Source organism: Neolamprologus brichardi, chromosome 9, assembly GCF_056152115.1.
Source record: "Neolamprologus brichardi isolate AB-2024 chromosome 9, ASM5615211v1, whole genome shotgun sequence".
NCBI lineage: Eukaryota > Metazoa > Chordata > Actinopteri > Cichliformes > Cichlidae > Neolamprologus > Neolamprologus brichardi.
This window is the reverse complement of record NC_142112.1, coordinates 37,927,227-38,071,405: the sequence shown is the minus strand read 5'-3', so window position 1 is coordinate 38,071,405 and position 144,179 is coordinate 37,927,227. Positions and strand designations below refer to the sequence as shown.

Below are 144,179 nucleotides of genomic sequence, written 5' to 3'. Positions count from 1 at the left end.
TTTGAAAGTCTTATCACACAGGTCACATTTATAAGGTCTCTCCTCACTGTGGGTAAACATGTGTTGTTGTAACTGTACATCTGTTGTAAAGAGTTTTCCACACTGATCACAGAAATAAACATTATGTCCAGTGTGAATGCGTTGGTGTCTATTTAGGTCCCCTTGGCGACTGAAAGTTTTTCCACAAATGTCACATCTGTACGCTTTAATTCCAGAGTGGGTAACTTGATGACACTGTAAGCATGTACTGTGAGCAAAAGCTTTACCACACTGATCACAGCTGTACGCTTTAACTCCACTGTGGACGAGTTGGTGTCTTTTTAAGTGTCCAGGCGTAGTAAAAGATTTTCCACACAAGTCACAGCTGTAAGCTTTAATTCCACTGTGGATGAGTTGGTGTGTTTTTAAGGTTCCAGCCTGGGTAAAAGATTTTCCACACAAGTCACAGCTGTAAGCTTTAATTCCACTGTGGATGAGTTGGTGTGTTTTTAAGCTTCCAGCCTGGGTAAAAGATTTTCCACACAACTCACAGCTGTACGGTTTAGTTCCACTGTGGATGAGTTGGTGTGTTTTTAAGTTTCGAGCCTGGGTAAAGAACTTTCCACACAAGTCACAGCTGTACGGTTTAACTCCACTGTGGATACGTTGGTGTGTTTTTAAGCTTCCAGCCCGGGTAAAATCCTTCCCACACTCATCACAGCTGTATTTTTTCTCTCCCTTTCTTCTGTGAGGTTTGTCGGCCTCCTGAGAGCGCTGACTTCTCGCTCCATGTTGGTCCTGCAGTGACAGAGATACAAACAGAGGCAGTGAGTTAAATGCAGTCGTGGAACAAACTGAAACTCCATTAGTGGAATCAAAGAGTCAACAAACACATTGTAGGTGTGTTACCACCACCTTCTGGTGATAGTATCACATTACAATGATGTGCTACAATGAGAGTTGTCAAAGGAGAAAATCTTTTATGTCATAAAAATATTGTGAGTTCAACTGATGATGTTGTTGTTTCAATGTGTGCTGATAAAATATGATCTTTGTATTTTCTTGTAACTTCTGTGGTTTCTGTTTGTGAATGTAGATTCTGTATGGAGGAGCCCAGGATGGAAAAGATAAAGCTGCTGTTAACAACCAGCTGTGCACACAGTTTCAATAACAGTGTAACTGAGATATTTTTCTCACCTCCTGTGTTGAAGTCATTGTTTCCTCTGTAGTGGCTGAGCTGAGTCCAAATGGCTGAAACTGTTCCTCTGCTGCTCCACCAGACTCTTCTCCTCCTGTTACTCAGCTGGGACACAAAAAGTATAGATGTGTATTTTATCCCTGACAAGAAGAAGCAGAGCAAATAAACATTACTACACTCAGTGACAACAATACCTATGAAGGAGGGGTGGAGCCGAACCGGAATACAGTATTCTGAAAGGCACACAAAAAAACAAAAAACAAAACTGCATCACTATTTTTGTTCAATAGATTTTTTGGGACCTTAACTGTGTTCTGGAGGAAGTTTATAGGTTTCGCGAAGATCGGGACATTATTTCATTACGCTGCATTATTGACGTCTGCATTCGGGTGCTCTTATGTTCACTCTGTTATCTCTGTTAGCTTGGTAATTTAGACAACAGGCTGTTGACAGAGTAACGATAAAGTTCGGTATAAGGTTAAAACAATGATTGTGTCGAATTGTATGCACTTGTGCGAGCTATATGGTACATTTATGTTACTTAGGTTATGTAGGTTATAGACCAGTTACCTTAGCTATGCTAAGGTTAACCTTAGTTGTTGGTTTAACCATGGTTGAGGCAATGGCTGTTATGTTATTTTCTTTTCAGTGACGTTACTCTGGTGCCCTGTTATATTTTAGATAGCAAGGAGTTTATTAAACTTCACCGAAACAATCTGCAAATGTAATTAAAATTTAATAAAAATGGTAAAATGGCCTGTATTTGTATAGTGCTTTACTAGTCCCTAAGGACCCCAATTGACCACATTCCTATAACGATCCCACACACATTAGGTGGTACTCGATTATAACACAAAATTCCTTTATTTAACACATCACCAAGACCATCTGTGACAGCGTTCAAGTTTTACAACAACTAAAAGGGAAACAGAAAATACACACTGATATATTACATACTTACGAACTTATAAGTTAATTATACAGTACAATAACCAAGCTGTTATCAACCATCATTAACTATTAAACCTGCATTTTTGTTGAAGCAGTCTTCACATAATCACATAATTTCCACATTCATGGCTGCATCAGCAGATAATCAAAACTACATAATTAAAATCACCTTGTTACCTGCAAACATTAAACGTGTTCTCAGGTACATTTGTGATCATTTTCAAGTTGTATGGCTTTAACAATGTGACATTTTCTCCCAAAATCACAACACCATCCCATTCCTTTTTGTAGAGGCAGACATTTTAAAATGCTTACATTTTTATGTCTTTATTTATTTAACTTTTTTACAATCCCAACCAGTATTGTTCAGCACAGTCACTGGGTACTTTTGTGATTGTTTTCCTTCTCTATAAGGGACAGGTTCAAAGGTTAAAGGTCTCTCTCGTACTTTCAGTGCTGCCACGTGTGGATTTAAGTCCTCACTGTACTGTGTGTGTCTGTTTCCTGATTCAGTAAAACACATGCAGCTCTCCCAAAATGTGGGCGCATCAGTTTTTTTGGCCTCGTCTTATCTATTTATCTTATCGGTATACAAGGCTCGCAACAATACAGATGGAAAATGTGATGTTAGTGTCATGTTGTTCAACAATTTCTCTGAAGGTTCTCAGTCATACAGGTCATCGTAGTCTAAGGAGCTTAGAAAGAAAGCGGCTGGACTTCATTAAGTTTGGTATAAAATAATGACGGAATTATACAAAACACTGCATCAAAAACACAAAAAAGTTGTTTCAGAAATGTTGATCTCAGCAAAGAAGAATCAAACCAAAACTTTCTTTGTGAGTACGGGCAGCTGCACCTAAAGGCACAATGAACAGCGAGCACACATTGAACCGGACACAACGCTGCAGGCGCGTGAGGTCTTTTAATCGTGGATGTAGTCAACGCGGGAAATAGAAATGAGGCTGTAGAGGTTTGGTGCAGGCAGAAAAACAGCTGCAGGGACAATGAAAAGACTTTTCTGCTCCAACTTCTCCCAGCATGCTGAGCTAATGATTAGTTGGTGTTTTTCTCGAAACACTCTCTCACTCTTCTCTCAAAGTGTTCACAATAAACTGTGAACAGACACCGAGGAGAGCAGCAGAAGACCTCATTCAGGAGCTAAACTCAACATGAACTGAACTCACAGTAAAGTTAGCTCGGTGCTTACCTTTAGATGAGCCCACAAACCGAGAGAAACTCCGTGATGAAGCTGGAACTCTTTCCAAACACAGGAAACAGATCAGGGAGCAGAGACCCACGTGGTTCACGCTGATCTCAGCTACGATCCAGGAGACAAGGGTGGGCTGATCGATGCAGATATCGATCAGGACGTTGGTAGTGGTTTATGATCGATACTTTAGTTTGTTTCTCTCCTCTAAGTTCACTACTTTACTCCCGTTTCATGAAAAAGCAGCTCTCTCTGCTCGACTCCTCTCTTGCACACACGCTTTGCTCCGCCCCATTTTCTGCTCCACTGTGATTCGTTGCTGTGCGGTCACGTGACTCAGAAGCTACATTTGGGGGGGTGTCCAAATTCATGAGCCTCCTGAGGTCGCATTTGTAGGCCGATTACGTTACAGCCACACGACAAAGGCCGTGACAAATCATAGCATTGCCCAGCTAATTCCAGTTTCCAACAATTGCGCAGCCAATGTTCCCTCTAAGCTGCGCACGTGTGCAATTGCGCACTGCTGGCACGGTCTCTGCGCACAGAAAATCTGTGTTGCGCACAAAAAAAATTAAAACTTTAACAATTTTGTTTTGCAGTATTAGTCAGTAAGTGACTGGCTGATTAGAACGATGCCACCTTATCCCCATAGTCCAGCCAATAATGCGATTCACATTCGTATATACGCAGCTAATCAACGTCGTTGAAAAAACATCTATTTATAGATGACCAGAGATCAAAGCGGCGATCATCTGAAATGCCTCTTTCACAGTGGTACATCCCTACAGGTCACCATCAAAAAGCCATTGATTTGTAGTTGAGCGTTAAATTGCATTGCAACTGAGCGGGTATAAAGTAAGTAAAGTATAAGTTGATCGAATGTTCTTTTGTTATCACCGATTTCTGGTCTAGTTACAGTTCACCAGCTTTAAAAAATCATGTCGACGTGCAATTTATGTATAGTTGACCGGGAAATTAAAGCAGCGATCACTTGGACTATTCCGTAGCACCCCTCTCACAGTGGTACATCCCTCCAGGTAACCATTCACAAGTCTTGTACAGTAGAGCGGGACATTAGATTTACTCTCAGCGGAATTGACCAGAGAAGGCACGTTCATGCACTGCACTGGCCTGCCACGGTTAGTATAAGGTAAGAATGAATGAATTTTCTTCTATTCGTTATTTCCACTGTTGCATTTGAATAACAGTAAAAAACTCGTTAATGTACAGTTTCTGACAAAATGTGGGAGCCTGAAATTGTGTACTTTCATCTTACAGTCTGGCAACAAATAAATTGCACTGTGAACACAGTCTATCAACAAAGAAAACTTTTTTGTTTCATACTTTTCCGTTATATTCCGTTACAAAGCTAGCCTAACGCTTTGAGGGTTCCTTTGTTAGCCTTGCCGTCGCCTCGGCCACCATTGACCCAGACTGTCGCTCTGCGGTTGTTTTTTTGCATAGTACTAAATAAAATTGTAAATCTGTGATATATGATTGGTAAATGTAAAGGTAACTATAAATGTGTTCAATGAGTTTGTTACTTTTGATGATTGGAGAGCACCCGCTTCAATTCGCACACAAAAACTTTAGACTCAGTTTGAATGCTCACGCGGCATGCCCACGTGACTGTACGTTGCACGCTCACCTTTACGTTGCACGCATACATGACTTTCCGTTTGTGCCTTGAATAATGAATAAGGCTACGTCCACACGTATCAGGGTATTTTTGAAAACGCAGATTTTTCTATGCGTTTACACCTTTCGTCCACACATAAACCTCGTTTTCGTTTGCTGAAAACTGAGATTTTTTAAAACGCCTGCCAAGGTGGATATTTTCGAAAACTCAAGTTTTTGCATTTACGTGTGGATGAGGAAAACTGAGAAAACGCAGCGTCAAAGGTGTGCACCTATTTTGACGTCACACTGTGCACGTTTTTGTTTCGGTGCAATGAATTTCTACAATGGCAGACTTAGACAAACTTATACTTGAATGCAGAATGTTAAGCCATCACTTATGGATATATTAGTTCTTCGCCTCCTACTGCTTAAACCTGAACAACCACTTTATGAAGTGGTTCTGTCTTTCACGTGGAACTCCAATAAAATTGATTCATGTTTGTGGCTGTAATGTGACAAAATGTGGAAAAGTTCAAGGGGGCCGAATACTTTTGCAAGCCACTGTAAGTGGGAAAGTTTCCCAACGAAGAACCACTTACTGCTTAAAACATAGAGAGTTAAAGTAGACTGTATATCCTCAGGTTAACTTTAAACGTATTGTTGAAGTCAGAGGCAGCATAAAAGTGACCCCCCTTAGACTGATTTCTAGTTTTAGTGTCTTTATATTCCAGTGAGTTCTGCTTTTAGTTAGCAAACATAAACTAATGTAAATTAACAGCAACTGACTAACCAACCCAGTGAGTCGAGTCCCCTAGAGCAGTGCTCACTGACCAAGCCTAACACCAAACTGATGAAAACATGGTAGCATTTAGTCTGCATTTATAAATAATATGGTTTATTTAAAACCTGCAACAATCTCTTCCAAAGTGATTGCAGTCACTTCAAGTCAGAGCGCAACTGTTTGCAGAAAGTTGGCCTCTTATAAGATGAGCTCCCTTATTCATTGTATTCTCAGAGTAATTCCCAGAGTATTTTATTTTCTTTAATAAATATCGATGTTTGGTGTCACTGTATTGAGACAACATCACAACACAAAATATCAAGATGCTGTGCTGTATCAATTCCCCCCCACGTCTAGCGTATTACGGGTGAAAACACCAGTCAGCCAGAAGATCAAAACAAAAGTTAAGTTCAAGTATTTATACAATATCAGTTAACTATAAGGTAAAACAATATCTATAACAACAACTACTACTAAATACGGTGTCCCAATGGGAAAACCATTTAAACGTGACAGCGACAACATTTTGGAGAATCAAAATCCGTAAAAAATGAAAAATAAATAAAATTAAATAAAAAAAAGTAAAAAACTTGCAGCTTCCCAAATGTAACATTCAGGATTATTGATGCAAGTCCAGAAATCAGAGCCACAAAGTAGACAAAAGGAAAACATATTATTGATACAGAAGTTGTTTTCTATACAAGATCACTGCAAAAAGCCATACCTAATGTCCACCCTACTGTTACTCATTTTATATTAAGATTTAAAAATTAGTTGGTATTGGTATGCCGAGTAGCCTCAATAATAGTAATAAATCACATAGCAATAGTACATTCATATAGTTGTAAAAAGCATGAAATTAAGTAATCCAAAGTATTCTGAATACGTAACTCTACCGGCATCCAGCATCTATCTACATGTAAAAAGAATTTGGTGTTTTCTGAGGGTCCAAAAAGAAATAATAGAATTTGAATTAATTTAAATTAAGAAAATTTAGTTTAATACGACTAATAGGCATTATGAGCTCTGTCATGGAAAAAAAAAAAAAATTTAGAATTATTTCTTCCTGAATTGAAGTCCAAACATCAGAGCTACCTCAGAGATCCAAGTGTGACATCAGCTGAAACTCTTTACAGGAGATTCCATCTGAACTCTGTGGAGCCTGATCTGGTTTGTAAGTCTGACCCTGAAACCAGAAGAGGATCTTTCTGTCTCTTGAGATTCATTGTGATCCAGTGTTTTCCGTCCTGCAGGATCACGCTGATGTTTGCACAGAGCAGATAATGAAGTGAATGTTTTTGCACATTGGTAACAGTGAAACAGTTTATTTACAGTGAGGGATTGTTTATGTTCGGATTATAAACTGAGATTCTTAAAGCTCTTGTCACACTGTTATTAAGTTCACTTCAATATGTCGAAGTTCATGGCAATCACGACTCGCTGAATATGAGAAACTTCTGTCACAGTGTCTACAGTTGTATGGTTTCTCTCCTGTGTGGGCTCGTTTATGTACTTTAAGGTAACATGCAGTGGTGAAGGATGACCCACACTGGTCACAGAGGTGCTTTTTAACCCCACTGTGACAGAGTTCATGTCGTTTTAATTCACTTGGTTTGGGGAAGCCTCTCCCACACTCTTTGCAGTAGTTCATTTTGTCTCCAGTGTGTCTACGCTGATGTACTTTTAGGCTTTGTTGATGACTGAAAGTTTTTCCACAAAGGTCACAGAGAAAGTCTTTCCCACCACCACAGTGACGACAGGGTTGAGAACTGGATCCATCTGTGTCGCCCTGCTTCTAAACAAAGACACAAAGACAGTGAGAGTCAGTCCTTCAACATTTATATCCTGAACATCGCCTGAAATAAAGAGCATCTCTGCCAATGTCCAATTACATTTTACTGTTTACATTATAACGCTCAGCTTACTGGCAGAGGTGGGTAGTAACGAGTTACATTTACTTGAGTAAGTTTTTGGGGAAAAAAAAAAAAAGTACTTTTATTTTGCACAATACTTTTTACTTTTACTTGAATACATTTGTGATGAAGAAACTGTACTTTTACTCCGCTACATTTGGCAATATTTGACTCGGTTTTTTTAAATAATTAATTTCACACATTAGATAATACTGCTACTAATGGATCATGCCACCACTGGAGTTTTCTGCAACTCTTTTACCAATCAGATGTGGCCATGCAGTCACACGACCAGTTTGAAACTGTGGCGGACATTGCAGCCCAAGCGTTTTAAAGTAGCGGACACACGGAAAGATGAAACACATGAAAACATGGCAGAGTAAGCTGTTACCGCTAGAACTGAAAAGGATGAACACCCTTGGCCTCATTTACAAAAATCTGTACTGCTTTTAAGTGAAACAAAGAACAGCTATGTCTTCAGTGTCGGATTCTTCAGTGCGAGCCAAAACAAACCGACTTTTCGGCGTGAAAAAACACCAACTCATGTAACCTGAGGAAACGTGTCACGGTACGTTTACTCTAAATATCTTTTTAGCTGTGGTTAGTTGGACGTCAGTCTTATGTTACAGCAGCTTTGTCGAGCTCAAGGCCCGAGTTTGATTACACTAGAATCACGTCATATTTTCGGCCCTATGTTGTAGTGAGATAAGTTTGTGGGTGTTGTTTTCGCAGCTTTTAACTCCTCGCTGGTTAGCTAGCGTGAACTCTAAGCTAACAGCTAGCCTGGTTAATGAAGCTAGAGTTCCACGCAGATGTAAACAGCTCGTCTCTACTGCTTTAACTGTTAAATCAGAAGGCAATACAGCGGTCGACAGGGTTTATTATGTGAAACAGCAGCCTGTTTAATTTAAACAGTCTGCATTAAGCTGGGCATACACTGTACAATTTTTTTAGTCACCTTATTTAGCTCCTGCTCAAACTGTACAATTGAATCGCAGGGGTTAGAAGTTCGTAGGTCACACTGAAAAGCCTTGATATGGAAGCGTAGAGCTTCCACCCATGCAAACGAAAAACTGAGCTATATCACGTTATTATGTGAAATGTTTATTGTTCTAACAATATACTTTTCATGTTTGTACAATATACTACCATATTATTAAAATATACATAATTATGACGTTTGTACTATATAATATTTTGTACAAAAGGTTTTGTTATGACGTGATAATTACATTGTAATAACAAACATGATAGTACATTGTTAGAACAATAAACCTTTCACATTATAACACCATATACTTCTATTTTGTTTGCCTGGGTGGCAGCTCTACGCTCCCGTACTCAGCTTGCAAAATTTCTACAAGTTGTGCCTCCATCGCTTGTGTCCAGCAGCATTTCTGTGTCAGAGGCTGCGTTGACACCATCATGAAGGGTGACCAGGTTTCAAACAGGTTGGATTATCTTGCGACCATATGATTGATGATCGGGAGCTGGTCGTCAGGTATTAATCGCTTCTCATTACCCCATGTATGCTACATGATGCACGACACACAATTAAGGCGAAATTCTGGCTTTTCCCCAAAACGGTTGAACGACTTCGTTTGCCCCCCACCACACACACACACGGTACTCTTTGGTCACATGTGTACCTATGTTAATGAGCCTATGCATATGTGTTACGAGGGAGCAGACGAGAGAAACTGGGGTCAAGCGAAGGAACGGCGTTTGTCCAGTTGGTCTTCCTCGTGCACGAGAAACATAAAGAACTCTGCCTACTCGTGTCTTGCTTTTCTGTGTAGTAGAAATTGTCTCGTTCCAGCGGTGGGTTTGTGCTAAACAGACCCATCAGCTAGCTTCATCGGTCTCCCTCCCCTGTGGTTGGAAGGAGCGCCACAGTCAGAGATTGAGGTGATAGAGGCTGCATCGCAGCTCCAGTCACAGCTTTCATCACCGTCTTTCTTGTCTTTCCCCAGAATAACAGCCAAACAGCGCGAGGAGGATCTATTGGCTAGCTCTGCTTAGCCTTGCACGTGTTCTTATTTTGAACTTAATCTGGAATTCATTGCAAATTGTTTTTGCAGCTTGGCAGTGTATACAGCACTATAGTGAGCAGACCTGATTCTTTTGAAAACCATACATCTTTCCACAGGTCTCCACTTCATCAGACATCACCTAGACTCAGAGCTGGATGAGGCCAGCACAAACAGCGGCCTATTCGATGAAGATGATGGATCCATTGGGTCAGGAAAGCCAGAAGCAGGGCTGGAGAGGTACCTTTCATGTCCATTCACTGGAGGTGTGGATCTATTGCATGGCTTTCCCCACATCAAAAAGCTGTCGATCAAAGTCAATACAGCTCTTCCTGCATCTGTAGCTTGTGAAGGACTTCTTAGTCATGCAGGACTCCTGTTCACTGCTAAACAGTTACAGCTTCACAGAAAGAACCATGAGAGCAAACTGCTGCTGAAGCTTAACCATCACTTCACTGAGTGAGGAAATGGCACATTTTTGCTAAATATGCAGAAATAGACGCACACCCAAACAATTTATGGTAAACTGGGCTGCCTTGCATGTACATAGGCTGAAGTTGCCCTGTTCTGATGTTTTCTCTGAGGCTGCTGTGCCATTTGGTGCAAAAATGAATATAAAGTATACAACACATCTTGTCACTGGAAATGGTTTGCACTGTTTATATATTTATATTATTTACTGTAGGTATTGGTGAAAAAGGCTTTATGTTTTGAAATACTGAAATCTGGAAATTAGAATTGTTGTGCCTTATTTTGTTGATGTTTTTACATATATTCTATTTGAAAATACTAAAATTTGTATATTTATTTATTTTTGTTTGTCTGATAGCATTTATTTAAAAAAATAAATCGTACATTACAACCAGTTACTCACTACTTGAGTAGTCTTTTCACCAACTACTTTTCACTTTTACTCAAGTAAACTTATTTTAAAGTAATGCTACTCTTACTTGACTACAATTTTCAATACTTGACCCACCTCAGCTTACTGGGTGAAAATGTCTCTTCAATTGTAGGTATCTTCTTAATGGGAATATTGGTGGTTAAACCCCTGGATGCCCTACTCTAGACAGGGCTCGCAAAATCGCTAGCCCGACGTCCCGGGGCTAGCTATATCTCCGGTCGGGTGACCAAAATCTATGTCAGCCCATTGGGCTAGCGATTTTGTGAGCCCTGCTACATGCCACAAAATACTAACCCCAAGCTGCTCTCCAATGCATCCATTGGAGTGTGAATGTTAGAAAGGGGAGAAGCTTTTTTCCAACATCAGGAAAGTTTCAGCAGATTTGTTTCAGAGTTGACTGAATATTCTGTTGACGAAGATTTAATGTCTCATTTAGCTTTGAACTATACTATACTTATATAAAATATGAATACATACCTCACAGTAACTGCACTTGTAGAGTCTTTTTCTGGTGTGAATCTGTTGATGCTTTCTCAGGGAATGTGGCTCTTTAAAAGCCTTTTCACACCAGTCACATTTATAAGGTCTCTCCTCAGTGTGGATAAACATGTGGTTTTTTAAGTGTGTGGCTGTTGTAAACAGTTTCCCACACTGATCGCACCAGTAAACATCATGTCCAGTGTGAATGCGCAGGTGAATATTTCGTTTGACTAGCGAGCAGAATGTTTTTCCACAAATGTCGCAGCTATACGTTTGATTATTTTCAGAGTGGGTAACTAGATGATTTCGTAAGGTGCTACTACGAGCAAACGCTTTACCACACTGATCACAGCTGTGTGCTTTAACTCCACTGTGGATGAGTTGGTGTCTTTTTAAGTGTGCGAGTTGGGTGAAAGATTTTCCACACAAGTCACAGCTGTACGGTTTAAGTCCACTGTGGATGAGTTGGTGTGATTTTAAGTTTGTAGCCAGGGTAAAAGACTTTCCACACAAGTCACAGTAGTGTGCTTTAACTCCACTGTGGATGAGTTGATGCCGTAACAGGTCAGACTTCCAATTAAAATCCTTCCCACACTCGTCACAGCTGTGTTTTTTCTCTCCCGTTGTTCTGTGAGGTTTGTCGGCCTCCTGAGAGCGCTGACTTCTCGCTCCATGTTGGTCCTGCAGTGACAGAGATACAAACAGAGGCAGTGAGTGAAATGCAGTCGTGGAACAAACTGAAACTCCATTAGTGGAATCAAAGATTGATTAACTGATAATACTTTATTTATCCGGAGGAAAAATGTTTTAAAGGCTGCCAGACGATCCGGCACCATCATGAGCACCCCTTCCAACCATACATAGAATACACAAACATAACATTGGGAAGTCAGGTCAGAGAGGTACCGAAAAAACAAAACAAAATAATGGAAATACAGAGTACATGAGGGAAGAAGAGGAGAAAAATCAAATCCGGTTTTCATCTTGAAGGAGAGTGTCCTTTCACCCGGTTAAGCAAAAGTCACCAGTCCTCCAGCTGACGTAGGTGACCTTGAAGGATAGGAACAGATAGTCCAAACAAGGTCCTGCAATCAGGGAGAATTGTTTGGCCAGTCTTGGCTAGAGCTGGGTGTCGTTTAGGTTTTATCCGATACCGGTGAAAAACCAGTACTTTTGAAACGGTGCCGGTGCTTAAATGGTGCTCGAACCGGTGCTTAAAGAATGGAGAACACAAAACTTTGTCCTAAAACCTCTCATGTTTAGCTGTTTTTTTGTAAACAGATAGCAATGTTGTATGCTGCAGCTATGCCTATGCTGCATAGGCATAGCTGCAGCCATCATCATCCGTCATCATTTCTGCTACACTGGCAGGGCTATGGGCCAGGACTCCCCTCCCCATGAAAAATGGGCAGTCCAACTGATGATGTTGTTGTTTCAATGTGTGCTGATAAAATATGATCTTTGTATTTTCTTGCAACTTCTGTGGTTTTTGTTTGTGAATGTAGATTCTCTATTTATGGAGGAGCCCAGGATGGAAAAGATAAAGCTGCTGGTAACAACCAGCTGTGCACACAGTTTCAATAGTTTCAATTTTTCTCACCTCCTGTGTTGAAGTCATTGTTTCCTCTGTAGTGGCTGAGCTGAGTCCAAATGGCTGAAACTGTTCCTCTGCTGCTCCACCAGACTCTTCTCCTCCTGTTACTCAGCTGGGACACAAAAAGTATAGATATGTATTTTATCCCTGACAAGAAGAAGCAGAGCAAATAAACATTACTACACTCCTCAGTGACAACAATACCTATGAAGCTTCAAGGTAAAACCCCAGAAGCAACTACAAAAAGAAAGTCATCAGCTGCCTACAAGAACTTGAAAGGGAAAAAGCCACTGAGCTCCCTGCATACCACCACCTTTACCCAGGGGATGCTGCACCCTGTATATATGGACTTCCATAGATACACAAAGAAGGAGTCCCACTCAGACTCATTGGTAGCAGCATAGCAACAGTTAGCCCTGATTTTTTTCTGCTGTGCTGCTTTATTAAAAAATAGTTTAAGGTGTCCAGCATATGTGATTTTTTTTTTTCATATATGAAGTTATTCCTTTTTGAACAAAACTCAAAACAAACCCTAATAAGTCTTTCAGTCATTTCAAAGTCTGCAAATATCTTTATTAAATCATAAGTAGGGGTGGGCGGTATAAACGGTATACGGTAGAGACGATATAAATTTGGCCAACGGTAGATATTTTGACTATACCGCTCTACTGCGATAGCGCATGTTGATGATGTCAACAAGCTCCGCCTGTTTTGGTCGAAAGCATTGCAGCCGCTGCAAACAACATCATCTGCAAATTATGGCGGCGACAGTCATAGCAAAGAGACCAAGCACTTTTGGAATATGAGGAAAGCCAAAAACTGTGCTTCCTCCACTTCAGTACCATTGATTCATTAATGTTGAATTCTCTCACAGCTGCTCTATTCCCATGTTGTTGCAGTATATTAATAACTAACCTCGTATTGTGGATGAATGATCTCAGTTGTTCTCCTGACTGAAGTTTGGCCCGTGTATAACATCCTGCTATGCGATTGCATTTGTCCTTAACCACCAGAAACCCTCACGTTAACTTTTATCGAGTGGAAAAAAGTTAGCATTCATCCTTTAGCTAATGTTATGCTAACTAGGGCTGTGTGATATGACCAAAATCTCATATCCCAATATAGACATCTATCTGTTCTAACGTTTGAGTCTAAGGTTTATTTTTATTTTTTTTGCAACAGCAGGAAACAAACGATAGCGTAAAATGAAACGATAGACGTTTTAATATCGTCATCCGATATATATCGTTATATCGAACAGCCCTAACGCTAACGTTGTTGTTTTGCAAGCGATCACGTAGCACATCATTATATAGCAGCTAGCCCAACTTCAGTAACTCTACAAACGTCACTGCTGTTTAGTTTTCTGTCTTCATTTATGTTGGTGGTGATAGCAGAGCTGTACGTTTGAATTATTTCAGAAATCTCTCAGTCAGAACATGCTATATCATGTTTAGGTGAAAACTAGTGAGCTAACTTCCTGCTAACTTCCAACTCCGTTGAATTTAATAAATTCTGTTTTCATGGATGCCTGGATATTAAACCTAATTATTACACCTGGTAAAGCAGCAACGCTGATCATTTTATTAAAGATGAAAGAATTTAGACCGTTTTAACTCTCAGTGTTCGTTTGACTTTGGGACCTGAACCTGACGGAGTTTAGGACCCAGAATACTCCGCAAGGCTCCTCACTATGTCAGCCGTAATGCTCAGACAATCCATCAAGTAGTGCGGCTTCGTAACTTACCAAAGCCGTACTAAAGCATTTTTTGACAGATTTCTGCATGCCGTGAACCACATAAAATCGATTCAAGGTCAGTAAACACAACCAGAATTCATACATAAGGCGCACTATCGATTTTTGAGAAAATCAAAGGATTATAAGGGTGCCTTTTAGTGTTTAAAATACGTTATACAGAACAAAAGAATATATTGCAATATATATCCTACTACTGGCTCTGCAGATTTTTTATTTTATTTTAAACTATGTCGCCTCACCTTGAGGTTGGCAAATTGTCACTTTTTGGTGGTCAACTCTCTCAAGCAGTTTAACAGTTTCTGTTTTACCTGTCACTATTCCGTGTCTGTTTTCTTACCAGGTTCTTCCTGGCCTTGTACTTTCTCCTAACGTTGCCCTCTTTCCTCTCTCCCTGTTTGGACTGATAATCATACACAAATAGATGTAGTTATATTCAATTAGATGAAAAAATGACATTAACATGAAAGAAGATATTATTAAGATCACTAATAAAAAAAAGTCTTCTCTCGGTGTACTTTCAACTAAAAGGCAAATAACCAAACCACACGTACATCTAATAAAAGATATAAATATTGAAACACTGATCCAACATTATCCTTTATTGACGGATCATTTGATCTTACACTTTTACCTGAATGTGGCTGCTGGGTTTAATATCAGCACATGCACATATGACAAAATAACCAGCTTCTCTGATTCCATTTCAAACAGGACAGTGGTAACAACAATTTTAAGTTGTAGATTTTAAATAGGCAACATAAATTAAAGAGCAACAGGACGGTCAAATGTCGCTGATTTTACTACAGAGTAGGACGGACTGTAGAGTAGCAAGCATCGGAAAACACGTTCTCAACACTGCAGATTACCTGGTGTAATGTTTTTCAGCTAAAAAGAAACATGGTCTGACTCCTACATAACTGAAGGTTAAATGCAGTTAACATGTCCTGTTTTAAGCCAGGCACTTACATCTCCGCTCTGCTGCGTCTCAGCCACCATCGCTCTGGCAGAAAGGACAACAGAGCCAGAGTAGGGGAGAGCTGGAACAGACCATTTTTTTGGGAGGGGAGGGATATCTATACCTTTGTTTTTAAAATATTACGTCTCAACCAAATACTATATGCGTTTTATAAAGTACTGTGAATCTTTGGGGGTGCTTTAATTAAAAAATGGGCTAAAAATGCCCCCGAGTCAAAGCAAGAAATATTCGAGCAAGCGAGCAAACGCTCAACTTCTCCCAGCATGCTAAGCTAATGATTAGCTGGTGTTTTTTCTCCAAACACTCTCTCACTCTTCTCTCAACGTGTTCACAATAAACTGTGAACAGACACCGAGGAGAGCAGCAGAAGACCTCATTCAGGAGCTAAACTCAACATGAACTGAACTCACAGTAAAGTTAGCTCGGTGCTTACCTTTAGATGAGCCCACAAACCGAGAGAAACTCCGTGATGAAGCTGGAACTCTTTCCAAACACCGGAAACAGATCAGGGAGCAGAGACCCACGTGGTTCACGCTGATCTCAGCTACGATCCAGGAGACAAGGGTGGGCAGATCGATGCAGATATCGATCAGGACGTTGGTAGTGGTTTATGATGGATAATTTAGTTTGTTTCTCTCCTCTGAGTTCACTACTTTAATCCCTTTTCATGTAAAAGCAGCTCTTTCCGCGCGACTGGGGGGAGGATCTGGTTGCACCCGCTGGGGCGCGCCATATTGGGACTTCCGAAGTAACCGGACACACGTGACCTCCACACTAACCGGAAACACGTGACCTCCACAGTTGGCAGAAATATGTTCTTTTTTTTATTATTATTTCTTGTCTCGTTCCTGCATGGATCCTTAACCTTGCAAGTGGATCGTAAAGGTTGGCACAGAGTCTTTCATGTATAAATTCGCCGTTAATAATTATATAATTCTAGGAATCATCTAGTTTGCTTACACTTTGTTAGCGTTACAACAACCCCGAGGTATCTAAACTTTAGTAAGAATGTGCACTTTTGACACCTCTGGTTAGCATTTAGTGGTCAGTTTCAAACGTATTTGATTTTTGCTTGTTATGAACAAATTCACTTCACTGCTTTTCATTATCTGTAACATCAATGCACATTGTTCCATTTACTGCATATTGCACTTTATTCGTCTCTCATTCCACCTGCATCAACATTGTAAAGTTCGTCACAAAGAGATGTATACATTTATAAATACTAATATTCTCTATTCCATTTTGCCTCCACGCCAGAATTGCAGGAATGCACAACATGTTGCAGAAGACTCTTTCACTGCCCTCTGTGCCCCACTCTCAGTCCTACTGTCAGGGCAAAGACCGAGGAGCATATAAATGGACACATTAAAATGCTTTGCCTTTCAAAGGTATGTTGGTATTAAATATACCTCATAGGTATATGAGGTATGGACCAGTGTTTTCTTTTCTGATCAAAGCAGAAAGCTTTAATGAGCAGCTGGATTTGTCTCGCTTTAACTGTCTGGACATCGAAATGCAGCTGATTGAACTGAAAAGCTCGACTCTGTGGCGGTCAAAGTTTGCAGAACAACGAACGCAGCTGGAATCCACAGCTGTGCGTGTTCATGGAGCTGCATTTTCACCTGCTGGACGTCACTACCTGACAAGTTTAACTGTCTTCAGAACATGGCAAAGGCCTCATTGACAGCATTTGGCTCTACATGTCTGTGTGAGCAGATTTTCTCTCACATGAGTCCTCAGGTAGCCGTCTGAATGCTGGACACTTGGAGACTTGTGTCTCTGAGTGGGAGACCAGAGATCACATTAACATGCGTATCCCTGAATTAACAAAAATGCCATATTGGCCATGTTTATGTTTCCTATCATTGCTGTGAGGAGACCATAAGTAGCATTTGCATTTTCTGTTGTACAGTTGATTTATTGTTATCAAGTTCTTATTTAGGATAAAAAGTGTTTGTTTTTTGTTTCAAAATAGTTGCTCTGCACTATGCCAACATCTGTGAACAAATGTAATTCTATAAAGTTGTTCTATATGGTGTGTAACTGTTGATATAGAGCATTATTAAATTTATTGCTAATGCAATCATATGGCACATTGACCTCTGAGGAAATTTTAGAAGGCACTAATCATCATAAAGGTTGCTGACCCCTGACCTGTGCTCTGTCAAGGCCTGGAGATCTATCTGTGCTTTGGCGGACTGGGCCCATTTGACGTCCTCCTTGGCTCCTGTTATGAACGGTCCTTACTTCTTGCCTGGATGTCCGGACCAGGGTTTTGTGGTCTGGCCTAACTTGGGCCTGGTTAACCTGGGTGATTTGTTTAGAGGCCGGACTCTGCTCTCCTTTCAGCAGCTTCAACGATGTTTCGGCCTTCAGAATGTGGAATTTTCTAGATATCTGCAACTGAGGCACTTTATAATTAATAACACTACTCTAATGATGGACCCTACTAGGTCTGCAGTGGTGGATGCTTTGTCCTCCCTGCAGTCTGGGAAGTCCATTAGCTCATTTTATAAAGTCCTTAACTCCGGTTCTTACTTCCTGGCTGTAAAACAGGCTCGGGAAAGACACCTAGGCCACTCTATAACTGTTTAAGACTGGCAGAAGATTTGGGTCTGTGCCTCCAAGATATCTGCCTGTAACTGGGCTAAATAGATTCAGTAAAAAATTGCACATAACACCCGCTTTAAAAAGTAAAATTGATGTAAACTCTTCCCCATTGTGCTGGAAGTGTAATGTGGAGGAGGGACTTTATGCATCGTCTTTGGTCCTGTGAGAAAATGCAAAAGATTGGGTTTGATGTTGCTAAGGTGCTTTCAGATATTTTCCCTGTTCCTTTGTACCCTTTATGTCTTACACTGGGTGTGATCTGGGTGTCAACGGCAGGCGTGAGAGGCTGTTCCAACTGTTATTTTTTGCGGCTAGGAAGAATATCCTGCTCCTCTGGGGCAGGCCAGCAATCCAAACAAAGAAATTCTGGCATAACATTATTATAGACTGTATTCCCAACAAACATACAGCCTGTATGCTCAATTACACCTTGGACACCTTGGACCCATATCTGAAATATGTTGGACCTGTATTGTCATCTTCCTTGTTGCGGGCCTTCCCCAAACTGAATTGATTTGCCAGATTATGGGTCTTAGTAGGAGTTGTTTTGGTTTACTCCAATTGTTTGGTATATGCCTCTGAATTTTGTATTGCCTGAGCAAGGTTTTAGTTCCCATATTATTTTTCTTTTGTCTCTATTACTATGAGAAAACTCCTAATAAAAACAGAAAGAAAAATTGTTTGAATCTGAAATCATGGCTCAAAGTACTTGTTGTGAGACAAGTTCTTTATTTTTGACACCAAACTGTTTAATAAGAACTTTACACATAATTCATCAAATATAACTAACGCTTTAACAGTATCAGGATTTTATAATACAAACTTCAAATCTACAGGAAAAACAGCTGCAGAACATGTGGATTAAAATGCATTAACTTAAAAAAAAAAAAAAAACAATAACAACGTGTGGACTTCAAGCACAAAGTCATAGTAGTTATTGTTTGAAAGCCGGTTGATAGATTTAGTTCATTTTGGAAGCTTCAGAGCAACTGGTGTGAAATTATTTGAGGCTTTGAAAGAAAAGGATTTAAGAGCAGGGATTACCAAAGCAGAAGAATAAATATGAAAAACGATTCAAATGTAACTGAAGTAATACATAAAATGAATACATAGAGAAAGCAAGTTATATTTGGAAAAGAGGAAGAAAATTAAAATGAAAAAGAACTGATGTATATATCCAAATGGGCAGTTTTGATACAAGTTTGGTAAAACACATTCCTATAACTTCTACAATGTAGCAAAAGGTACAACTACTAAACACTACGGTTTAAGGGAAGAAATATTAAAATGTATCAGGGATGAAAACTTCAAACATTAAAATTCCCTCAAGGGAAAATAAACTTCATGTACATATCTATACTTACAGCTTCATTAATTTAAGATTCACTGCAGCTCCAGAAAGCAGAGCTACCTCATCAGATCCAAGCATGACATCAGCTGACACTCTTTACAGGAGACTCCAGCTGAACTCTGTGGAGCCTGATCTCAAGGTTTTTAAGTCTGACCCTGAAACCAGAAGAGGATCTTTCTGTCTCTTCAGATTCATTGTGATCCAGTGATTTCAGTCCTGCATGATCACGCTGATGTTTGCGCAGAGCAGATAATGAAGTGAATGCTTTTGCACATTGGTAACAGTGAAACAGTTTATTTGCAGAATGGGATCGTTTGTGTTTGGAGTATGAAGTGAAATTCCTAAAGCTCTTGTCACACTGGTCACAGCTAAATATCTCTTCCATGTGTGTACGTTCATGTTGGTTACGACTACCTGCATATGAAAAGCTTCTGTCACAGTGTCTGCACTTGTATGGCGTCTCTCCTGTGTGGATTCGGTTATGCTTTTTAAGGTCACCTGCAGTGGTGAAGGATGACCCACACTGGTCACAGACGTGCTTTTTAACCCCACTATGGAAGAGTTCATGGTATTTTAAATCAGTTGATGTGGGGAAGCCTCGCCCGCATTCTTTGCAGTAGTTCATTTTGTCTCCAGTGTGTCTACGTCGATGTCGATTTAGACTCTGTCGATTACTGAAATTATTTCCACAAAGGTCACAGCGAAACTCTTTCCCACCACCACAGTGGCGACACGGTTGAGAACTGGATCCATCTGTGTCGCTCTGCTTCTAAACAAATACACAAAGACAGTGTAAGTCAGTCCTTCAACATTTTGATCCTGTTGCGTGAAATAAAGAGCATCTCTGCCAACATCCAGTTACATTTTACTGTTTACATTATAACACTCAACTTAATAGGCGAAAATGACTCTCCATTTTTCCATCTAGTTCATTTAATATACAAACAATCATATCTAAACAACAAGTTACATCATATTCTTCATAAGTACATATGAAAAGTTCCAATCCAATTGGTCTCACTCCCAATTTAAAGCAAAAATAATTGTTTTTAGTTAGTAAAGAACATAATAAGTCATCTAACACTGGCCAGATTGTAGCAGTCATAAATTTGGAAGAAAGGGGAGATTGTGACTACAGAAAAGTAATTATTTAGTGTTTTTATGATCATGGAAGAAAAAAATAATAACTGAAACTAAAATCTGATGAACCTCACAACACTACCTTTAATTGCAGTAGAATTACTAACATGCTAAAACAAATTTAAAGAGCAGAGTTGTTCCAAACAGTCAGGCTTAAAATACAAGATAAAAATATAAATACATACCTCACAGTAAGTGCACTTGTAGAGTCTCTTTCTGGTGTGGATCTGCTGGTGCCCTTTCAGAGAATGTGGCGCTTTAAAAGTCTTCTCACACAGGTCACATTTATAAGGTCTCTCTTCAGTGTGGGTAAATGTGTGGTGATGTAACTGTGTGGCTGTTGTAAAGACTTTCCCACACTGATCACAGCAGTAAACATCTTGTCCAGTGTGAATCCGCAGGTGTCTTTTTAGGTAACTTATACTACTAAAGGTTTTACCACAATTGTCACAGCTATTCGCCTTAATTCCAGAGTGGGTATCTTGATGACGTCGTAAGTTGCAACTGCGAGCAAACGTTTTACCACACTTATCACAGCTGTGTGCTTTAACTCCACTGTGGATGAGTTGATGTATTTTTAAGCTTCTAGGATGGGCAAAAGATTTTCCACACAAGTCACAAATGTATGGTTTAACTCCACTGTGGATGACTTGATGTGTTTTTAAGTTGTCAGCCTGAGTAAAAGATTTTCCACACAAGTCACAGGTGTATGCTTTAAATCCACTGTGGATGAGTTTGTGTCTTTTTAAGCTTCCAGCATCGATAAAAGATTTTTCACACAAGTCACAGCTGTATGCTTTAACTCCACTGTGGATGATTTTGTGTTTTCTTAAGGTTCCAGCCCGGGTAAAATACTTTCCACACAAGTTACATCTGTGTGCTTTAACTCCACTGTGGATAAGTTGGTGTGCAGTTAAGTGACCAAGCTGGGTAAAAGACTTTCCACACTCATCACAGTGGTATGATTTAACTCCACTGTGGATGACTTTGTGTTTTTTCAAGGTTCCAACCTGGGCAAAAGACTTTCCGCACAAGTCACAGCTGTATGCTTTAACTCCACTGTGGACGAGTTGGTGTGCTTTAAAGTTTCCAAGATGGGTAAAATACTTCCCACACTCATCACAGGTGTATTTTTTCTGCCCCTTTTTTCGGTGAGGTTTGTCGGCCTCCTGAGAGCGCTGACTTCTCACTACATGTTGGTCCTGCAGTGACAGAGATACAAACAGAGGCAAATGCAAGTTAAATGCAGTCGTGGAACAAACTGAAACTCCATTAGTGGAATCAAAGATGTCAACAAACACGTTGTAGGTGTGTTACCACCACATTCTGGTGATAGTATCACATTACAAAGATGTGCTACAATGGGAGTTGTAAGGAAAATGACATAATAAAAGAAGTACTGATCACTGGAGAAAATGACTGTATGAAAAATTGTGAGTTAGCTGATGATATTGTGTGCTGATAAAAACTCGCCATTGCCGGTCCCAAGGCCGGATGAGAAAGGAGGAGGGTTGGGCATGGGGTTAGCAACCCCGCCCTTTAAAACCTCGATTGCTACGGAAAGAGCAAACGAATCTCATCATCGATGGAACCAGGGCAAAGATGATCGGCAACCCTTGATGACAGCAGTGGAGGAAAGTCGATCAAATTTCGACCCAAAAGAAACTACCCATTATGGAATATGGAATGTACAGACTCCATTACAAACTGGTAAACTGGCCCAGCTTTAACATGAATACGACTCGTACCTCCCACCATTCATGGGACCCCATTGATGAATGTAGTTTGGCGAAGTCGGTTCAGGACCAGGTGGCTGAAGACCTGGCACCCTCCATGGAGCTTTTTCCAGTCGATATTGGACAAATCTGTGTTACCGAAGTCAAGACAATGATCTGAGTCCTCAAGAGTGGAAAGGCCCCTGGCTTGGATGAGGTCCTCCCCGAAATGTTGAAGCACGGTGGACCCCAGCTGGAATTCGCTCTTACATGACTCCTAAACGCCAGCTGGTCAACATCGCGTGTACCTGATGAGACAAAAGGCGTCATCAAACTTCCAAAGAAAGGCGATTTGGGAGACTGTAACAACTGGTGGGGCATCACGCTACTGTCAGTACCCGGGAAGTTGCTTTGCCTCGTTCTTTCGAATCGGAATTGATATACCTTTATTAGTCCCACAAGGGGAAATTTCATGATGCGCAGTGGACGATGAGCAGGCTGGAGTGGCCAGTCCTGTGTCGAGCAAATCTTCACTCTCCGCATGATCATTGAACAAACATTGGAATACCAAAGGAAGAGTTCTATCAATTCCATCGATTTCAAGAAGGTTCTTGACAGCGTTTATAGGCTATCCTACGTCACTATGGAGTCCCCCAGCAGTTTGTATATGCCCTTCGTGGTCTCTATGCAAACTCCCGCTGCTGCATCCAGACGGCTGATGGCTGAGAAGATTTCTTTGAGATGAATAGTGGCATCGTAAAGCGCTTTGGGTGCCTTGAAAAGCGCTATATAAATCCAATCCATTATTATTATTATTATTATTAATACTGGCATGCGTACTATCACCTTTCCTCTTCCTTTTATCAATTGACTTCATCATGTGACGATCAGCTGACCAAGCTGGTATCGGTGTCCCCTGGAAAAAAGGGCGTAATCTCATCGACTTGGACTTTTTTCCAGGCAACATCAACCTGTTGGGCTCGGCTCAGTAAGACCTCCAAGAGTCAACTGCAGCTCTGCAGAGGGAGACCATGAAAGTCGGTTTAAGAATCAGTGCCAAGAAGACCAAGGTACTCCGAGTTGGCTACGCACATGCACACGTTCCTGTCATGATCAACCAACAACGTGCTGAAGAGGTGGAGAATTTCATGTATCTGGTCAGCATCATCTCAAATGACGGGCTCTCTGATCGAGATGTCAACATCAAAGTAGAGAAGGTGGCCGGTGTTCTCTGATGTCTCCAGCCTATTTGGAAATTGACCTCCCTGGATGCTAGGCTCAAGATCAAACTATTTAACTCCATCATCTTCCGACTGCACTGCATGCTAGTGAAACCTGGCACTCAACAAATGCGATCACTCGAAGCCTGAATATGCTTCAACAACGTGGCCTGCGGTGAATCGTGAGAATTTCCTATTGGGACCAGAAGATGAACGAAGAGGTCTCACAAAGAGCAGGCACCCACCCTCTAGCTGATGTTGTTAGTGAAAGGCGCTTCCACTTTGCGGGCCTTATTCTACGTCTACCGCCTTATTGCTCGGCCTAAGTGCTAAGTAAGTAAGTGCTGATAAAATATGGTCTTTGTATTTTCTTGTAACTTCTAAGGTTTTTGTTTGTGAATGTAGATTCTGCATGAATAGAGGAGCCCAGGATGGAAAAGATAAAGCTGCTGTTAACAACCAGCTGTGCACACAACTTCAGCAACAGTGTAACTGTGATCATTTGTCTCACCTTTTGTGTTGAAGTCATTGTTTCCTCTGTAGTGGCTGAGCTGAGTCCAAATGGCTGAAATTGTTCCTCTGCTTCTCCACCAGACTTGTTACTCAGCTGGGACATAAAATGTATAGATATGTAATTTATCCCTGAAAAATAGAAGCAGAGCAAATAATCACTACACTGCTCAGTGACAACAATAATTATGAAGCTTCAAGGTGAAACGCCAGAAACAACTATCCTACTTTTCGGGAATAAGATGCATTAAGCGAAACAAAACAGACTAGTTTATCCCAAGGACAAAACTTCCAAAATCAAGCTAAAAAAAAAAACAAAAAACCCCACAGTGTATGCTGTGCAGTGCACTGAGTACTACTCAGATCTCTACATTGAGAGAAACCAAACAGCAATTCCATAAATGCATGGCACAACATAGAAAAGCCATCTCGACAGGGCAAGACTCAAATGTACGTCTGCATCTAATGGTCAAAGGTCACACTTTCTAGAATGCCAATGTTCATAGTTTGGACTGAGAAGACCGATGGTCTGAGTGAGGGATAAGAGAATGACCATTCTTGAACAGAAGGCAGGGGTTATGAACAGAAGGCGGGGGTTATGAGACACGATCATTAGTACCATTAATACCATTCACGTAAAGTTGGGGAATGGCTGCAATTACGGCACTGTAAGTTGGTGAAAAATGTACCCCTAAGCCCCCTCCTAGATTCAGAGATGGTCTAGACCAGAGGACACTAACAGGCAGACCGTGGTCCAGGTATGGAGCCATAAGCTGTCCCATGTGGACCCAGACCACATGGGACAGCTAAAACAGAAAGTTATGATTTAACACCTGAAAGAGTGCTTCCAACTGTTGCAACTTTTCTGGTTTTTGTGGTAGTGGTTCAGGTGCTGAAGAAATGCATGGACCAATTGGATGCAAATAAAGCTATCCCTTGTGATCTCACTCAGCCAATCAACTCTGTCCATTCCTTTGGTAAACACGGACTTTACAGTGCAAACAACTGAGAATTATTAAGTTACACATCCGGTCTTTAAGTCTGCCGTCACTAGCCATGTCTGGGCTTAAACTCAGCTGCAGGTCCATAAATCAAACGATCACTGTGGCATCACTGAGAGTTGAACAACTGTCTAAAGTCTTTCATCTTTAATAAAATGATCAGCGTTCTGCTCTACCAGGTGTAACAATTGAGTTTAACATCCAGGCATCCATGAAAACGGAATTTATGACATTTAACGGAGTTAGAAATTAGCAGGACGTTAGCTCGCTAGCTTCCATCTAAACACAATATAACATGTTCTGACTGAGGGATTTGGAAACAAATTCAAACATACAGCTCTGCTATCACTTCCAACATAAATGAAGACAGAAAACTACACAGCAGTGACATTTGTAGGGTTACTGAAGTTTGGCCAACTGGTTACAAATAAGTCTTCATTTGAATTGAATTTGTTGCGCTATGCTGTTTTGTTCGCGGTGGCTTTGCGGGCTAATGCTTGTTGTGTTTTGTAGGAAAACCAGCCTACAAAATGCTGGAATGCGATCCAGACTGGGCGCCCTCTATCAACCTGGGTCAGACTGAGTGTAAAGCTGCTACCACAGCGAGATTTGATCGGTTAACAGAGAGAGCGATATCAAAACAGCCACGAATCGTCCTGCATATATGTGCCCAAGTGTTGAATTGAAGTAATTAAGTGATGAATAACTGTTTTCCAGTATGTTGTTTTGATATGTTGTTTTTTTTGTTGCATTGTTGATTTGTTTTTCATCGAAGCAGCTGATAAAGTATGATGGAATACAATTTTGCCTCTTTCTTATAAGATTCTATAATAGAATGAAACAATAATGCCAGTTATAAATAAAGAAAATAATTGAATGAATTACGAAACTCATTTTATTTCTATTAGATCTGAAAATGTTGTGTAACACTACAACCTGAAACAACAAATAGATTGCGTTGGCCTGTACAGGAGATAAAGAAAAAAATGTAAGAACAGCTGTGAAATGGAATAGTCCAAATCACCAAAGTAAACTGGACCTGGGCTTGTTGCAGGGATCTGAAGTTACTGAACATTTTGTGAGTGTATGAACTCACACTTAGGACCATATAATAATAAATATGTGCGTGATGAAAGTCGGGCAGCACGCTAACGTCCTTACTCCACTCTGTATGCTCGTATGGGTCTGACCCTTTCACTCCTTTGATTTTTCCTCGTACTTTGTTTTGCCTTTTCGTCACGTCTGTCTTTGTACGGACCTGCCGTGTTCTCCGTCGTTTTGTACATCACTGTTTTTGGGGCAAATAAAATGCAAGTAGGGATTAAAACCGCAGAAATAATGATTACCGGTGCTGGAAATGCAATGCTACTCGTACCTACAATGCAATGCAAGAAAGTCACGTGGGCTGTCAATCTCTATTCACTCAGCTTTCACTGTGAGTTCTATGCTAGCTGAGCGTTAGCATGCCGTCTGTGCTAATGCTTGCAAAGAGCTAAAGTTGTGTTAGCAGCGTTATGTGTTGTTTCTATCCTATCTACCATCGCGCTCTCGTTCTTTAGTTCAATAACAACTAGTAATGTCAATGTCCACGCTGTAGACTGCGCCACCATTTTTCAACTGAAAACAGCTGAATACAGCGCGAGTGTAAGAACAGACAGGGGGTAGACGGGCAGACTAACAATTCCAAGGAATTCGACTAAATGATCTCAGTTTCCATCCCTACTAAATACTTACCTTTAGATGAGCCCACAATCAGAGAGAACCTCCGTGATGGAGCCGAAATCAGCAGACTGACACAACTATCGATAAAAACAACGCTAGTGGGATAGCCATACTCTTCTTCTTAGTCTTCTTTTTAGTGTAATGGCATTTTGCAAAAGTGCATTACCGCCACCTACTGGACTGGAATGTGGATCAGGAACTGGAAAAAACGCATCCCGACTATTAAATCCATTCTAATGACAAATTTCAACAGCTGATCACAGACCTGAGACAGTTTTTCTGGCTGTTTTTCTAATGTAAAATATCTTTAGCTTCTCAAAATTTGCTATTAATGTCTTCCTCTCCTGGACATGTGCCTGGCATTCTAACAGTGCATGCTTAACAGATTCAATTTTTTTGCAGTAAGCACTAAGGGTAGGTTTTGATTATCGATTTATCGATTGAAATCGATTCTTGCTTGGATAACGTCATATCGATTCATTAAAATCCTGAATTGATTTTTTAAATATAAATTTATTTTGCCCGAAAAGCCAGAATCTCAGTTTAAACCTCACAAAATTTCAACAACCACCAAACAGCTAAAACAGTAAATGAGAGCAGGTACGCGGATTCTGCACAAAGACGTAAACATAAAGCTGGAACAAAACTACCAGTCCCTGTAAATGTTTTGTTTTAGGTACGAAAGCTAATAGATGCCTTTTTGAAACTAAGCATTTTCTAATTTACGTTGAACAATACCTTTTGTTGTTGTCTGTTTTGTTTTCAATGCATCGGTTGAAAACAAAACAGATGCAAACATGATGCATCAGACCCGCCGATGCATCAGAATCAGTGAAATGTCCCCTTTCTCACATGGACACGGACCCGCCGTCGGGGCTGAAGCCGACAGATCGCTGAGCTCTAGTTAGCACACATTGCTGTTTGGTACTTGTCTGTTTCTTCTCTCTGGTACCTACCCACCCACCCTCTTCCAGTGACCATATTTCTGAATGTTTTATGAATGCTGATATTCCAGTTATCCTGCCACATTCTTGGGAGTCTGTATAATTATAATACTTAACTTCAGCTTTGTTTAATGTATCTGCAAATCAAGAGATTATGATTTGAATGGCTGTCTTGCCAATACATCTATATCCTCATCCTCATTCCTTCAGGTTGGTAATTACATGTAATATGTTTCTAATTATTCAGCAGCTGTGATAAATTGTGGAAAATCACATATCTGTTGCTGTCTACATAGAGAGAAAGTCGTACTTAAAAGAAATTCCTTTACTAATTAACTATTACATTTGCACTCAGTACCCTTCCTGTTCTATAGATTTATAACCCGAATACAACCAACTGGGGAGCAGGTTGACTCCTGAGTTGTTCTAAATGACAAATATTCTTTCAGACTGATGGAAGCATAGTAGGAGCTAGTGTGCATTTATAAATGCCACTGTATCAATACAATTTCTAGAGCAACCTCAACCTCCAAGCAGTTGTAGTTACCTCCATGGCCATATAATACTCGGCAACAGTGGACACCCTGTAGTTGCCAAAACAGTTAGCAATTTGTAGCAGTGTTTATGTTAGAACAATCACACACAAGATTTAGACTTAGAGATTTTGTGAGGCATACAGCAACATGCGCCAAACCCAGAAAAACATCTCTGGACTAAAAAAAAGTGCAATTTGAAATGTTTAGGACCAACTTAGCAGAAAGCAAGTGCATCTTACCTAAGAGTGTATATAAATATGCAATTTTGAGCAATTCTCCTACATGACTCTCAACAGGAGGGATGCATCTATGATAAACAACGCATTTAACACCTATGGATTTATTAACTACTAAAAAAATGTGCTAGATGTGAAATGTACATAAAGAACAACCCTCAGAGTCAGGACAGACCTAAAAGGGGAAAGATACCCCGATCAAAAGAACCTTTCAAACATTTAAACATGGATTTCTGCAAAAGGTACAGCGACAATGGGGGTCTATTTATGAATCAGGTCATCTAACACCTAACAAAACATCTGGGAATAAATGTGAAACGCAGCTGTGCTTACAACCGACAATCAGCAGGCATAGTAGAAAGACACAATGGCACAAAATAATTTGGAGACAGGAAGGAACTTTACTTGACTTTACTTTTACATGAGAATAACTACATTTGAGATTGTGTATAGTTGACCATATAGACTACCTGAACTAAACTGAGACCATTCTCTACGGATGGCGAGGATGAAGAAGCAAATTTAGTCCAGTTTAAAAAAAGAGGATCTGAAAGTCTGGCTATAGTCTGACTATAAGTTATGCATACCATGGTGGTGCCATAGTATGTATCACCAACATAATTTATTTCCCCTCTGTAGGGAGCATGCACTGGGCTGTCCAAATCTGGGATAAACAGTATCCCACATTACTTGATTTTTATTTCACAGAAAGAAGCATCTATGTCCACTGTGAGCGACCATCTTTGAACAGAGGCGGTGGTTTACGACACCAACTCTCTGCCATCTATAATCCAGTTTTGAGATCCCTTCCCAGATGCCTTAACGCCCACTCACATCCTGGGCCATCTGACCTCAGGAATTCGCATGATAAGGTGGGGCCAGGTTTCACAATGAGCTCACCGGAAACCCTGGCTGATTGGGACCCACACCCAGTTCCACACCTTGGCTCCGGCGATTAGAGGATCATCAGGGGGTCCTTTTGTCCCTCTGTGGGGGGACACTCCCACTAGGTTTATATCTGGGACTCTCCACCATTTGACCTTAGAACTGAAGAAGCTTCTCGGATGAGAGGTGAAACGTCTTCAAGCAACTTAAAGAAGTCCAGACGCTTTTCTTTGCAAGCTCCTTTGACTACGATGACCTGGATGACTGAGAACCTTCACAGACATCCAAATAAACTAAAACTTAAAACGCTGGGTCAACAGACCCAGGAACATGACAGGTCATCCTAATTTGCATATTAATAATCAAGGAACTGACCTCCCAGCTCATTGTTACGAGGTGTAAGTTGGACTCTCATACTCACAATGACAAAAGGTTTTCAAAATACTGTACGCATTTCCTGGCATAGTCTCCTATCTGGAGGTATCTGAGAAAAAAAGTTGCTCCCTGGTAGCTTGTATAGCTCTTGTAACTGCTTGAAAGAGGCAAAAACATCCTCCTAGTATAGATTACCGATTGTGCAAAGTCCGGTTTCCAAAGTCTAAATGTATTGTCTAGAATAGATGGTTTAAAAGATGGATTGCCTACAATGGGAGTAATAGAGGATAAAGACTTAAAAAAAACAACAACAACTGTACAGTCAGAACTTTTTCTGCAATTCTAAATTTATTTCTCACAATTCAAGTACAAACAATCATGTTGACAGATTTCTTTCTTTCTCATTTGTTGTGTATAAAAGCAGTTAAATATGTAATTTCATTACTGACAGAAAGGGGAGTTTCACTGGGCTGGCCCACTAAAGGTCACAGAAGCTGTGATGTAAAATGAGTTTGACTCCCCTGATTTAGAGTTTCAGGGACATCATAAAATGTTCATTAAGCCAAACAACAGTTTCATTACAAGGTAATTTTATCATCACCCAAATCTTATAGGGGCTATTTGTTTGAAATAGCCCCTATAAGTCTCCACAAGAAAATGATCAGCTTTGACCTTTCTAATGACAACTGTGTATGCATCACACAGCTGCTTGAAAAGCAACCAATCAGTGTGGAGGTTAGTTCTCCTGACTTTGGCCAATGCCATGTTGTGCTCGTGGAATAGGTTAGCTAGATCAGTAGTAAACCATGCATTATGTCTGCATTTATTTCCTTTACACATCCATAAAGGGATACAACAAAATAAAGAAGAATTCAACAATATCTAATGCAAAATTGAATTCATGTGCAGTATAGCAGGTTCCCTCTAAGTGCAGCCAGCCACATGAGATTTACTGACCAAACCGTGACAGAGAGATTCAACATTCAGGCAAAACAATCTTTAAGAAATGACAGAAAACTAAAAGAAAAAGGAAGGACGACAATACTTTGCAACTTCATAAATTTAAGAGGCAGGATTATTAATTGCAGGTCCAGAAATCAGAGCTACCTCATCAGATCCAAGCATGACATCAGCTGACACTCTTTACAGGAGACTCCAGCTGAACTCTGTGGAGCCTGATCTCAAAGTTTTTAAGTCTGACCCTGAAACCAGAAGAGGATCTTTCTGTTCCATCAGATTCATTGTGATCCAGTGTTTTCAGTCCTGCATGATCACGCTGATGTTTGCACAGAGCAGATAATGAAGTGAATGCTTTTGCACATTGGTAACAGTGAAACTGTTTATTTGCAGCGTGGGCTAGTTTATGTTCGGAGTATGAACTGAGATTCCTGAAGCTCTTGTCACACTGGTCACAGCTGAAGTTCCCTTCAGTGTGTGTACGTTCATGAAGGTTACGACTACCTGACCGTGAAAAGCTTCTGTCACAGTGTTTGCACTTGTACGGTTTCTCTCCTGTGTGGACTCGTTTATGCACTTTAAGCTCACTTGCAGTGGTGAAGGATGACCCACACTGGTCACACACGTGCTTTTTGACTCCACTGTGAATGAGTTCATGTATTTTTAAATGACTCAGTGTGGGGAAGCCTCTCCCACATTCTTTGCAGTAGTTCATTTTGTCTCCAGAGTGTCTACGTTGGTGCCATTTTAGGTTCCGTTGCCGATTAAAGGTTTTTCCACAAAGGTCACAGCGAAAGTCTTTCCCACCACCACAGTGACGACAGGGTTGAGAACTGGATCCATCTGTGTCGCTCTGCTTCTAAACAAAGACACAAAGACAGTGAGAGTCAGGGAATTGCTTCAACATTTTAATCCTGAACATTGCCTGAAATAAAGAGCATCTCTGCCAACGTCCAATTACATTTCACTGTTTACATTATAACACTCAGCTTACTGGGCGAAAACAACTCTTAATTTTTAGGTAATCTACTTAGTGGGAAGATTGATGTTCACTCTGGATGCTACAAGATACTAACCTAGGGGCTCGTCCCTTTTTCGTTCGTGTAATTGGTTTGTTTCCTTTTGATGTTTACGGTGGGGGGACTGTCAATGTGGGAGTTGAGGAAAAAGGGAGAGTGTCATCCATCTATGCGTTAGGCGCGAGTTTTGCGGACCTAGAGTAATTGGATGCGGTTAGTTGTCTGCAGAGTTGTGTTTTTCTTTTTTGCTTTGCTCATGATGTCGTTTGACATGGATGATTTTGCGCAACAGCCCTCCATTGAAAAGTTGGAGCGGTGCAATAAAGCAGATTTGTTAGTAGTGGCTAATTTATTCAAAGTGGATGTTCCGTTGCACTAAGAAGGTGGAAATTAAACAATGTTTGGTGGAGAAACTGGTGGACAGGGGAGTGTTTGGGAGCATGAAAACTTCGCCGAGTGGGTCTGGGAGTTTGGAGACGGCAGTGGGGGCGGAAGCTGCTGGGGCTGTCCCGAAACCTTCTAAAGGGTGAATGACGTCGGGGGCGGAAGCTCCATTCGCCGCTCAATCTCCTAAATTTGACCTGACTGGCCAGGTTGCGGTGGGTTTGGTGACGGAAGATCTCAAACTTGCCCTTTGCTTGAAGGAGGTGGAGCTGGAGGCTAAGGCCAAGGAAGTCGAGCTCATGCATCTTCTCATACGAGCTATGGAGCTAGATCCTTCTCGAGCGAAGGACACTGTTCCCGTCCCTGTAAGTACGACCCATTGTAGACCAGTTTAATGCCTGCTTTTAGGGAGGGAGAGGTTGATTCCTATTTCACTGCTTTTGAGCACATCGCAACCACTTTAAAATGGCCAAAGGATGTCTGGAGTCTGTTGTTGCAATGCAAATTAGTAGGAAGAGTGCAGGAGGTTTGTGAGAGTCTTTCCATTGCTGACAGTATGAATTATGAGATTGTCAAGTCCACTATTTTGCAGGCTTATGAATTAGTCCCGGAGGCGTATCGGCAAAAGTTTTGTTCGTGTAGCAAGTCCGACAGCCAAATGCTTGTGGAGTTTGCATGGGAGACAGCTGTCTTATTTGACAAGTGGTTGGCTGCTAGTAAAGCGGAGAACTTTACTTAGCTGAAAGAGTTGATCCTGTTGGAGGAGTTTAAGACATGTCTTTCTGAAAATATTGTGGTGTACCTTAATGAACAGAAGGTGGGGTTATTGTCTAAAGCCGCTGTCCTTGCCGCTGAATTTGTGTTAACTCATCGTGCAGCATTCTCGATGGCGCACCGTGAGTACGCTTCTGCAACTCATCATGCCAACAGTTATAGGGTTTCTCCTAAGTGACAGACGTGTTCTGCTGCTATTCCTGTGTCGGACCGCAAATGTTGTTACTGTCATGAAATCGGTCATCTCGTCGCTGCTTGTCCATCACTACAGCACAAGGAGCAGGCTCACACTGCAAGGAAGCCAAAAAGTGTTGGTTTCGTTCGTTCTATGTCAGCTTCCACTTCACCTGGCAATGAAGTGAGAAGTGACAGCCTCGATGATAGCTACCGTCCCTTTGTGTCGGAAGGATTCGTTTCTTTGACCGGAAAAGGGGAGGATCGAGTGCTGATCACGATTTTGCGTGACACTAGAGCCGCGCAGACACTCATTTTGAGGGGTATTTTACCTTTTTCTGATGACACTTTTTGTTGTTCAGATGCTCTTATCTAGGGAGTAAAAATGGATGTGTTGCGAGTGCCACTACACAATGTGTTTCTTCAATCGCTGCTTGTTTCGGATTTGGTAATGGTTGGGGTGCGCGATCATTTGCCAGTGCCCGGAAATCACAGGAAATCCTCTCAGTTGGTGGAAGGACCATGAACAGTAATACCCTCAACTATCCAAAGTAGCAAGGAGTTTCCTATGCATTCCTGGAACAAGTGTCTCTGCAGAGAGAGTTTTCTTTCTGCAGGAGACATGGTAAATGCACAGAGAAGTGTCTTGAGAGCTGACCATGTCGACCAGCTTGTATTCCTGCACAAAAATCTGGAAATTGAAAAATAAGCACTGAGAAAACACTATAACATGTAAAATCTCAGATTTGAGAATGTTTGGTATTTTTGTTGAGTCTCATAAGCACTTTTATTTAGATGAGTAAATTCCCTTTTTCAGGTTTTACTAAATGTGTTCCATTGATGGACATTGCAGAGCTGTACTTTATTTTATTAACACTTAATTTTAATAGCACTTTACATTGTTTGTTAATGTTTACTTGGATGGATTCTTCAAGCAGTTTCATTTTTGATTTATATTTGTTTATGTTAAGGTCACATAAAAAGTGCTTTGTTTTGATGCTTCACAGAGCAGTTTTTGGATAAGTATTTTACAATCATAGTACTTAGTAAGTAACAACATGTTACATTGTTTACCTTTTTTCATGTTAAAGAAATAGTTGATATTTCAGTAAAGTAGTTTTTGTTTGTTTATTTGACATGACTTCTCATAAGGCAGATGTTAATTTCTCCATTCATTTTGAACTTAGAGAGAGTGTTTTTGTTTTAGATGGCTCATGTCAAGCATTTAACAGTTTCGACTGTTTACTGTGAGTTTTCCTAATTAAATTCAGTCCTAAACACAAATATCGTCTGGCTTTTAGTATCGCAATATATCGTATCGTCTCCCCTGTATTATGATAGATATTGTATCGCCAGATTCTTGCCAATACACACCCCTATTCTGTACATGACGTTTTCATGTCTCATTTAGCTTTGAAATAAAATTTCATTCACATAATACTTGGAATAACTGAAATTGTAAAAATATAAATACATACCTCACAGTAACTGCACTTGTAGAGTCTCTTTCTGGTGTGGATCTGTTGGTGTGATTTCAGGGAACGTGGCTCTTTAAAAGCCATTTCACACAGGTCACATTTATAAGGTCTCTGTTCAGTGTGGGTAAACATGTGCTGCTTTAATTCTTTGTGTGTCACAAAAGCTTTACCACACTGATCACAGCTGTACGCTTTAACTCCACTGTGGGTGACTTGGTGTAATTTTAAGGAGTGACTATAGGTAAAACACTTTCCACACAAGTCACAGCTGTACGGCTTAAATCCACTGTGGATGAGTTTGTGTATTTTTAAGCCTCTAGGATGGGTAAAATCCTTCCCACACTGATCACAGCTGTATGCTTTAACTCCAGTGTGGCTGAGTTGATGTGTTTTTAAGCTTCCAGACTGGGTAAAACACTTTCCACACAACTCACAGCTGTATGCTTTAACTCCACTGTGGACGAGCTGATGTGATTTTAAGGCATGACTATAGGTAAAAGACCTTCCACACTGATCACAGCTGTACGGTTTAACTCCACTGTGGATGAGTTGGTGTCTTTTTAAGTCTCCAGTCTGGGTAAAAGACTTTCCACACAACTCACAGCTGTATGCTTTAACTCCACTGTGGAAGAGTTGGTGTGTTTTTAAGCTCCCAGCCCTGGTAAAATCCTTCCCACACTCATCACAGCTGTATTTTTTCTCTCCCTTTTTTCTGTGAAGTTTTTTGGCCTCCTGAGAGCGCTGACTTCTCGCTCCATGTTGGTCCTGCAGTGACAGAGATACAAACAGAGGCAGTGAGCGAAATGCAGTCGTGGAACAAACTGAAACTCCATTAGTGGAATCAAAGAGTCAACAAACACATTGTAGGTGTGTTACCACCACCTTCTGGTGATAGTATCACATTACAATGATGTGCTACAATGAGATTGCACACTGTTAGACATCTGCCTTACCACCATATATTTCAAATGCGAAAAACGTATGGAAGCAACCAGAATAATTAAAATGGAGAGAATGTTGTCTCCAGGAGTTTAGCTGATTTGATTTAGAGCGGCACGGTATGGTGGGTGTGTTCCGGTTAAAGAACACGGAGGCAGCTTCCAAGTTTAGGAGATTTATTCAGCTGTGGTCTGTAGTAACGATACATAAAGCAACCATCAGTACACCACACATAAAACATTTAACATGTCCAGAAATTATTCTAGCACAGAGATAGCACAAGGAACTGTATTCAACACTCACATCTATAACAACTTCAACAATTACACAAGATTTATAATTAGCATTAACCAGCTTAGTAGCTTACATAGCGTATTAGCGTATTAGCATAGGATAACATTAGCATAGTCACGAGGGAACAAATACACACAATAGCAGCTGACATACACAACATCATGTAAACAGAACCCACCTTCTGGCATTCACACACAGCAATAAACCAAAACCCACAAGATACTGGTGAGAGGACACAAGGATAAAATGCTGGCTATCAGCAGCTACAAAGGCAGACTAGTAGCACATGGCACAGAGTGGTGCATTCAAGGAGCGTCAGCATAGATATGGTGAGTTCAATGACGTAGGACATATCAATTTCCACAGCGCAAACACTATCTATAAACAAACCACAACACTTCAACCAAGCAAATAACGTGTAAACAGTGGGCTTTCTAACAATAATAAAGAATAAAGAGAAACAGGAACTCAATAGTGTGGATGCCTTTGAGGCATCCACACAATAAGAGTAATACTAAAACTAATTAGCTGCCGCCATTGTTGGAAACTGAGCTGGGCTGCGCTATGAATTCTGGGACACAGTTTCCACTTCTTCGGGGTTTAACGGCAGTTGGGATCCTTGTACATGCAGTGCTGCCATCTTCTGTTTCAGTCCGTTATTACACTCTTAAATCCTACTACTTATTCCTGTGTCTTTTGGGATCTTGCAAAACTTCAAACAACGCGTCAACTATTAAATTAGTCGTCGCCGATTTTGATAGTCAACGTAATCGTGACTAGTCGACTAATCGTGGCAGCCCTACTGTGCCGTGGGCTCCCTTGTGTCACCTATTGTAGCCAACCTTTACATGGAGGAAGCGGAAAGAAAGGCTCTTGGCTCTTTTGAAGGGAGAGTAGCTAGCCACTGGTACAGATATGTAGACGACCCCTGGGCCAAAATCAAAACCCAAGAAGTAGAAGCTTTCACTGTTCACATCAACTCAACTCAGTGGATACAGTGGATAAAGCAGATGAAGGAAGACACAAAGATAATAGTTTGCTGTTTATGAACTGTGCCGTGTGCACTGAATAGAATGGAAACCTCAACATTGAAGTTTACCGGAGGCCCACCCACACGGATCAGTATCCCATCACCCTCTGGAAAACAAACTTGGAGTAATCAGGACCCTACACCACCGGGCAGAAAATGATCCCTCTAAGCCTGAAGGGGAAAAAAAAGTAACACACACACGTATATGAAGTTCTTAAAAATGCGGTTATCCTAATTGGGCAAAGATGCACCAAAAACAAGATCAGACACCAGCAAGGGACGATAAGGAAGACAAACGCAAAAACATTGTCAACCCATATGTAGCCGGTGTATCAGAGAAACTCAGGAGGGTTTTCTCCAAGCACGACATCCCGGTGCATTTCAGACCCAGCAACACACTCAGACAGAAACTGGTTCACCCGAAGACAAAACTCCTAAACACAAACTTAACAATGTGGTGTTTGCTGTACAGTGCAGCGAGGAATGCCCAGACCTCTACATTGGAGAGACCAAACAGCCACTTCACAAGCGCATGACACAACATAGAAGAGCCACCTCCACAGGACAAGACTCAGCTGTCCATCTGCATCTAAAGGACAAAGGTCACTCTTTCGATGATGCCAATGTTCACATATTGGACAGAGAGGACAGATGGTTTGAAAGAGGAGTGAAAGAAGCATCTATGTCCACTGTGAGCGACCATCTTTGAACAGTGGTTTACGACACCAACTCTCTGCCATCTATAATCCAGTTTTGAGTTCCCTCCCCAGACGCCTCAACACCCACTCACATCCTGGGCCATCTGACCTCAGGAAATCACATGATAGGGTGGGGCCAGGTTTCACAATGAGCTCACCCTAAATCCTGGCTGATTGTGACCCACACCTGTTTTCACACCTTGGCTCATGTGATTAGGTAGAGGATCATCAGGGGGTCCATTGCCCCTCTCGGTGGGTTACTCCCACAGGGCTTAAATCTGGGACTCTCCACCATTTGACCTTAGAACTGAAGAAGCTTCTCGGATGAGAGGTGAAACGTCTTCAAGCAACTTAAAGAAGTCCAGACGCTTTTCTTTGCAAGCTCCTTAGACTGTTACAATGGGAGTTGGAATGAAATGACATAACTTAAGAAATATTGATCACTGGAGAAAATCTTTTACTTCATGAAAAATTGTGAGTTCAACTGACAATATTGTTCTTGCAATGTGTGCTGATAAAATATCATCTTTGTATTTTCTTGTAACTTGTGTTTTTTGTTTGTGAATGTAGCTTCTGTATGGAGGAGCCCAGGATGGAAAAGATAAAGCTGCTGGTAACAACCAGCTGTGCACACAGTTTCAATAACAGTGTAACCGAGATATTTTTCTCACCTCCTGTGTTGAAGTCATTGTTTCCTCTGTAGTGGCTGAGCTGAGTCCAAATGGCTGAAACTGTTCCTCTGCTGCTCCACCAGACTCTTCTCCTCCTGTTACTCAGCTGGGACACAATAGGTATAGATATGTATTTTATCCCTGACAAGAAGAAGCAGAGCAAATAAACATTACTACACTCAGTGACAACAATACCTATGAACAGGGGTCGGCAACCCCGGGCACGCGTGTCACAGCTGGTACACGAAGGGTTAACTGATGGCACGACCATAGCTGGACTGACCATCGGGCATACCTGGCATTGGCCCGGTGGGCCGATGGTGATTTTTCATTTTTAATGGGCCGATGATTGTGGGTTTTTCTGTTTTTTTGAACAGTATAAACAATGAGAGGTGGTGGATTGGCCAGATGCTGGCCGGTGTGTAAAAATAACTCAGTTTGTTTGGTGGTGGCAATTGCGGAGCTTCCACAGAAGCCAGCAGGTGGATGAGGGAAAGGGGAGGCAGGAGGAGGAGGGACCCGAGGCGGCCGCCGGTCCGAGTGTCAGGTGAACTGAACTTCAGGTAAGTTATGACCTGCAGTCTATCTGGGTCAGATATGAACCAAGTTTAGGTGGAGTTTATTTTTGTTGTATTTTTTACAGTCAGTTACAATAACTCATACTGCGTACTAGCTAGCATGACAGAGTTTCTATACAGCTATGTGGGTGCTTTCATGTTACTGATAGTGAACTTTATTTTGTTCATAAGGTCAGTTAGTAGAGTTGCCGACCGTCCCATAAAAATGGAATCGTCTTATATTCAGAGAAAATATTATGGGTTTCATACTGAGCTGGAAAGGAACACAGTTTGTCCCGCACTTCAGCTACAGTGAAAAAGACACAAAGCTGGATTTATTCTGTCGTTACGCTGCACAGCTGCCTCTTCTCTCATTCTCTCCCCCTCTCTCTCCTGCTGCTACTTCAATCATGGCTCCCAATAAGGAGTCGGCTAATGATAGTTTCATTTAAATTCAATAAACTATCATCTTGTCTTTATTTTTAGTTAGCACATACCTTAAACACTTTGTAACGTGCGGTGGAGATGAAGCCAGCCGCGGAGGTGTGCAGGTGGATAGCGAATGAGCAACAGCTTCTGACTTTCCAAAAAGTACTCATTTATTTACAATATCAAAAATAAAAGTGCTACCTCTACCACACATTACTAAAGAGCACACTAGTCCGCGTACACACGGGAGCATCCATTACAGGAGGAGTGCGAAGAAGAAAACAAAAAGGGGGTGACACACCAGTCATGAGACAGGAGGCGCCACCATGTGGTGATACACTACATTACAATAGCAACTGTTACATAGTCCCCCCTGGTGAGAAAAAGGCTGTCCTCAGCCGTACACAGCTGAAAAAGCACACACCACACCTAACAGTACCCTATACATAGAGGTTACAGCTAAGATTGGTGCACACACACAGGGCAAAAGACCATTTAAAAATGAAATTGGTGAAGAAAAGACGAATATGTACAGTGGAAAATCAGTTTTCTTAGTTTTTCACTTTTTTTTTCTTTTTTTTAAAAGTAAACGCCAAGAATGAACCTTAACGCAATAAAGAGCCATAAAACTGGATTAAGTAGAGCAAACAGAAACATCTACATATCATGACTCAAAATAGCAATGCAACAAGACAGCATCAAACAGGTTTAACCAAAACATTTCACTTCAGATCAAGCCTGGTGAGAAAAAGGCTGTCCTCAGCCGTACCCAGGTAACCCTCCTCCCGCTACCCCCTTTCACTATACATAGCTACTTTAGGTAGTAAGCAGGCTGTGGAGGAATTGTTATACAGCATCGGTACAGTCAATACAATCAACACAATCAATAAACAAAATTAGTGATTCAAGCAAACAATACAGAACAGTCAGTGTTACTGGCTACTCATCCTCTTGAGGTTGTCCTAGACAAGCGAAAAACAGTCAGAAATACAACACATCCCGTTGCTTAAATCAGTACAACAGAAAACCAAACCAAAAGCCTCTCACGGGCTGTGGTGACGAGGGTTCAGTGGAACAGAACAGGTAATCATCCCTTACGAACAGAATAATTACATCACATACATCTTGCATGAAACCAACCCTCAGTCAACCTTAAGATCGTCCATATGATAACGGTTAGTCCACCTGGTACCCGTCCAACCAGCGGTCATTACGGGGCACCGGCGGGGTTCGTTGGGGAGATGGCCGCTCTCCCGGCTCTCCCGTAGCTCCATGATCCAGACACTTCAGCAGGCTCTTCTGCAGCTCCAGCGAAGCCTGTAAGCAAACTCGTGCCTTCACGACCTCAGCTCCCAAGTTTACCACTTCAAGGTTGAGGTAAAGAGGTGTAGAGTCAGGGATGATGTACTTTGTCAGGCCAGGCGCCTCAGCATCCGGGTCGCAGCCATCCTCCTCACTCCTCGTGTCTGCGTGGGACGCCATTTTAAAAGTGTGGAAACAACTCGCTCCCACAAAAGTTATAGCGAAGTGAAAAGAGCGTTCACACACAGTACCTAAGCGCATATATCAGTCAGACCGAGAACGTCCATGCACACTCTGATGCTTCAATGCTTTACACAAAACAACACGTCCCTCTGAATAAACACTGAGTCAAAGTCACTGCCGCATTAGCCTTAGCTTTAGCGCCGCCGATGTGACGGTCCAACAGCACTGAGTTGGTGGTCCGACGGACCGTACAGTTACCCACGGAGTACTCTCCCTCGGTAGGCGAGCGTGTCAAGCGATGGGTCGGTGGTCTCCCACGCCTGCAAATATCGTTGAAATCGCGGGGAGTCAGCTCCTTCTTTTTCTTTCTCCCAAGCGGAGCAGCGGCACACCGCGGTATCCAGAAATTAGTCGGGTCCCACCTGAGCTGAGGCTGCGGCCATGGCTGGGGAAAACGTCCGAGCGTCCGCAAAAGTGGGGGGATTTCCGAGACAGTTCACGTGCTAGAAGAGAAGAATCCTCGGCGGGATACAAAAATCGTCTGAAGTCCAAGGGGAAAAAGTTCGGGCGCCAGTTGTAACGTGCGGTGGAGATGAAGCCAGCCGCGGAGGTGTGCAGGTGGATAGCGAATGAGCAACAGCTTCTGACTTTCCAAAAAGTACTCATTTATTTACAATATCAAAAATAAAAGTGCTACCTCTACCACACATTACTAAAGAGCACACTAGTCCGCGTACACACGGGAGCATCCATTACAGGAGGAGTGCGAAGAAGAAAACAAAAAGGGGGTGACACACCAGTCATGAGACAGGAGGCGCCACCATGTGGTGATACACTACATTACAATAGCAACTGTTACAACTTCACAGCTGTAAGCTAATGATAGTTATATAAGAGCAGATGCTGCTGGTGCAATAAGCTGTACGTTGTACGTCCAATGGATGATGATCTGATTAGTCGACTAATCGCAAAAATAATCGGTGACTAGTCGACTATCAAAATAATTGTTTGTGGCAGCTCTAATAAACATATATAAGTAAAACTATGTGTGTTTTTTACATGAGTAATTCATTTTGTGCATCATTTTATATTGTTGTTAATAATAATTTAATAAAAGCAACAAAACAGCATGAAGAGCCGGTTGGGAGCCAAAAGAGCTGGATCTTTGTAGTGAGTCAAGCTGAAAGAGCCGGTTCTCTAAAAAGAGTCGGAATTCCCATCACTAGTAGGTGCGCAAATACTTTTCAACCGTGGATGTAGTGACTGCGGTAATGAAGCTGCAGAGGTTTGGTGCATGCAGAAAAAAAAACTGCAGGGCTGCTGAAAAGATTTTTCTGTTCCAGCCTTCTGTGAGCAAACGCTAAACTTCTCCCAGCATGCTGAACTAATGATTAGCTGCTGTTTTTCTCCAAACACTCTCTCACTCTTCTCTCAACGTGTTCACAATAAACTGTGAACAGACACCGAGGAGAGCAGCAGAAGACCTCATTCAGGAGCTAAACTCAACATGAACTGAACTCACAGTAAAGTTAGCTCGGTGCTTACCTTTAGATGAGCCCACAAACCGAGAGAAACTCCGTGATGAAGCTGGAACTCTTTCCAAACACAGGAAACAGATCAGGGAGCAGAGACCCACGTGGTTCACGCTGATCGCAGCTACGATCCAGGAGACAAGGGTGGGCAGATCGAGATATTAATCCGAACGTTGGTAGTGGTTTATGATCGATACTTTAGTTTGTTTCTCTCCTCTAAGTTCACTACTTTACTCCCGTTTCATGAAAAGGCAGCTCTCTCTGCTCGACTCCTCTCCTGCACACACGTTGCTCGGATCCATTGTCCTGGTCAGTCAGGCACGTGACCGCATTGACTAACTACGTTTGGGCGACAGATCACGTGACTTTCGCGCATTGCATGCCGGGTACGAGTGGCAACAAAATCAAAACACTGCATCAAGCGCTAGTATTTCCAGCACCGGTAATCATTATTTCTGCGGTTTTAATCCCTACTTGCATTTTATTTGCCCCAAAAACAGTGATGTACAAAACGACGGAGAACACGGCAGGTCCGTACAAAGACAGACGTGACGAAAAGGCAAAACAAAGTACGAGGAAAAATCAAAGGAGTGAAAGGGTCAGACCCATACGAGCATACAGAGTGGAGTAAGGACGTTAGCGTGCTGCCCGACTTTCATCACGCACATATTTATTATTATATGGTCCTAAGTTTGAGTTCATACACTCACAAAATGTTTAGTAACTTCAGATCCTGCAACAAGCCCAGGTCCAGTTTACTTTGGTGATTTGGACTATTCCATTTCACAGCTGTTGTTACATTTTTTCTTTATCTCCTGTACAGGCCAACGCATCTATTTGTTGTTTCAGGTTGTAGTGTTACACAACATTTTCAGATCTAATAGAAATAAAATGAGTTTCGTAATTCATTCAATTATTTTCTTTATTTATAACTGGCATTATTGTTTCATTCTATTATAGAATCTTATAAGAAAGAGGCAAAATTGTATTCCATCATACTTTATCAGCTGCTTCGATGAAAAACAAATCAACAATGCAACAATATCAAAACAACTTACTGGAAAACAGTTATTCATCACTTGATTGCTTCAATACAACACTTGGGCACATATATGCGGGACGTTTCGTGGCTTTTTTGATCTCGCTCTCTCTCTTAACCGATCAAATCTCGCTGTGGTAGCAGCTTTAAACTCTGTATGACCAGGTTGATAGAGGGTGCCAGTCTGGATCACATTCCAGCATTTTGTAGGCTTGTTTTCCTACAAAACACAACATACATTAGCCCGCAAAGCCACAGTGAACAAAGCAGCATAGCGCAACAAATTCAATTCAAATGAAGACTTATTTGTAACCTACATCAACAATTATGTTATGATAAATTACGTAATAACTACAACAGAAGACTAACCTTTGTGGAAATGCTTGGAGCAGACTAACCTGTGAGCTGGAGTGTTCTGAAACATTATATTTGGTCTTCGAATGGCTGCTATCCAGGCCATCCGTTGCCTCTTTGTTACTTTGGAGATATGGCTTAAACAATTTCTCTTCCACGATGTAATCCGATAAAAACCGATCTCTTTACCCGTCGGCTTCCCGTGGCTGTCATGCGACCGGCTATTGCAGTTAATAATACAACAGCTTCTTGCCATTATTTGTGTTTCTTTTTATCGCTGTGTGACTGTTTTCATGTGAAAGCCTGCGTGCGCCAGTACCGCTTGCCATTCGTACCCACAATCTTTTGCAGTTTTACCCCGGAAATGACGTCACATTTTCAATCTAAGTCACTCATTTAATGCTGAAACTAAAGTTTCAGTCATGACTTGAGTTGGATCTTCAGCATTAGTTCATGTTCATTTCAAAATGTTACTGGTCATCATAGTTGTTACTTCAGTAGGCTGATTACTTATAAACTGAAAGCTCATATTAAAACTATATTAATCCCAATAAAATATGTTAAATTAATTATTTTAATGGAATGGAATAAATCAAACTTTTAACGTTACGAATACGTTAAGAATAAAGATGTCTGAACATAAAAACACTTTTTGTTTTTCTAGTCAAATTACTCTTATTTATGTAGCACATTTAAAACAGCAGAAGTTGACCCAAAGTGTTTTTTGGACAAACACATTTACGTTCCACATCTCCAAAGATCACAGTTTCACAACACATGATAAACTGTGAAAGCTGCATTTGGTTGTTTTAATCAACAAAACAAACAAAACAACGGTGGAAAGCAAAAGTCGCACACATCATAAAATGTTGATGGAGCATGGTGATTGTGACAGAGCAGCAAACTTCATAATAACTACTGTCACTGGGTTCAAACTAAAGGAGTGCTCACGAGAAATCATCAGATTTCATATGCACTCAAACTTTACATCTATTAATGGTAAAAGGGGCGAAGATGATTTTGGAATTGCTTTCTTTGATTGGTCACTGTAAAACCTGCTCCTTAGAAACACAGCAATGCTTTGATTTTCTGTTTCAGAGTATCTTCTTGCCACACCGCACCCCAGATATTTTTGTTTCTCAACTTACTCTCCTGTAATCTCACTTCAGGTTTTAACAAGCACACAGTTTGTTTGCACTTTGGAAGGAAAACTCATCCTTTAAGCATCTTAAACACCACCCCCCCCCACCCCCCCTTGACATTTTTGTCCTGGAAGATTGATCCAGAGTTTTTAATGAGCTGCCTGGTCAGTGTGAGTGGAAAACAGCTAAGTCTCCTCCTCTGATAAACCTCCATCTGTGATACTGAGAACAGCTAAATTAGTTTGAATCTGAAATCATGGCTCAAACTACTGGTTGTGAGACCATTTCTTTATTTTTCACACCCTACAAACTTTGCACAGTTCATCAGATATAACTAATGATTTAACAGTATCAGGATTTCATAATACAAAGTTCAAATCAACAAGAAAACAGCTACAGAACATGTGGATCAAAATTAAAAAAAACAACAGGTAGACTTCAAGGATATTGTAAATACACTAAAGTGAAAGGGGCAGCCAAAAGTAGAGGTTTGATAGAATTTGAATGAACTAAAAGGAGTCGTCTGCTATCTTTAAAACAACCCTGATGTGTGCTGTTTTTAACATTTCTTTGCTGCCATTGTGAATAAGAACGTGCTCTTGGAGCACTGCTCCACCTTCTGGTACAACCTGGTATTACATGGAAGTACAGCCCAACACCAGTTTAGCTTGAGATTCTTTTTTCTGGCCATAAAGTCACAGCAGTTGTTGTTTCAAATACAGTTGATGGATTTAGTTCATATTGGAAGCTTTAAGGGCAACTGGTGTGAAATTATTTGGAGTTCTGGGAGAAAGGGATCTAAGAACAAGAATTACCATAGTTGAAGATTAAATATGAAAAAGGATTAAAGTGTAACTGAGGTAACACATAAAATGAATACATGAAAAACAAGAACATTTTAAAAACTGAGAAACATCAAATGAAAGACATTGATGTGTACAATATTCATTTGGTAAAAACACATTCCTATAACTTTTATAATACAGTAAAAAGTACAACTACTAATCACTACTATGTCCTAAGGGAACAAAGATTAACGGTAATACCTCACAGTAACTGCACTTGTAGAGTTATTTTCTGGTGTGGACGTGTTAGTGTTTTTCCAGGTGACGTGGAGACTTAAAAGTCTTATCACACAGGTCGCATTTATAAGGTCTTTCTTCAGTGTGGGTAAACATGTGGCTTTGTAACTGTGTGGCTGTTGTAAAGTGTTTCCCACACTGATCACAGCAGTAAACATCATTTCCAGTGTGAATCCGTAGGTGAATATTTCGGCTGCCTGGCTGGCTGAAATTTTTTCCACAAATGTCACAGCTGTACGCTTTAATTCCAGAGTGGGTGACTTGGTGTCTTTTTAAGCTTATAGCCAGGGTAAAAGACTTTCCACACAACTCACAGCAGTATGCTTTGAATTCACTGTGGATGAGTTGATGTGTTTTTAAGCTTTCAGCGTGGGTAAAAGACTTTCCACACAAGTCACAGCAGTGTGCTTTTACTCCACTGTGGATGAGTTGGTGCCTTTTTAAGCTCATAGCCAGGGTAAAAGACTTTCCACACAACTCACAGCTGTGTGCTTTAACCCCACTGTGGGTAAGTTTATGTGTTTTTAAGTTTCCAGCCAGGGTAAAAGACTTTCCACACAAGTCACAGCTGTGTGCTTTAACTCCACTGTGGATGACTTGGTGTGTTTTTAAATTTTCAGGCAGGGCAAAAGATGTTCCACACAACTCACAGCTGTGTGCTTTTACTCCACTGTGGGTGATTTTGTGTCTTTTTAAGCTGTCGGCCCGGATAAAATCCTTCCCACACTCATCACAGCTGTAGTTTTTCCGTCCAGTTCTTCCGTGAGGTTTGTCGGCCTCCTGAGAGCGCTGACTTCTCGCTCCATGTTGGTCCTGCAGAGATACAAACAGAGGCAGTGAGTGAAATGCAGTCGTGGAACAAACTGAAACTCCATTAGTGGAATCAAAGAGTCAACAAACACGTTTTAGGTGTGTTACCACCACCTACTGGTGATAGTATCACATTACAATGATGAGCTACAATGAGAGTTGGAATTAAAATGACATTATTGAAGAAATATTGATCACGGGAAAAAAAGATCTTTTACTTGATGAAAAATTGTGAGTTTAACTGATGCTATTGTTTCAATGCGTGCTCATTAAATATGATCTTTGTATTTTCTTGTAACTTCTGTGGTTTTTTTCCTCGTAATACCCTTAGGTCCCCTCCTCGATTCAGAGATGGTCTTTCCCTTTTCACGTAAATGGCCTCCTTGACTCAAACCAGAGTTCCTCCCTGTCCTGCCTGTAGGTTTAAATAGACTTTAGAGTCCTGACCTGACGAAGCAGCTCTTCTGTGTTGTGCCATCCTCTTAGCCAGAGATTGTTTTACTCTGTTTGTGTCTGGGGACCCGATCCTTGGGGTGGACCAATTTTTGGAGCAGCGTGTTTTGGGGTTTAAAAGCCACCAAGATGTTTTGAAAAAACGAGTCTCTGCGGTTCAGATACTCCTGACACAAATGGGATCAGAACGAGTTTTTACATAGGCAGCGGTCGTCCTTTTCACCTGGATCGGCTGGAACTTTCTTTAGGCGCCTTCCCAGTTTTGACAAATGTCCAGCTAGAATAACCACATTAACTCAGGGGCTTCTTGATGTGATATTCTTCTACTTCCTGGCCGTTGTGTCAGTAGGGATGGTGTTTGCTCTGTGTTCATGCTCCAGTGGATGATGAGAGTCAAACCTTAAATACTGATCTGTATGCGTAGGTTTAGGGTAACCATCAGCTTTTAGATGTCCCCCATTACTGATGGAAATCTCACAGTCTAAGTGATGGTGGTGACAGATCATCTGCAACTGGAATCGCTACATTAAAATGAACAGAGTCAATTTTTGGGGATTCTGTGGTTTCTGTTTATGAAGTACATTCTATATGTATGGAGGAGCCCAGGATGGAAAAGATAAAGCTGCTGGTAACAACCAGCTGTGCACACAGTTTCAATAACAGTGTAACTGAGATATTTTTCTCACCTCCTGTGTTGAAGTCATTGTTTCCTCTGTAGTGGCTGAGCTGAGTCCAAATGGCTGAAACTGTTCCTCTGCTGCTCCACCAGACTCTTCTCCTGTGACTCAGCTGGGACACAAAAAGTATAGATATGTATTTTATCCCTGACAAGAAGAAGCAGAGACAATAAACATTACTACACTCAGTGACAACAATACCTATGAAGCTTCAAGGTGAAACCCCAGAAGCAGCTACAAAAAGAAAGTCATCAGCTGCCTACAAGAACTTGAAAGGGAAAAAGCCACTGAGCGCCCTGCATACCACCACCTTTACCCAGGGGATGCTGCACCCTGTATATATGGACTTCCATAGACACATAGATAGATTCATTGGTAGCAGCAAAAACTCAGCCACCTACAACATTTCCAAGCACCTCATCACCATCCTAGCTCCCCTTGTGGGGAACACACCCCATCACATCAAAAACTCTGCTGACTTCACCAACAAGGTCCACAAACTTACACTTGATCCAGATGAAACCAGAGTGTCCTTTGATGTGGTCTCACTTTTCACTTGTATACCTCCAACCGAGGCAGTGGAGACGGTCAGGAAACAACTACATCAAGACAGCTCCTTACAAACCAGAACCAGCTTCACCCTGATCAGGTCTGCACACTGTTAGACCTCTGCCTTACCACCACATATTTTAAATACAACGAGGGTTTCTACAGACACAAACATGGATGTGCTGTGAGCTCCCCAGTGTGTCCCATTGTAGCCAAACTTTATATGGAGGAAGTGGAAAGAAAGGCTCTTGGCTCTTTAACAGGGACAGTGCCTAGCCACACAAGAAGTCCAGTCACTTTCTTTACAAGACACCTTAACGCCCACTCACATCCTGGGCCATCTGACCTCAGGAAATCACATGATAGGGTGGGGCCAGGTTTCACAATGAGCTCACCCGAAACCCTGGCTGATTGTGACCCACACCCGTTTTCACACCTTGGCTTATGTGATTAGGTAGAGGATCATCAGGGGGTCCTTTTAAGGTTTAAATCTGAGAATCTCCGCCATCTGACCTTAGAACTGAAGAAGCTTCTCGGTTGAGAGGTGAAATGTCTTCAAGCAACTTAAAGAAGTCCAGACGCTTTTCTTTCCAAGTTCCTCAGACTTTCCCAAACTTGTTTTCATCTAACGACTCTGCTTCTGTCTGAAAAACACTCCGAAAGTGAACCAACCACAAACCTAAAGACCCCACTGCACCAACAATGCACACCAACAGCCTGAACAGCTCCTGCTGTGGATTCTACCAACAATGACCTGTTACTCCCACCCAAGACTTTCAACACCTTCAGCAACCCCAGTGATTGTAAAACACATCCTGGACCTGATCACCACTTCACAGTCTCTGCACCCTCCATGGGTCCTCTCTCCATACATGAGAGATGTAAATAGACTCTTTAAGAGACAGAACCCCCAAAGAGCAGCTGGACCAGACTCAAGAGTCTCCATCGTAAACCACAAGTGGACAAAACCTCTGTTTTCTGTAAAATAAAAATAAAGTCCAACATTCAATCCACAACACGATAAAAACATTCTTCTTTTTCCAAATCACCAAGAGCTGCACATTAACCACCACAATATATTTTTATTCTCTGTGCTTTCAAATACTTAGACTGTTTACTTTCATCTCTGTTTCATTAGTTTTTGTTAACACCTTCCTGTGCATCACTTTACAGCAGCCAGACTCATTAAAATGAGACTTTGTAGGAGTTCACTTCCTCTCATGTGTTCATCCACAGCAGCTGGACAATAAAGTTTATTGTGACCCTGATACTGCAGCAGATCGCCCTGATTTCCTGTTATCACTTCAAATAGAAATGAGGCTGTAGAGGTTTGGTGCATGCAGAAAAACAGCTGCAGGGACAATGAGAAGACTTTTCTGCTCCAACTTCTCCCAGCATGCTGAGCTAATGATAAGTTGGTGTTTTTCTCCAAACACTCTCTCACTCTTCTCTCAACGTGTTCACAATAAACTGTGAACAGACACCGAGGAGAGCAGCAGAAGACCTCATTCAGGAGCTAAACTCAACATGAACTGAACTCACAGTAAAGTTAGCTCGGTGCTTACCTTTAGATGAGCCCACAAACCGAGAGAAACTCCGTGATGAAGCTGGAACTCTTTCCAAACACAGGAAACAGATCAGGGAGCAGAGACCCACGTGGTTCACGCTGATCGCAGCTACGATCCAGGAGACAATGGTGGGCAGATCGATGCAGATATCGATCAGGACGTTGGTAGTAATATATGATCGATACTTTAGTTTGTTTCTCTCCTCTAACTTCACTACTTTACTCCCGTTTCACGAAAAAGCAGCTCTCTCTGCTCGACTCCTCTCCTGCTCGCACACTTTGCTCCGCCCCCTTCTTCCTGCTCTGCCGTGACTTGTAGGTTTCTGGTCACGTGACTTAGTTGCACAGCGTTACCGGCTGTATCACGATTACACACAGACAAAGTTAATCTAAACGCCAGGACTGCCAAAATGAATGAATTAAATACACCATTAAATAATTAATTAAATGTGGCAATAATTAATTAAAATCGGAAATAATTAATTACATAAATATTTAAGACACATGTAATTAATTAATTATTGACACATTTAATTAATTAATTAATAACATATTTAAATAATTATTGACAGTTTTAATTAATTATTTAATGATTTATTTATTTAATTCATTTTGGCACTTTAGTCCCCTTTATCTCTCTCCTTGAAATAATTTTATCTGTCAGCCTCACCCATCAAACTAAGTAGGCGGGGTTAACGCTGCCATGCAGCTTCTCTAACATGTGATTGGTTGCCGTGCAAAGTAAGTCAAGACAGGTCGATCCTAGATAATCGATTGCTTGTGTAGACTTGGGGCAGCCAGGTATCCCAGAATGCATTTCAAATCACAGGCAGCAATGGTGGTGGTGTAGTTAAATTTCCAATTTTAATTAATTATTGCCACATTTAAATAATTATTTAATGGTGTATTTAATTAATTCATTATGGCAGTCATAGAGCCAAGGCTGACACAAATGTTTTTTATCTACTTTCAAATCCATTTATCACAAATGTAACAAATAAAGTGTTTAGAAAGTTAGCACATACATGCTATGTATCTATTATTAAATATCAACACTTCACCGAGTTCTTTTGATTCCTCAGAGGCATCCGATGGAAGACAAAACACTACTCAGTAAACCATTTAACACTTAATTTCACAATACTTCTAGAAGGGAGATGCGTCCTGCAAGACAAGTTGACTCAGATCTCAAAATACTGGTGTGCCCCTAACAGTTATATTACAGAAGCTCTCTCATTCTAGTCTAAACATCAGTGTCTCAGTAACTTTCCACTAGAGATGGTCCACTCTTATCTGCATTTTCCCTGAGGTACCCCTGAGCAAGGTACCGTCCCTACACACTGCTCCCCGGGCGCTGCATTGGTGGCTGCACAAGGCTTCACTGGGTGAATGGGTTAAATGCAGAGGAGCAATTTCCCTATGGGGACTAACACATACACATTATTATTATTATTTATGGTAGTTCATTCAGACTTTGAGAGTGCAGTACCTGAAACACACAGACAAAGTTAATTTAAAGACAAGAAATTTAATGAACCAAGGCTGACACAAATGTGTTTTATCTACTTTCAAATCCATTTATCACAAATGTAACAAAGTGTTTAGAAAGTTAGCACATACATGTAATAAAAAAAAAACGTTTTATGTATCTATCTATAGAACGCTGCATGTTATATTCTAAGTCTGCCTGTTTTTTTTTTCCAGAAACCCAACAGAAAAAAATGAAACTAAAGTATGTAATGCAAGGATGTAATCACTTTCAAGAGGGAGAATATTGACTTTAAGTGAGAATTATAAATCACTTAACATGATAAAGAGATTCTGCAGGTCATTAATCAATGTATAAAACCAAAATAGAATGTATTTTAAGTTACACAGGACATAAACACGGAAGCAAGATGTATAATTAGGATTATTCATAATACATATAAATTAATTAGTGCAATTTCTTTAACCATAAAGAATGACTAAATCCTTTAGGCCAATGTCACATCAATGCACTGAACTCACTATTTAATCCATCTAACAGAGCCTTCAAATGTTCTCACTGTAATTTCCCCCTCATGAATGAATTTATGTTTGCACTAATCTGAATGTTCGGGGCAAAATCAAAGGCATTTTACTTGCAGTACTCAAGCTGACTTACCTTTGTTATAATGATGGAGAATTCACAACGTGGAGGCTTTAAAATAGCCAAGTCTTGTACCCAGTCCTTGGTGGATGTGCGCCTCCAGACATATACGGTGGCCCTGAGAGGCTAGCAACTCTAACATTAGAGAGACTGCAACTTCAGAAAACACTTGCAAAAAGAAAAATGCTGCAAAAAGAAAAACGCTGCAAAAAGAAAAACGCTGCAAAAAGAAAAACGCTGCAAAAAGAAAAATGCTGCAAAAAGAAAAACGCTGCAAAAAGAAAAACGCTGCAAAAAGAAAAACACCTGCAAAAAGAAAAACGCTGCAAAAAGAAAAATGCCTGCAAAAAGAAAAACGCTGCAAAAAGAAAAACACCTGCAAAAAGAAAAACGCTGCAAAAAGAAAAACACATGCAAAAAGAAAAATACCTTCAAAAAGAAAAACGCTGCAAAAAGAAAAACGCTGCAAAAAGAAAAATGCTGCAAAAAGAAAAACACCTGCAAAAAGAAAAACACATGCAAAAAGAAATACACCTGCAAAAAGAAAAACGCTGCAAAAGCACACAAAACACAAGGGAAATGTTTCTGGGGAGACAATAACCCGACGGACCAGTTGCGCGAACCAAAACATGCTAACGCTGCTCAGGCCAGACCGTCCCAAGATCCCAGACCTCACAAGCCTCTCACTTCCACACTTCTCATACTTCCTAGTACGTGAACTGCGCGTATTACAAAGCGTGCAGTTGCTGCATTGGGACACACCCAACATGTCTTGAAGTTCTTCAGATGCCTCGTAATGAACTAGTCATTTGATTCAGGTGTGGTGACCCAGGGTGATCTAAAACCTGCAGGACACCGGCTCTCGAGGACTCATGTTCCCTACTCCTGTGATATGGGTTGCTCTACCTACTCTCTACCAAGCAAAGCATCCTGTAGACAATCCAGGAATTTTGCTAGAGGTTTGTTGTTGTGTGGCCCAACAGTAACATGACTGTGGAAAACTCCATCGCAACGACCGAGACTGTCCAAGCCGGGCCTCGAACCGGCAACCTTCTGATTACAAGGTAAACTCCCAACTCTTGAGCCATGATCGCCCCCATTTATTTATATTAGATTTAGTTATAAGTATACTTGTATACATAGCACATTTATACATGATTCTATTTCATTTACAGAACTAAAATTTGTTTATTGTGTACAGAGAATCTTTGAGCTTGACTCAATGGTTAGACCTCATGAATACATCCCTGTGGATGAAGCTGTATTCAGTCTAGCAAAAAGCAAAAGACGAGGTTTCAACATGTCTTTTCAATTATGAGTGGTAGTGTGTTAATGATGAAAAAGGTGTGTTAGTAGCCTGTGTGCACCATTCTGGGTACAAGTGCACCACACTGCTAAATGTGTTTTGTGTTTGTGAATGTGTTTAGAGTTTTGGTAAATGGGAGATTCAGATTTGCAAATGGTGTCCTAGCCAGATGAATAGTGTTTAAGATTTTGGCAACTGTGGGATTGATTTGATGAAAGAGTTTTCATAGTTGACAGTTTAGTTTTTGCAATGGGAGTTAGTGTTTTAGCAATTCAGAAAAACTGTAATGTCTTTGAACGTGTTATTCATACAGCAATTATTTGCCGACTCGACTACTGCAGCTCTCTGTAGTTTGGTTTGAACCATTGCTCTCTTTATCATCTTCAGTTGGTCCAAAATGCAGCTGCTCATCTGCTAACTGGCACAAAATGGAAAAAGCATATTAGGCCAGTTTTGGCCTCTCTACGCTTGCTTCCTGTTACTTACGGGATCCAATTTAAAATTTTACTTCTTTTTTTTTAATCCCTTAAATGCCAAGCCCATTCTTACCTGTCTGAACTCCTATTTCTTTATGCTCCAGAAAGAACCATGAGGTCCAGGTCAAAACTAACTTTAACTATTCTACGGTCTAAACTTAAATCTCGTGGTGCTCCTCTCTCAGCTTCCTCCACTGCACACACTCCTTGTCATGCTCTGCCATCACTATATATATGGAGAGAGTGCACAAACACCTGTCCTCCTGCCACCCCGAGAGCTCACTGGACTACCCCTCCAATGCAGCAGGCCAGAGACCACACCTCTGCCACACACACCCCCCAACTGAGGCTAGACCCCATCTTTCTTCACAACTACAACTATGGGGTTAGACCATGCGCTGTGCGATTCTTCTATTACTCCCATTTTCAGCATTTTGGAAAATTCTCTCTGAACAATTGCCTTTTATGTTCAGGCATCACATAGGGCTGTGAATGCACCATCACGCCAGACTGCATGGTGCTCGATGATGAGTCATACAGTTAGGCAGGGGGGAGAACACATCTGCAAAACACCGTTGCAATCCGTCCTCTGGGCCTGTGTGAGATGGTTATCAAAAAGGAGGGAGGCGGGAATGGTGGAACTTGGCACTTAACCAGGCTCACTAGAACCTCTCTCCAAGCTTTAAAGAGGTTGAGGTCATGTATCTGTGTGGATCCTCCCGTGTCCGACAGCATTACCTCAGTCAACATCCCCTACATGGAAAGCTTTCATGGGGATATAAGTCAGGTAAAAGGCCATCTTAATGACACTGAAAACTCTTAAACTCAATTTTCCCTCCTGTAATCTAACTTCAGTTATTAATAAGCACACAGTTTGTTTGCAGTTTGGAAGGGTAAACTCATCCTTTCAGTATCTTAAACACACCCTCTGCAAACTACCTATCCACAGCAAAGTTCTGGGATGAAATTTACGAATTTATTTTCATTGAAGATAATTTTTGGAGTGGAGAACAACCAAATGTCACTCTGATGGCACTCCACATGTGCCATTGAAAACAGTTAATCTGAACCTGAAATCATGGCTCAAAATACTTGTTGTGAGACAATTTCTTTATTTAGTTTTATTTATTTATTTTTTTTTACACCAAACTATTTAATAAGTGTTTAATAAAACAAACTTTAGAGTTAATCAAATATAACTAAATCTTTAGTAGTATCAGGATATCACAACACAAACGACAAACAGAAAACAGCTACAGAACATGTGGATCAACAGGACAGGAAATACACTAAAGTAAAACTAAATGCATGAAAAAACACATTCAATTTGAAATGGAATATCAAAGGTAACCAAAGAAAAACAAGAATTTGATGTAGATATCTATACTTCTATCTTCCTGAATGTACCATTCAGGATTATTCACTGTAAATCCAGAAATCAGAGCTACCTCATCAGATCCAAGTGTGACATCAGCTGACACTCTTTACAGGAGACTCCAGCTGAACTCTGTGGAGCCTGATCTCAAGGTTTTAAAGTCTGATCTTGAAACCAGAAGAGGAACTTTCTGTCTCTTCAGATTCATTGTGATCCAGTGATTTCAGGTCCGCTTGATGTTTGCACAGAGCAGATAATGAAGTGAATGTTTTGGCACATTGGTAACTGAAAAACTGTGGGGACAATGTGGGATTGTTTGTGTTCGGAGTATGAACTGAGACTCTTGAAGCTCTTGTCACACTGGTCACAGGTGAAGTTCTCTTCCATGTGTCTACGTTCATGACTGTTACGATTACTTGATTGTGAGAAGCTTCTGTCACAGTGTCTGCACTTGTATGGTTTCTCTCCTGTGTGCACGCGTTTATGCTGTGTGAGATGACCTGCAGTGGTGAAGGATGACCCGCACTGGTCACAGATGTGCTTTTTAACCCCACTGTGAATAAGCTCATGTATTTTTAATGTACTTGGTGTGGGGAAGCCTCTCCCACATTCGTTGCAGTAGTTCATTTTGTCTCCAGTGTGTCTACGTTGATGTAATGTTAGGCACCACTGCTGACTGAAAGTTTTTCCACAAAGGTCACAGTAAAACGCTTTCCCACCACCACAGTGACCGCAGGGTTGAGAACTGGATCCATCTGTGTCGCTCTGCTTCTAAACAAAGACACAAAGACAGTGAAGGTCAGGCAATTCCTTCAACATTTTTATCCTGAATGTCGCCTGAAATAAAGAGCAGCTCTGCCAACATCCAATTACATTTTGTAACACTCAGCGTACTGGGCGAAAATGACTCTTCATTTGTAAGTAAACCACTTCATGTGAAGATTGTTGGTTAAATCAATGGATGCTCTACTCTGCATGTCACAAGATACTAACCCCAAGCTTCCCCAAGTGTGAATGTTAGATAGACAGCAAGAGGAGAAGCTTTTAAAACTTTACGTTTGTCCAACATCAGGAAAGATTCTGATTTGTCTCAAACTTGATTGAATATTCTGTACATGACGTTTTCATGTCTCATTTAGCTTTGAAATTAAACTTAATTCACATAATACTTCAAAATAACTGCATCTGTAAAAATATAAATACATACCTCACAGTAACTGCACTTGTAGAGTTTCTCTCTGGTGTGGATCTGTTGGTGTGATTTCAGGGAACGTGGCTCTTTAAAAGCCTTATCACAGAGGTCACATTTATATGGTCTCTCCTGAGTGTGGGTAAACATGTGCTGCTTTAATTCTTTGTATACCACAAACACTTTGCCACACTGATCACAGCAGTAAACATCATTTTTGGTGTGAATGCGTAGGTGATTATTTCGGCTGAGTCGCCAGCGGAAGGTTTTTCCACAAATGTCGCAGCTGTACGGCTTAATTCCAGTGTGGACAATTTGATGAAGTTGTACGCTCTTACTGCGAGCAAAAGTTTTGCCACACTGATCACAGCTGTACGGTTTAAATCCACTGTGGATGAGTTTGTGTCTATTTAAGTGTCCAACCGTCTTAAAAGACTTTCCACACAGCTCACAGCTGTGTGCTTTAATTCCACTGTGGCTGCGCTGATGTGATATTAAGCCTTGAGGTTGGGTAAAAGACTTTCCACACAGCTCACAGCTGTATGCTTTAATTCCACTGTGGATGAGTTTGTGTGTTTTTAAACTTCCAGCCTGAGCAAAAGACTTTCCACACAGCTCACAGCTGTGTGCTTTAATTCCACTGTGGATGAGTTTGTGTGCTTTTAAGTGTCCAGCCCCAGTAAAATTCTTCCCACACTCATCACAGCTGTATCTTTTCTCTCCCGTTCTTGTGTGAGGTTTGTCGTCCTCCTGAGAGCGCTGACTTCTCGCTCCATGTTGGTCCTGCAGTGACAGAGATACAAACAGAGGCAGTGAGCGAAATGCAGTCGTGGAACAAACTGAAACTCCATTAGTGGAATCAAAGAGGTCAACAAACAAGTTCTAGGTGTGCTGCCACCACATTTTGTTGATAGTTTCACATTACAATGACGTGCTACAATGAGAATTGGAATTAAAATAACATAACTGAAGAAATATTGATCGCTGGAGAAAATCTTTCATTTCATGAAAAATGGGCAGTCCAACTGATGATGTTGTTGTTTCAATGTGTGCTGAAAATATGATCGTTGTGTTTTCTTATAACTTCTGTGGTTTTTGTTTGTGAATGTGGATTCTTTATGTATGGAGGAGCCCAGGATGGAAAAGCTGCTGTTATCTCGTTATCCCCGCCCGTTGGGTTATCATATAGCCCGATGGGCGGGGCTGAGATAGATTTTGGTCGCCCGACCGGAGATATCGCTAGCTCTGGGACGTCGGGCTAGCGATTTTGCGAGCTCTGTGCAGTGTTAGTCAGTAAGTGACTGGCTGCTCCCGTATGGGATTAGAACAATGCCACATTATCCCATAGTCCAGCCAATGATGCGATTCACATTCATATATAGCCTGCCTGCACATAAGGACGCTATGACAGCGTCCTTATGTGCCGACACCGGTGTTTTAGCAAAGCGGCTGATGTGGAGTGAAGCCACGTTAATGACAACGTGTACAACCATTGGAGATGTGAGCAGGACAGACGGAGTGACGGCGGTGGGTTGAGATGTGAGAGAGAATCTTGTGTAGTTAGTGTGTAGTGTAGTCAATAGTTTTGTGTTGTGTGTGTCAGAACAACAGGAGTGGTTACAGGAGTGATACATCCCCTGCTGTCAGGCCTGCAGGTATCAGGCTGTTGTTCTCCTTCATCTCAGAGTGGACAGAAATTATTTTTGGAGTGGCACAAATAATTTGTGTGGCATCAGATTTGATGCAGAACAGCTGATTGTTCTGTAAATAGTTTGAAATGTTTATTTAAAAAACACCTTGGCTGCATTTTTAGGTAAACAGCTGCAAAAAGCTTTGTTGTTTACTTTTTTGTAACTACATAATTAATTGCCCAACAATATACTGTATTTTGCAGAGAGAGAGTTACAGGACTCTTATTTTAACTTCTAATAGTGTTAACATACTACACAGGTCATGAACAAGATTTTTTTTAATTTTCATTGTAAGTGGGCTAAAGCAGTTAATTAAAAGTAGTCTAACATAAATGTAAATGCTGTAATTTGATTACCATGTAACTTCGATGGACTAGCGCGACCACAGTGTACACGTCTGATGTCGCTCACAGTGGTCCAAGTGTCCGCTCAGGGAGTTTGTGTGTTCGCTCAGACACATGAAACATTAGAGGGAGCATTGGTTGTAAAGTATTTTGTCTCGTGTTAATTATATCGTCAGTTATATCGTTATCGCACATTTTCAAATGTATATCGTGATAAATATTTTTGGCCATATCGCCCTATTCTAGAGGTAAGCAACACCAAGTTCCTGGGTGTGCAAATCTCAGATCTCTCCTGGTCAAAAAACACTGCGTCACATGTCAGCAAAGCTTAATAACGACTCTACAGCCTCTGCAAAAGTGAGGAGAGCAAGAGCCTCAACCGCAATTATGAGCACCTTCTACAGAGGCACCGCCGAGAGTATCCTCACCAGCTGCATCACTGTGTGGTATGGCTCCTCCACCATGATTGTGTTGGACACTGCTGCTTAAATAATTGTATTGTGTTTTACATAACGCTCCTATTTTATTTTTATCTTTATATTATTTTAGAGTACACTTAGGGCCTGTATGTATGGTCTTTGACAATAAAGCTGACTTTCACTTGAAAAAACAACCAGCTGTGTAGCTGTGGAGAATGAGAAGGGTGAAAGCGGATTGTTGAGTGAAATGGATGAACCAGAATTGGTTTTTAAAAATGGTGCAACTTCACTGGTTTGGTGTTTATCCGTCAGATATACAACAAAGCACATTTTTTGTAGAACATGCAAGCGGGCCGTCGTTATTGCCGTATTTGTCGGACTAAGGTGCTCGTTAATCTGGGAGTAATCTGGGTCCTAAACTCTGTCCTTTAAGGTTCTAATGTCAAACGAACACTGCAGCATCACTGAGAGTTAAAAACGGTCTAAATTCTTTCATCTTTAATAAAACGATCAGCATTGCTGCTTTACCAGGTGTAACTATGAAGTTTAACTTCCAGGCATCCATGAAAACAGAATTTATTACATTTAACGGAGTTAGAAGTTAGAAGGAAGTTAGCTCGCTAGTTTTGCTAGTTACCTAAGCATGATATAGCATGTTCTGACTGAGAGATTTCTGAAAAATTCAAACGTACAGCTCTGCTATCACTTCCAACATAAATGAAGACAGAAAACTAAACAGCAGTGACGTTTGCAGGGTTACTGAAGTTGGGCTAGCTGGTATATAATGATGTGCTACGTGATTGCTAGCGACACAGCTATGTTAGCATAACATAAACAGTGAAGCTGGAGGATGAACGCTAACACTTTTCCACTCGATAAAAATTAATGTGAGGGTTCCTGATGGTTAGAGACAAATACAATCGCATGGCAGGATGCTGTAAACGGACCAAACTTCAGTCAGGAGAACAACTGAGATAATCCATCCACAATACGAGGTTAGTCATTAATATACTGCAACAACATGGGAATAGAGCAGCTGTGATAGAATACAGCATTAATGAATCAATGGTACAGAAGTGGAGGAAGCAAGAAGAGTGAGTTGAATAAAGTTTGATATATCTGACTGCTTTGTTTCGCTTAATTTGCCTTATAATCTCGTGCACCTTATGGTCCAAAAAATACAAATTTGACTTTTTTATTTGGCGCACTGCAGTTTAATGTAGCAAAGCACCTCTTTTTAACTTCAGTGGATATTATACACAATTATGCTCAGGATATGTCAGCCCATTTCTACTGGAAATGCCCTTTGGTTAAACTTTCAGCAAGGAATTTGCATTTGCATTGTTAAATTTGTATATAGCTTTAATGCACATAAACAGCTGCTTGTTTAAGTGAAAATAAATGGATGGGGTTTTTTGTGCTAGTAAAGTTGTGGAGTTGTATTTTGTCTCGCAGAAATTATATCGTCAGTTATATCGTTATTGTAAATTTTCAAATACATACCGTGACATATTTTTTTGGCCATATCGCCCTGCTCTACTGTGCACACAGTTTCAATAACAGTGTAACTGAGATATTTTTCTCACCTCCTGTGTTGAAGTCATTGTTTCCTCTGTAGTGGCTGAGCTGAGTCCAAATGGCTGAAACTGTTCCTCTGCTGCTCCACCAGACTCTTCTCCTCCTGTTACTCAGCTGGGACACAAAAAGTATAGATATGTATTTTATCCCTGACAAGAAGAAGCAGAGCAAATAAACATTACTACACTCAGTGACAACAATACCTATGAAGCTTCAAGGTGAAACCCCAGAAGCAACTACAAAAAGAAAGTCATCAGCTGCCTACAAGAACTTGAAAGGGAAAAAGCCACTGAGCTCCCTGCATACCACGACCTTTACCCAGGGGATGCTGCACCCTGTATATATGGACTTCCATAGATACACAAAGGAGTCCCACTCAGACTCATTGGTAGCAGCATAAACTCAGCCACCTACAACATTGTCCAGCACATTACTACCACTAGTACCCTTTGTGGGGAACACACCCCACACCTCCATAAAAAGCTCCACTGACTTTAACAACAAGGTCCACAACCTTACACTTGATTCAGATAAAACCACAGTGAGGCAGTGGACACTGTTGAAAAACATAATAATACTCTGTTGTGTGTGTATAAGGCCCCCAAAATGGCACCTTTTAAGAGACTCTGCTTATGAAGCAAACTCTATCAGTCACCCAGGAGAACATGGAAATAGAGCAGCTGCAAGAGAATTGAACATTAATGAATCAATGGTATGGAAGTGGAGGAAGCAAGAAGAATAAGTTGAAAAAAGTTTCACTTATCAACCAGAATTCATACATAAGGCACACTTTTGAGAAAATTAAAGGATTTTAAGTCCGCCTTACAGTCCAAAAAATACACCATTGAAGAAGTTCTTGTGCTTAAAGTGCTTCACTGAGCTGAAATTTAAACATCTCAAGATATATAACATAAAAAGACAGTATAAATTAAAAATGCCATAAAGGCTTGGAACTGATCATCTCAATATCCATACATTGGGCATAGACATCTTAGAGTTTCCGCCCTTGACTATCTCTGATTGGTTTAGATCACAATATGGGCAGTATGTTGTCTGTCATTGACCACAGACGACCTTTTTACTTGGACGACCTAGGATTAGTCACACTATTGAGAAATTAGATCGAATATGCAACCAATTAGTTTCTAGAGCCCTGGCTAATCCCCACGGCTAGCAATAAGATGCATATTTTGGTATCAATCCGATAACAAGTAGATACGGGCCAGTATCGTCGATACCGATACTTTCAATAAATAAGGTGGATGTGTCAATGAATTGCTAAATCCTGATTAATTTTCATGACCTTACGTGCTTTTTGTGATGTTTCTTTCTTTATTATTAAATAGTTAAAACCCAAGACATAATTAGTCTTTAATTTAACAAAAATTAAATGGTTCGGTTGGGTGTTTTGGGCCTCTAAAACTAATGTTTCAAGGTATGTGGGGTGTGCATGTGCTAGGCCAACTCTGGCCAAATCACCATTTTTCCTATCATAATCTAAAAGAGATTGAAAGTTTTCACATGAAAACAGTCACACAGCGATAAAAAGAAACAAATAATGACAAGAAGCTGTTGTATTATTAACTGCAATAGCCGGTCGCATGACAGCCACAGGAAGCCGACGGGTAAAGAGATCGGTTTTTAATCGGATTACATCGTGGAAGAGAAATTGTTCAAGCCATGTTTCCGAAGTAACAAAGAGCGTCGCCTCTTTGGCCTGGATTGCAGCCATTTGAAGACCAAATATAACTTTTCAGAACACTCAAGCTCACATGTTAGTCTGCTCCAAGCATTTCCACAAAGGTAAGTCTTCTGTTGTAGTTATCATAACATAATCGTTGATGTAGGTTACGTCTAGGTTAAGTCTTATATTTATTTTGAATTGAATTCGTTGCGCTATGCTGCTTTGTTCACTGTGGCTTTGCGGGCTAATGTTTGTTGTGTCTTGTAGGAAAACCAGCCTACAAAATGCTGGAATGTGATCCAGACTGGGCCCCTCTATCAACCTGGTCATACAGAGTTTAAAGCTGCTACCACAGCGAGATTTGATCGGTTAAGAGAGAGAGCGAGATCAAAACAGCCACGAAAAGTCCCGCATATATTTGCCCAAGTGTTGCATTGAAGCAATCAAGTGACGAATAACTGTTTTCCAGTAAGTTGTTTTGATATGTTTTTTTGTTGCATTGTTGATTTATTCTTCACCGAAGCAGCTAATAAAGCACAATGGATTTTTACAATTTTGCATCTTTCTTATAAGATTCTATAATAGAATGAAACAATAATGGCAGTTATAAATAAAGACAATAAATTGAATGAATTACGAAACTCATTTTATTTCTATTAGATCTGAAAATGTTGTGTAACACTACAACCTGAAACAACAAATAGATTGTGTTGGCCTGTACAGGAGATAAAGAAAAAATGTAACAACAGCTGTGAAATGGAATAGTCCAAATCACCAAAGTAAACTGGACCTGGGCTTGTTGCAGGATCTGAAGTTACTAAACATTTTGTGAGTGTATGAACTCAAACTTAGGACCATATAATAGTAAATATGTGCGTGATGAAAGTCGGGCAGCACGCTAACGTCCTTACTCCACTCTGTATGCTTATATGGGTCTGACCCTTTCACTCCTTTGATTTTTTTTCCTCATATTTGTTTTTTTACCTTTTCGGAAACTATCTTCGTACGGACCTTGTACATCACTGTTTCTGGGGCAAATAAAATGCAAGTAGGGATTAAAACCGCGGAATTAATGATTACCGGTGTTTTGATTTTGTTGCCACTCGTACCCACAATGCAATGCGCGGAAGTAACGTGGTACAGCTAGCTTAGCATGTATGCTGCAGTTGCAGGAACACTTTAAAAACAAAGAACAACAAGGTGGTTACAGATATGATTAACCTAACCTAACAAATGAAAAATAAAACAAAGCAGCCTTTTAAACAACCCTATCTCGTTGAGCGTAAAGAATTTACGCAGTGCAGCTAAAAGTTCCAACTTTCTGCGAGCAAACGCTCAACTTCTCCCAGCATGCTGAGCTAATGATTAGTTGGTGTTTTTCTCCAAACACTCTCTCACTCTTCTCTCAACGTGTTCACAATAAACTGTGAACAGACACCGAGGAGAGCAGCAGAAGACCTCATTCAGGAGCTAAACTCAACATGAACTGAACTCACAGTAAAGTTAGTTCGGTGCTTACCTTTAGATGAGCCCACAAACCGAGAGAAACTCCGTGATGAAGCCGGAACTCTTTCCAAACACCGGAAACATCAGGGAGCAGAGACCCACGTGGTTCACGCTGATCGCAGCTACGATCCAGGAGACAAGGGTGGGCAGATCGATGCAGATATCGATCAGGACGTTGGTAGTGGTATATGATCGATACTTTAGTTTGTTTCTCTCCTCTAACTTCACTACTTTACTCCCGTTTCGTGAAAAAGCAACTCTCCCTGCTCGACTCCTCTCCCGCACACACACTTTGCTCCGCCCCCTTCTTCCTGCTTTGACGTTGTTTGTTGCAGTGCGGTCACGTGACACAGCTGTACACATGTAACTACGTGAGGTGCTTTCCAAAAGTACCTCCTATCTCCTTTTCCTAACCTAACATGAAAACGTCATTGTGGAAAGGAGAATTGCTAAGGACTCAGAAAAAGGGAAGAGCAGTGCTGAGAATATGAACAGCTTTACACTCGTCTCTCTTTAACGGTGTGACGCCGCATGTCCGCCTGTTGAAACTACAATGTGCAGAAGATGGACTACAAAACAAACATCTTACTTCTTCACAATGTGTTCTAACCCTGTTGTTTTATGGAGGTCATATAAACAATAACAACCTGTTAAATCCCTTAATTCAAACTAATGAATATCAATTCATTAGTTTGAATTTTAAAGAAGAAGGAACATTTAGGGTCAGATTTACAAACATCTGCAGCAGCTCAAACACTTCTAATGATGTTAAAAAGCTGCTGGATTTACTGAAGAGGCTCAGTGTCAGTTTGTGACTCAAAGTTATGACATATTTTCAACATATATTCGAGACTGAATTGGGCTGGCTATAAACTGGGACCTGTGAAGACTTGTCGGGCTGCTCTAGGGAGGATAGATGGTTTGAGCGGGACAATAGGTGGAGTTTTTGTGAGACAAGCAGTTTGAATTTAGGTGGGTGTTTTGGCATAATCTGATGTGGAGCTAGCTAAGGTGCTCTGAGACGGGAGTTTGTTTATAAAATTTAAAAATGCAGAACAAAAGAATAAGACACTTAAATTGCAAATGGTTTGTTAAAAGGAAGTCATGGAAAGGAAAATAGTGGGTGAGTAGAAAGGAGGAGGAGGGATTTCAGTTGTTCTCCATTGAGGAAAATGATCAAAGGAGGAGAGATCACTGGAATAAAAAAGACTAAAAGCTGTTAGAAATGGAGAAAATGTGGATAGTCTGTCAGTACTGCTTGAGATTCAAGGTAATACTTTGATAGACAAAGTCATGGTGGGATACATGAGTTTTAGTGTCTGTGTTTATGTGCCTCCTCCACTCAGGTGCTATAAATGTCAGATGTTTGGTCACATAGGTAGTGCAAGTATTGGGGAAGTGATGAACTGAAGCTTTTCATCCAACTGGTCGACTCTACTGCGCCATCAAGTGGACGATTCAAGTGAAACAGGCTCTTTAATCATAATTATGTGATTTGTAAACCTCTAAACTGAATAAATAAATAGTTTTCATGGTTATTTATCCCAAATATTGTCTCAGTATGTCTAATACAAAAGACAAAGTGGAAACTCTCAGCACAGAGTTTTAGTATGAATGTGTAACTGTGCCATCATGCTTATGTACATCTGGATAATGACACAAACTAGCGTGTGGCGCTTCACTTTTTAGTAAACTAAAAGACAGAAATCAGATTATAGGATCTGTGGTGTTGTTTATTTATATTATGGTGCTTATTTAGCACTTATTTATTTGTTATATTTATTACTGTGTGCATACTTTATTAGAAAAGATGAGATTAAAAAAAAATCTCTTCCTTGCTGGTTCCATCAAAGAAGAAATGGTCAAGTAACTATGTAACACGTACGTAATCCAGTTCCACAACACAGTGTGATGGGAAATCAGCTGTGTTTTGCTGCCCATTTTAATTCGAATCTGGCGCGAACCGGCGAGCCACTTCCTGAATTAGTCACGTGGTACGGACTGCCCGCGAGGCCTCGAACGTCACTCCATACGTAATCAAAGCGAGCCTCGATACACGCTTCACAAAAACTCCCCCAAGATTACCCGACACATGCTTCAAAGCTTCGACACACAGGACACATCACTAGTGATCAGGTTAAATGTTGTAAAGTTTCCAATATAAAAACTTAAATTTGTTACAACTACAGTAAAAAACAAAGAAACTATACAGTCAGAACCTTTTATGTAATTTTACATTTATTTCTTATAACATCATAAAATGTTCATTAAGCCAACAGTTTTATTACCAGATAATTTTAATGTCTCCCGAATCTTTAAGTGGTGATTGAGATTGTGTGATTGAGATTGTTGTCTCTGTAAGAAAATGATCACCTTTGACTTTTCTAATGACAACTGTGCATGTGTCACACAGCTGCTTGAAAAACAGCCGATCAGTGATCAGTGTGGAGGTTAGTTCTCCGGGCTTTGGCCCATGCCATGTTCTGCTCATGGAGTAGTTTAGATAGATCAGAAGTAAACCGTGCATTAGCTCAACAATGATTTTCTTTACATGTCCATAAAGGGATACAACAAAATAAAGAAGAATTCAACAACATCAAATGGAAAATTCAATACATGCACAGTATAGCAGGTTCTCTCTCAGTGCAGCCAGCTGGATGAGGTTTACTGATCAAACCACGACAGAGAGATTCTACATTCGGGTAAACCAATCTACAAGAAATGACACAAAAATAAAAAATTATAGGATCCGGTTCAGGTGAGTTTGTGATTCAACAGTTTTTATTTATCATCCGAACAAACACAAAAACATAACAAAGAAGCAAAAGAAAGGGAATCGCATACAGTTAAAGTCCTTACATTTACAATTACACATATGGGGAAAAGAGGAGAAAAAGAAACTCTATGAGGAAAAAGAAAAAACTATCTATTCACCCACAGATTTAAAAAATAAACTACAAGAGTGAACTCTCATCCTTGGTGCTCACTTCCTAATTACCTGAAAACAGCTAACAGTAACAGTTTATCACATAGTTTATGCTGCAAGTAAGTTAATGTTCATTCTTTTGAAAGTAAACCAAGAAGAAAATATCCAAGGTCCTTTTGGATCCCATTCTTAAAATTATATATAATATTATAATATTACTCAGTACTTGAGATATAGAACTCCAACTTTTTCGATTAATTTGCATCCCCAAAGGTAATGGACAAGGACACCAGTTTCATTTTGACACTTGATACAGAAGGGGGAAACCTGAGGTGTAATCTTATGCAAAACATTAGGAGCTATATATAGGCGGTGTAAATTGTTGTATTGGGTTTCTCGTAAGCGGTTGCAAGTAAAAGTAAATGTAGCTATGTTAATGGCTCCTTTCCAAGCCTCCTGTGTATACTGATTATTAAGATCCCCCTCCCATAACACTCAGTGTGCTGCTACTATGAGCATATAGTAAAGAATAAAAGGCAGAAATAAAATGAATTCTGTCTTTTTGCTTAATAAGAAATGTCTCCAAATCATCATACGTAGCTGTTTCTGCAGATTGTGAAATTTTGGAATGAACAAGATTAGATTGATTAGCTGGAGAAAGTTATTTCTTTTTGTTACAGACAACTAGGCTCCAAAGTTAAGAAGGTGAAGCAGACCAAGAGTCTAGGAGGGAATCAAAATTGAGATAACCATGTAACCACTTCCATAAAAAAACGGGTATGGCCTGACCATTTATAGAAAATTAAATTTGACAACCTATGCCTCTCCTATGTGTAGGCAATTGTAAGAGTCTAATTTCTAATCCAGGTTTCTTCCATGTCAGATATATTTTGAAAAAACTTTTCCTATATCAGAAACATTCTGGGTTATCCATAGAGGTAGCATTTGTATTGTGGTCAGAAATATTTTGGACTTGTAAATCAGTTTTGTATGTGTAAAAGGAATTTGTGTGTAAAAATGATTTTTGTGTGTTGTTAAATATATATTTATAGCGCTTATTTTATGATTATATTGTTTTATGCATTTTAATAATAAAGGCTTGTAAAGCAAGGCCAGTTTTGACTCATAAACCAAGTGCTCAGCCAGACTGAAAAACAGGAAGTTTAGTGTAGAGCTGCAGAGGCATATTAATAAAATACAGGAAACCACAGAAAAAGCGGAACTAGTAACATACAAGGAGTTGTTTTTGTGACGTGTAAAGGACCAAAATAACACCTATATGAGACACATTTTTAGCTTCTAAATGCTAGAGCTGGCTTTGGGCTGTGCAGGGCTCTCTCTTCCGGAAGATGATTGAATAAAGGATCATAAATGTTTTGACCAGTCGGGTTTTCTCTGTTCTATCATGGGGATCAAAGAACCGGGTTTAATAGTGTCAACTTAGCCAAAAAAGTACGTGTGAAACTCTGGACTCAAGTTTCAAGTTAAAAGTACGAATTTTAACCCTATTTTTCTTCCTTTCATCTGATTGGCCAATGTCATGTCAATCACAAATGTAACTATCCAATTAGAGAATGGATGGGTTTGGCTGTCGGAGGGGCGCTTTTTGGAACTGCCAGTCCACACAAAAATCATTTTTTACACACACACAAATTCTTTTTACAAGTACAAAATACTTATGACCACAATTTGAGCCCATACATTTGTACTGGACATAACAAACAAGGGAGAATATTGATTTTAATTAGGATCACATGGCTCCTAAAGAGAAAGCAGCAAATTTTGCCATCTGTCCAAATCTTTTTTTTTTTCCCAATGAGAACTGGGGACAAGTTCAGTTTCCATCGGTCTTTAAGAATTTTTAGCCCAAGGTATGTGAGACCGCAAGAGGACCATTGAAAATTGCAAATATCTGTCAGAGAGTTAACCTGATCACCCAGCAGCATAACCTCTGAATTCCCTAAATTAATCCCGTAATCAGAGAACCAGCTGAACTTGCATATAATAGACATAATGTCTGATATTGATAGTTCTGGTTTTAATAAGAACAACAAAATATCGACAGCATACAATCCACTTTTATGATTTGCTCCACCCACTGTTATGCCATGCATATCTTGGCGAATGGCCTCAGCAGAGGTTCAAGTGCTAATGCAAAGATGCCTCATATCTCTTTTGTAGTGGGAAATGGTAAATGGCCTGTACTTGTATAGCGCTTTACACATTCAGTCATCCACCCATTCACACACTGGTGATGGCAGCTACATTGTAGCCACAGCCACCCTGGGGCGCACTGACAGAGGCGAGGCTGCCGGACACTGGCGCCACCAGGCCCTCTGACCACCACCAGTAGGCAACGGGTGAAGTGTCTTGCCCAAGGACACAACGACCGAGATTGTCCAAGCCAGGGCTCGAACCGGCAACCTTCCGATTACAAGGCGAACTCTTGAGCCACGATTGCCCCAATGATCGGGAAGGCTGATGATTGTACACCATTTGTTATAACATAGGCTTGTTGAGGTTTGTAGATAGTTTTAATCCATCCAATAAAACCCTTGCCTAAGCCAAATCTTTGTAATACGGTAAAAAAAAGTATGTCCACTCGATTCCGTCAAATGTCTTTTCACAATCTAAAGATACAACATAAGCCATATAATTTGTCTGATTCAAATATTGTATAATATTTAACAATCGTCTAATATTTATAAATGAGAAATGATTGTGGACAAAGCTGTTTGATCAGGGTTTATAAGCAATGGGAGAATGCCCTCCAGTCTCATCGCTAATAGCTTAGAGAGTAATTTAGAATCGACATTGATGAGGCTGATCGGCCTATATGATCCAAACCTATCTGGTGATTAATTTTTATTTAAAATTAACGAAATATTAGCCTGTCTAAGTGTTGGGGAAAGACATTCATTCTTAAAGGAGTCTAAAAAAAATATCCGTCAATGATCTGGCAAGAAGATGATGTAGTTTTTTAATAAAATTCTGAGCAGAAACCAACAAGTGCTGATGCTTTTCCTCTAAAAGAATTGATAGCAAGTGGCACTTCCTCCTCAGTCACTGGGGTATTTAATGCTTCCCTTGGATTCTCTGATAACGATACAAAAAGTGCTTATCTAAAAATCCTGCCATCTTCCTATCTGTGTTACTACACTCTGATGAGTACACGTTCACTTAGAACTGCATTGTGGTATATGAACTAATATTACCCCTAAGATAGGCTTTGGCATTTATGATTTATTCAGACTGCTTGGCTTTATTTATTTCCCTTAATACATACAAACATTTTGTTTTTCAAAGTCTGTTTAATGAACTAAAGCAGTCCGGTACCGGTCCGTGAGTCGTTTGGTACCGGGGCCGCGAGAGTTGAGTTCAGGTGTGAAATGTATGGTTTTCAGGGTTTTTATCGGTTTTCAGCGTTATTTTATTATCATTTTTATCGTTTACTCTGTTTTCCTTGGTCTTTTCACGTGTGTTATGAATAAATTTTCTTTTTTTCGGTACCGGTACTAGTTTTATTTTGTTGTATTTATCCGCGACACCTTAAAGGCCGGTCCATGAAAATATTGTTGGGCATAAACCGGTCCGTGGCGCAAAAAAGGTTGGGGACCGCTGAACTAAAGCACTTAATTGTAACACACATAAAAATCAGGAAGGGAGAAAATACGTTGCAGCTTTTAAATGTAAAATCCTGTACTAGTCTCTGCAGGAACTAGTGTGAAATGATTTGGAGTTTTGAAAGAAATGGATTTAAGAACAGGGATTACCAAAGCACAAGTTTAAATATGAAAAGCCATTCAAATTTAACTGAGGTAACACATAAGATAAATAGATGAAAAACAAGTTCATTAAAAAAAAACTAAGGAAGTTGAAATGAAAGAAATTGATGTTTATAGCCATACACTGATATTTGGTACAATATAAGTTTGGTTAAAAACAAAAACAAAAAACATATTCACATAGCGTTTATATTACTTTAAAAAGTACAACTACAAAACACTACTGTGTTCTAATTGAACAAAGATTAACATTTAACAGGGATAGAAATTTAGAGCATTGAATCCCTCAGGGGAGAAAACCTTGATTTTCATGTCTATACTTGCAGATTCCCAAATTTAAGATCCAGGATCATTCACCGCCGGTCCAGAAATCATAGCTACCTCATAACATCCAAGTGTGACATCAGCTGCACTCTTTACAGGAGACTCTAGATGAACTCTGTGGAGCCTGATCTCAAGGTTTTTAAGTCTGACCCTGAAACCAGAAGTGGATCTTTCTGTCCCATCAGATTCATTGTGATCCAGTGTTTTCAGTCCTGCATGATCACGCTGATGCCATTGGTCACAGCTGAAGTTCTCTTCCATGTGTGTACGTTCATGAAGGTTATGACTGCTCGATCGTGAGAAGCTTCTGTCACAGTGTCTGCACTTGTATGGTTTCTCTCCTGTGTGGACTCGTTTATGCACTTTAAGCTCACCTGCAGTGGTGAAGGATGACCCACACTGGTCACAGACGTGGTTTTTGACTCCACTGTGAATGAGTACATGCTTTTTTAACGCACTTGATGTGGGGAAGCCTCTACCACATTCTTTGCAGTAGTTCATTTTGTCTCCAGTGTGTCTACGCTGATGTATTTTTAGGCTTTGTTGCCGACTGAAAGTTTTTCCACAAAGGTCACAACGAAAGTCTTTCCCACCACCACAGTGACGACAGGGTTGAGAACTGGATCCATCTGTGTCGCTCTGCTTCTAAACAAAGACACAAAGACAGTAAGTCAGGGAATTCCTTCAACATTTTTAGAACTTTTATTGTCATTGTGTAGTTTCTTGCACAGCGAAATTGGGTAGCATGTGGAAGGGATTAAGCACCATCACAGATTACAAAGCCAGAGACACTGCGCCGATCAACGCAGACTCTGCATTTACCAATGAGCTGAACGCGTTCTACACCAGTTTTTAGGTTAGCCAGGTGGCTAATGCTAACTACTGCCTTATAACAGAAGACGGTGACGTCAACGGCAAGGGGCCGGTGATCCGTATCGTAAAGCACGCCGTCCATACGTTGCTGAGAGTGAACACAAGGAAAGCGGCTAAGCCAGACAGCATCACTGGCCATCTGCTGCGTCTGCTCTGTGGACCAGCTAGCAAGTAAGCTCACTTCCATTTTCAGTGAGTCCCTGGCAAAGTCTGTGGCCTCCACAATCATCCCTGCGCCCAAGAACAACAAGCCCTCATGCCTGAATGACTACCGGCCAGTTGCACCGACTTTGGTGGTAATGAAGGTGTTCGAGAGGCTGCGAAAAAACATCATCTCCTTCTCCACCACAAACACCACAGATCCACTCCACTTTGCTTACCAACCCAACAGATCCACAGAGGACGTCATCGCCCATATCCTGCACACCACTCTCAGCCATGTGGACAGGAAACAGGGTAACTATGTGAGTAGAGCAGTGGCGAGAGAACACAGGGGTGTGTTCTCTCGCCACTGCTCTACTCTGTCTATACTTTAGACTGCGTGGCCACTCATAGCTCCAATACCATTGTGATCTACTGACGACACAGTGGTGTTGGGTGCCATCTCCAACAACGATGAGGCGGCCTACATGGAGGAAATGAAGAATCTGTCATTGTGGTGCCAGGGTAACCACCTCCGGCTGAACGTCTGCAACACCAAGGAGGTTGGTGTAAGTATCCCAGTGTCCACATCTCCTCAGATATGACATGGTCTGCCCACATACAAAAAGGCTAGCCAGCGCCTGTACAACTTCTGACAACTGAGGAAGTTCGGTGTCTGTCCAGGGATCCTCAGAACTTTCGATTCAGCCCCTGTGGAGAGCATCCTCACACAGAACATCTCATCCTGGTATGGGAACGGCTGTACTAAGGATGGCAGATTTATACATTAAATCGCTGCTGAAGGACTGCTCTCCTCTCCCTACAGGACATTTACACCAGGAGATGCTGGTCCAGAGCAACTCAGACACTGAAGGACCCATCCCAGCAACAAACCGTTGCTCCACGCCATCCAGTCAAGAACAGAGACTCAAGACCAACTTCTGGTTCAAGACATGCAGGCTAAAATAATTCTTCATTTTTGCATCCAGTTTATTTAAAACAAAAACAACTGTATCTAAGCAAAAAGTTCTATCATGTTCTTCATAAATACACATGAAAAGTTGCAACCAAATCGGTCTCACTCCCAATTTAAAGCAACAATAATTTTAAGTTAGTAAAGAACATAATAAGTCATCTAACACTGGCCAAATTGTAGCAGTCTTAACTATGGAAGAATGGGGAGATTGTGACTAGAGAAAAGTTATTACTTACTGGTTTAATGATTATGGAAGAAATAAATAATAGCTGAGACTAAAACCCAATAAGCACTGCTTTTATATGCAGTAGAATTACTAAGGAGTTATTACAGAAAGTTAACAAATTGAATGAGCAGAGTAGTTCCAAACAGTCAGGCTAAAATTAAAAGATAAATACATACCTCACAGTAACTGCACTTGTAGAGTTTCTTTCTGGTGTGGATCTCTTGGTGGAGTTTCAGGTGACGTGGAGCTTTAAAAGCCTTATTGCACAGGTCACATTTATAAGGTCTCTCCTCAGTGTGGGTAAACATGTGACTTTGTAAGTGTGTGGCTGTTGTAAACAGTTTTCCACACTGATCACAGCAGAAAACATCCTGTCCGGTATGAATCCGTACGTGAATATTGCGGTACCCTGGCGTGCTGAAAGTTTTCCCACAAATGCCACAGCTGTACGCCTTAATTCCAGAGTGGGTAACTAGATGACATTGTAAGTTGCTACTTTGAGCAAAAGTTTTACCACACTGATTACAGCTGTATGGTTTAACTCCACTGTGGATGCTTTTGTGTGTTTTTAAGCTTCTAGGATACGTAAAAGACTTTCCACACAACTCACAGCTGTATGCTTTAACTCCACTGTGGATGAGTTTGTGTGTTTTTAAGCTTTCAGCATGGGTAAAAGACTTTCCACACAAGTCACATCTGTGTGCTTTAACTGCACTGTGGATGATTTGGTGTGTTTTTAAGCTTCCAGCTTGGGTAAAAGACTTTCCACACAACTCACAGCTGTATGGTTTAATCCCACTGTGGATGAGTTGGTGTGTTTTTAAACTTTCAGCTTGGGTAAAAGACTTTCCACACAACTCACAGCTGTATGGTTTAATCCCACTGTGGATGAGTTTGTGTGTTTTTAAGCTTCTAGGATAGGTAAAAGACTTTCCACACAATTCACAGTTCAATGCTTTAACTCCATTGTGAAGGAGTTTGTGTGTTTTTAGATATCCTTTCTGGCTAAAATATTTTCCACACAACTCACAGCTGTACTCTTTAACTCCACTGTGCATGAGTTGGTGTCTTTTTAGACTTCCAGGCTGGTTAAAAGACTTTTCACACAACTCACAGCTATATGGTTTAACTCCACTGTGGATGAGTTGGTGTGCTTTTAAGTGTCCTTTCTGGGTAAAAGATTTTCCACACAAGTCACACCTGTACGGTTTAACTCCACTGTGGATGAGTTGGTGTGTTTTTAAGCTCCCAGACTGGGTAAAATCCTTCCCACACTCTTCACAGCTGTATATTTTCTCTCCCGTTCTTCTGTGAGGTTTGTCGGCCTCCTGAGAGTGCTGACTTCTTGCTCCATGTTGGTCCTGCAGTGACAGAGATACAAACAGAGGCAGTGAGTGAAATACAGTCGTGGAACAAACTGCCTGCAGAGCGAGAGCGAAGTGCTCTAATAGGGTGATATGGTACTACAAGGTCATTAAGATAAGATGGGGCCTGATTATTTAAGACCTTGTATGTGAGGAGCAGGATTTTGAATTCTGGATTTAACAAGAAGCCAATGAAGGGAAGCCAAAACAGGAGAAATATGCTCTCTCTTTCTAGTCCCTGTCAGGACTCTTGCTGCAGCATTTTGGATTAGCTGAAGGCTTTTCAATGAGTTTTTTGGACATCCTGATAATAATGAATTGCAGTAGTCCAGCCTGGAAGTAATAAATGCATGAACTAGTTTTTCAGCGTCACTCTGAGACAGGATATTTCTAATTTTAGAGATGTTGCGCAAATGGAAGAACGCAGTCTTACATATTTGTTTAATATGTGCGTTGAAGGACATATCCTGGTCAAAAATGACTCCAAGGTTCCTCACAGTGTTACTGGAGGCCAAGGTAATGCCATCCAGAGTAAGAATCTGGTTAGATACCATATTTCTAAGCTTTTCAGCACCGAGTACAATGACCTCAGTTTTATCTGAGTTAAGAAGCAGAAAGTTAGCGGCCATCCAGGTCTTTATGTCTTTAAGACATTCCTGCAGTTTAACTAATTGGTGTGTGTTATCTGGCTTTATGGACAGATAGAGCTGGGTGTCATCTGCATAGCAGTGAAAATGTATGCTATGTCTTCTAATGATGCTGCCTAGGGGAAGCATGTATAATGTAAACAGAATTGGTCCTAGCACTGAACCCTGTGGAACTCCATAATTAACCTCAGTGTGTGAAGAGGACTCTCCATTTACATGCACAAATTGGAGTCTATTAGATAGATATGATACAAACCACTGCAGTGCAATACCTGTAATACCTACAGCATGTTCTAATCGCTCTAATAGGATATTATGGCCGACAGTATCGAATGCTGCACTAAGGTCAAGAAGGACAAGCACAGAGATGAGTCCACTGTCAGAGGCCATAAGAAGATCATTTGTAACCTTCACTAAAGCTGTTTCTGTGCTGTGATGAACTCTGAAACCTGACTGAAACTCTTCAAATAAACCATTCCTCTGCAGATGATCTGTTAGCTGTTTGACAACTACTCTTTCAAGGATTTTTGATATGAAAGGAAGGTTGGAGATTGGCCTATAATTAGCTAAGACTGCTGGGTCTAGAGATGCTTTTTGAGTAAAGGTTTAACTACAGCCAGCTTGAAGGCCTGTGGTACATAGCCGATTATTAGAGATAGGTTGATCATGTTTAAGATCGAAGAATTAATTAATGGCAGGACTTCTTTGAGCAGTTTTGTAGGAATGGGGTCTAAAAGACACGTTGATGGTTTGGAGGAAGTAATTATTGAAGTTGACTCAGAAAGATCAATTGGAGAAAAAGAGTCTAACTTAACATAAATGGTACTAAGAGTAGCTGTAGATAATATTACATCTATGGGATGATTATTGGTAATTTTTTCTCTAATGATAAAAATTTTATTTGTGAAGAAGTTCATGAAGTCATTACTAGTTAACGTTAAAGGGATGGTTGGCTCAAAAGAGCTCTGACTTTTTGTCAGCCTGGCTACAGTGCTGAAGAGAAACCTGGGGTTGTTCTTATTTTCTTCAATCAGTGACGAATAGTAAGATGTTCTGGCTTTGCGGAGGGCTTTCTTATAAAGCAACAAACTATTTCTCCAGGCTAAATGACGATCCTCTAAATTTGTGACTCGCCATTTCCTCTCCAGATTACGAGTCGTCTGCTTTAGGGTACGTGTTTGAGAATTATACCACGGGGTCAGGTACTTCTGATTAGAGACCTTAGTTTTCACCGGAGCTACAGTATCCAGAGTCGTACGTAGTGAGGAGGTGAAATTATTAACAAGATAATCGACCTCTGTTGGGGTAGCGTTCAGATAGCTGCTCTGCTCTATGTTGGTACAGGGCATTGACGATAATAACAGTGGGTGGATTATATTCTTGAACTTAGTTACAGCACTTTCAGAAAGACATCTACTTTGATAAAGTCTACTCTCCACTGCTGTGTAATCAATTATTGTAAATGTAAATGTTATCAAGAAATGATCAGACAGGAGAGGGTTTTCAGGAAACACTGTTAAATGTTCAGTTTCTATGCCATATGTTAAAACAAGATCTAGAGTGTGATTAAAGTGGTGGGTGGGTTCTTTTACATTTTGAGAGAAACCAATTGAGTCTAACAACAGATTAAATGCCATGTTGAGGCTGTCATCTTTAGCATCTACATGGATGTTAAAATCACCCACAATAATTATTTTATCTGAGCTCAGAACTAAATTAGATATAAAGTCTGAGAAATCAGACAGAAACTCTGTGTAAGGCCCAGGTGGACGATAGATGATAACAAGTAAGACTGGTTTCTGAGTTTCACAGCTGGGGTGGACAATGTTAAGCATCAGGCTTTCAAATGAATTAAAAGTCTGTCTTGGTCTTTCGTTAATTAATAGACTGGTGTGAAAAATTGCTGCCACACCGCCCCCTCGACCTGTGCTTCGAGATTTCTGGTAGTTAGAATGACTCGGGGGTGTTGATTCATTTAAGCTAACATAATCATCCTGCTGCAACCAGGTTTCTGTAAGGCAGAGTAAATCGATTTATTGATCAATTATTAAGTCATGTACTAACAGAGACTTGGAGGAGAGAGACCTAATGTTTAATAATCCACATTTCACTGTTTTACTCTTTGGTTCAGGTGTGGATACTGTATTGTTCTTTCTTTGTAAATGTTTAAGTTGTTTGTTGCTGGTTTTTAGTTTGTTTTTTGTCTTTTTGGAAGCTGACACAGTCTCTATGGAGATGGGTTTTTGGGGGGGTAGCAGGAGGAGATAAGCTGCAGAGAGGCGTGTAACACTGCAACTCTGTTTCCTGGTCCCATCTCTGGATAGTCATATTTTGGGGGGTTTAATAAATTTGTCCATATTTCTAGAAATGAGAGCTGCTCCATCCAAAGTGGGATGGATGCCGTCTCTCCTAACAAGACCAGGTTTCCTCCAGAAGGTTTGCCAATTATCTATGAAGCCCACATCATTTCTGGGACACCACTCAGACAGCCAGCAATTTAAGGAGAACATGCGGCTAAACATGTTACCACCACCTATGTTTTTTTTTTTTTAAAACAACCAGCTGTGCACACAGTTTCAATAACAGTGTAACTGTGATATTTTTTTCTCACCTCCTGTGTTGAAGTCATTGTTTCCTCTGTAGTGGCTGAGCTGAGTCCAAATGGCTGAAACTGTTCCTCTGCTGCTCCACCAGACTCTTCTCCTCCTGTTACTCAGCTGGGACACAAAAAGTATAGATATGTATTTTATCCCTGACAAGAAGAAGCAGAGCAAATAAACATTACTACACTCCTCAGTGACAACAATACCTATGAAGCTTCAAGGTGAAACCCCAGAAGCAACTACAAAAAGAAAGTCATCAGCTGCCTACAAGAACTTGAAAGGGAAAAAGCCACTGAGCTCCCTGCATACCACCACCTTTACCCAGGGGATGCTGCACCCTGTGTATATGAACTTCCATAGATACACAAAGAAGGAGTCCCACTCAGACTCATTGGTAGCAGCATAAACTCAGCCACCTACAACATTTTCAAGCACCTCATCACCATCCTAGCTCCCCTTGTGGGGAACACACCCCATCACATCAAAACTCTGCTGACTTCACCAACAAGGTCCACAAACTTACACTTGATCCAGATGAAACCAGAGTGTCCTTTGATGTGGTCTCACTTTTCACTTGTATACCTCCAACCGAGGCAGTGGAGACTGTCAGGAAACAACTACATCAAGACAGCTCCTTACAAACCAGAACCAGCTTCACCCTGATCAGGTCTGCACACTGTTAGACCTCTGCCTTACCACCACATATTTTAAATACAACGAGGGTTTCTACAGACACAAACATGGATGTGCTGTGAGCTCCCCAGTGTGTCCCATTGTAGCCAAACTTTACATGGAGGAAGTGGAAAGAAAGGCTCTTGGTTCTTTAACAGGAAGACTCTAGACTAACTTTTTGCCAAGGTTGCACTGGTGCGCCTAGCTTTTTTTCTTAGGTGCACCAAAATTTTTCAACCACATCGTTGAACACCGCAGTTTTAACTGTGACCTTTTCTTTAAATTGCTGTCCTTACAGACAATATTGATTTGTAAATGATTAACTAACAATCTTGTCAACACAAAGTTATTTATTTGGAGCACCGCTCTACAAGAAAGATATGTTACTGAAAAAGTGCTTGTGCTTAAAGTGCTTTGGCAGTTTTAGGTAATATTGTAGACAATGTTAAACTTAGTCATCACATCGGCCTCCTCCGACGACCTGTTTGCTGCTGCCTGCCACTGAAAGGCAGTGTGGAGTTGGGGCACTTGGACAATGCATTTATCACAACATATAATTGTTTTCTGGATACACTGTGCTTTTTCAGCATTTCAATTCGAGTCACGAATACAGAATTGCCGGGCATGGTCTTTCCACACTCACGACAGTAAACGCTAGTGGTGCAACGGATCACGGTTGAGCCGAAATCCAAACCGATCCCACTCCACGGTTCGGTACGCACGTGATCCGAAGATTCGAAAAAGAAAAAAAAAAGTATGTGTATGGTGCGCGTGATCAGTCTGTCAAGCAGTAGTTATGGTCAGCAATAGTTATGGTCAGCGATAGTTATGGTCAGCGATAGTTATGGTCAGCGATAGTTATGGTCAGCGATAGTTATGGTCAGCGATAGTTATGGTCAGCGCTAGTGGTCCAAGTGAAGGAGCAGAGGAGTTTGCGGCATTTAAGCAGCTTTTTGCTGCCCAATCCGACCGGGCTGAAGCTATTACAAAAGCTATCGGGGTGTTTAGCTGCAGACGGGAGGCCGTATTCTGTTGTGCAAAACAAGGGGTTTAAACTGTGATGAACGTGCTTGAGCCACGCTATGATATCTCGTTGTGCGTCCACTTCAGTGTGACAAGATCGTTCCAAGCATGTATGAGCAGGAGAAGTTTAAAGCTATGGCTGAACTGTCCCAGGCATCTTCTGTTGCTCTAACTACAAATGGGTGGAGCTCCAGGGCAACAGAAAGCCACGTGACCGCTCGTTATATCACAGCGGAGTGGTAGATACAAAGCCCTGTACTGCCCTATAGATTACATTAGATTAGATGAAACTTTATTCATCCCTCCGGTGGGTTCCTCCGGGAAATCCAGTTTCCAGTAGCACAGCACCGACAGAAGTTGCAGAATGTGAGCAGAAATATACACATATATACACATATATAAATACAGAGAATACAAAAGGGATAAATATAATAAATAGGAATAAGAATACAAGGGAACGGCACATTTCAAGTATTGTGAGTCTATTACATCGTTGGATATTAACAAAAACTATTGCACAGTGAAAAGGCACTACAGCTTACTTGTTCCCCCCTCCTTTGTCTCTGTTTCCCCTCCCTCTCCCCTCCAGCGAGGAGTTAAACAGTTTGATGGCGTGTGGGACAAAAGTCTGCTGGTCTTTGACTTTGGGAGAAGCAACCTGTCACTGACAGACTCCTCTGGTTGTTTATGGCCGTGGGCAGAGGCTGCCCAGCCTGGTCCATAATGTCCATATTGCACCTTAATTAGTTTTTATATAAGTGCGTGGAATGAGTCTTCAGTTGAATGTTTTTTAATAGGCAAAAATACTTAAGTAAATGGCGAGTCGAATTTTTGTCTTTTTTTCTATTTTTGATGATCGAAAATTGATCCGATCCATGATTTAAAACCGTAATCCGATCCGAACCGTGAGACTTTTGATCCATTGCACCACTAGTAAAGGCAGTGCATTATGTTGTCAGCTTTACTGTATCACAGACAGGGAAACTGGTCAAGCTACTCTATTCGAAATGTATTCACTTTCCCCCTTTTACTGTCAGTGGGCTGTGGCTCGGAGTCGATCATATGTGGCTAGTTATTTGATGCGGTCTCTGAATCAGTGTTAAACATAAGCTGAAAGGCTGATGGCTCCGTGTCAGAGCACTGGCTATGAATTTCAGACAGATCAGGCCTTAACTTAATGAAAAAGTTATCAATTGTTCTTTTCATCTTTCCTCATCACCCACAGCTACATCCAGTTCTTTCGGGCCTAGATTTCTATAATCCATTTGATTCCGATTCAGCAGGTCCGGATTTGATTCAATTCAATTTTGACTCACACAGTCAGAAATATTATAATTCTAGTCATTTATCAGTATCGGCATTTGTGAGACAGAGGTGTAAGCATTATGGCAGTCAAAGGATAAAACACAGGAAAACATGAAGGAGATTCCTCTGGCCTGGCTTTTTGCAGCAGATAACCTGTTTTAGCTGTTTTGTGGTTGTTGAAGTAGTTTTGTGAGTTTCAACCTGAGATTCTGGCATTTCTGGCAAAATATATTCATATTTCAAAATCCATTCACAATTTAATAAATATATATCGCATTGTTCATGCTAAAATCAATTTGAATCAGTTTTGAATCGATTTTCTAAACCCACCCCAACTCACGTTTAGAAAATTGATTCAAAATTGATTATCACTTCAAATAGAAATGAGGCTGTAGAGGTTTGGTGCATGCAGGAAAACAGCTGCAGGGACAATGAAAAGACTTTTCTGCTCCAACTTCTCCCAGCATGCTGAGCTAATGATTAGTTGGTGTTTTTCTCCAAACACTCTCTCACTCTTCTCTCAACGTGTTCACAATAAACTGTGAACAGACACCGAGGAGAGCAGCAGAAGACCTCATTCAGGAGCTAAACTCAACATGAACTGAACTCACAGTAAAGTTAGCTCGGTGCTTACCTTTAGATGAGCCCACAAACCGAGAGAAACTCCGTGATGAAGCCGGAACTCTTTCCAAACACAGGAAACAGATCAGGGAGCAGAGACCCACGTGGTTCACGCTGATCCCAGCTATCGATCAGGACGTTGGTAGTGGTATATGATCGATGCTTCAGTTTGTTTCTCTATTTACTTCCGTTTCGTGAAAAAGCAGCTCTCTCTGCTCGACTCCTGCACACACACTTTGCTCCGCCCCCTTCTTCCTGCTTTTCTGTTATTATTCTTGCAAACAGCAACGCAGTCAGAGGTCAGAGCGGGAAAGAATATCCAGGTCGCTCATTTAGTGCTGAAATGAAGTTTCAGTCATACATGTAAACTAAAAGCTGACATTAAAAATAATATATTTATATATATTATATTAATTCCAATGAAATCTACCCTTTCACAGGGTAGAAGGGGGAGTGGACGCTGGCGCGTTTTGGCTGCCGCTGCTGACAGACCACGTGACTTTCGCGCATTGCATTGTGGGTGCAAGTGGCAATAAAATCAAAACACTGCATCAAGCGCTAGTATTTCCAGCACCAGTAATCATTAATTCTGCGGATTTAATCCTTACTTGCATTTTATTTTCCCCAAAAACAGTGATGTACAAAACGACGGAGAACACGGCAGGTCCGTACAAAGACAGACGTGACGAAAAGGCAAAAAAAAGTACGAGGAAAAAATCAAAGGAGTGAAAGGGTCAGACCCATATAAGCATACAGAGTGGAGTAAGGACGTTAGCGTGCTGCCCGACTTTCATCACGCACGCAATAAAATGCAAGTAGGGATTAAAACCACAAAAGGAGCCAGCTCGCATCGTTCACGGACATGACTTCACATTTTCAATCTCTATTGCTTAGTGTAGCTACAAAAGTTTATTTTTATTCTCTTAACTTACACTGTCTGCCTTACCTGTTTGGCTGGCCTACTTTTGGACATATTTACTGTCAGATTAGCATCAGCTGTTAGCCACTGGGCTGTTTTTGGATAGCTGGTGTTCTGGGAATCGATCCTACCTGGAAAAACATCCTACCCAATGTTTCTGCGCAGACGTGGCGCATGCGCACAAAAACCAACGCCGAATTCACTTCTTTTTCTCTCACCCATCCGGAATACTTCTTAAGGTTATGGTTATGGTTATAGTATAACATCATGCTAAGGTGCTGTTCTTCCTTCTGTGCCATTGTAAGGTGACCTTGAGGGTCTTAAAGGCGCCTATAAATAAAATGTATTATTATTATTATCATCATCATCATTATTACTATTATTAAAATGTGTTAAATTACCGCTTTTATTAGAATTTAACAATCCAACTTTAAACTTCAAGAATAAAGATGCCTGAACATGAAAACAGTTTTTATTTTTCGAGTCAAATCATTCTTATTTATGTAGCACATTTAAAACAGCAGAAGTTCACCTAGAGTTTTTTTCGGACAACACATTCACATTCCATGTCTACAAAGATCACAGTTTCAAAATTCACACACATCATGAAATGTTGATGAAGCATGGTGATTGTGACAGAGCAGTGAAACTCATAATAACTTCATACTGTCACTGGGTTCAAACTAAAGGAATGCTCACAAGAAATCATCAGAGTATCAAACTGTAACATTATAAACATTATTACTTAAAAAAATATTTTTAAAGTAACACCTTTTGTAGTATTTAGTTACTTTTATAATATTGTAAATCAATTATTAACTCAGTTACTTTTTTGAAGAAGTAACTATAACTAATTACTTCTTCAAAATAACTTGCCCAACACTGAAAACAACCCGATGAGATCCATGCCAGTGCACACAAACTGGACCTCCACTAATGGTAACAGGCGCAAAGGTGGTTTTGGAATGGTTCTTTCTCTCTGATTATGTAATAAAAGTATGAACATGTATTTATAAGTTACACTTGTGTTTAAATCCTGCAGCTTATGGTAATGTTCAAATAATTTCATCATTGCAGAGTTTGCAGTGTGGGAGAAAGTACTCAGGGCCTTCAAGTTACACACTATGAAAGGCAGCAACAAGTTTAATGTTCAGAAACCTAAAGTATGTATCAGCAGCAGAATGGAGCTAAAAATAAATGTTTGTTTCAGTTCTATGAAGCTTTGAGTATTTTGGATTAGTAGCACTGCTGTGTTTGTTGCATCATATTGCTGTAATTGTTTATATGCTTTATATATTCTGAGGTAAGTTGATCTATAGTGTTACATATTCTATAAGGATGTTATGTGTTTGTAGACTTTCTGCCCAGTTTGACCCATTTAGCAGAAGGCAGCCTGTTTAAGGCTCTGATATCTATTCTGTGTGACTTAAAGCAGCTATGACATGGTCTGATTTTCTCACCCAATAAAGGAATATTTAATATATCAGTCTACTCTTCATTCTATCAGAAACAGTTTTCACAGCTCGTACATTTGCTTTTACACATATATGTAAGCATTGAGCCAATTGTAATAATACCAACATATTAAACGAACATTATTTGTCTCTTATATATAATACATCTATACATCTAAGGTGATGGGAAATAACTGCAACTTGAATCTTTACTAAAGCTCAGTATTTGACACAGAGTTCACTCACATGTGCTGTACCAGTGTACCTGCACATGTGATGTGACAATAAAAGTGATTTGATTTGAGAGTTCAAGTTCACTGCTGTAATAACTAATAATGAGTAATATAATAACTATAATATTGGTCATATTATATTTACACTGACTTTAGTCTCAAGAACAACATTAGCTAATTGTTATTTACTAGCTAATCTTAAAATGACTGTTCAGTACAAAAATGAAGCCCAACAATCATGTTTTACAGTCCTGTGGTCTCATCCTCAGATACTTATCAAATCACACAAAGCTCTTGCAGAAACAAATAAACAAATGAACAAAATATGTTCTCCGTCATTTCTGTCAAATAAAGCTGTATGAAACATTTCCAGCTGTTGCTAGGCAACCTGGGCAGCACGACGGAGGCTAGACCATCCCATTTTACAAGCCTCGCACTTCCAGCCTTAGTGGTCTTTGAGTACGCGGCCCTTGTGGACCGTTAAGGCTGCGTACTTTAAGGCTGCAGAACCTGAATTGGGATACAGCCAGAGAGGAAGTGAGCCAGGGACAACAACATCACATTAGAAAGGTATAGTAATTATCAAATCAACTATTTTCAGTTGCAGATGATAAAGGATTCAGAAAGTTTATTCATGCAGGCCTATATGACAGAGAATGTGCATCTTCTTTTCCTTTGCATATTTTAATTCATATTTAATTGTGTTGTGGTTTGCAGTGTTTTGTGTTGTTTCACTTTAAATGTGTTTAAATGGAAAATGTTGAAAATTTAAATAGTTAAAAGTTGAAATGTAAATAGTTGTTTTTTGTATTATATGATTTATTTATTACATTTTATGTGGAGTGAAAAAATAAAAGCATATTTACAATGGCCCCTAGAGACAAAGCACGTACAAACTCCAAACAGAAGTGCTCGAGGATGCGAGGCGCAGTGTTGAGCTTTGTTACCTAGTGGCTACACAAGCCAGGAAGTTCCAACGACCGGATTTGGTGTGTGGTAGTAACAGGTGAACATTTTTAATTATAATTATTTGAATATATGTGAGTGCTTGTGTATAAATACACAAACAATACACATATGTTTTCAATTGTGTAATTTAAGTGATCTAGGTAGCTCTGTTTTGGAAGTTCAGTCAATGCTAGACATGTGTTTTGGAGTTTGTACGTGCTTTATCTCTAGGCGCCACCATATATATTTATATATAAACATATATAAATAAAACCACGTTTTGTTTTAAACATTAGTAATTCCTTTTGTACATAATGTTATATCATTGTTAATGATAAATTAATTAAAGCAACAAAACAACCTGAAGAGCCAGTTGGGAGCCGGTAAGCTAGTAATCTTTTTAGTGAGCTGAGCCAAAAGAGCCAGTTCTCTAAAAAGAGCCGGAATTCCCATCACTACTTTGTTGCCACTGTGAATAAGAGGTTACACTAACTCACTGCTCCATCTTCTGGTACAAACTGGTATTGCATGAAAATAAAGCCCAGAGAACAGAGGTAATTTTTAACCCCACTTGAGATCAGTTCATGTTTTTTTTAATTCACTTGGTTTGGGGAAGCCTCTCCCACATTCTGTTTAAATTAAGTCGTAAATATATTGAAAAATAATTCTGCGTTCTGATGGACTCTACATTCAAGATTCAGGAAGTTTATTGTTCATATACATCACAAAAAACCAAACGGTTACTCAGAGCCATGAAATTCTTCCTTTGCAGGTTCCCTTCAATGTGTGTAATCTCATGAAGTTTACAATGAGCCGATTGTAGGAGGCTTCTGTCACAGTGTCTGCACTTGTATGGTTTCTCTCGTGTGGACTCATTTATGCACTTTAAGGTCACGTGCAGTAATGAAGGATGACTGACACTAGTCACAAAGGTGCTTTTGAATACCAGTGTGAAGGAGATGCATTATGGTTAATTGCTTTTTTATTAATTGACTTGATGTGGGGAAGCCTCTTCCACATTCGTTGAAGTAGTTCATTTTGTCTCCAGTGTGTCTGCATTGATGTGGTTTTAGGCTCTCTTGATGTTTGAAATGTTATGCACAAACAACGCAACGACACACTTTCCCACCACCACAGTGACGACAGGGTTGAGATCTGGATCCATCTGTGTCGCTCTGCTTCTAAACAAAGACACAAAGACAGTGAGAGTCAGGGAATTCCTTAAACATTTTTATCCTGAACATTGCCTGAAATAAAGAGCATCTTTGCCAGTGTCCAATTACATTTTACTGTTTACATTATAACACTCAGCTTACTGGGTGAAAATGTCTCTTAATTTGTTGGAAATCTACTTAATGGGAAGATTGGATGTTAAACCCCTGGATGCTCTACTCTGCATGCCACAAGATAATAACCCCAAGGTACTCTCTAATGGATCCATTGAACTTTGAATGTTAGATAGATGAGACAAGGTTTAAAACGTTACTTTTTTCCAACATCAGTAAAGTTTCAGGAGATTTGTGTCAGAATTCTCTGAGTTTTCATGTCTCATTTCACTTTGAAATTAAACTAAATGCACATAATACTTCAAAATAACTGCAACTGTAAAAAGAAAAAAATATAAATACATACCTCACAGTAACTGCACTTGTAGAGTTTCTTTCGGATGTGAATCTGTTGGTGGACTCTTAGGGAACGTGGCTCTTTAAAAGCCTTTACACATAGGTCACATTTATAAGGTCTCTCCTCAGTGTGGGTAAACATGTGCTGCTGTAAGTCTTTGTGTGTCACAAACACTTTGCCACACTGATCACAGAAGCAAAAATCATTTTTGGTGTGAATGCGTAGGTGATTATTTCGGTGCCCTGGCTGGCCAAAGTTTTTTCCACAAATGTCGCAGCTGTACGCCTTGATTCCAGAGTGGGTAACTTGATGGCTTCTTAAGTGGCTACTGCGCGTAAAAGCTTTACCACACAACTCACAGCTGTGTGCTTTAACTCCGCTGTGGATCAGTTGGTGTGTTTTTAAGTGTCCAGGTTGGCTAAAAGATTTTCCACACAACTCACAGCTGTGTGCTTTAACGCCACTGTGGATAAGCTGGTGTGTTTTCAAGCTTCCGAGATGGGTAAAAGACTTTCCACACAAATCACACCTGAACGGTTTAACTCCACTGTGAATGAATTTGTGTGTTTTTAAACTTCCAGCCTGAGTAAAAGAATTTCCACATAAGTCACAGATGTATGGTTTAACTCCACTGTGGATGATTTGGTGTGTTTTTAAGTGTCCAGCCTGGGTAAAAGATTTTCCACACTCAGCACAGCTGTACGATTTAATTCCTCTGTGGATGAGTTGGTGGGGTTTCAAGTTTTTAGGATGGCTAAAATCCTTCCCACACTCATCACAGCTGTATTTTTTCTCTTCCTTTCTTCTGTGAGGTTTGTCGGCCTCCTGAGAGCGCTGACTTCTCGCTCCATGTTGGTCCTGCAGTGACAGAGATACAAACAGAGCTTTTTAAAACAAAACAAAACAAAAAACAACCAGCTGTGCACACAGTTTCAAAAACAGTGTAACTGAGATATTTTTCTCACCTCCTGTGTTGAAGTCATTGTTTCCTCTGTAGTGACTGAGCTGAGTCCAAATGGCTGAAACTGTTCCTCTGCTGCTCCACCAGACTCTTCTCCTCCTGTTACTCAGCTGGGACACAAAAAGTATAGATATGTATTTTATCCCTGACAAGAAGAAGCAGAGCAAATAAACATTACTACACTCAGTGACAACAATACCTATGAAGCTTCAAGGTGAAACCCCAGAAGCAACTACAAAAAGAAAGTCATCAGCTGCCTACAAGAACTTGAAAGGGAAAAAGCCACTGAGTGCCCTGCATACCACCACCTTTACCTGGTGGATGCTGCACCCTGTATATATGGACTTCCATGCACAAAGGATTGGATTGGTAGCAGCATAAACTCAGCCACCTACAACATTTCCAAGCACCTCATCACCATCCTAGCTCCCCTTGTGGGGAACACACCCCATCACATCAAAAACTCTACTGACTTCACCAACAAGGTCCACAAACTTACACTTGATCCAGATGAAACCAGAGTTTTAAATACAACAACGGTTTCTACAGACAGAAACAGGGATATGCAATTAGCTCCCATGTTTTTACTCATTGTAACCATCCTTTACACAGAGTAAGTGGAAAGAAAGGCTCTTTGCTCTTTAATAGGGACAGCACCTAACCACATGACAGGGTGAGTCAAGGTTTGAAAATGGTTTCACTGAGCATGGTGCTGCTGCTCTCTGGCAGCAGCACCATGCTCTCCCTTGTTTTAAATACACTTTAGAGCAACACGCAGCAACACTACACTTGAGCGAGAGGAGGAGGGTATGGGGTCTTAACACACCTCCGTTCTCTGCTAGCCATCGGGGCGGGGGGGCTGGGAAGAGATGCTGGCTGTCCGATTGGCCTCCCTGCTGCTGCGGAGCCTGGGGCGGTCTGCTTGCCTCCACCCCGGAGGGAAGGGTAACATCTCTTGGGTCTGGGTGCCGTTTCCCCCTCTGGGGGCGAGGATACCTGGACCCGGGGTATAGAGTATGTTTGGGGAGTGTGATTGTGTGTACATGTCCATTTACGTTTAGTCCTACGTTGGGTGAGTGCTGAGTGTTTGTATATGTGTGCATGAGGGTGGGAATGCATGTCTGTGTCTGTGTGTGCCTGTTTGTCTGTGTCTATATGTCAGGTCGGGTCTTAGACTCCACCTCTCTGGGAACTCCCAGGCCCTCCAAGTGTGGAGGCCTATCTCCCCTCACCACACTCCCTGCCGGTGACTGATGCCCTCAGGGGTCGGTGCATTGTTGGTTCTTGGTGTCTGGGGCTGGGCGCTCAGGTCATGTGCCAGCTCACTCCCGGTGGCTACTTGGCGGGGCCTGGCGCCTGCTGCTCGGTCAGGCCTCTTCCGGGGCGCGGAGGGCCCTCGGGCCTCCGGCCTCTGTGCCTGCGGCTCGGTTCACTCTGGCACAGCTGGCTGCCGGCGGAGCCGGCGGGCACGCCGGTGCAGCCCCCTCTAGTTTCTGCCTGGTGGCTACTGGGTGACCCCTCGTCTGGGTATCCTCAGCCCTTCCCATGAAGGTGGCACGGATGCCCCTCCGGTGGTCCTCCTTGGGCTCTTGCACTCTGGGGCCTCTGGATGTCTGGGGCCTGGATCTCCCCCATGCCTGCTTCATGCCCTGGGGGACAGGGCTATGGCTCTCTACATCCTCTTGCAGACCATTACATGGGGAAACCATTTGAATACAAGCGCGCCGATCCACACAGGTGTGCACACAGGTGTTCGCTGTTCGTAGACTTGAATCACACCTTTCTTGGCTGCTACTTCAAAGCACATTGTGCGCTGTCTGTCCTGCGTGCTGCACAACAACGTTCAATATTTGGTATTTGCTGCTGTTTACACTTAGCTAGATTAATGCGATGGTGTGGTGTATAGTATGTTGCTTTGTTTTGTTTTGTTTTTTTGCTTGTTTTCTATTCTTTTTCTCTCAACAGGTGATCCCGGAGATATTTTTTTCCCCCCTTTCTCACTGTCCCTCTCCCCTTCTGTTTTTCTTTTCCTTCCTCTTTCTTTCTCCCTCTCCTATCCTTCACTCATGTCTGTCCCGTCTGTATCAACTGAAAATAAAATAAAATAAATAATAAAAACAAAGGTTGATCAAATGGACCAATACGGCAATGCCATGATGATCCATTTGGCAAAATAAATCCATTGGGTATCCTTGTTGGTCTTCAGACAACAATTCTGACGGCTAAAGAACCAAATCGGACAGGCAAAAAAAAAAAAAAAAAAAAAAGAAAAAGAAAAAAAAGAAAATGGTTTCACTCAAAATCTCTGGTGATAACAACTCACGCTTTTTCCACACATTTGTTCTTGCGTTACGAACAAACGCAAAAACACTGAAGGTGAGCTGATAGTAAGAGGGTCATCATCTCACAACGCATTAGGATTCTCAGACCTAAGTCATGGTTTACTTGATGCCTGCAAACAGGCACAAACTGAAACTCTCTAAGGCTTTTGTAAAGACACTGAAGCAGTGGACTGATGAGGCTGTGGAGAATCTGCAGGTGTGTCTGGACTGGGAGGTTTTCAGGATTGTTACCAACAGTTTGGATTATGTTACGGAATAAACATATATTCTTAGTGCTAATTTTCTGATTATAGTGTTTTATGTATTTTAATAATAAAGGCCTCTATAAAGCTGTGAGAGAGAACTAGGTCAGAGGGTGATAGGTCGCCTTAGCAACAGAAGCTTAAGTTAGTGGAAGTTTAAAAAACAGGAAGTTTAGTGCAGAGCTGCACAGACATATTAATAAAATACAGGAAACCAGACAGAAAAAGTGGAACTGGTAACACAGAAGGAGTTTTTTTTTAAATTGAAACTATGTGTGACGTGTAAAGGACTAAAATAACACCTATATGATGCGAGAGATTTTGCATCTGGCTTTTTGGGCTGTGCAGGTCTCTCTCATCTGGAAGATAATTAAATAAAAATTATAAATATTTTGATTAACTGAGTCGTGTTCTCTCTATTCAGTCAAAGAATGACAAGAACCAGATTTAATAATTATTATAGAGATGCTGTGATAACCTGTGACGTCAGCTTCTGTGAGTTAGAATAATGACCAGCTCTGGTTCACAGCTAAGCCAAAGGAGGCTGGAAAAGCAGGAAGTGTTTCAGAGTGGGGACAGAGACAGTCTGAAAGACTTTCAGTTCCAAAAGCTGTTTTCGGCTAATGACTCTGCTTCAGTCTGGAAAACCAGCCACAAGCCTGAAGACTCCACTCCACCAACAACTCCCCCCCTTCAGACTTTCAGTTGTTTACGAGCACTTCACTGACCCTCCAAGTGAGGCCTGTAAATCTTTGCCTCCAAATGCTAAACGTTAACATGAAAATTACACCTGTTTTTACAGGCATGTTCAAGTTTGGGATATGCAGGACTTCAGCTGGTGCAACATCATCAGTGACGTGACTCAAGCCCCTGGCTCTTACCTCAAGGATTGGTTTGTTAACCATACCACAGAAAGGGTTGATGTGTGGTAGCTCTGCAGGGATGGCAAGCTGAGAGCTAGACTACCCTTTGAAGGGAAAGGAACCTGTGCATTATTTTCTCTGCTCATGCCTTTCAACTTGTTCACACTAAAAGACTTTAAGCAGTTGCCCCAAACCGTAAGGAGTGGGGCATAGAAACTAGAAACTGGGAGTTGTCTTCCCTAAAGTAACACTGGTGTATTAGCAGAAAAACACTATTTACTGCATCTTGAGTAAATATTATAAAGGAGTGTAGCATAAACAGGAGTGCAATGACAGAAAAATGTAGTAAAGCTAGGAAACACTCTGTCTTCATGTCCCTCGAATCAGTCTTTTTCCTCCGGCCTTGTTGTGACTCCTCTGCCATCCATTATCCAAAGCACGGAGAGAATCATGCACAGGTAGACCATGTAACTGTTTCTGTAAGAGCATCTCACACATATCTGTCTCCAGGATAATATTGTGTATGCCATTGCTTCCTTGCAACTAAATAAATGCATTGGAGCTTACTGCCCATTAGTGAATTTATCTAAAATTCTAATACGACAGCAGATTGCTCTAATCAATTTCCTGTTATCAATTCAAACAGGAACCACGGACATGCTATCCACGGTTGAAGGAAAAAAATTCGCACCTACATCAAGTATGGTTCAACATGCTATGGCTATTCATGGTGCCTTTAGGTGCACCTCATAATTTCAGCAATCCATACTCTTAAAGTTGTTTAAAAGAATATTTTGGGTTAATTTTGATTTGATACAGTATCATAACCAAGCTGTTACCAACTATTAAGCCTGTATTTTTCTCAAAGCTGTCTTCAGGAATGTGAAATTATCACATCCAGAAATTACAAGAATTTGCACATTCACGGCTGTAGCAGCTTATATTCAAAGATTCATAATTAAAATCACCTTGAGGTGACTGTTGTTGTGACTTGTTGCTGTATAATTGAAATTGAATTCAAATAAAATGTTTCCTGCAAACCTCAAACATGTTCTCTTGTACACTTGTGATCATTTTCAAATTGTATGGCTGTAAAATGTGACATTTTCTCTAGAGGTGGGAATCACCATACATCCCACGATACGATATTATTGCAATTTTTAAAAAAATATTTTGCGATATTCAGATTCTGTACATAAAGGTAAACTTTATCAATATTCATTTTATCTAATAACAAAGTCTCACACTCAGTCTTTCTCTCATTTCAGTTTTATTGTTGACAAACTGAACGGTTTGTATTACAGTCTAGTCCAACTTAACTGAATCAACCATCTGGTACAATTATAGCTATTCTGAACTATGCAGTTTATGAAAACTATGCAGCCCCTTCAGCAACTGAAGAATTTGAAAGTAAATTCAAACAAAATATAATTTTACATTTAATAAAAAAGTTTTAAACTTAATTAAAATAAAACATGTCTTAAATTAAAATAAGTAAACTGTCATGTTTATTGCTGCCAAAAAAAAGTGAAACACATTTGGACAGTGAAGGAACGTCAGGATTCTTGCTCAGAAAAAGGATCAACATGCTCTGAAGTCAGAGCACAAAAACCTTTTTGTAACAAAATATCGATTTCTGCTGTCCCTGTATCGATACATTATTAGCAAACAAAATATCACCATACTACACAGTATTGATTTCCCCCCACCTCTAATTTTCTCCCAAACTCACAGTATCAGCCCATTCCCCTGTGTAGAGGCAGGTATTTGAAAATCCACACCTTTTTATTTTTTTATTCATTTATATTTTTTACACTCCCAACCAGTTTTGTTCGGCTCAGTCACTGGGTACATTTCTGATTATTTTACATCTTGTTAAGCATCTCTATTAAGGGGTCAAAGGTCTCTCTCGTACTTTCAGTGCTGCCAAATCTGGATTTAAGTCCTCACTGCACTGTATGTGCCTGTTTCCTGATTCAGCAAAACACATGCAGCTCTCCCAAAATGTGATAGTATCACTGTTTTTTGTCCTCCTCTTCTCCATGTATCTTATCAGTATACAAGGCTCACACCAATGCTAATGGAAAATGTAATGTTAGTGTCATCTTAATGATGCTAAAAGACTAGCCGATTTAGCTTCCACTTGGCTGACTTGGGTTAGGAAAGCCTGGGACTTCCAGTGTTAAGGACAATTAAAGAGACTAAAATGACATATAATTCTTAGCATTTTTATTATAATTTTATTATCATCTGTCTTCTCAGATGAGAGGTAAAACGTCTTCAAGAAGTCCAGTCACTTTCTTTCTAAGCTCCTTCGATTACGATGACCTAAATGACTGAGAACCTTCACAGACAATATTGATTAACTAAAAGCACAACAATAAAAACAAATGCTCAGAAAACACAAGTCTTGAGAATAGAGGCTCAAATTTGATCCTATAATTGAAAATACTATAATATAATAATTATTATAAGCTATAGATGTTGCAAGTTTAAGGGATACATATACAGCAGGTGGAGAAATACTCATTGCTTTTGGTCCTCTTTGGATGCTGACTGTCTTTTGTTCTATTAAAAGTATTTCGACAGACACACAAAGATGGACATCTTTTGTTCTGAGTCTAAGAAGGTTAGAAAAAAGTGACTGAAACTCTTTCACCTCTCATATATACAGTGTCAGTCATTTATAATGACTTCATGTTCTATGTGAGGTAACTTGTTTGATGCATATTCTGAAATTTGATGTTTGAGAATACTGTATATTGTCATTATTTTTGGTTTATTTTGAAAAGTCTCAACAGGATCTTTAACTTTATTGTGAAAGGGTTATGTGAAAAATAAATAAGCGGTCGGCTGAGCCACACGATGGTTCTTTGCTGACGAACCGATGCGTAATAACAGTCGCTTATCCGTCCGTAGTGTGGTTATTATCATTAATATTGCTGCTATTATAAACCTCAGATCTACAAAAACAACGTGTTCATCCACAGCAGCTGGACAGTAAAGTTTATTGTGACCCTGATACTGCAGCAGATCGCTCTCATCCATTTCCTGTTATCACTTCAAATAGAAATGAGGCTGTAGAGGTTTGGTGCATGCAGAAAAACAGCTGCAGGGACAATGAAAAGACTTTTCTGCTCCAACTTCTCCCAGCATGCTGAGCTAATGATTAGTTGGTGTTTTTCTCCAAACACTCTCTCACTCTTCTCTCAACGTGTTCACAATAAACTGTGAACAGACACCGAGGAGAGCAGCAGAAGACCTCATTCAGGAGCTAAACTCAACATGAACTGAACTCACAGTAAAGTTAGCTCGGTGCTTACCTTTAGATGAGCCCACAAACCGAGAGAAACTCCGTGATGAAGCTGGAACTCTTTCCAAACACAGGAAACAGATCAGGGAGCAGAGACGCACGTGGTTCACGCTGATCTCAGCTACGATCCAGGAGACAAGGGTGGGCAGATCGATGCAGATATCGATCAGGACGTTGGTAGCGGTTTATGGTCGATACAGTTTGTTTCTCTCCTCTAACTTCACTACTTTACTCCCGTTTCGTGAAAAAGCAGCTCTCTCTGCTCGACTCCTCTCCCGCACACTCACTGTGCTCCGCCCCCTTCTTCCTTCTCTGCTGTGGTTCGTTGCTGTGCGGTCACTGCGCACACGTGGGGTGCGTTCCATCTCCTCTCTCCTTTTCCTAGCTTCTTTTCCTTGGCCTTTATAAAAACGTCGTCGTGGCAAAGAGAAGAACTGAAAACTACATTGAAACTACAATGTGCAGAAGATGCACTAGAAAACAAACATTTCACTTTGTCACAATGTGTTCTAGCCCAGTTTTTTTTATTAGATTAGATAAAACTTTATTAATCCCTCGGGTGGGCTGCTCCGGGAAATTCGGTTTCCAATAGTACAGCACCAATAGAAGTTACAGAATGTGAGCAGAAATCTAACATATATACACAGAGTATACAAAATGGATAAATAGATTAAATAGGAATATGAATACAAGGGAATTGCGCATTCCAAGTATTGAAGTCTATTGCACTGTTGTATATTAACAAAAAGTATTGCACAGTGAAGTGAAAAGGCACTACAGCTTAGTTGTTCCCCCCTCCTTTGTCCTCCTGTCTCCCCTCCCTCTCCCCTCCAGAGAGGAGTTAAACAGTCTGATGGCGTGTGGGACAAAGGAGTTTTTAAGTCTGTTGGTCCTTGACTTTGGGAGAAGCAACCTGTCACTGACAGACTCTTCTGGTTGTTTATGGCCGTGTGCAGAGGATGCCCAGCATTGTCCATAATGTCCAGCAATTTCTTTAATGTCCTTTTCTCTGCCACTGTCACCAGAGTGTCCAGCTTCATGCCGACCACAGAGCCAGCCTTCCTGATCAGTTTATCCAGCCTGGATGAGTCCTTCTTTGCTGTGCTGCTCCCCCAGCACACCACAGCATAGAAAGGTACTCCAGCAACCACCGACTGGTAAAACATCCTCAGGAGCTTCCTGCAGATGTTAAAAGGCCTCAGCCTCCTGAGGAAGTAGGTTATAGGCACTACTGAGATTTTTGTTTATAAGGCAGGTAACTTTGACCAGCTAAGCCACAGTGCTACATGTTATACAGGTTGTTATTGCTGGTTTTGACTAAGTAGTGGAAACAGAAAGAAGACTTAAACTTAGATGCTGCAACTGGCAAAACAGTCACTTGGAGGACTCAATCAAATGGACTAGTTCAGAAGGTTAAATGAACAATGTGCAGTGGTCTGAAAATAAAGAATGTTTGAAGACAACAACAACAAATCAACTCAGGTGTAAGCGCTTCTTTAGGTAAGTCTAAGGGGGAATACATTGCTAGGAAGCAGGGTACCAGGAGGTAATGTGCACAGGAATCAAAAACTCCCCTCTTTGGTTGGCTGTAGCTCAGGTGGTAGAGCAGGTCATCTACTGATCGGAAGGTCGGTGGTTCAATTCCTGGCTTCCCCTAGTCTGCATGCCAAATATCCTTGGGCAAGATACTAACCCCAAATTGCTCTCCAATGCATCCATCGGAGTGTGAATGTCAGTTAGAAAGCACCTAGGAAAAAATGTGCTGGTGTGAATGGGTGAATGCACAAGTTGTATAAAGTGCGTTGAGTGCTCAGAAGAGTAGAAAAGCGCTATATAAGAACCAGTCCATTCACCATTTTTCCACAGGATAACTTTTTTATTAATTCTTTGATTAAAAGATGAATGGAAATGAGATTTATTAAAAATGTCGTTTCCAATAGAGACCAGGCATCATGGCAGCTAAAAACACATGCACCAAATAACAACATAATAATTAAAACAAATACAATGTTCCATACATCCCAAAAGGTTGAGTCTGTTCATCTGGATGTAACATTTTCAGTGGCAGATATATATATACATATATATATATTTATAAATTCTCTGCTTGCCCATGTGGGCGGTCAATCCTTTGAGCTCGGGTCCTCTACCAGAGGCCTGGGAGCTTGAGGGTCCTGCACAGTATCTTAGCTGTTCCTAGGACTGCGCTTTTCTGGACAGAGATCTCCGATGTTGTTCCCGGGATCTGCTGGAGCCACTCACCTAGCTTGGGAGTCACTGCACGTAGTGCTCCGATTACCACTGGGACCACCGTCACCTTCACCCTCCACATCTTCTCGAGCTCTTCTCTGAGCCCTTGGTATGTCTCGAGCTCAAAAGCTATATATACACATCCTGCCTCAGAGTGATGCTGAAAAACTAGTTCATGCATTTAATACCTCCAGGCTGGACTACTGTAATTCATTATTATCAGGATGTCCAAAAAACTCACTGAAAAGCCTTCAGCTAATCCAAAATGCTGCAGCAAGAGTACTGACAGGGACTAGAAAGAGAGAGCATATTTCTCCTGTTTTGGCTTCCTGATAAATCCAGAATTGAACATCGAAATCCTGCTTCTCAAATACAAGGTCTTAAATAATCAGGCCCCATCTTATCTTAATGACCTCGTAGTACCATATCACCCTATTAGGGCACCCATATCACCCTATATTCGCTCTCGCACTGCAGGCTTACTTGCTGTTCCTAGAGTATTTAAAAGTAGAATGGGGGGGAGAGCTTTCAGTTTTCAGGCCCCTCTTCTCTGGAACCAGCTTCCCGCATGGATTTTAAGATTAGGCTTCAAACTTTCCTTTTTGCTAAAGCATATAGTTAGGGCTTGATCAGGTAACCCCGAATCCTCCCTTAGTTATGCTGCAATAGATGTAGACTGCCGGGGATTCCCATGATGCATTGAGTTTTTCCTTTCCAGTCACCTTTCTCACTCACTATGTGTTAACAGACCTCTCTGCATTGAATCATATCTGTTATTAACCTCTGTCTCTCTTCCACAGCATGTCTTTATCCTGTCTTCCTTCTCTCACACCAACCAATCACAGCAGATGGCCCCGCCCCTCCCTGAGCCTGGTTCTGCCGGAGGTTTCTTCCTGTTAAAAAGGAGTTTTTCCTTCCCACTGTCGCCAAAGTGCTTGCTCATAGGGGGTCATATGATTGTTGGGTTTTTTCTCTGGATGTATTATTGTAGGGCCTACTATAAAATATGAAGCGCCTTGAGGCGACTCTTGTTGTGATTTGGTGCTATATAAATAAAATTGAATTGAATTGAAAGGCAACTGGTCTGAAACAGTTTAGTGTTCATGGACTGTAATTAGAATAACATTTTTGGCCATTAATAATGCTAAAAGAAACATGATCTTTACTCATACTTTCCTAACCCTAACCTTCAAACAATCTGAATCTTAACTCAAATCTCAAACTACTTGTTGTGAGACCATTTCTTTATTTTTCACACCAAACTTTACAGAGAGCTCATCAAATATAACTAATGGTTTAACAGAATGAGGATTTGACAATACAAACTTAAAATCAACAAGAAAACAGCAGCAGAACGTGGATCAAAATGCATCCAATAACAAACAACATGTGGACTTCAAAGATACAGTAAATAAACTAAAGTGAAAGGAGGAGCTAAAATTAGAGTTTTCAAAAGAATTTGAATGAACTAAAAGAAGTCATCTGCGATCTCAAAATGGTCTTCATGTGTGCTGCTGTTTTTAGCTTTTAACATTTCTTTTCTGCCACTGTGATTAAGAATGTGTTCTTTGCCTGATTAAATAAAGGTTACACGGACTCACTGCTCTATCTTCTGGTACAAACCAGTTGACAGATTTAGTTCATACTGGAAGCTTTAAGAGCAACTCGTGTGACATTATTTGGAGTTTGGGAAGAAACACTTTTAAGAGCACAGATTACCACAGCATAAGAAGATTAAACATGAAAAACAATTAAAATTTTATTGAGGTAACAGATAAAATAAATACAGTGGAACCCCGACTTACGAATACCCCGTTTAAGTTATGAAGGCACTGAACGACATTATTTCTGCCCGTGTTACGGCAAAATGCCCGGGTAACGAAATCCACTGGCTCTGATTGGCTGAGCCTACAATGCCCACAATGCCTTCCGAATCATGTGACAACCCCTTGGCTTCCGTACTTGCGCTTCGCTGTTCCACTTGAACGACGTATTGTTGTTCTAGTTAGCAATTAGCCTATAGCCTATTGTTCAGCATCGCCTCACTCAAAACGCGCAATGGCTGCTTCGACTTACGAAAATTTTCGACTTACAAAAGACCCTTAATTTTGTACGTCGGGGTTCCACTGTACATACAAGTACATAGAAATAAGTTAGATTTGGAAAAAAGCAAGAAAGTTATAATGAAAAAAATATATATACACACATGTATATACAGTCGCCTGGCGCTATAACATGGTTCACTTTTCCCCGTCTGATTTTTTTGTGTGCAAATTTGCATGTTTTTTTATTTATTTAATTTATTTTAACAGCGGATTATGTTCTGGGTACTGATTGTAGACCACTGTGGCTCAAGGTCTTAAGTAATCAGACCTTGAGTCACAGTGGTCTGCCGTGTCTCCTGTCAAATTTACATAAATCTTCGATCGCTAGTAGTGTGACTGTGAGGTGCTGTACTGTCTGTAAGTTTTTGTCATGGTCCCCATGTCTGCCTGGCTGACCCAGGTTGGCTACATGTTTCTGGTTCTCCCTCTCTCTTTCCCTCACGCTCACCATGTCTCGCCTGGGCGGAGCTCATTGCAGGCTTCCGATCCTGCCCTTCGCACCTGTGGCTCATCACTTCACCAGCTACCACTACTTAAGGCAGTGGCTGGAAACATCTCATCGTTGGACTATTGAGTAACCTCGGTAGTAATATTATCGTTTTATCTTGCTGGATTAACCGCTTGCGCAGGCTTCTCTTTCCCTTAAAACCCTGGGCGAGTGGAGTTGCTGGTGTGTTGTGTTTTGGAACTGCGTGACGATTTCCTCATGTGTAAAGAGCCCCTATTTCTGGACCTCCCCTGTGCCCCTCTGGATCCCCCCCCCCTCTCTCACCTATATATAGTTGCACCTGGTGTTGTGTGTTAATAAAAGGAACTGCATTTAGCTTCCCTTGTCTGCGCATGAGTCCATCCCGCCTCGTCCCAAAAAACACAATGTTGACGAAATGTTTTGCACCATCAAAGGCATCTGTGAGTGCCTTTGGTTTCATTCTATAATACTGGACGTCTTTTTCTACGAAGATTTGAACTTTCACAAGAGAAGTGTGAAAATTGTCCATGTGTCTGACAAAAATGTATGAAGTGTGTAGTGGAGTGTTTTACAGCCTTAAAACATCTATAATCTATAATAATTGTAAAAAATAAAGTTGGATACTTGGATTTCACCTATCGTGGGTTATTTTTAGAACATAACTCCTGCGATAAATGACCACTGTATGTAAAATAGCTGCTTGGTATTTTGTTTGAAAATGCTTTTTGAAGTTATTATTATCCACATCTGCAGTTTTCATACAATATCAGTTTGGTAAAACACACATTCCTATAACTTTTATAATACAATAAAAAGTACAACTACTACACACTACAGTGTACTAAGGGAACAAAGATTAAAATGTGACAGGGATAAAAAGCACTAATATCGCTCAAAGGAAAATAAACTTGATGTTTATCTCCATACTACCTAAATTTAACATTCAGTGTGTTTACTGCAGGTCCAGAAATAAGAGCTACCTCATCAGATTCAAGTGTGACATCAGCTGCACTCTTTACAGGAGACTCCAGCTGAACTCAGTGGAGCCTGATCTCAAGGTTTTTAAGTCTGACCCTGAAACCAGAAGAGGAACTTTCTGTCTCTTCAGATTCATTGTGATCCAGTGATGGGAATAATTTCATGATCACGCTGATGTTTGCACAGAGCAGATAATGAAGTGAATGTTTTTGCACATTGGTAACAGTGAAACTGTTTATTTGCAGCGTGGGATCGCTTGTGTGTGGTGTATGAACTGAGATTTCTGAAGGTCTTGTCACACTGGTCACAGCTGAAGTTCCCTTTAATGTGTGTACGTTCATGTGTTTTACAATGAGCTGATTGTGAGAAGCTTTTTTCACAGTGTCTGCACTTGTAAGGTTTCTCTCTTGTGTGGACTCGTTTATGCAGGTTTAGGTCACCTGCAGTACTGAAGCCTCTCCCACATTCGTTGCAGTAGTTCATTTTGCCTCCAGTGTGTCTAAGTTGATGTTTTCTTAGGCTCCCACGATTACTGAAAGTTTTTCCACAAAGGTCACAAAGAAACTCTTTCCCACCATCACAGTGCTCACAGGGTTGAGAACTGGATCCATCTGTGTCGCTCTGCTTCTAAACAAAGACACAAACACAGTGCAAGTCAGTCCTTCAACATTTTTATTCTGAACGTCACCTGAAATAAAGAGCAGCCTAATTATATTTTACTGTTTACATTATAACACTCAGCTTACTGGGTGAAGTTAGAAATAAAATTTTTAAACAATGCTGTTTTTTATGTATGTGCTCATTAAAGAGTTGGCACTCCATGTAGTGATAGTCAAAACCTTTATTCAGCACTATGAATTATTGCGACTGACATGCTGAGTTGCAGAGGGTTCTGCAAACATGCTTACACATCACACTGGTTAAAGTCAGGGAGATACTTTTGCTTGACCAAGGGAGACCGAACAATATATCCTGAGCTTAGATAATAACTAGAAACGGTATGCTGAAAATTGCTAGATCATTTTAAATGCAGCAAAGATAGGTTGGGGAGGTGATTTTTCGTTCTCCATCTTATTCCAGGAAGAGGGATGATACAAGACGAGGTCAAACATGAATGAGGTGCAAGAGGAGAACCAGTCAGGAGAAGCCAGAAGAAGATAGTCATAACAATACATTTTTTTCTTTTAGCATAAAACTGTGCGGCCCTCCTCTAAGGGCATCCTTTGTGAGAAAACAGACGCTGATTTCACATCAATGTTCAGCACTGTAACTTTTAATTTCAACTGCTGAAGCAAATTAAATCTTTTAAAAGAATAGACGCTCTGACATACATTATCAGTAAGCAGTCTCGGTTACTGTCAGTGGCTTCATCCATCTGCAGAGAAAAGTGTTTATCACGCACCTTATCATTAGGCTGTTCCACTATGTCCTCTGACATATAATAATAATAATAATAATAATAATAATAATGTATACTTCCCTGTGGGGAAATTACTCTCTCTGCATTTGACCCATTCACTCAGTGAAGCCGTGGGCAGCCACTAAGGCGGTGCAGTGTGTAGGGACGGTATCTTGCTCAGGGGTACCTCAGGGTAGCTGTTCAGTGGATTTGAATGCCGGACCTTCTGATCATGGGGCTCTACTAGAGCTGGGCGATAGAACGATAACGATATGTATTGCGAAATAACTTTTTCTCGATAGAAAAATTAAACTATTGCGATAGACCTCATCTCTCCTGTCCTCTTAACAAAAAAAAAGAACAGCCAATCCAAATTAAGTAGCACAGAGCCGAACCAATCACAGCCGCAGCGTCACGTCACGTGACTTGTTACACAGCACAAGTGCCGCACATGTGTATTTGTTTGGGAAGCAGCCAGCCGCCGTGCCGCCCGGGTAATGGAGGAAATGAGTGTGCTGACTAGAGAAAAATCAACCGAAAGCGTGACCGAAGGTTCCCAAAGAGAAAACAGATGATGGTTCCAATGCCGGAGAGATTGTCAAACGGAAGAGCCACAGAAGTTCCGTAGTGTGAAGGTATTTCGGCTATTTCAAGTAAGACAAAAACAGAGTAGCGCGCACTGTAAATGTGCCGAAAGCAAGTCTGGAAATACAATAAAGCGGTGCATGCTCAGTCTCTGACTGGAAGCGCCAATTCGTCATTCGGCTTCTGTCAGACTAAAGTAACTGTTAAACTGTTTGAAAAGCTCAGCTATACAACAAGGAGAGATAGAGAATTTCCTTTTAGTTCTCAGTTTATTTGATATTGACAAAAGTTAGTCAATTTTGTCTGTTCTTCTGTAAAACAAACTAAGATTTATTTTTAGAATTAATATTTTGTTTCTAAGTGGAATTGACAGTTTAGTCTGTTTCGTTTGTTCTGTTTTGAAACGTAAACGCTTTAGCGGCTGCCTTTTGTGTAGTTTGCAATATTTGCCTTTATTTATCTGAAAAAGTCTCATGTTCCTTAAGTACATCTACCCTGTTGAACTTATTATGGGAAATAAATATTTAAATCAAAACAAGCTGCTGATTATTTCACATTTTACTTGTGAGCAACGGCACATTTAAATCTTACAAATATAGTTATTTGGCTTATATCGTGATATATATTGTTATCGCCTGAAATGAAAAAAACATATCGTGATATGAAAAAATCTTATATCGCCCAGCTCTAGGCTCTACCCCCATATCATAAATATGCTGATGCTATTAATTCCTCCGCAATTGTGTGTGGCTTTTTACACTGTGCCACTTGGTAGGCAACTTTATAAGAGCAGAGGTAAGCATTTGCTGGCACGGATGCAGCTTTATTAAAGAGACGCTGCTAAGCACAACTATTCACAAATTTTTGTTTAAAAAGTAAACTGACTTGTCTTTGTGCTGTGGATGTTTTGTCTCTAAGTGGCATTTAGCTTGTTTGGCTTTAAACTGTCCTCATTATCCACCATTGTAAAGGTGAAGACAAAGGTAAGATAGGCTTCATCAAATTTCTACTCTTTGGTTTGAAAACATATTTGGTGATGCTTCTGTTCTCTACTATGCTAGCAGTGTCGAAGCCTTTTTTTAAAAAAATTTATACCCACCCGCAATGGCTCTACTCTACCTCAGCACTCAAAGAGCTTTTTACAACATGCCTCAATCACCCATTCACACCCATAATACAAACGCTTTTTCTATTCTTGAGTTATTTCTGGTAGGGGTGGGCGATAGAAACGATATACAATAGAAACGATATAAATTTGGCCAACGATAGAGATTTTGACTATACCGCTCTATCGCGATAGCGCATGTTGATGATGTCACCAAGCTGCGCCTGTTTTGGTCGAAAGCATCGCAGCGGCTAAAACCATTATCATCTGCAAATTATGGCGACAGTAATAGCAAAGAGATGAAGCACTTTTGAAATATGGGAAAGCGAAAAACTGCGCTTCCTCCACTTCCGTAACATTGATTCATTAATGTTGAATTCTCGCACAGCTGCTCTGTTCCCATGTTGTTGCAGTATATTAATAACTAACCTCGTATTGTGGATGAATAATCTCAGTTGTTCTCCTGACTGAAGTTTGGCCCGTGTACAGCATCCTGCTATGCGATTGCATTTGTCCCTGACCACCAGAATCCCTCACGTTAACTTTTATCGAGTGGAAAAAAAGTTAGCGTTCATCCTCCAGCTTCACTGTGCTAATGTTATGCTAACATAGCTGTGTCGCTAGCAATCACGTAGCACAACATATACCAAATAGTCCAACTTCAGTAACCCTGCAAACGTCACTGCTGTTTAGTTTTCTGTCTTCATTTATGTCGGAAGTGGTAGCAGAGCTGTACGTTTTAATTAGTTTCAGAAATCTCTCAATCAGAACATGGTATGAAATGTTTAGGTGGAAACTAGCGAGCTAACTTCCTGTTCACTTCTAACTCCGTTAAATTTAATAAATTCTGTTTTCATGGATGTTAAACTTAATTGTTACACCTGGTAAAGCAGCAACACTGATGATTTTATTAAAGATTAAAGAATTTAGACCGTTTTTAACTCTTAGTGTTCATTTGACTTTGGGACCTGAATCTGACGGAGTTTTGGACCCAGATTACTCCATGAAGCTCCTCACTACGGCAGCCGTAATGCTCTGACAATCCATCAAGCAGTGCGGCTTACCAAAGTTGTGCCAAAACATTTTTTAACAGATTTGTGCACGCAGAAATCGGTTCGAGGTCAGTAAGCACAACCAGAATTCATACATAAAGCACACTCTCGATTTTTGAGAAAATTAAAGGATTTTACGTGTGCCTTATAGTGCGGAAAATACGTTATACAGAAGAAAAGATTATATCGTGATATATATCATTACCGCACGTGCTTTAAATTATACTGCGATATGGATTTAAGGCCATATCGCCCAGCCCTACTTTCTGGGGTGGCTGTAACTCAGGAGGTAGAGCGGGTCATCTACTTATGGGAAGTATGGTGGTTTGAATCTTCGATAGAAAGGGGAGAGGTATTTAAAGTCCTACTCTTTTGTGCAATGTAAGGGAATCTTACGGAGATTTCTGTCAGATTTGACTGAATATTCTATAAAAGTTTTTATGTCACATTGAGCTTTGATATTAAAATTAGTTCAAAAAAATACTTCATATGAATTGCAACTCTAAATCCGATTATGGATACAAAGTAACAGTGATGATTGTTTTTAGATAGATGACTTATGTTCTTTACTTGCCAAATTGCAGCAGAAATGGCAAATGTAACATGGGCCTGTATATGGTACAAAGTGGATACTGTGTCTACAGAGAATTAGTTATTCAGTGTTTTTTTAAGGATCAGGGAAGCAAACCTCTTAACTGAAATTCAAGCGTGATAAATCCAAACAGTCCAGGGTAAAATAAAAAGATAAAAATATAAATACATACCTCACAGTAACTGCACTTGTAGAGTTTCTTTCTGGTGTGGAGCTGTTGGTGGACTCTGAGGGATCGTGGAGATTTAAAAGCCTTATCACACAGGTCACATTTATAAAGTTTCTCCTCAGCGTGTGTAAACATGTGTTGTTTTAAGCTGTTGTATGTCATAAACAGTTTGCCACACTGATCACAGTAGCACACGTCATTTTTGGTGTGAATGCGTAGGTGTTTATTTCGGCTCTGTTTGCCGCTGAAGTGTCTTCCACAAATTCCACAACCGTACGCCTTAATTCCAGAGTGGGTAACTTGATGAAGCCGTAAATAGCTACTGTAAGGAAAAACTTTACCACACTGATCACAGGTGTACGGTTTAACTCCACTGTGGATTAACTGGTGTCTTTTTAGGTTTCCAGCCTGGGTAAAAGTCTTTCCACACAAGTCACAATTGTATGGTCTCTCCCCAGTGTGGATGCGTCGATGTTTTGTCAAATACTCAGCAAGGATAAAAGATTTTCCACACAAGTCACAGCTGAATGGTCTCTCCCCAATGTGTCTAAGCTGATGTGTTTTTAGTGAACCCTTTCGAGAAAAATCTTTCCCACACTCATCACAGCTGTACGCTTTAACACCACTGTGGATGATTTGGTGTGTTTTTAAGTGTCCAGCCTGGGTATAAGATTTTTCACACAACTCACAGCTGTAAGATTTAACTCCACTGTGGATGGATTGGTGTGTTTTTAGGCCTCTAGGACGGGTAAACCCCTTCCCACACTCATCACAGCTGTATTTTTTCTCTCCCTTTCTTCTGTGAGGTTTGTCGGCCTCCTGAGAGCGCTGACTTCTCGCTCCATGTTGGTCCTGCAGTGACAGAGATACAAACAGAGGCAGTGAGCGAAATGCAGTCGTGGAACAAACTGAAACTCCATTAGTGGAATCAAAGATGTCACTAAACACACTGTAGTCAAGTCAAGACAGATTTCTTTGTATAGAACATTTAAAAGACATCAAGTGTCAAGGTGTTGAACAGAGAGATAATCTAAGTAAATAAAAAAATAAATGAGGTAAAGACAATACTACAAGATTCATTATGCAAATGTACTGTTTATAAGATTGGGGAAACCTGCAGTCAGCTGAGACTGAAGAAGTCACTTGGATGAGTGACGAAACGTTTCTCCCACATCCAGATGAACAGAATCAACTTTTGGAGCAATAACTTGGTATTCCATGTATGCCCTGCCTGCCAGCATCTTGCACCCTGCTGTTAAGTGCTGGAGTCATCTTTACACCCTCTTCACCTGGGGTCTTGCCTGGTATAATAGACCCCATTCTCTATCGATCTTGTGCATAGAGCATGCTCCTGTGCTGCCATGATTAGTGCCTCTGTGCTGTCTTTCAGTCCAGCTTTGTCCAGCCACTGGTAGGACTTCTGGATGTCAGCCACTTCCTCTATCTGCTGGTGGTACATACCGTGTAGGGGCCTGTCCTTCCATGATGGTTCCTCCTCTTCCTTGGATTTCTGCTGCCCGAGGAACTCACTGAGCATGAGTTTTAAAAAAATCTCAGTTTTCGGTGATTCAAAACGCCGTTTACGTGTGGACGAAACAGTGTAGGTGCAGACGTAGCGTAAAAGAGTTAGTAGTTTATTTTATTACTGCCTGTAATTTATTGCAGATTACTTGTATTTGCTTAATTGTTTACTAAATGTTTGAGGTGTGAAATAAACCACAACGGAGCAAAATATGGGTGTGTGTGGTTGGAGGATGTGTTTGTGCACACGCGAGAAGGGGGGGCGCAAACATTTTTCTTGTAAAACAAGGGGGGCCCAGCAAAAATTCATGGTCCTACACAGATTACATATCTCAAGTTAGCAACATCCCATACAGGAGCTGCCCCCTGTGTAACAGACTGCCATGTGTGTGCATGCGTGCTGATAAAATATGATCTTTGTGCTTTCTTGTAACTTCTGTGGTTTTGTTTGTGAATGTAGATTTTCTATTTATGGAGGATGGAAAAGATAAAGCTGCTGGTAACAACCAGCTGTGCACAGTTTCAATAACAGTGTAACTGAGATATTTTTTTCACCTTTTGTGTTAAAGTCATCGTTTCCTCTGTAGCAGCTGAGCTGAGTCCAAATGGCTGAAACTGTTCCTCTGCTGCTCCACCAGACTCTTCTCCTCCTGTTACTCAGCTGGGACACAAAAGAAGTATAGATATGTATTTTATCCCTGACAAAAAGAAGCAGACCAAAATCTTATATCCCAATATAAAACATTCCTCATCCTGATAACAATATATATCCAAATCAGTGCATTTTCTTTAAATTCTGTAAATGTCGGGCAACTTGACTTGTGTGAAGTGTTTTCAGCTGAGCATTGTGTACATGGAGTTGAGTGTTTTGACCAATGCATGAAACCAGATATTCTTAGACATCATTTATTACATACTGTGGGGAGCAGCCGGTTCTAATGTTTGAGTCTAAGGTTCATTTTGAGCACCTGACGGTTGTTTCTTGTATTTTGCACACTGGTGTTGCTTGTGAACCTTGTGTGATACCCACCAACGTGTGATCACATTTATGTTTAAATAAGTGACATTTTCATTTGAAAATGTCCTAAATTAACTCGTTTTAATAGGAGACCTGGTAACTAGTCCGGGATATTTGTAGCATATGCTTCATCTTTGTACCAGTAGGTGGCAGTGTGAGACCACGGTTTGGCCTGTTGTTATGGTCCGCACTGTTTTCTCATAATGGTGGAGTATTCAGGAAGGACAAGCCACGTCTCCCTGTCTGATCATGTTTGTCCTGCTTGCATCGAGCCAGAAATATAAAGTAAAAGCAGTCACACCCGATATATTGCATAGATTAGTTATAAAGGTCAGAAACTGAAAGCGCACAACATTGTGTAGTATAATATATTAGATTTTTGTAAGTATTTGTTTAGGCTTTAGCAGCATGCTATGGGTAGCACATTAGTTTGGATCGCTCCACCGTTATCATTTATTGTTTTAGCCGCTTTTTCTGCCATAAAGCGTTTCCTTAAATTCATCACACATATTGAGATGGTGCTGATTACATAATTCTTTCAGAATATGTTGGGTAAGTTACTTTAAAAAAGTAATTAATTACTAATATTGTATTTAAAATACTTATCTAATTACTGTGTCAGAAAAGTAATTAATTACTAAATAAGTAATTTAACTAAATACTTCTTAAAATCCCTATAAACCTTGAGTGAGCAAACAATAGAAATTAAACTCTTTAAATAATAAATAAAGTTTTTTAAAGACGGAGACTCTACAGTACGCAGAGGTAGCATCTCTTCCACAATGTAGCCTGCAATCATTTTTTAAGCTCACCTTCAGACGCTTTCTGTGCTGCTGAAGTAAAATCACGTTTTGCCTGCTTAGCAGGAGTTGCCACGGTGTTATCCATGGATGATGAACAAGAATCACTCAGAAGTGTTCGTCTATGCTCTGTGTCAGGCGCTTCAGTAGATTACTCGTGCTATTAACAGCAGCTGATAGTTGTTTCTTCCCAGGACATAGCTTACATATTGCTGTAATGTTCTTGTCTGCTTGTTTCAGGAAAGTGAAGAGACGGGAATATGTCCATGTCATAAAACAGCCACTCGCTTCAGCCGAGTCCGACATCTTCCGCTTTAGAATACGACTGTGCAGCAAACTGGCGTGAAATGACGCGCAGCTGCACTACAGCGATGTTAAAGAGCAGAGTTTACTTCTACGTTTAGAAGATAAATTATTGAAGTTAAATAATGATATTCAGCGAGTTTAATTATTTTACAATGTAACGCAAGTACATTGTAAGTAACTGTAATTAAAATACCTAAAAATGAACAGTAATTAGTTACTCTACTTTTTCAGTGGAAAAGTAATTTAATTACAGTAACACATTACTTAGTAACGCATTACACCCAACACTGCTTGGCACCACAACTGTGCAAGTGAAGCAAAAGGCAAGATATACGTCATCATATTTTCTACTCTTTGGCTTAGAAGGATGTTGTTTGGAAGCATATTTGGCGATCTTCATCTTCTGCTTTAGGTTTGCATGTGAGCCTCATCAAAAACCTGCCCATTATGCTAGCAGTGTCCAAGCATTTTTTTTATTATTATTTTTACTCATAGCGTAACATCTGGTAACGTAACATCTCTATTAAGGGAGAAGTTCAAAGGTCAAAGATCTCTCTATAACTTTCAGTGCTGCCAAATGTGGATTTAATTCCTCACTGCACTGTGTGTGTCTGTTTATAGATTCAATAAAACACATGCAGTTCTCCCAAAATCCTTCCCCTTCTCATCAGACTATGCCCAACCCGAAAACAACCCCAAACTAATGAAATATGTAATTTTGAGAGTATTTTATTTGTTATATTAGCTTTTGGGATAAAACCAAGTGATATGATGATAATAAAATAATAAAAACACTACGAATCATTTAACATTTTAGTTTCTTTACTTTAACTAAAAGAATAATAAAAACAAACCACCAAAATATAAGCTCCAAATTTGATCTTAGTACTGAAAATACCTTATTACTATTATTAAATTATTACTATTAGCTATGGTTGTGACTACTGTAAGGGATACATATGCAGCAGGCCCCCTAATATTCCGGCCATCCTCGTAAAGGAGAAGAAAACTAAAGCATCATTTAAACAACCTTGTGAGTTTAGGTGTACAGTTTCCTGAATTTACCAGGTGCACCTAAAGGTACTGTTGAATAGCGATGCCCGCACTGAACTGTACATAATGCTTTTTTACCCCTGGATGTGGCTCGGTGCTTACCTTTAGATGAGCCCACAAACCGAGAGAAACTCCGTGATGAAGCTGGAACTCTTTCCAAACACAGGAAACAGATCAGGGAGCAGAGACCCACGTGGTTCAGGCTGATCTCAGCTACGATCCAGGAGACAAGGGTGGGCAGATCGATGCAGATATCGATCAGGACGTTGGTAGTGGTTTATGATCGATGCTTTAGTTTGTGTCTCTCCTCTAAGATCACTGCTTTACTCCCGTTTCGTGAAAAAGCAGCTCTCTCTGCTCGACTCCTCTCCTGCTAACACATTTTGCTCCGTCCCCTTCTGCTTCTTCTTCTTCTTCTTCATACGGTTTACTGGCGGTTGGCAAACAGCAAAATGGTGCATTGCCGCCACCAACTGGTGTGGAGTGTGTACTGGAATGTCAAAAAAAAGAAAAAAGAAAAATTCAAATCCTCTCGAACAAATGGGTCTGCCTTAAAAACCAAAATACAGCCTGATAACTTTCTCTTATAGAGGTCGTGCGAAACAAATCAATCAAGTCCAACTTCACTTCCATATCGTCCAGCTTTTTAATCAGCTGTCTCCTTTCAATATCAAACCTCTGACAATTCAAGAAAACATGTTCTATTGTTTCCTGTTCCCTGCTGCAGTCACACTCCCCTGTACAGTGTTTACCTATTAAAAACAATGTGCTATTTAAACCAGCGTGTCCGAATCTCAGTCGAGATATAATCGTATCCTCCATCATGTTTCGGCCTGTACTTCTCATTTTCCCCACTTTCTTTTGGATTTTATAAAACCATCGCCCTTTCCTCTTCCTCCCATTGCTTTTGCCACCTTTCCTTCATTTTGTAGCGTACTGTACTCTTGAGCTCTGTCTTACTCACACTAATAACCATATCTACCATCATTTATCAGCAGTGAAAACAATAACGGGCTTACTAGGCTTCCTTGTGGCGTTCCATTTTCTGTCGGCAAACTCTCCGAATAACTGCTCCCAATCCTCATTATTATTTGTCGGCCTTCCAAAAAATCCTTAATCCATCTGAACATTCGACCATTTATACCCATTTCCCTCATTTTTATTAATAGACCTTCCCTCCACATCATATCATACGCTTTCTCTATATCAGGGGTGTCGAACTCCAGGCCTCGAGGGCCGGTGTCCTGCAGGTTTTAGATCTCACCCTGAGTCAACACACCTGAATCAAATGATTAGTTCATTACCAGGCCACTGGAGAACTTCAAGACATGTTGAGGAGGTCATTTAGCCATTTAAATCAGCTGTGTTGGATCAAGGACACATCTAAAACCTGCAGGACACCGGCCCTTGAGGCCTGGAGTTCGACACCTGTGCTCTATATCAAAAAAGACTCCGCCCCCTTCTTCCTGCTCTGCGGTGATTTGTTGCAGTGCGGTGACGTGACACAACTTCGCTGAACACACACAAAGTACCTGCTCTTTCATTTCCCTAATCCGGTCGTTAAGTGATGACGTGACGAATCCTACTTCCGGGCCTAAAGTAGTCTGCGTTTAATATGGCTTTTGTGTTGTTAACATGTTTAATGTTTTGTATTTTCTTCTATTTAATCTCAAAAAGCTCCTAAAACAGTCAGTGATCACTGTTGACCTCCCTCGGCTTTTATTACCGCTAATCATTTATTTAAGCTCAGTTTTTAAAACCTTACGACATAACTACAGCCCAGCCCATGCAGCAGTACATTAAGAACGAACCACTTATTATGGATGAATTATCTCAGTTGTTCTCCTGGCGGAAGTTTGGTCCTTTTACAGCATCCTGCCATGTGATTACATTTGGTCCTCCTGACCACCGAGAACACTCACATTAACTTTTATTGAGTGGAAAAAAGTTAGCTTGTTTATGTTATGCTAACATAGCTGTGTCGCTAGCGGTCACGTAGCACATCATTATCTACCAGCTAGCCAAACTTCAGTAACCCTACAAACGTCACTGCTGTTTTGTTTTGTCTTCATTTATGTTGGAAGTGATAACAGAGCTGTACGTTTGAATTTGTTTCCAAACCCCCGCAGTCAGGACATGCTATATTGTATTTAGATAGAAGCTAGCAAGCTAACTTCCTGCTAACTTCTAACTGCGTTAAATGTCATTAATTTCGTTTTCATAGATGACTGGATGTTAAACTCAATTGTTACACCTGGAAGAGCAGAACGCTGATCATTTTATTAAAGATGAAAGACTTTAGACAGTTTTTCAACTCTCCGTGATGCCACAGTGATCATTAGGGACCTGCAGCGGAGTTTGAGCCCAGACACAGCTAGTGACGTCAGACTTAAAGAGCGGATAGAGATCAATGACTGTAGAAAACACGGACGACACGACAGCGCCTCCTTCTATAGGGCTTTGGAGGGTGATGTCACGGTGGGCGTGGAAAGGATTTTGGGCTGATGCGCCATTTTCGGGGTCAAAGCAAAGCGCAAGCGAAAAAGGAGCGAAGGCACACACAACAGCCACGGTTTGTATTTGCTGTGTGGTCGGCTGCAATGTTCGATCACACGACTGGCAAGAGAATAAGGTTGAAAATGGTTTATCTTTTCATTCTTTCCCAACCTGGAAGCAACATGAGGCAGCTCGTGTATCGATGTTACCAAACGAAGGCGTCTAGCCTGGATAGCAGCTGTGAGACGAGCTGATATCCAGTTCTCTTCCATCTCCAAATATCTGTTGGTGCTCCAGACATTTTCATTCTGGTAAGTTCTAAATATGTTCATATCACTCTTTATAGCCTATTAATTTTATTTGTGATGCACTCTGAGGTCATAGCAAATTAGAACAAACATCCTACTGAGTGATTTTGCAGAACTACCTTCTATTTATAGAGTTGCTAATTATTTGGCATTTTTGCAGCAAACCAGCCAATGAAATGGATGAAACACATCGTGACTGGGTTCCAGCGCTACACAAGGGACCTGCTTCAAACATACCACCATGCCAATCAGATTACTTCTTCCATGTGAGGGTGAAGAGGTGACCCTTCAGGATAAGATGGTGAAGGTTTGCTGCCGTTTTGGTGAACAGTGTGGTAGTAAAACCAGATAAAATGAAACTTGCTCCTGTTAAATATTCTTGTGCTGTCTAAATAGCGGTAATTTTTCAAAAGATACAGTAAATAATGTTAGTAGTGGGTGATATCATGTAAACACTGTCATGATTTTGTGTAAACATTTTGTCATTTGTAAACTATGAATGATATGGATTCTACATTATAGAACATCACATCAGTTACAAAGTGGTTTTAATTTAAAAAAAAAAAAAATAAGGCAAAAATTATTGTTTCTTTAGTCAACGGAATTACAAGCAGTACAACAACGACAGACTTATGGTCGAGTCAAACTATGGAGCCATACATGAGCCTGACAGTCCATTATGTTACCAGGGACTTCACCATGAAAAGTCGGTGCTTACAAACTGCCTTTTTCCCCCGAGGATCACACAGGCGAGGCTCTAGCACATGGATTAAAGGAGGGTCTTATCTCTTGGAGTTTGGAGGAGGAAAAAATGGTGTGCATAACAACAGACAGTGGAGCCAACATTGTGAAAGCAGCCTCCCTTAACAACTGAACAAGGCTTCAGTGTTTTGGCCACAGACTACATCTTGCTATAGGTAAGCTCTTGTAAGTTGATAATTTTATTTTGTTTAAAAAAAAAATAGCTATATGCTAGTATGATGTATATTATAAACAACAATAGCAGCATTAATAATACTACAAAAATAGTTCATATTAATACAGCTGTAAGTTTAATAATAATTAGGCAATAATGATATTGATAATGATGCTGTAAGATTTTAAATATAATAATAAATTAGTTCATGACAAGAACTGATTCAAATTTTCTTCTATTTTTTTCTTGTTAGAGAATGCAATGACAGATCCAAGAATTGATCGTGCTGTAGGTCTCTGCAAAAAGCTTGTGGGCTAAGGCTTCAGAAATAAGAAAGTAGTCAATTCTAGTATAAACATTATGAGGCGGAGAGTAAAAGGAATATTCCCGGCCTTCTGGATGCATTGTCCGCCAAATATCATTCAGACCTAAATCTGAGGTCATCTGCCTTATAGCAACTACAGATTTACTCTCTGTGCCTCTCCTAGGACGTGATCTATCTAGGTCTTGATCCAGTATTTGATTAAAATCTCCGCCTACTGCTATTTGTGCACCTTCTAATTCCAAAAGATACTGTGACAGGTTATGAAAAAAGGCGGGTATGTCCGCATTACGTGCATAGATATTACATAAAACTGTGGGCTGCTTCAGTTACAGTTGGAGACGGAAGAGGGAACTTGCTGAGGCCCAAAAGGCGCTTAAGCTACCAGAACACAAGCTTAAAATGGAGTGTCCAACAAGATGGGGCTCCAGACAAGCTATGGTCCAGAGGGTACTTGAACAGCTACCTGCTATTTCACATGTTCTCTCCTCTGATAGGAAGGCTAGACACCTGGTTCCAACATGGCTGGATGTTGAAATTCTCGAGGCACTCAACAAAACACTCAGCCCACTGACAGACTTCACTGATGCCCTGTCAGGAGAGCAATATGTGAGCATCTCAGTGAAACCGGTTCTCCACCTCTTTGAAACATCAGTTGTGGCTGTGCAAGAAGATGACTTGGATCTCACACGATCAATTAAGTCCAAAGTCCTGGGGTACCTTCAGGAAAAGTACAGTGATCCAAACACACAGGAGCTGTTAGACATTGCCACATCTCTGGATCCAAGATTCAAGATGGACTACATCCATGAGGACAAAAAACTACCATCAAAGCCAGACTGACACATGAGATGACTAGCATAACTTCAGTTGTGGTAATTATGTTTACATCAGATCATATCAGACTCATAATGATATTCACACATTTTAAATTATTAGAAAAAAATAGATATTGTACTTCATTGTTTTAAAGGTATTACTGTGGTGTGAAATAGAATGTTAAGATGAGCTTTGTCAATTATATTCTCTCTTTCAAAGCAAAGTTCCACCTCAACTGCATCCCCGGCCGCCCCCATGAAGAAGAGCCGAAAGACCTTAGGCAGCTTCCTTAAAGCAGCAAAAGGCAATGAGGCACCATCCCAGCTTAGCAAGATGTTGTCTCAGAACTAGTCATATTTGCTCTTAAGCAACATTGATAGTGACGCGGACCCCTTAGTCTGGTGGAGGGAACACAAGGGAGAATTTCCAAGACTGTCCATACTGGCCAAAAAATACCTCTGTATTTCTGCCACAAGTTCCCTTCTGAAAGGGTGTTCAGCACAGGGGGGAACATTGTAACGTGTCTCCGTTCCTCACTGAAGCCTCAAAATGTTGACCGAGTTGTGTTCTTGGCAAAAAACCTTTAAGCAGCTGGCTGCATAAAAAACTATCATATTGTCATGTCCAGCGTTATATTTTGTTAATATTTGTGATTTACATTTTAAGAAACATACCTATTACCTACCTCTCTCATCACCTTACACACGCAAAGAACACTGTTCAAAATGTTATTGTTAAAGTATTATAAATATTAAATATTTTGTACGTAAGAGTAGACAAGTGAGACATTTATTGTTTTTATGTTCAGTCTCAACTGTTACGAAGTTGATGTGCAGTTAATAAGTGCAATAAATATTTATATTGGAAAAAAAAAAAAAATCATGATTCTCATTTTATGCAAAATCGTGCAGCCCTACGTACAAGTACTGAAAAAGTATTTCCTAGTACTCACCTATCATGTGACTGGAGAGCGCAAACTCCGCTCTTGTTGTTTTCCATCAAACACTCATTAAAACAGCAACCTGCGGGTACGTTAGCGCACTCATTCCCGGCTATTGACGCCAGAATTAAAGACCGGATAATGGTTGTAGTGAGTCATTTCTCCAACTGCTGGCACAAACTGGTTTTACATGAAAGTACAGCCCAACACAAATTTAGCTTGAGTTTTTTTTTTTTATTTTGGGTATCAAGTCACATCAGTTGTTGTTTCAAAGCCTGTTGACCGATTTAGTTCATATTAGAAGCTTCACGAGCAACTGGTGTAAAATTACCTGGACTTTTGGGAGAAAAGCAATTTAAGAGCACAGATTACGAAACAGGAGGATTAAACATGAACATGGGTTAGAATTCGACTGAGGTAACTTATGAAATGAATAAATGAAAAAACATTCATGTTGAAACAGAGCATTAAAGGTAATCAAAGAAAAATAAAAACTTGACGTACATATTTATAATTTCAGCTTCCTGAGTGTAACATTCAGGATTACTCACTGCAGGTCCGGAAATAAGAGCTACCTCATCAGATAAAAGTTTGAAATCAGCTGAACTCTGTGGAGCCTGATCAAGGTTTAAGTCTGACCCTGCAAACAGGACTTTGCTGTCTCTTCAGATTCATTGTGATCCATTGATTTCAGTCCTGCATGATCACGCTGATGATTGCACAGAGCAGATAATGAAGTGAATGTTTTTGCACACTTGTAACAGTGAAACTGTTTATTTGCAGCGTGGTATCGTTTGTGTTTGGAGTATGAAGTGAGATTCTTGAAGCTCTTGTCACACTGGTCACAGCTGAAGTTCTCTTCCATGTGTGTACTCTCGTGATCGTTACGACTAGTTGAACGCGAGAAGCTTTTGTCACAGTGTCTGCACTTGTATGGTTTCTCTCCTGTGTGGACTTGTTTATGACTTTTAAGGTGACCTGCAGTGGTGAAGGATGACCCACACTGGTCACAGACGTGCTTTTTAACCCCACTGTGGATAAGTTCATGTATTTTTAATATACTTGGCGTGGGGAAGCCTCTACCACATTCTTTGCAGTAGCTCATTTTGTCTCCAGTGTGTCTACGTTGATGTAGTTCTAGACTTCGGTGATGGCTGAACGTTTTTCCACAAAGGTCACAGCGAAAGTCTTTCCCACCACCACAGTGACGACAGGGTTGAGAACTGGATCCATCTGTGTCGCTCTGCTTCTAAACAAGGACACAAAGACAGTGTAAGTCAGTCCTTCAACATTTTTATCCTGAACATTGCTTGAAATAAAGAGCAGCTCTGCCAACATTCGGTTACCTTTTACTGTTTACATTATAACACTCAACTTACTCGGTGAAAATGTCTCATCATTTGTAGGTAATCTACTTAATGGAAAGACTGATTTTTAAACCCCAGGATGCGCTACTCTGCATGCCACAAGAAAGTAACCCCAAGCTGCTCTCCAATGTATCCACTGGAGTGTGATTGTTAGATAGATAGAAAAGGAAGAATCTTTAAAAACATTTCTTTTCCATTATCAGGAAAGTTTCATAAGGTTTGTGTGAGGTTTGACTGAATATTCTGTACATTACGTTTTTATGTCTCGTTTAGCTTTGAAATTAAACTATATTCACATAATACTTCAAAATAAGTACAAGTCTAAAAAGAAAAATACATACCTCACAGTAACTGCACTTGTAGAGTTTCTTTCTGGTGTGGATCTGTTGGTGTTTTTTCAGGGAACTTGGCTCTTTAAAAGTCTTATCACACAGGTCACATTTATAAGGTCTCTCCTCAGTGTGGGTAAACATGTGGCTTTGTAACTGTGCATCTGTTGTAAACAGTTTACCACACTGATCACAGCAGTAAACATCATTGCCAGTGTGAATCCGTAGGTGAATATTTCTGTACCCTACATGGCTGAAAGTTTTTCCACAAATGTCACAGCTGTATGCCTTAATTCCAGAGTGGGTAACTAGATGTTTTTTTAAGTTTTGGGACTGGGTAAATGATTTTCCACACAACTTACAGCTGAATGCCTTAATTCCACTGTGAATGAGTTGGTGTGTTTTTAAGCCTGCAGCCTGGCTAAAAGACTTTCCACACAAGTCACAGTTGTATGCTTTAACTCCACTGTGGGTGACTTGGTGTATTTTTAAGCTTTCAAGGTGGGTAAAAGACTTTCCACACAAGTCACATCTGTATGCTTTAACTCCACTGTGGATGAGTTGATGTCTTTTTAGGCTTCCAGGATGGGTAAAAGACTTTTCACACAAGTCACATTTGAACGCTTTAACTCCAACGTGGATGAGTTGATGTGATTTTAAGTCTGCAGCCTGGGTAAAAGGCTTTTCACAGAACTCACAACAGTACGGTTTAACTCCACTGTGGATGAGTTGGTGTCTTTTTAAGTTTGCAGGACGAATAAAATCCTTCCCACACTCATCACAGCTGTATTTTTTCTCTCCCTTTCTTCTGTGAGGTTTGTCGGCCTCCTGAGAGCGCTGACTTCTCGCTCCATGTTGGTCCTGCAGTGACAGAGATACAAACAGAGACAGTGTGTTAAATGCAGTCGTGGAACAAACTGAAACTCCATTAGTGGAATCAAAGATGTCAACAAACACATTGTAGTTGTTTTACCGCCACCTTCTGGTGATAGTATCACATTACAATGATGTGCTACAATGAAGAAATATTGATCACTGGAAAAAAGCTGTTACTTCATTAAAAAAAAAAAAAAAAACTGAGTTCAACTGATAATAAAGAAAATGGAAAGAAAACATTATTGAAGAAATTGTTTGTTGGGAAAAAATATTTCCTGTTTGGAAAAGTTTGAGTTCAACTGATGATGTTGTTGTTTCAATGTGTGCTGATAAAATATGATCTTTGTATTTTCGTGTAACTTCTGTGGTTTTTGTTTGTGAATGTAGATTCTCTATGTATGGAGGAGCCCAGGATGGAAAAGATAAAGCTGCTGTTAACAACCAGCTGTGCACACAGTTTCAATAACAGTGTAACTGAGATATTTTTCTCACCTCCTGTGTTGAAGTCATTGTTTCCTCTGTAGTGGCTGAGCTGAGTCCAAATGGCTGAAACTGTTCCTCTGCTGCTCCACCAGACTCTTCTCCTCCTGTTACTCAGCTGGGACACAAAAGGTATAGATGTGTATTTTATCCCTGACAAGAAGAAGCAGAGCAAATAAACATTACTACACTCAGTGACAACAATACCTATGAAGCTTCAAGGTGAAACCCCAGAAGCAACTACAAAAAGAAAGTCATCAGCTGCCTACAAGAACTTGAAAGGGAAAAAGCCACTGAGCGCCCTGCATACCACCACCTTTACCCAGGGGATGCTGCACCCTGTATATATGGACTTCCATAGATACACAAAGAAGGAGTCCCACTCAAACAAACTTACACTTCATCCAGATGAAACTACAGTTCCCTTTGATGTAATCTCGCTTTTCACTTATATAGGGCTTTGGAGCGTGATGTCACGGGGGTGGGCGTTTCGGGATCAAAACAAATCGCACAAAAGTTTTATCTTTTCATTCTTTCCCAACCTGGAAGCAACATGAGGCAGCTCGTGTATCGATGTTACCAAACGAAGGCGTCTAGCCTGGATAGCAGCTGTGAGACGAGCTCCAGTTCTCTTCCATCTCCAAATATCTGTTGGTGCTCCAGACATTTTCATTCCAGTAAGTTCTAAATATGTTTATATCACTCTTTATAGCCTATTAGTTTTATTTTCGATGCGCTCTGAGCTCATAGCAAATTAGAACAAACATCCTACTGAGTGATTTTGCAGAACTACCTTCTATTTATAGAGTTGCTAATTATTTGGCATTATTACAGCAAACCAGCCAATGAAATGGATGAAACATCATGACTGAGTTCCAGCGCTACACAAGGGACCTGCTTCAAACAAACCACCATGCCAATCAGATTACTTCTTCCATGTGAGGGTGAAGAGGTGACCCTACTGGATAAGATGGTGAAGGTTTGCTGCGTTTGGTGAACAGTGTGATAATAAGTCTTGTGCTGTTTAAATTGCTGTATTTTTTTCAAAAGATACAGTAAATAATGTTAGTAGTGGGTGATATCATGTAAACACTGTCATGATTTTGTGTAAACATTTTGTCATTTGTAAACTATAAATGATATGGATTCTACATTGTAACTGATGTGATTTTCTATAAAGTGGTTTTAATAAAAATTAAAATTAGTTTGTTTCTTTATTCAACTTTTGAACAGTGGGACTCAGTCAGTACATATTCAGTAAATGCAAATTATTTACACGGCAATGCACTACAGGCATAAATCTAGACCCCTAGATTAAACATTATGGCATTATAGAAGTGACAACTCCTCCACAGTAGCAGGTGGGATTTTTCTTTTTTGAGGACAGCTACTTTTACCTGTCAATACGGATGGTCTGTTTATGTTTTGATCAAGAGCCTTTTTTTGGGCAGCTGAAGAGGAGAGGTCTATCTTATGGCCAACCTCTGGCTGTATCTTGGTCACATTACCCAGCAAAACCCAGTATGCTGATTCATCATCTGTAACAGTACTTGTGCCACGATCAACGCTGTTGCTTCTACATTAAACAGAAGAGCAGCGACATGGGTGCTCATAATTCATACATAAAGCACACTGTCGATTTTTCAGAAAATTAAAGGATTTTAAGTGTGACTTTAAAGTGTGTAAAGTACACTATATAGAAGAAAAGAATATACTATATCGTCATATATATCATTACCGCACATGCTTCAAATTATACCGTGATATGGATTTTAGACCTTATCGCCCAGCCCTAAGTGAATCCTGCTAATGTTGTGTTATTCAGGATTGCAAACCAAGCAGTATTCACTGGCTTTCAATTTGTTGCGTTTGTGGATATATTACTGATTTTAATTCTCCATAAAATCATCCTATTCTCCGTAAGATTAAGGTCTACCATTGAACGGCATACATTTTAAAGTAAAGGCTTTAAAACCGAGTTAGTACAAACATCATTAATGTCACATAACTTTGCCGACATGTGGCCACCAGTAATACTTTAAAGTTCTTCATTATTAAACATTTGCACATAAATAAGAGACATAATACTCAGTACTTCCTTTTGAAAGTTTACTCCTCGGCCGCCCACTTCAGCCGTCACACGTATTTTCGTGGCATAATTATCCACACCCTCCACAGCGCTATGAATTGTGGGATATATGGGACCATGAAGTCTACACCAGACCACACTTCAAATTTGGGGAAATCGTTGGCGCATTGGTCGACCGCATTTGGAGTACCACTTCGAGTTGGGACAGCTGTCGCTGTGACGTAATCAGTCTCCAAATGCGCACTACGAAGAGTGTGGTTGCTGGATTGGAACACAGCTCTGGGGACTTGCAGCGGAGCTTGGGCCCAGGCACGGCTAATGATGTCAAAATTAAAGACCTGATTGGAAAACTACTTGGTCTCCGACTGATGGCGTACCACGAGTACGGAAGTAAACAAAATGTCATTTCCGGGATAAAACCACAAAGGATTGTAGGTGCGAGTGGCAAGCAGTACTAGCGCAGAGAGGCTTTCACAAGTAAAGTCACACAACGATAAAAAGAAACACGAAGAATGGCAAGAAGCTGTTGCATTATTAACTGCAAGAGCCAGTTGCATGACAGCCACTGGAAGCCGACGTGTAAAGAGAACGGTTTTTTATTGGATTACGACGTGGAAGAGAAATCGTTCAAACCATGTTTTCTAAGTAACAAAGAGTTGACGAATGTCGACGTAATCGTCACTAGTCGACTAATCGTGGCAGCCCTAGCTGCTACCACAGCAAGATTTGATTGGTTAAGAAAAAGAGAGCAATATCAAAAAAGCCACGAAAAGTCCCGCATATATGTGCCCAAGTGTTGTATTGAAGCAATCAAGTGATGAATAACTGTTTTCCAGTAAGTTGTTTTGATATGTTTTTTTTTCCCATTGCATTGTTGATTATTTTTTCACTGAAGCAGCTAATAAAGTATGATGGATTTTTACAATTTTGCCTCTTTTTTGGAAGATTCTATAATAGAATGAAACAATAATGCCAGTTATAAATAAACACAATAAATTGAATGAATTACGAAACACTCATTTTATTTCTATTAGATCTGAAAATGTTGTGTAACACTACAACCTGAAACAACAAATAGATTGCGTTGGCCTGTACAGGAGATAAAGAAAAAATGTAAGAACAGCTGTGAAATGGAATCGTCCAAATCACCAAAGTAAACTGGACCTGGGCTTGTTGCAGGATCTGAAGTTACTAAACATTTTGTGAGTGTATGAACTCACACTTAGGACCATATAATAATAAATATGTGCGTGATGAAAGTCGGGCAGCACGCTAACGTCCTTACTCCACTCTGTATGCTCGTATGGGTCTGACCCTTTCACTCCTTTGATTTTTCCTCGTACTTTGTTTTGCCTTTTCGTCACGTCTGTCTTTGTACGGACCTGCCGTGTTCTCCGTCGTTTTGTACATCACTGTTTTTGGGGCAAATAAAATGCAAGTATGGATTAAAACCGCAGAATTAATGATTACCGGTGCTGGAAATGCTAGCGCTTGATGGAGTTTTTTGATTTTGTTGCCACCCACAATGCAATGCGCCAAAGTCACGTGGTCTGTCAATCTCTATTGAGACAGGCCCAGAGTGATATGAAACGATAGATGTTTTCCTATCGTCAACCGATATGTTTCGTTATAACGAACAGCCCCACACCGTGGTTTGGACTCAGTGTGGCCGTGGGCCGCTGTAAGCTATCGCGCCGCCATTCCGAAAATACACCGCAACACTCTCTCACTCTCAACGTGTTCACAATAAACTGTGAACAGACACCGAGGAGAGCAGCGGAAGACCTCATTCAGGAGCTAAACTCAACATGAACTGAACTCACAGTAAAGTTAGCTCGGTGCTTACCTTTAGATGAGCCCACAAACCGAGAGAAACTCCGCGATGAAGCTGAAACTCTTTCCAAACACAGGAAACATCAGACCGACGTGGTTCACGCTGATTTCAGCTACTAGCCAGGAGACAAGGGTGGGCAGATGGATGTAGATATCGATACAAACGTTGGTAGTGGTTTGTGATCGATACTTCGATTTTTTCTCTCCTCTAACTTCACTACTTTACTCCCGTTTCATGAAAAAGCAGCTCTCTCTGCTCGTCTCCTCTGCGGTACACTTTACTCCGCCCCCTTCTACCTGCTCTGCTGTTATTCGTTTCTGTGCGGTCACGTGATGGAGCTACGCTAAGAAATCACATTTTTGAGATGAGAGCGTGAGAAAGAGGAGCCCCGTGTGGAAATACTTTATGGCTGGAAGTGAAAACACTGAGATAAAAACAAATATAATAACTTCATACTGTCACTGGGTTCAAACTAAAGGAGTGCCCACGACAAATCACGAGTGAATGAAACCGTGACATAATAAAATGTTTGTTAAAGCAACCAAGAATGTCATCTTTGTGATAAGTTTGGTGTGAATCTTTGGTAATGCATGGGGTTTGCTTTGTCTTTCTCGGCTTTCTCACTCGATGGCATGTAGACCGACACGCTGTCGGAGCTCAGAATGGACTGCAACCCCCCCCCAAAAGTGCACATGTAAAACTGCAGTGTTAAGTGATGTGGTTGTAAAATCTGAGTGCACGTGTCTGGAATAGCTGGCAGTATTAAAGATGATTTTTGTTAATATGTGGAAAAAATAGGACTGACTTTAGTTTCCCCTAAACCACTTTCACAGATGCCAGCCATTTGGCTTTCTGTAAGTAATAAGGGAAATATATTTCATATTATATATATTGCAGACATTTGTATTTTTGCATTTTAGTTACAAAAATATAATATTTCAGATGGAAATTAATCTTACATTTAGTACTGTAGTTTATCATTGAATACCTATAGCACACAGACTTTACCTTGGGTCGAGTATGGTGGAGATGAAGTACAGTGGGTTGGTCTCGACGTCACTGAAGCGCTTCTTGACAGCTGCCAGTAAGGTTGCTTTCATTGTCTTGACGCCGTGGTCCTCGTCTGTTTCTCTGTTTAGAAGTCTCACTAGCACAGTCACAGCTGGGATGACATCAGAGGCTAGTGCGTCGTAGCTGCTCACTTTTTTAGTTAGTTCCTCAAAGAGGGCGAGGATGGCAACAGTCGTCTCCATAAGAGCCCATTGGTGAGCGGTGAGATAGTCAGGGAGTTCGTGCTCGGACACGCCCAGCACTCGCTTTTGCTCAATGAGGGACTGGAGCATGTAATACGTGCTGTTCCAGCGCGTCTGTACGTCCTGCTGCAGTCTCTTTATTTGCTGGTTGAGCTGTCCCTGAATGTCCTCGAGGCGGGAGTAGGCTAAGGCGGACTGTTTAAAATGCCCAACTATTTTCCACCCCACTGCTGTAGCATCAGCTATGCTCCTCTGTGCTAATAAGCCTCCGTGAATAGCCAGTTGCAGTGTGTGCGCGACACATGGCAGACTTGGGAGCCCTGCGTCATTCATGGATTTAATCATGTTTTTGGCATTGTCACAAAGCACAACATGTACTGATGTTTTAGGTATACCCCATGTCTGGAGCGTTTCATCAAACACATGCGCTATAGCCTGGCTGGTGTGCGAGCTGCACAATTGTTTTACATGTAATATGGCTTGCTGCTGCGTGAAACTCGTCTATCCACTGTGAGGTTAGGCTAATTAGCAACACGGGCTAACACTGGTTGTCCAAATATCTGTGGTGAAACTAAACGCAGTGGTGTAGTTTAGGCAGCTCCGTGTCAGTCATGTAGTGGCGGCTTGGGACATCATATCTGGGCTCCAGAACATGGAGGAGATGCAGGAATCCAACATTTTCTACCTCCGAGAGTGGCTGGTCACTCAATGCAATGTACTCGATAATTGCCTGTGTTATTTTCACAGCATGTGGATTGTCTCTGGACATTTTCTCTCGTCTTGCAAGAGTTTGCTGCAGCGTGGGTTGTGTTCGTTTAGAAGTGTGGGTAAACTCTTTGTACTCGTTGTCGTGTTGGGATTTTAGGTGCTTGATTAAATTACTTGTGTTAAATGTGCTACCTTTTGAGCCTCCTCTGGACAATTTTGCTGAGCACAATTTGCAGTCCGCCTTTGTTTTGTTGTCTTCATTCACTTTGAAATAATTCCACACGGTTGACATGTCTCGCCTTGCCTTCTCCCCGCTGAGCTGCAGGCGGGGCCTGGGGGTGGGAACTCGGCACCTGTGATTAACCCCTTACCTGCCGCTCAAACAGACATTTCTCAGACCGGTGTATCGGTCCCCGTTATCGGGGGACTTTTAACGAGTACTTTAGAAAATGTGGTATCGAGGCCGATACCAGATACCGGTATTGGTGCATCCCTACTTACCATAGTGATTATAGTCAGGTATAAGGAGAGTCATTTTCATGACACTGAAAACTCTTAAGCTCAATTTACCCTTCTGTACATAATAATGTCCTTATGGATTAATAAAGTAGTCTGATTAATCTCACTTTGGTTGTTAGAAAGCACAGCTTGTTTGCAGTTTTGAAGGAAAACTCATCCTTTTAGCATCTTAAACACACCCTTTGCAAACTTCATACCTACAGCAAGGTTTTGAGATAAAATTTTATGACCTTATTTTCCTTGAAGAGAATTTCAGAGTTTATAATAAGCTAAGCTACACACTTTATTTTTCACATCAAACTGTTTAGGAAAACACTAGACAGAGTTCATCAAATATAACTAATGCTTTAAGTGTATCAGGATTTCATAACAAACTTCAAATCAACAAGAAAACAGCTGCAGAACACGTGAATCAAAATACATTCAATAACAAACAACATGTGGACTTCAAGGATACCGTAAAGACACTAAAGTGAAACTAGGCAACGACAGGCTTCAAAATCTTTAAAATGGTCATTATTCCCTCTATAAACCAGTACTTTTCAATAATCCAAATTGTAACTTTTGAACCACTAATTCTATATTTGGATATTTTTAAATATATTTGGTTTTCTGCAAATACTGTCCAATAGGTATATAGTACTGCAGAAACTGTAACTCCCTGCTTACATGTTTGTACCAAGCAGGAGATGCTCTGTATGTTATTGTACATCTGTATAACAACAATAAAGGGATTCTATTCTATTCCAGCTTCCTGAATGAAACATTCAGGATTATATACACTGCAGGCCCAGAAATCAGAGCTACCTCATCAGATCCAAGTCTGACATCAGCTGAACTCTGTGGAGCCTGATCTCAAGGTTTTTAAGTCTGATCCTGAAACCAGGAGAGGATCTTTCTGTCTCTGCAGATTCATTGTGATCCAGTGATTTCAGTCCTGCATGATCACGCTGATGTTTGCACAGAGCAGATAATGAAGTGAATGGCTTTGCACATTGGTAACAGTGAAACAGTTTATTTACAGCGTGGGATCGTTTATGTTCGGAGTATGAACTGAGATTTCTGAAGCTCTTGTCACACTGGTCACAGCTGAAATTCTCTTCCAGTGTGTTTGTTCATGTTTGCTACGACCAGATGATTGCGAGAAGCTTCTGTCACAGTGTCTGCACTTGTATGGTTTCTCTCCTGTGTGGACTCGTTTATGCACTTTAAGGTCACCTGCAGTGGTGAAGGATGACCCGCACTGGTCACAGACGTGCTTTTTGACCCCACTGTGAATGAGTTCATGGTTTTTTAATTGACTCTGTGTGGGGAAGCCTCTCCCACATTCTTTGCAGTAGCTCATTTTGTCTCCAGTGTGTCTACGTTGATGTATTGTTAGGCTCCATTGATTACTGAACATTTTTCCACAAAGGTCACAGCGAAAGTCTTTCCCACCACCACAATGATGACAGGGTCGAGAACTGGATCCATCTGTGTCGCTTTGCTTCTAAATAAAGACACAAAGACAGTGTAAGTCAAGGAATTCCTTCAACATTTTTATCCTGAACATCGCCTGAAATAAAGAGCATCTCTGCCCACATCCAATACATTTTACTGTTTACATTATAACGCTCAGCTTACTGGACAAAATAGACTCTTCATTTGTAGGTAATCCACTTAATGGGAATGGTTAAACACCTAGATGCTCTGCTCTGGATGCTGCAAGATACTAACCCCAAGCTGCTCTCCAATTTATCCATTGGAGTGTGAATGTTAGAAAGAAAGGGGAGGAGCTTTTAAAACGTTACTTTTTCCATCATCAGGAGTTTCAATAGATTTGTGTCAGATTTGATTGAATATTCTGTACATGAAGTTTTCATTTCTTATTTAGCTTTGAACCATTGTATACTTCCCTTTGTTTGCCTTATATGACCTATTGTGCAGAAATTTGGGCACGCACACACACACCCAAACAAAAACAACCCAAAACAAACCATATTTTGATTCAATTTTTAAATTGCAAAAAAGAGCTATTGGAATAATAAATAAAGTTGGATATAGGGAGTCCACCAACCAGTTTTTTGTAGGATCGTCTATGTTAAAATTCATGGACATTATACATTCTAAAACTTTAGAAATAATATATCTAGTGATGAAAAAGAATGTTCCAATTTGTATTTTAAGTATGTTTAAACTAAGAGATGGAAAATATGATTTGAGGGGGTCTTATAAGTTTGGTTCTCACTTTAGGTATTTCAATGTTAAGTATAGATGCGTGTCAGTTTTGGGAGTGAAATTGAATACTTGAATGGACTTTTCGGTTACTGTATGATTGAGTACTTTTATGTAAAACGATAATCTGTGTTCTCCAATAGTTAATTCTGTTCATCTGGACATAACGTTTCTCCCAAGAAACATTTCGTCACTCATCCAAATGACTTCTTCAGTCGCAGCTGACTGCAATTTCCCCAACCTAAAACAGTACATTTGCATAATGACTGAAAACAGCCCACTGAGGAACAAATGGGCTGGGAGGTCAGTTCCTTAATCTTAATTATGCAAAGTCTCATGACCATTGATCAACAACCACTGACCAAAACCTACTGATCAAAGACCATTGATCAATGACCATGAGTCCCATTCACAGAGAGTTGGGGAATGGCTGCAATCACAGCATTGTAAGATGGTGACAGATGTACCCTTAGGCCCCCTCCTCGATTCAGAGATGGTCTTTCCCTTTTCACGTAAATGGCCTCCTTGACTACGTGCTCAAACCAGCGTTCCTCCCTGTCCAAGATGTTACATCCTCATCATTGAAAGAGTGTCCACTGACCTGTAGGTGTAAATAGACTGCAGAGTCCTGACGAGGTGGCTCTTCTGTGTTGTGACATCCGCTTCACCAGAGGTTGTTTGGTTTCCCCGATGTATAAATCCTGGCAGTCCTCCTGGCACTTAACAGCATACACTATATTACTCTGTTTGTGTTGGGGGACCCGATCCTTGGGGTGGACCAGTTTTTAGCGCAGCGTGTTTTGGGGTTTAAAAGCCACAGAGACCCGGTGTTTAAAAAAGAAAAGTGTCTCAACTGCTCCGATACTCCTGACACATATGGGATCACTACAGGTTTTCGCTTGGGTAGCGGTTGTCCTTCTCTCCTGGATCGGCTGGAGCTTTCTTTAGGTGCCTTTCCAGCTTCGACAAAAGTCCAGCTGGGATAACCACATTTACTCAATGCATTCTTTGGTACATCTTTCGCCATCTTACAATGCTGTGATTGCAGCCATTCCCCAACTCTCTGTGAATGGTTCTCATGGCCATTGATCAGTGGTCTTTGATCAGCGGGTTTTGGTCAGTGGTTGTTGATCAATGGTCAGAATTTGCATAATTATGATTAAGGAACTGACCTCCCAGCCCATTGTTCATTCAGTGGGCTGGTTTCAGTCATTATGCAAATGTACTGTTTATAAGATTTGGGGAAACCTGCAGTCAGCTGAGACTGAAGAAGTCACCTGGATGAGTGACGAAACGTTTCTCCCAGAAAACGCTACGTCCAGATGAACAGAATCAACTTTTTGGAGATTTACTTTCCTGGATGATTGAGAATGCATCAAGACAAAATAAATTTCACTTCACTTTTGAAATTAAACTGCATTCATTTAATACTTCAAAATAACTGCAACTGCAAAAATATAAATACATACCTCACAGTAACTGCACTTGTAGAGTCTCTTTCTGGTGTGAATTTTTTGGTGTTTTTTCAGGGAACGTGGCTCTTTAAAAGCCTTCTCACACAGGTCACATTTGTAAGGTCTCTCCTCAGTGTGGGTAAACATGTGCCCCTCTAAATCTTTTGAGTTCACAAAGACTTTTCCACACTGATCACAGCAGTAAACATCATTATTGGTGTGGATGCGCCGGTGAACATTTCGGTGCCCTGGCTGGGTGAAAGTTTTTCCACAAATGTCACAACTGTATGGCTTGATTCCAGAGTGAATAACTTGATGAATTCGTAAGTACCTACTGCGAGCAAAGGCTTTACCACAGTGATCACAGCTGTATGCTTTAACTCCACTGTGGATGACTTGGTGTGATTTTAAGCTTCCGTCCTGGGTAAAAGACTTTCCACACAATTCACAGCTGTAAGGTTTAACTCCACTGTGGATGACTTGATGTGTTTTTAGTCGTTCAGCTCGGGTAAAAGATTTTCCACACAACTCACAGCTGTGTTTTTTCTCTCCCTTTCTTCTGTGAGGTTTGTCAGCCTCATGAGAGCGCTGACTTCTCGCTCCATGTTGGTCCTGCAGTGACAGAGATACAAACAGAGGTAGTGACTGAAATGCAGTCGTGGAACAAACTGAAACTCCATTCAGGGTTTATACGCCTTTTTCAGTGTCAAATTCAAGCACTTTAAGCACTTTCAAGGTCCCTTTTCAAGCTTTTCCAGCACCCCACCCCCCAAAAATGAATGCGAATTTCAAGTCGCGTCACCTCAGTAAGACCATTTGGGAATAAAAAATAAATAAAATCATCCTACGTGAACTTAAACACCTTTGTAACCCCTTTTGTTAAGACATAGAAAAACGCACCACACAAAAATACTGCAAAAGGAAACGGTCGCCTTATATACATAGAGTATAAACTCAAAATGCACATTTCACTTACAACTAAAGATGTGAAAATGTGAATAAACCAACTTGTTAGAGATATTCTTCTGTTGAAAAAACAGAAAAATCAAAAGAAATAAATAAGTCTTCTCAGCAGATAATGATGCTTCTTTCCTGTGTGACAAAAAAAATAGGAGACCGATGTTTGTTTGTTTGTTTCTCGCCCTATGACAGCTGGGATAGGCTCCAGCGGTCCCCACGACCCTGAAAAACGATAAGCGGAAGCGAATGGATGTGTGTTTGTTTTTTAAGTTCATTTCCAATAAAACAGTTTTATTGCTAGCTACATTGCTGTCTGTATTATTGCTAAAGTCCTAAATGATCACCTTTAAAGTGTTTGTGCTAATAACATCATGTACAGTCACACAGGCATGGAGAACAGCACTGGCTGGGAGAGGCGTTAAATAGATCACATAGTTCAATTCAACATATTCAACAAGACTTGAAGAATGCACAAGCATCTACTTAAAATCTTTTTAATTTATCATCTGTGATGTTATTATGTACAATTCCAATGTATTTTGTTCATCTCCCCTAAAGGCAGCCTTAAAGTATGAAATATTCATATACAAATACACGTATAAATGTGTCTACTGTCTCAGTGTGAGCTTGAAGACATTTATAATGTTTAAGTAGTTTAATGTGTCGGTGCTGACAATAAACACATTTTGAATGAAAGCCAGGGAACTTTGGTTGCACAGAAACAAGTGGCTATTCTTTGTGACCACATGGATCACTCATATTACCATTATTTCACCCAAAGGCACCAAGTTAATACTCAAAAAAGCTGCAGCAATACACACAAATATAAACAGTACTTGGTGACAATTTTGCTTTTAGCCTTTAACCCTCTGGGGTCCAGGGTGTAATTGGCCGTTTTGGACTACTTTTGATTTGTTCTCTATATTTCACCTTTAAAAACTGTTTATCTTGCCAATCTGTTATTTTCTCATTTTGACAAACTGTATCTGCACAGTTTATCTAAATTCAGACAAAATTTAAAATACGAGTAGAAAGTGATATTTTTGACTGTAAAAACCACAAGCATGTTTAAGGAATCATTTTCATAACTTGAAATGCAAAAAGAAATTGTGCTTTTAAAAAAAATATGCACAAGTTTTGCAAACAAAGTTTTATGGTTCTATTTACCTAAAAATGCAGCCAAGGCTCAGATATATTATATCTTTATATAACAATTTCCAGCTATTTATAGACCAATCAGGTGTTCTGCATCAAATAAGAAGACACACATAATATTTATGCAAATCCAAAAAATAGTTTGTGTCACTATAACACAAATGAGAACAGCACAGGGATAAACCTGCAGGTCTGACAGCAGCTGTGTCACTCAGCGTTTACACTGCAATCTGCCTTTGGTGGCTGTTTTGCAGCAACTGTGACATTCACTAGTATAATTGACAGTGTTGGGTAAGTTACTTTAAAAAAGTAATTAATTACTAATTACTTAGTCAATATTGTATTTAAAATACTTATCTAATTACTGTGTCAGAAAAGTAACTTAATTACTAAATAAGTAATTTAACTAAATACTTCTTAAAATCCCTATAAACCTTGAGTGGACAAACAATAAATAAAGTTTTTTAAAAGACGGAGACTCTACAGTATGCAGCAGTAGCATCTCTTCCACAATGTAGCCTGCACTCATCTTTTTAAGCTCACCTTCAGACGCTTTCTGTGCTGCTGAAGTAAAATCAAGCTTTGCCTGCTTAGCAGGAGTTGCCGCGGTGTTAACCATGGATGATGAACAAGAATCACAAGTGTTTGTCTATGCTCTGTGTCAGGCGCTTCAGTAGATTATTCGTGCTATTAACAGCAGCTGATAGGTTTTTTTTCTTCCCAGGACATAGCTTACATATTACTGTAATGCTCTTGTCTGCTTGTTTCAGAAAAGTGACGAGACGGGAATATGTCCATTTCATAAAACAGCCACTCGCTTCAGCCGAGTCCGACATCTTCCACTTTACTAAGTAATGCATTACACCCAACACTGATAATTGACACACAAAACAAAACAACGACTACACTACACACTAACTACACAAGATGACACACTAACTTGAGACTCCAAATACGGTAAAACGTCACAAATCTCTCAGGTATCAAAACTCTCTTTCGCTCACTTGCTCTCTCTCGCTAGTCATTCCTAAAACTTCCCCCTCTTCCCAAACAACCAGATGCCACATGTTGCCATATAATTTTTTGATTGGTTGGTATATTTTTCCAAAACAGAGCTACCTAGATCACTTAAATTACACAATTGAAAGCATATGTGTATGGTTTGTGTATTTATACACAAGCACTCATATATATTCAAATAATTAAAAAAAAAAAAAAAAAAGTTCATTTACCTGTCACTACCACACACCAAATCCGGTCGTTGGTACTTCCTGGCTTGTGTAGCCACTAGGTAACAAAAGCTTAACACTGCCCCCTAGCATCCTGGAGCACTTGTTGGGTTTTGTACATGTTTTAGGGGTTTGTACGTGTTTTGTCTCTAGGGGCCACCATAAATATACTTTATTTATTCACTCCACATAAAATGTAATAAATAAATCATATAATACAAAACCAACTATTCACAACTTTTAACTATTTAAATTTTCAGCTTTTTCCTACAACACAATTAAATATAAATTAAAATACGAAAACAACAACAAGAAGATGCACATTCTCTGTCATATGGACCTGCATGAATAAACTTTCTGAATCCTTTATCATCCGCAACTGAAAATAGTTGTGGATCATTACTATACCTTTCTAATGTGACGTTGTTGTCCCTGGCTCTCTTTCTCTCTCTCTCTCCCGCTCTGTTCCTGTGCTACAGCGAGTGTAACTACTGCCCCTCCCCCCTGTTCCCAGCGCAAAGCACAAGGCTCGTGTGCGGAGTGAAGCGGGAAAAAAGTGCGAGAGAAAGAAAAATAAAAGAAACCCACGGCTTGCGTCACTCACTTCCAAAGATCCGGCCCTAAGAGCCGTTTTGTTCGCGACCGACACATCACTATTTGCTAGCGCTCACCTTAGAAAACAGTTTTTACCGTTTCTTCCTGCAGTAAACGCCACAGTTTTATAAAAAAAAACAACAACAAAAAAAAAAAACCCATTGGTTTTACGGGGCCTATCAACACAATTTAAAAACTGGTATATAGTTTGAGGTCCACACATTCGACACAAGTTGAAATGGAGACCCCAGGGGGTTAATCATAAAGCCTTAAGTTGGCTACTTATGTATCGGGCTAATGTTTAAAGCTTTCACTTGAGTAAATTAACTCATATCACTGCTAAGTAATGTTAGCTAAGTTCACAGCATATTCCATAATAGCGCTGCCATACTACATCACAGTCAGTGCATTTCAATCATTTCTCCAGCGAGTTTGATAGCTAGCAAAATAATAATCATAATTTTAAAAAATAACGTACAAGTACTGGAAAATTATTTACTAGTATTCACCTATCAGAAACAGACAGAGGCGCAAGGCAGCCCAGGCGGGGAAATTTTGCTTTTACATTTTTTGATTCATTTTATTTCTCTATCTGATGAGAAAACTAATCAATCAGATAGTTGTTTGTGGTGAATGAAATACAGTTACACTTTCAAGCACTTTTAAGCACCACATCTGAAATTGAAGCACTTTCCAAACCTTGAAAAGACAACATTAAAACTCAAGCGTTTTTAAGGATTTCAAGCACCCGTACGAACCCTGTCTATTAGTGGGATGCAAGATGTCAACAAATATGTTGTAGGTGTGTTACCACCACCTTCTGGTGAGAGTATCACACTACAATGATGAGCTACAACGAGAGTTGCAATGAAAATAATGACACAATTATTAAAATTATTAGAAAAAATTATTAGAAAATTATTAAAACATTCAGACGAGTTCAGCTGATGATATTTTTGTTTCATTGTGTGCTCATAAAATATGATGTTTGTATTTTCTTGTATATTGTGTGGTTTTTGTTTGTGAATGTAGATTCTCTATGGAGGAGCCCAGGATGGAAAAGATAAAGCTGCTGTTAACAACCAGCTGTGCACACAGTTTCAATAACAGTGTAACTGAGATATTTTTCTCACCTCCTGTGTTGAAGTCATTGTTTCCTCTGTAGTGGCTGAGCTGAGTCCAAATGGCTGAAACACACACACAACGTATATATTTTTTATTTATATATATATTTTTGTCAGGGATAAAATACATGTATATTCTTTCTATACATCTCTCACGCACACACACTCACACAGTTTGTAAAATCCTCGTCTGGATTCTACAAATGACGTCTCTGTGAAGGTTCTCAGGCATCCAGGTTGTGGTAATTTAAGGATCTTACACCATGCTAGCCAAAAGACTCAATTTTTCCACAACTGCTGCCCATAGTGGAGATCATCACAGCCAGGGAAACCACCATAAAGATTAATAAATGACCACAACCTAAATCGGAACAAATCAGGATCAAAGTCTCAGCCACTCTCTCCAGTGCAAAAGTTCCTACATCAAACCTTATAATACAAGAAAAGAAAGCAGTCACATCCCTGAGAAAAAGACAACTGTTGTTCGTAACACATTGGATTATCAAACAAAAATTACTACTCTCTTCAGTGGCAACAACAACAAAAAAGTTTAGTTCCCTAAAAGAACTTGAAAAGGATGAAGTCAATTACTGCCTTGCATACCACCGGTGAAGCGAGAAAAAAAGTGTGAGAGAGAGGGTGAGAGAAAAAACAACAACACGGGTCCCAATAAGGAGTCGGCTCGCATCGTTCAATTTAAAGAGCCGACTCTAAGAGCCGTTTCGTTCGCGACCGACACATCACTAGAGTGCACACATAGTAAACTGCACGCTTTAGTTGTGAAGCGAAAACACTGAAATCTGAGTAATAAATGGAAATCTTGTCTTCGTTAGCGATAGCGAAGACAAGATTCTCCATATCGTTTACTGTTGGTGTAGGCGAAGAGCATCATTGTGGTGACGCTTGTTTGTTTGCCGTTGTCGCGATCGCCTCGTGAGAATATCACAAGGTAAACTGGCGACATTTTAAAATACTTTGTTGTTCAACAGCAAGTAGACTGACGGATTGTGTTTGAGATAACCTCAAATGTCACAGATAAAAGATTGGGTGTTTTTGCTGGTTTGTCAGTAGCGGCTCCTCAAAAGCATGTCTACCATACAGCTGTTCGACTTACGCCAGTTAATCTGGAACACCGGTTAGCTACGGTTAGCTTTTAGCCCAACATCGATCTCGGCTCGCTGGTCGCGCATCCACCTCACGCACACAGTTTTCGACGGGCCGACGCAGAGACGCGGCGGCGTCCTATCCCGTCTGTTTGGAGCTCACAAAATGCCGCAGCAGCGCAGCATGTCTCCATCTAGCTGAGCTTGCTGGCGTTTTATTAAATCCAAGCGTTTTGGTCGGCTATAGACGGTGTTCTGTAGTTTCGACGGACTTAACAATTTTACATTAAACCAGAACTTAAATAGAAAAAGACGAAATAGCACCATGGTTTGGACCCTGCGACCTATCGCGCCGCTATCCAAAAAAAACAAAAAACACTGCAATACACTCTCTCACTCTCAACGTGTTCACAATAAACTGTGAACTCACAGTAAAGTTAGCTCGGTGCTTACCTTTAGATGAGCCCACAAACCGAGAGAAACTCCGTGATGAAGCTGGAACTCTTTCCAAACACAGGAAACAGATCAGGGAGCAGAGACCCACGTGGTTCACGCTGATCTCAGCTACGATCCAGAAGACAAGGGCAGGCAGATCGATGCAGATATCGATCCAAACGTTGGTAGTGGTATATGATCGATACTTTAGTTTTTTTCTTTCCTCTAAGGTCACTACTTCACTCCCGCTTCATGAAAAAAGCAGCTCTCTCTGCTCGACTCCTCTGCTACTTTGCTCCGCCCCCTTCTTCCTGCTCTGCTTTAAATCGTTGCTGTGCGGTAACGTGACTTGGAAACTACATTTGGGCTACAGAGATGGAGGAGAATCGTGTGGAGATACTTTACTGCTGTAAATGCAAACAACAATCCAGTCAGAGGTCACTGACAGAGTCCTCTCAGAGAGTCAAAGAATATTCAGGTCGCTCATTTAGTGCTAAAAGTAAAGTTTCAGTTATGTCTCATGTTGGACTTTCATGGGCTGATTACTTATAAATTAAAAGCTAACATTAAAAGTAATGTCAGCTTTCGTGTCAATGTATAATTATTGTATTGGAATTAAAAAAATTTGGAATTCAAATTTTAATTGTTTTTATGTCCGAATAATGTAAACACTTTTTGTGTTTCTTGTAAAAATCATTCTTATTGGTGTAGCACATTTAAAACAACAGAAGTTGATCCAAAGTGTTTTTCAGACAAACACATTTACATTCCACATCTCCAAAGATCACAGTTTCAAAATGTGAAAAACTGTGAAAGCTGCATCGGTTGTTTTAATCAACACAACAAAACACACCAACAGTGGAAAGCAAAATTCACACACATTTCATTTATTTATTTCACACTTGGTTCAACAGTTTCAACAGTTTTCTTTCAGACAAACAAACCATACTTTCTTTCGGTATAGCACTGCAACCATGCGTGAAGTGGGAGCAGGAAGAAGAAAATATTCTTATTAAACCCTGCCCCCTATCTGTGATCCAACTTATATTACAAGTGGGCACCAAAAACCAAGGAACAAACTAACATATATCTCCAGGTCCTGACGCAGACAAAACAAATTTACAATCAGCAATATACCACTTCACATAATAACAAGGAGAAAAGATAAGTGAATAGAATAAAATGAGGCAAAAAATGTAAAAAACAAAAACAAAAAACCAAATCTTCAAATTTCAATCTTCAATTAACTCCAATTTCATTCATATTCTTCATATTGAATTATCATCTAACAATTTTTAAAACAATGTAAATTTGTACAATTCTTTAGATTATAATGAAGAGAGTTCCACAGTCATATACCTAACTGCTGGACTCATTAATCTTTGTGTAGTCCTAGCTAGCTGATGCTTAAAATGAAATTTCCTTCTGTCTTCTCCCTCCAAACACATTGAAAATAAACTTTGTAACTTGAAAGGCAAAATATTATTTTTAGCCTCAAACACAATTAATAGTGTCCGTTGTTTCACTAAATATCCTAATTTTAATAGTTTTGTTTTTATAAATAATTTATTTGTATGTTCTCTATATTTAACGTTATGAATCATTCGTATCACTTTCTTCTGTATTAATTTTAGAGGGTTTATAGTATTCACCAATGTATTTCCCCAAACTTCCACACAATAACTAAAGTATGAGAAAACCAACGAAAAACATAAAATGCGCATTAATTTGTAGTCTAATAAATCTTTTACATTTCTCAAAATATAAATGTTTTTGACCATCTTCTTTCTAATGTACTCAATTTGTGATTTCCACGTCAAATTTTCATCTACTATTACACCCAAAAAGCGAAACTCTTTCAATCAATTCTCCATTAATGGACATAATAACTTCTTCTTCCTTTACACAATTTTCAAATATCATCAATTTTGTTTTTGTCAGATTCAAAGATAATTTATTTACATCAAACCATTTCTTAAAAATTTACATCTCAGAAACCATGATTTCATATCTTTCAAATTCTCTCCTGAGCAATTTGTGTCATCTGCAAATAAAATAAAATTTAACCTTTTTACCTTGAGGAACGCCCAATACAATCTTCAATCTTTCAGAGGTGTTCTCGAAACAATATACATATTGCAACTCATTTTCTAAATAACTCCTTAACCAATTCAATGCCACTCCTCTCACACCATAATTATACAATTTAGAAATCAAACGTGTTGTAACGTGTCAAAAGCTTCTTTTTTGTTTAAATCAACAAATACCCCAACTGTGTATTTATTATTATGGGTTGCAGATGAAATATCTTCAATGAAAGTCAATAATGCCAATGCCGTTGATCTATTTTTACAAAATCCAAATTGATTTTAATTTATAAGTTGTTTTTTCTTTTGTCAATAAAACTATCAAGTCTTTAGTTGTTTATTATAGTAGTCTTTCCTCAATATTAATACCAACTTATTTTTATAAACTTTATATTTATATAAATTGCTTATGTTTAAACCACTGTATGTTCTTAACTTTTATCTGTTATTTTTATTATTGTGTATATTTTCTGTTTTTTTGTTTTTATCTGTTGTACAGTGTCCTTGGGTGCTTTGAAAGGCGCTATTTTTAAATAAAAAGTATTATTATTATTATTATTATTTCATTTCCACATTCTTAGTTCTCTGTGTTATATAATCCCTATATAATTAATTTTTATTTTTTCACGCATTTGCAAGACCATTAGTTACCAAAGGTTTCAAATTCTTATTCCTTTTCTTATACTTAAATGATACCAATGGACAATGTTATCATACAAGGCCAAGTAAGTAGTTAATAATGCTCCATATGCAACGTTAACCTCATTAACATAAACCTCCTTCCAGTCCACTTCCATGAGATCTTGTCTAAATGTATTAATTGCCTCGTTATTTCTTACCCTTCTATGACTCTCGAACCCCACTTCTTCCTTTCTTTTCACATTTAAATCAAAAGTAAAAAAGACTGGTACGTTTTTGATAATGTTACTCTCCATGCTATTAATAAAAATATTAGTGTTTCTGATTTATCCATTATTCTACTGGGCTTTATAATTAAAGGATAAAATCCTTATCCAAATAATAATTAAAAAAAATCTGATGCAGCCTTATTAATTGCCTCTTTAAAAAGATCGATATTGTAATCAGCCGACAAAAATAAAGTCTTATTTCCCTTAGCCTTACTCAATAAGTCTTCGACTACCTCTGTAAATAACTCAATCTGTGTTATTTACAGAGTATATCAGTTTCCTGTATATACAATTATATTACTTCTTCTTTCTATGTCCAATTCCACTGTCACAGACGCCAATAAATCGTCTATAGCCACAGACATATATTCAACTTGTTTACATTTCAAATCACAATTAACAAAAAGTGCCGAGCCTCCTGCCTTCTTCTTAGATCTATTTACAAAGTAGGTAGTAACGGTAGTAACCAGCCAGTTCCAAGAACTGTCTCACCTTTTTTTTTTTTTTTTTTTTTTTTTTTTTTTTTTGCATTGGGACACAATGGCTGCTGTTTTATCATCTGTGGATGCACCTGTCTGCCTCTAGTGTACCTCCCTCCGTCCTACCACACAGTTCTTCCAGTATCATGTCCACCCACTGCACATGCTCCACCCAGGTATCACTATGAATGACAACATCATCCAGGTAGGCAACAGCATATACAGTGTGAGGATGCAGCACTCGCTCCATGAGACGCAGGAAAATGGCCAGGCTCCAAACAAGCCAAATGTAAGTGTGACAAATTGGTACAAATTATATGGACAGGAGAGTTTTTCCTTTGGAATCTGCAGACAAGGGAATCTTCAATCGCTTTGCCGTAATCATCAAAGAACCGTATAAAACCATCATACTACAAGGACTATTATCTCCGTTTTCAGCATTTAAGCCAATTTCCTTTGCACAATTTGTCTATTTTGCTCAGGCAACCTGTAGGACCATATTTGCTGCAGTCATATTTTCGGCGCTGTGTTGTAGTGAGATAAGTTTGTGGATGTTTTGTGCAGCTTCAGCTGTCCTTTTAACTGCTTGCTGGTTAGCTAGCGTGAGCTATAAGCTAGCAGCTAGCCTGGTTAATGACGCCAGAGTTCCACGCACATGCAAACAGCTCGTCTCTACTGCTTTAACTGTTGTCCCGATTCGTGATTGAGGTGTGAGACAAACGGCCATTGGTCCAAGTGCTTCAAAACAATGATTTTATTAAACAAGAAGAAATACAGTCACAATAGTCGGCATCAGCAGAAATAGCATAATAGTTTAAAATTTGAACGGTGAAAATCGCACAAAAACTGCAAAAGTAGTTCCACGGCAAAGAAGCATGAAGCAACTAGAAAAGTTTGCATTTCCTGCAAAAATGCTGTGAATGCCTTGTAGTGGAATCGGAAAACAGCTGAAGAAGCTGACGTTTGTGCTTAAAACAGCTGAACAATCTGGAATTTGTGCTGAAAAGAGGTGAAAAACTGATCTAAAAATATATTTAAAAAAGTATAACAGCTATGAGCACCAAAAGATATAGCAGGCATCAACTGAAGGAGCTGAAAAATTACCTGACAAAGTTGAACTTTCCGCAGAAATGAGGCGAATAAACTTAAATTTGTGCTCGAAACAGGTGAAGAAGCAGAACTTTGTGCTGAAAAGAAGTTAAGACACTTAATCATAGTATGACCGAGAAGGTTAAGCAAAAATACTACCATTTGGCACCAATACTATGCTTTGGCAGAAATGCCATGTTTTAGCACAAACACTGCAATTTTGTTAAAATATTATGATTTGGCAGAAATACTATGCTTTAGGACAGATACTCAGATTTGGCTCAAATACTATGATTTAACATAAACAGTATAACATAGCAGAAATACTGTGATTTAGACCAAATACTACAACAGAGGAAATACAATGATTTAGCAGAAACACTGCGACTCTAAAAATACTATGATTTACATGAAATACTTTGTCTTAGCAGAAAAGCTATAATCTGATCTAAGCAAGTTTTAGCAGAATTTTGAAAGTTTCCCATTCAGTTCAAATGGGACCAAAAAAAAAAAAAAAAAGAAAAAAAGAAAGTGGAAGTAGTTTCACGGCGAAAAAGCACAGAGCAACTAGAATAAAGAAAAACAGGAACTCAATAGTGTGGATGCTTTCAGCCAGTGTCCGATGGCCTCGCCACTGTCAGTGCGCCCCAGGGCAGCTGTGGCTACAATGTAGCTTGCCATCACCAGTGTGTGAATGGGTGGATGACTGAATATAGTGTAAAGTGCTTTGGTGTCCTTAGGGAGTAAGTAAAGCACTATACACAGGGCTGCACATAAGTGGTCCGCAGGTGCGCATTCGCTGTCAAAATAAAAGACGTGCACCAGATAAGTTGGAACACGCGTTTGAGTACATAAGATGTTCTGGAGGAGGATGGACATTTGTTAAAAACTCTTAAAGATGTAGAAGCAAGCTCTGTGCAAGAAATTCTGAAAATACGCTATTCTTTTGAGGTGGAGGAACACACACAAAAAAACAAAACAAAAAAAAAACCCTCCAATAAACGTCCATCTGTGTCAGTGGAAAAAATTGGATTCAGACAGTTAAATGTTACTATTTGTCATGTCAGTCTTTACTCAGGCAGTGGAAGTGAAATCATGGCTCAAATCTTTGTTATGAAACCAATTATTTATTTTTACACCAAATTAGTGTTACCTTAGTCAAATTTGATGAACATCCCCAGGACATTTAAAAAAAAAAAAAAAAAAAAAAAAAAAAAAAAAGTCTTCAAATCTTAAATTGGTCTAGAGATGTTAATAAATAAATTACACCCAGCATCCTGGACAAGTCTCAATGGAAGCGTTTGTGAGAAGACAATCATGTAATGGCAAAGCTGCAAAAGTAACAGGCTAACAGTAAACCACTAATATTAAACATCTACCATACTATATAAATTTTGTGATAAAAAACGCCAAATTTTTATTTTTTCCCCCGTCAAAGAACTGAAGAACTCACCACCCTTTCTAAATGTGTTTAAGTGTAATATGTCCCATTATTTGTATTTTTTCCCCTTCTGAAGCTTGTTGGCAAAAATTGTCTCCCCAGAAACGCATAGTCTTTTGGGATTTTGTTTTCTACCGTTGTATCAGCAGTTCTCCCCATTTGCTAACATTTTCTTACGTTGCATTTGACCTTTCAGGATCAGTTCTGTGAAAATTAGTAGGGATTACCACAGCAGGTTGAATAAGCATTTAAAAAGTTCTATACAAGATAAAAATAAAATTAGTAGGAAATTTTTATGCATTTAAAGTTAAAAAAAAAAAAAAATCTTAAAGAAGCTTGGGAACCTTCTCTTTGTGGAGAAAAATAGTATAAGCACCACACAGCCACACTTACCAATATTCAACTTTAATGGTAAGCAGGACAGTGTGGAGGTTATACCACATTTAATTCCTCAAAGATAAAACAAAATATTTACATTTTAAAATACTTTTAAGATCAAACTCCTGTCACACTAGTCACAGGTGTAGTTTTATGTGTTCCTTCATGAAGGTTACGAGTACTTGAATGTGAGAAGCTTTCCTCACAGTGACTGCACTTGTATGGATTCTCTCCCATGTGGATTTGTCTATGCATGTTAAGGTTACCTGCAGTGGTGAATAATGACCCACACTGGTCACAGAGGTACTTTTTAATGTCACCGTGAATAAGTTCATGACGTCGTAATTTACTTTGAGTGGGGAAGCCTCTCCCACATTCTTTGCAGTAGTTCATTTTGTCTCCAGTGTGTCTTCGTTGATGTATTTTTAGGGTCCTTTCCTGGCTGAAAGGTATTTTACAAATGTCACAATAAAATGCTTTCCCACCACCACAACGATAGCAGTGTTCAAAACTGGATCCTTCTGGGTTGTTCTGCTTCTAAACAAAGACAAATACATTTAACATAAGTTACACGTTTAAATAAACTTTAAAATAAATTTTGTTTCTATGACGTAGAGGAACAGAAACAAGTGTTGATACCCCAGAAAGGAGAAAAAAAAAAAAAAAAAAAAAAAAATACATACCTCACAGTAACTGCACTTGTAGAGTTTCTTTCTGGTGTGGATCTGATGGTGCCTTTTAAGGGACCATGAAAATTTAAAAGTCTTCTCACACAGTTCACATTTATACGGTCTCTCCCCAGTGTGGGTAAACATGTGGCGTTGTAAGTGTACTTTTTCTGTAAACTGCTTGTCACACTGATCACAGCTGTAAACATTATGTCCCGTGTGAATGCGTTTGTGTCTATTTCTGTTCCCTATATGGTTGAAAGATTTTCCACAAATGTCACAGCTGTATGCCTTGATTCCAGAGTGGGTAACGCCATGCTTCCGTAAGCTACCACTTCGAGTAAAATATTTACCACACCGATCACATCTGTATGGTTTAACTCCACTGTGGATGAACTTGTGGTTTTCCAGGCCTTCTTTCTGGGTAAAACGCTTCCCACAATGAGCACAACGGTATGCTGTAATATCACTGTGAGAGACTTTATGCTTTTTTAGGGCACTTTGCTGAGTAAAGGACTTCCCACACAAGTCACATCTAAACTGTTTATATCCCCCGTGGATTCGTTGGTGTCTTTGTAATTTACCAAGGCGAGTAAAACATTTTCCACACAAGTCACAGATGAACAGAATCTCTCCAGTGTGGAAGTCTGTGTGTTTTCTTAGGGACTCCTTTCGAGTAAAAGCCTTCCCACACTCATTGCAGCTGTATTTTCTTCCCCCGTGGGGTTTGTCAGCCTCCTGAGAGGGCTGACATCTTTGCCCATTTCGGTCCTGCAGTAACAGAAATACCAACAGAGGCATTGAGTTAAATACAGTCATGGAACAAACTGAACAGTCAAACTCCCTCCAGTTTTCTGCATAATTTTAAACCAGAGGCCTATTTCAACCATCTACTGGTGGTAGTACATTATATACAAATGGTCAGAAGAACCAAACAAAATTATTTGGTAGTATAGTCTATGGAACTATCAGATTTAAGTATTTAAATATTCTCACGTCATCACCATTCCTAGTGCTTGTACACACAAATATTCAGTCTTGTTCTTGTTTTTGATTTGACTGCTAAGATCAGACAAATTTAGCTGAAAGCCAACAAGGATACCCAACGGATTTACTTTGCCAAGTGGATCATCAAGGCCTTGCCGTTTTGGTCCATTTGATCAGCCTTTGTTATTTTTCATTTTATTTTCAGTTGTTACAGACTGGGCAGACATGGCTGGGGGATAGGAAAGGGAGAGGTCTATATTTCTACAGGTTTTTAAATTGTATTCTATAACACGTTAGACTGCTGACACCGTCATTACACCAGCATTTGTTTATCCCCAGAGCTACATTTAATGAGACTACTAGGCCAAACCCTAAAATCATTTCACATTATTTTGACAAGAATTTTATAAAGAAGTACAATAGTAAAATGTGGAACTTTTGCAGGTTCAGGTTAGAGTGAACTAAAGCATGTAGCAGAGCAAGTACTACTGCCACCAGCTGCACTCCAACACAGTGGCGTTCAAGTCTGCTGAACTACAGGATGAGAGACTCTAGGGATCACCACAACAACTACTGTATAACATTTCCAAACTGTAATACAATAATATCTAATGAAGGAAAAGTATAAATGTAATGTGTGCTACAACAGTAATTAAAATTATATTATAGAAAGAGTAATATATACAAATAACATTACATGATGTACTATTGGGGGCTTAATATAAACCTCGCCTGTGTTTTGGTGCCCGTTAAAATGAACTTTGTGTCAACTTTTGAGCAAATTGTGACCATCATCAAGCAAACCAACCGAAGACGATGAAGGGCACACAGTTTCAATAGTAGTGCAACATATTTTCCTTACCTTTTCTGTTGAAGTCATCGTTTCCTCTGTGGTGTCTAAACTGAGCCTAAATGACTCAAAAATGTTGCTCTGCTGCTTCGTCAGACTCTTCTCCACTTGCTAACCAGCAGGGACACAAACAGATCTTTATTACATGCTACGGGTCTGTGTGTCTATGTTCATCAGGCAACACAAGGTACAACAGCTAGCTTTGATCTCTAGTTTAACCTGTTTGAAGTCAGGAAGGAGAGGCAGGAGACTAAATTAATAGTATCAGCTTTAACATTAAGACACAGAAGAATCTGGTAGGTTATAATTGTTCTTCCATTAACTTTATCTTTTAGATACGCATTTGACAGTTTGAGTTGATTCGTTTGGCTACAGCTGGTGGTGTTTCAGTATCGAAGCAAAATAATAATAATAATAATACAAAAAGATTTCAAACACATGCTTATTCTACAGAACAGACTTTAGACCCACCTACTATCCAATCACAGGTCTCAGTGATCTTCTACAGATTTTGACCATCATCAGAGAATTTATTGGTCTGAAGGCAGT

General features: G+C 40.2%; 7 protein-coding genes and 1 pseudogene across 12 annotated transcripts in view; all 8 read right to left on the bottom strand.

The window, feature by feature from the left end:
• Positions 1–16,125, bottom strand: part of LOC148101630 (uncharacterized) — a 16,196-nt pseudogene extending 71 nt beyond the window's left edge. Inside the window, exons 1-6 of the transcript XR_015719520.1 lie at positions 15,826–16,125; positions 12,664–12,769; positions 11,061–11,744; positions 7,124–7,531; positions 1,177–1,278; positions 1–777 (exon numbers count right to left, since the gene is read on the bottom strand). The exon at positions 1–777 is cut by the window's left edge and continues 71 nt beyond it. The product of XR_015719520.1 is annotated as an uncharacterized LOC148101630 (transcript). The remainder of the gene's footprint in view (positions 778–1,176; positions 1,279–7,123; positions 7,532–11,060; positions 11,745–12,663; positions 12,770–15,825) is intronic.
• A 2,598-nt stretch (positions 16,126–18,723) lies between these two features.
• On the bottom strand, positions 18,724–26,785 carry LOC102797513 (uncharacterized). 3 transcript variants are annotated; one of them, XM_087846592.1, is made up of 5 exons: positions 26,677–26,783; positions 23,943–24,038; positions 22,245–22,519; positions 20,682–21,698; positions 18,724–20,125 (listed from the first exon to the last, which is right to left on the bottom strand). In XM_087846592.1, exons 3-5 carry the CDS (start codon positions 22,266–22,268, stop codon positions 19,439–19,441), a joined length of 1,728 nt encoding a protein of 575 aa, XP_087702718.1. In that variant the 5' UTR covers positions 22,269–22,519; positions 23,943–24,038; positions 26,677–26,783; the 3' UTR covers positions 18,724–19,438. The 3 variants fall into 3 exon arrangements, with proteins under 3 accessions (XP_087702718.1, XP_087702716.1, XP_087702719.1); XM_087846590.1 differs by lacking the exon at positions 22,245–22,519 and having other exon boundaries at positions 23,943–24,073; positions 26,677–26,785; XM_087846593.1 differs by lacking the exon at positions 22,245–22,519.
• Positions 26,786–29,980: 3,195 nt separating this feature from the next.
• On the bottom strand, positions 29,981–60,458 carry LOC102798698 (uncharacterized). Of its 3 annotated transcripts, XM_087846627.1 has the most exons (6): positions 60,252–60,458; positions 56,230–56,994; positions 55,474–55,793; positions 45,763–46,414; positions 34,427–35,134; positions 29,981–31,456 (listed from the first exon to the last, which is right to left on the bottom strand). In XM_087846627.1, the coding sequence occupies exons 1-6, from the start codon at positions 60,267–60,269 to the stop codon at positions 30,770–30,772; spliced, it is 3,150 nt and encodes a 1,049-aa protein (XP_087702753.1). In that variant the 5' UTR covers positions 60,270–60,458; the 3' UTR covers positions 29,981–30,769. The 3 variants fall into 3 exon arrangements, with proteins under 3 accessions (XP_087702753.1, XP_087702751.1, XP_087702752.1); XM_087846625.1 differs by lacking the exons at positions 55,474–55,793; positions 56,230–56,994; positions 60,252–60,458 and adding exons at positions 45,171–45,206; positions 47,628–47,715 and having other exon boundaries at positions 34,427–35,127; positions 45,708–46,491; XM_087846626.1 differs by lacking the exons at positions 55,474–55,793; positions 56,230–56,994; positions 60,252–60,458 and adding exons at positions 45,171–45,203; positions 47,628–47,715 and having other exon boundaries at positions 29,981–31,453; positions 34,427–35,127; positions 45,873–46,491.
• A 9,526-nt stretch (positions 60,459–69,984) lies between these two features.
• Positions 69,985–81,139, bottom strand: LOC118453429 (uncharacterized). Its single transcript, XM_087846589.1, has 4 exons — positions 80,933–81,139; positions 77,307–77,412; positions 72,861–74,045; positions 69,985–71,113 (listed from the first exon to the last, which is right to left on the bottom strand). Exons 2-4 carry the CDS (start codon positions 77,322–77,324, stop codon positions 70,481–70,483), a joined length of 1,836 nt encoding a protein of 611 aa, XP_087702715.1. The 5' UTR covers positions 77,325–77,412; positions 80,933–81,139; the 3' UTR covers positions 69,985–70,480.
• Positions 81,140–83,366: 2,227 nt separating this feature from the next.
• On the bottom strand, positions 83,367–98,623 carry LOC148101629 (uncharacterized). The gene is made up of 3 exons (XM_087845536.1): positions 98,569–98,623; positions 86,106–86,980; positions 83,367–85,654 (listed from the first exon to the last, which is right to left on the bottom strand). The coding sequence occupies exons 1-3, from the start codon at positions 98,621–98,623 to the stop codon at positions 85,568–85,570; spliced, it is 1,017 nt and encodes a 338-aa protein (XP_087701662.1). The 3' UTR covers positions 83,367–85,567.
• Positions 97,309–106,699, bottom strand: LOC102798410 (uncharacterized). Its single transcript, XM_087846607.1, has 3 exons — positions 106,598–106,699; positions 104,525–105,373; positions 97,309–100,246 (listed from the first exon to the last, which is right to left on the bottom strand). The coding sequence occupies exons 1-3, from the start codon at positions 106,613–106,615 to the stop codon at positions 99,752–99,754; spliced, it is 1,362 nt and encodes a 453-aa protein (XP_087702733.1). The 5' UTR covers positions 106,616–106,699; the 3' UTR covers positions 97,309–99,751.
• Positions 106,700–115,233: 8,534 nt separating this feature from the next.
• Positions 115,234–134,892, bottom strand: LOC148101628 (uncharacterized). Its single transcript, XM_087846605.1, has 4 exons — positions 134,762–134,892; positions 118,085–118,225; positions 116,729–117,577; positions 115,234–116,269 (listed from the first exon to the last, which is right to left on the bottom strand). Exons 2-4 carry the CDS (start codon positions 118,100–118,102, stop codon positions 115,649–115,651), a joined length of 1,488 nt encoding a protein of 495 aa, XP_087702731.1. The 5' UTR covers positions 118,103–118,225; positions 134,762–134,892; the 3' UTR covers positions 115,234–115,648.
• LOC148101627 (uncharacterized) lies at positions 124,757–143,660 on the bottom strand. Its single transcript, XM_087846600.1, has 5 exons — positions 143,643–143,660; positions 142,378–142,564; positions 141,809–142,209; positions 128,159–128,755; positions 124,757–125,964 (listed from the first exon to the last, which is right to left on the bottom strand). The coding sequence occupies exons 1-5, from the start codon at positions 143,658–143,660 to the stop codon at positions 125,494–125,496; spliced, it is 1,674 nt and encodes a 557-aa protein (XP_087702726.1). The 3' UTR covers positions 124,757–125,493.
• Between the last annotated feature and the right edge of the window lie 519 nt (positions 143,661–144,179).

Bases quoted from the DNA above. Each gene is read 5' to 3' on its own strand.
- LOC102797513 (XM_087846590.1), bottom strand. From the start codon at position 24,047: ATGTCCCAGCTGAGTAACAAGTCTGGTGGAGAAGCAGAGGAACAATTT. The intron at 21,699-23,942 runs GTGAGACAAATG...CTGTCACTGCAG, and splicing joins CAATGACTTCAACACAAAAG to GACCAACATGTAGTGAGAAG. The intron at 20,126-20,681 runs GTATGTATTTAT...GTATTTGTTTAG, and splicing joins ACAAGTGCACTTACTGTGAG to AAGCAGAGCGACACAGATGG.
- LOC148101628 (XM_087846605.1), bottom strand. The intron at 116,270-116,728 runs GTATGTATTTTT...GTCCTTGTTTAG, and splicing joins ACAAGTGCAGTTACTGTGAG to AAGCAGAGCGACACAGATGG.
- LOC102798410 (XM_087846607.1), bottom strand. The intron at 100,247-104,524 runs GTATGTATTTAT...GTCTTTGTTTAG, and splicing joins ACAAGTGCAGTTACTGTGAG to AAGCAGAGCGACACAGATGG.
- LOC148101629 (XM_087845536.1), bottom strand. From the start codon at position 98,623: ATGGTGAGCGTGAGGGAAAGAGAGAGGGAGAACCAGAAACATGTAGCC. The intron at 86,981-98,568 runs GTCAGCCAGGCA...TGTTTTAAAAAG, and splicing joins GAAACATGTAGCCAACCTGG to CTCTGTTTGTATCTCTGTCA. The intron at 85,655-86,105 runs GTATGTATTTAT...GTCTTTGTTTAG, and splicing joins ACAAGTGCAGTTACTGTGAG to AAGCAGAGCGACACAGATGG.
- LOC118453429 (XM_087846589.1), bottom strand. The intron at 71,114-72,860 runs GTATGTATTTAT...GTCTTTGTTTAG, and splicing joins ACAAGTGCAGTTACTGTGAG to AAGCAGAGCGACACAGATGG.
- LOC102798698 (XM_087846627.1), bottom strand. The intron at 35,135-45,762 runs ACTGAAGAAAGA...CTTCACAGAAAA, and splicing joins AAAGCCACATGTTTACCCAC to AAGGGAGAGAAAAAATACAG. The intron at 31,457-34,426 runs GTATGTATTTAT...GTCTTTGTTTAG, and splicing joins ACAAGTGCAGTTACTGTGAG to AAGCAGAGCGACACAGATGG.
- LOC148101627 (XM_087846600.1), bottom strand. The intron at 128,756-141,808 runs GTATGTATTTTT...CTGTCACTGCAG, and splicing joins ACAAGTGCAGTTACTGTGAG to GACCAACATGGAGCGAGAAG. The intron at 125,965-128,158 runs GTATGTATTTAT...GTCTTTATTTAG, and splicing joins ACAAGTGCAGTTACTGTGAG to AAGCAAAGCGACACAGATGG.